Here is a 144,179-nt window from a genome sequence, read left to right on the forward strand (position 1 = left end):
TTCTGCGACGCTGACGCGTTCCCTGAATATTTTGTGCTAGGATAGTGGAGCCGGTTACTGTGGGGTGTGTGTTTCTTTTTTTTGTTTTTTTTGAATACGAAAGTTTAACGCGTTGAACGCCACGTCGCTCATATTTGGGTGACGGCTGTGTTCCCGCAGTCGAAGCGGAAATTCAAGCAAGATTTCGGGGGTAAATCATAGTACAGTAATGTCTCTCTAATTGACGCTCAGATTGCGCACGAAAATGGACAGTGTGGGAAGAGGAGATACGATTCATTTGAGTCTTGCGCCTCGTTTTATAACTACGAATTATGAACGACTCTGTAAAAACGAGCAGCACGACTCAAATTAATCGTAACTCCTGTTCCCAAATTGTCCATTTTCGTGCGCAATCTAAGCGTCAATAAGGGAGACATTACTGTAATCTGATTTGTAACACAAGTATAATACGAGTATAGGTAATATAGGGTAACGATAAAGTATAAAGTAAACGAAAAGAAACGTTGAAAATATACTTGTATTAATAATGAAATAAAATAATAGAATATAAAGTATACTTATGCTAAAAAAAATTATACTTATACTTAGGTTAGTTTGTAAGATATTATAACATTTTATAATATACGATATATAATAATATAGTAATAATAAAAATACTATAATATAATATAATAATAATAATAAAAATGCTATAATATAATATAATAATAAATATATTATATAATAATATAACAATAATAGTACAAATACTATAACATAATATAATAATAAATATATTATATAATAATATAATAATAATAAAAATACTATAATATAATATAATGACAAATATATTATATATAATAATATAATAATAATACAAATACTATAATATAATATAATAATAAATATATTATATAATAATATAACAATAATAAAAATACCATAATATAATATAAATTACAATGGAATTCGTTAAAATATTGTAACATAATTAGGGTGACTCTGGACACTCGGGACAATACGTCTTCTGAAAATTTTTGTTGCTTCTTATTCTTGCCTTAATATGTCTAAAGGCACAGTAACTGGTCACCTCACAACAACCGACTCCATTACCCTAATGTTTCAACAATAGAACAGGGACATCTGATACCGTTCCAAAATTAGTTCCTTTTTTCAAATACTAGCAGCGACAGAAAGTACGATCCAATATCGTGAATTGATTCACGAATTAGATTCAGTTTCGCAGAAAAAACTTTTTTTTTTATAGCAATTTAAAAACAGCGATGGCAACGTAGCGAAGAGAAAGAGTAGCAGCGACGGTGACAAAGCAACGCGAGAGATGCGGGACGTTGCAGGTCCGTCGCGCTCGGGACACGCGGTAACGAATTTAACAGAACCGCGCGGCCCCCTTTAAACAACAGAATTACACAGTTTTGAAGAAAATATGTTACGAGTGATATTCGCGGGCATCCTCTCTCTCTCTCCTCTCCTTCTCTCTCTCGCTCTCTCTGAAACCAATTTGCCCGTGTTTCGAAAGTGGACGGCACCCGCGCGGCCGGTGAGGGCGGAATCGTTTACATTGTAATTCATACGCGTGAAATCTTGTTACATACATCGCGGACGGTTCTCCTGGAGCAGCACGGTTCTATTTTTACGGTGTCTCTCGGATCTGTTTTTAATTGCACGGGAAGGGTTCGGGTAATCGTGCACGTCAGCCGGCGGAGGCCGCTTAATGAAAGCAAATAAAGTAGCCTCGGAATAAATTCAGTGGGGTGCTGGGCGAAAGAGAGGAGCCGGAGAGAGGAGCGAACGAGAAGAGAGAAAAAGAGAGAAAGAGAGAGAGAGGGAGAGAGAGCGGAGGAAAGCCGGTGAAAACGTTGATGTATATATTGACCCGTTGAACGGCAACGTTGTCATAGCCATGCGAGGGGACCTATATTGGACACTCTCGGGAATTAGGTTTCGCGGTTTCAATTAGGATCGCGGACGAGTTATCGTGATAACAGAGAGTGAAAGGGGGAGAGAGAGAGAAAGAGAGAGAGAGGGACGAAGAGGACGATTACCGGGCTCGTTCGGACCCGTCGAAATTGCACGAAGAGCTCTGCCGATGCGATTTCATTTTGATCGAATCCGAGCGGAATTCCGACAGCAGCCGGCCCTGTCGTGCCTGCATAGAATTGTCAGGCGATTTTTCACCGACTTCCCCGTGATCGATGTTTAGGTGCCCGTGGCATTGCGCGAAGACGGGCACACTTTTGTGCCAAATAATTTATTCGTGAGACGCAGCGTTCGGGAGTTTCGATTCGGCATTGCAAATGAAATTGACGCGATCCAACGACTGACAAACGACTTTGGCAAGTTAATTTAACGACAATTTCTTGAACGTTGCCATTCGAGATGAAAATTGTTGTTAATTTTCGTTCTAAAAGGTAGAAGAAAATTAGAAAGGATGAAGAAGATCTAAGAAAGAAGGTCCAGGAGTTTCGATTCAGTATTGCAAATGAAATTGACGCGATCCAACGACTGGCAAACGACTTTAGCAAGTTAATTTAACCGCAATTTCTTGAACGTTGCCATTCGAGATGAAAATTGTTGTCAATTTTCGTTCTAAAAGGTAGAAGAAAATTAAAAAGCATGAAGAAGATCTAAAAAAAGAAGATGCGACGTGGTCGTTGTTTTTGATTTTTAAGTATTGTTTCTACCGATTCTGGACACGATTATTATTATTATAATTGCAACTCGATCGAATATTTCCGAAAAAATTAGCTGCCACATTTGCTAAATAAACCACATGGTTTAAAACATTGCTAAACAAATTCTACTTCATCATTATCGATCTATTAAAATCTACAAAGATCGCTAAACAACGTTACAACCCTGTTTCCTTCGACTGGCCTATCAAAATTTGCATAATCGGTGCTTCAATAACGAGCATCGCGGTTCAAATTTCGTGCATCCCTCAGCCTTTGTAAGCGGCCATGTAAAAACGCGAATTTGCATGAAGATCCGCGGTCTACGCGTATAACGAGCTTACAAACTGCAAAATATTACAGAATTAAAAATTCCAACGAGCAAAGGGGGGGGGGGCGGATATGCTTGGCGGTCCGAACCGAAGCGGGTTCCGCCGTAGGCGGTAAACAGTTAAAAGTTACTTTGAAAAAAGTTGCACGAAGCAACGGTTACCGCAGATCCCTGGATCCTAATCGGCGAGTAAGCTGAAAGTTGTCCCCGAGAGCAGCGTCGCTGCTCGGTGAAGAACTTTCCTCCGAATACGTAATCGATCCTTGCGCAAACACGACCCCGACGGGGTTCGTTAGTAGCCTCGGAAGGGGTTGGGAGAGGGCAGAACGAAGTTTCCTCCTCGCCGAGCGGAAACGTCGCAAGGGGCCATCGATGCGGCCGCTAATTATCCAGGACAGTGGATTAAGAGCGAAGACATGAAAATGAAAAAGATGCTATATTCTGCGGAACGACGCGGATCGCGGCAGTAAATCCTTCTCTCCTCTTCGTCGCGTATAACGAGTTCCGCTTTTGCACAGCCGTGTCGCTGCGCAGACGGGATGATCCAGGTAGTGACGGGTAGACTGTGAACACTCGTTCTAGAACTTCGTAAAAAGAAAATTTGGGAAGAGGTGATACGATTATTCGAGCCTTGCGGTTCATTTTTATAGTTATAAATTGTCCACAATTATAAAAACGAGCCGCAAGGCTCGAATAATCGTGTTCTCCTTTTCCGAAATCGTCCATTTTTGTGCGCGATCCAAGCGTCAGTTAGGGAGACAATCTGGACGTCAATTAGAGAGACATTGCTGTACAACATTGTGTACGAGCTGAGGGACAATTTGAGAGAATTTACTGTACCGCTTTCGACGTGACCTATTTCGAAGACTACGAAATCAATTCTGATGCATAAACAGGTACAGTAATGTCTCTCTAATTGACGCTTAGATTGTGCAGAAAAATGGGAACAATTTGGGAACAGGAGATACGATTAATTTGAGCCTAGCGCCTTGTTTTTATAATTACCGATTCTCAACAACTATAAAAACGAGGCAAAAGACTAGAATAATCGTATCTCCTCTTCCCAAACAGTCCATTTTTGTGCGCGATCCAAGCGTCAGTTAGGGAGACAATCTGGACGTCAATAAGGGAGACATTACTGGGAGAGGACATTTAGGACATATTAGGACATATTAGGACATTTTTTAGTGTGCAAAGAAATGGCTTGGAATAACGTGTTTTTTTAGCATGACGAGAAAAATTAGTCGTCGATTTCAAAATCTATACGATTCTAATCGCAACTATATATTTTTTAATGCAATTTCATAGCATAATGTTGCATCTTCGCAGCCGTCTTCGTGAAATAAAAATCTTCAAAATTCTGACCTACTCTAAAACAAACATTTATAAAACGTGTGCACGTTAACAATGAATTAACGAGGGATTAATATTACTTATATTACTTGTATTAATATTATATTAATAATAATAATAATATCATATTATATATTAATATTATATTTCCAGCAAAGTCAAAATCTTAAATAATTGTATATTAAAGCATAATAATATATATTGTATATATACATTGTATATTAAAGCATATACAATGGCAAAATAAACTTAAACAAAACTCGTTATTAAAAGGAAACGATTTCGCTATGTTATCAACAACCGAAGCATTCGACAAACAATCGAACGAAGAACCGCGTTAAATTCGATGCGACTGTCGACAGGTTAAATATATCGACGTGGTTCTCGAGAGTTTTTCAGGCGAATTCGAACAAAGGACGCACCCATCGCTAACAACGACCAACACAACGTTACGCAACGCTCGACGAGAGCCCCGTTCTCCATCCGTCCGTTGTATCTTGCGACTTTTCGAGTTATCAACGGGGGTTTTATTAATGACAGCTAGACGGGGGCCACCCGAGGTTTATGGAGGGACATAAACTCTAAACTGATTAACAGTAGCCGGTAGCCCGCGCCCGGTATATGCAATATATATGCAATCGCGGACGGACCCGTAGAGCGCCGGGAAACCGAACTACCCTGCGCTGTGTCTCGTTAGCGATACACCCACCCGGTTTATAGTCCATCGTCGGCAGAGGTAACATTGGCCAATTAAATTGATGGATGTCTCCGACGGCATTAACCGGGCGCGATACCTAAGTAAAATCGAGCGTAAATCTGGCGAGGAACGTCTCCTCCGATTTTATTGCCACCGATCTCGTTTTTCGTCCATCGAACCGTTTACCGATTTTCATCGGCTCTTTGATCCGCCGTGCCAGGCGACGCGATTGCTTTAACTTCTACCATCTTGATTTTACGATTCGAGTGTGCTCTCTCTGTTTCCCCGAAATTTATCGAATTTCAACTGACCTCGTTGAAGATTTTACTGCTAATTCGCCCTCTTTAATGGACAATATTTATCGCAAGCTGTGTCTCGATGAGAATACATTCTTGCGGAAGGGTTACGATTTAACCTGTTTTCCTGTAAAATTGATTCACGAAACAATATTAACCCTTTGCACTCGACCGGTGACTTTGATTCACCGCTTAAAATTTTTACATAAAGTAATTAATTAATTAAAATTGTTTCAAAGTAATGTCAACGTTATCGAAATTGTTTATATTTGAAAAACCGTTGAAAGTGTAATTGTTGTCAGAAAATTCAATTTCATGTAAAAGTATTTCAAATGCACTTGAGTCGTGCATGATGCAAATACCGTAAGTCAGAAAAAAGTATTTTGAATTCGTAGTTGAATAGCTTCAAGTGCAAAGGGTTAACGCTAGATTTACGGAACCCGTCAAAACGACCAACTAATTTTTTCATGTGCGATTATTTATATCGTATAGATACGAAGGCAGAAAGATAAAGCACAAGGAACAGATATTATTTATATTATCGATATTATTATTATTTTATTATTATTTTATCATATTATTGGTTTATAAAAGTAACAATAAGGCGTTTATTCTGATTTTGAGCAAGTGTTATATATAATATTATATATAATATTGTAACATTTGCCGTAAGTAACGTATAAATTGAATAAATAACTCATAAATCTTTATCTCACATATCTTTACGATATGAATAATCATAAATTAAAAAATTAGTGACCCGTTATTTTGACACGTAAATCTATTAAACCTAATAACCTAACCTAATGAGATATATAACACAATTTTATATATAATAATAATAATAATAATATTATAACACTTGCATAACACATTTTTGACGAATCCAATGCAAGAGCTAAATCATTAAGTTATCTTCGTTAGGAAAACTCTAAGAAGTCAGTCTTTGATCAACTTCGACCAACGCGATGTTTCGTCAAATATTTTAAGTTAACTTAACATTTCAAGTTAACTCTTTCAAGTCAACTTAAGTCAATCTCTTCACTGATTCAATCTCCACTTCCATTACCAATGCAACCCGATTCGCGGTAAGTAACAAATGCGAGCAAATCGCACAAAAAATGGAAAACAGTATACATACAATAATGTCCCTCTAATTAACGCACAGATTGCCCACAGAAATGGACAAATTGGAAAGAGGAGATACGATTAATTTGAGTTTTGCGCCTCGTTTTTATAATTACCGATTCTCACCAACTATAAAAACGAGGCGCAAGGCTCGAATAAACGTGTCTCCTCTTCCCAAATTGTCCACTTTTGTGCGCGATCCAAGCGTCAGTTAGGGAGACAATCTGGACGTCAATTAGGGAGACATTATTGTACATTATTGTGTACGAGCTGAGGGACAATTTGAGAGAATTTCCTGTACCGCTTTCGACGTGACCTATTTCGAAGGCTACGAAATCAATTCCGATGCATAAACAGGTACAGTAATGTCTCTCTAATTGACGCTTAGATTGTGCAGAAAAATGGGAACAATTTGGGAACAGAAGATACGATTATTCGAGCCTTGCGGTTCGCTTACATAGTTAGTAAATTGTCCAGAACTATAAAAACGAGCTGCAAGGCTCCAATAATCGTGTCTCCTCTTCCCAGATTGTCCATTTTTCTGGACAATCTAAGCGTCAATTAGGGTGACATTACTGCAATCGCATCGCGCGGAAATGAAGTAAATTCGAGAAAAGTATCGAAACTATAACTAAACACCAAATGCAAATAGATTATCCGCACACTGTGAAGCTTCGACAGCGTGGCGCAGAGCAGCAAGAGAATCCGTTGAAAATAAAAAGCAACCCCGTGGCAACGGGCGCGAGCACTCGCGGCGAATTCCAGCCGACAGGGTGCATAACTCGTATCACGATAGATCCATTAACCCAGAATTTCATTGTCAAGTCACGAATATAATCCCCGTCAGCTTCAATCCGCACCTGTATCGTGTCCCCCCGACCGCCGCGCCCGTGTCCGTCTCTCGCTGCGCGCCCGAAAGGGATGAGCAAGGGCATATCCGGCTAATCCAAGAGCCGGCCGACCCTCGAAATGAAAGCGGAGCCCGATCGCGATAAGCGCGCGCCGCGGTCAGAGGCATTGATAAAGCGCAATTAAATACATCTCGCGCTGCGATCGACCCTCGTCTTCCTCTCTGCAACGGCCCGCCCCTGCGGGGCTGCTCGGTTGTCATCGTTTCACAGAGAAAAGGGGAAAACCTCTGTCAGTCACCGTGAAACGCAAAGCGAATTAATAGACCGCGTTACCGCTCGACCTTTGCCCTGTTCGGACGCGAGCCTGTGCTCTTTTATGACGCCACCCCCGTGCGTGCGCGCGCGCACGGGGGTGGCGTCCGTTCGCCTGCCACGGCGGCGATCCTCCAGCGCGAATAAATAATATCTATTAATTATGTTTGCCCGGCCGAATTCGCTGCGCATCGACGCAACCGCTCGGCCATCGGGGGTGGCCCAGCGCGGGGGGGTGGAGAGCATTGGCGGCGGCGCTGGCCGAGAGAGCAATAAACGGCGGCCGCGGTTTATCACGAAACGGAATTAAACGGTTTACGACTGGACCACAGATTAGTACGGACGCGATGGACGAATGCATGGGTGGCTCGAGTTACACCCATCCCTCCCCCTACCAACATCGTTCCAGCGTCCCCTCGATATACCATAGGCCGAACGCCATCCTTCTACCACCCTCCCCCCACCCCCCAATCCGTTAATATTGCCCGTGTGTTCGTACGGTTGGAGCCCCGACTCTTGATTTGAATTCGAAACGCGTTTGAGACGTCGGGGATTATCTTGAGGCGATTCGGCGGACGCGGAGTCCCGAATGCTCGGTAATGGAGTCTGCTTGTTTTTGCGCGCGAACCCTTCCGCGATGTTGTTTATTGTTCGAGTATGGTTCTCCTCTGGGGCGACTTTATGGGCTGCCGACAGAATTCTAGCGGCAGTCTCTCTTTGCCGCTGTAACGTTAAACCTTTTAGTGCTGCAGCAATTTTCCGGATAGTTGTGCGGAAAGGGTCGCCCTTTCGTTCACCGTTTCGTCGACGATCGCTTGACCGATACTGTAGCATCGATATTTATCGATCGAACAGCGTGCCCGTTTGACAAAAATATTGCAGAGTTTGCTTTGGAAACATTAGTTTTAATACAGAAACGATGAAACGTTTGCAAAGCTTAAATCAATCGGCAGAAACAAGCAATTAAATAACGATATTTATTCGTTGCATCGAAACGGACCCGCGGCCGATCGTTCAAGTGTACATTTTGCTGACAATGTACAGGGTGTCCTGAAATTATGGTGTCTCCAGGAAATGCAGGGTCACTGGACGATGACTCAAATGCTTTTTTTCTTTAATTTTGCTATTACTTGGAACGAGAAAGACAAACAGGAAACTCTCGTTTTCTTAACTTTTTCATCTGAGCCTACAAGGAAAGTTTAAAAAATGTCTTTTGCTGATCTCGTTATAGTTGTTACAGTTTTTTTTGTCGTTCCAAGTAATAGCAAAATTGGAAAGAAGCATTTTGGTCTGGTAGACTGGTCGTGCTATCATATGAACAAAATTCAAGTGCCTTAGTTCAGTTCTAAAACAAGTTATTGCGTTTTAAAAGGCGTTCTAATACTTTCGTGTCCCAAAATTATGGTATTTCCGGGCAATGTGGGGTTTCTGAGATCATTCGAAGCAACTTTTTCCTTTGCAAAAATGTTTTCCGAGGCATCGCTAACGAGTTATTAACGAAAAACGCTGACCAATGAGAAGCGAGCTCGACTAGCGGGAGGCGGCGAAGACAACGAGCGCGCGGAGCCCGTTCATTGGCTCGGCCGCGCCAGCGTCAGCTAATCTGGCCTCTTATTGGTCGCCGTTTTTCGTTAATAACTCGTAAACAGAGCCGCGGATTGCATTTTCGTAAAGGAAAAAGTTGCTACAAATGACCTGAGGAACCCGCCGCTTTCAGATTGCGAGATCTAATAAACTCGAATAACTATATATATACTATAAAGCTATCTGTTGCTAATGAAGCATTTAAATTGTAATACATAAACAAATAACTCGACTGTTCTTCGTTTCATCTCCGTACAAATCAACGGTGTCTGCGATACGTTCGTTCGCGAGAATTACAATCTCCGAGCAAAAAGACGTTTCATACGCAGAATCGTCGGCGTATCTTGCACACCGAAAATAATCTATCTAGCATTTCGCACTCGCTTGCGGTCGCATAAACTCGCGCCGCATCGACACGCCATCGGTGCGAACAGCGCGCCGAGTAACAACAGCATGATCGCGCCATCACCGGCGAAGAAACTGCATTCGAATGGTAAACGAGTATTTAACTTGGACAATCCGAAACACTTTGGGTTCTGCGAAACGGCGGGAAACCGCAGCTATCAACGCGGCAAATTGCTCAACTTCGTTCGATTCACGACTCGATTAGGGGGCGAACAAGTAGCGCGCGCGCGGTTTGCGCTCGTGGTTCAAAGAATGTCGTCGCGGATTCCAAGTACCGAAAACGTCGACTCACGTCGAATCTTCCGGGAATCTAACGAGTTCCGTGACGCGCGACGCCGGGCGAAGAGACAGAGACCGTGGGCAAAGAAAGCAAAGACGGAACCAACGGGGGCTAGGGCGCCGGGGTGAAAGAGGGAGGTTCGCGGGAACATCGGGAATTACGGCAGTAAAACTAGATACGCATTACATTCCCATAAAGTCGCCCGACGAGTTCGTCACAGACAATCAGACCGAAGTTTATGCCAATTCACCGTCCCCCCACCCCCGTCGGTAGCGTCGGCTCTACACGCAATCACGATGTTGGATCGAGAACTTCGGGGTCTGATTTATTCAAAGACCATTTTCCGAGTTTCTCGATTCGCGGAGAGCCGCGGAAGGAAGGAAGGAAGGAAGGAGCCCGATAAGAGAATTACGATAATTGGACGTGCCACTCTCGCGATCGATCTAACGAGATTCTCAACGCTTCCACCCCAGCCGCGCGCCGCTGTTTCTCCGCGCGCCCACTTCTCGGACAAGACAGCCGGCCGACACCTCGATCGTATTTGACGCCGAGCAGGCCGGGATTGCCCGCTTTAAAATCGAATTTACCGACTCCTTTTGACTTCTCGATTTTACCGCGCGCGGCTCGAATTTTCTTCGATTTCTTCGCGAACTTCGGAACGGATCTCGCATGTCCGATGCCTATGCGGCAATCTCTCGTGCGAACGGGAGCATTCGTTTGGCACCTGTCGACGTGTTGTCGATTCGCTGGTTCCGGATTGATGATTAACGTTGATGCTTCGCGGAAAGTCGACGCAAATTAATGAATAGCTGGCTATTTTATAGCCAGCTAAAAATATAGTATGTATATATTATATTGTAATAGTATAATATTGTATAATATAATAATATAATAATATAGTATTGTAATAATATATTACAAAATAATATTGTATATTATACTGTAATAGTATAATATTGTATAATATAATAATATAATAATATAGTATTGTAATAATATATTACAAAATAATATTGTATATTATACTGTAATAGTATAATATTGTATAATATAATAATATAATAATATAGTATTGAAATAACATATATTACAAAATAATATTATATATTATACTGTAACAGTATAATATTGTATTATGTATTATGTATGTATTATTATGTATTATGTATTTATGTATTGTATTATGTATGTAATATTATACAAAATAATATTACATATTATACTGTAACAGTATAATATTATATTATATAATAATATAATAATATAGTATTGTAATAATATATAACAAAATAATATTATTTGTAATAATATATTACAAAACATATTGCCAATAACCCCATAGGAGGTTCCACAGCTTAATAATTGAAAAGAAAACCGTAAACCCTCGAATCAAATTTCTCATCCCCCTTTAGTTTACATCGCGACATCTCGTCGTCAGATTATTTTGCTTAATAATCGCCCATTAGATCCGATAAGTAACGAAATCAAGAACGAAGAAACTAAAAACATGTGTCGTCGAGGCCGCTGAAATAGCACACCCAACCCGTTCGCCAGCCCCGGCACGATAAAAAAGAAGAAGCAACCCCTTCGGCCGCGCAAGAGTCTCGCGTTCGTTAAGATGTATCCTCGCTTAAACGTGACGTATTATTTCAACGATACTCGTGTGCTCCCATTACCGCGGCACACGCTGATGGAAGGATCGTGCGTGGTAACTCTTTCAACCCCCTCGTGCAGTCGAGGCAACGCGGAGAAAACGCGGGGGTAGCGACGGTATATTACGCGGGGGTGGGGCGAGGGGAGGGATGGTGTGTTTCAGCGATACGGTCGACCGAGGCCGGAGACGGAGAAAGTTAGGGTGGATACCTGCGGGCAATCTACCTGTATTAAATTAACCACCGCGGAGAACGCACCGAGGCTCTGCTCGTGCGCTCGCGCGCGCGTCCTCGTGCTCGCGTGTCCGGGAATGCTCGAAAGCGAAGCACGGACACTAAGAATTCATTAGTCCGGCCACCCTCGTTGCTAACTCGATGGCTCTGCACCGTGCGGGCCCACCTCTACACCCCTCCCTACTTCTTGTCTTCCTCGCTGCTCACGAGGATCGATGAATCCTTCCTCCGAGGCCGAGCCTCTAGCCCTGTTATTGTAATTATTACGACGATCTGACGTTCGAGCGTCGATCTGACGTTCGAGCGTCAATCCGTCGTTCGAGCGGCGATCTAACGTTCGAGCGGCGATCTAACGTTCAAGCGGCAATCCGACGTTCGAGCGGCTATATGACGCTTGAGCGGCGATCCGACGTTCGTGCGTCGATCATCGAAGATTTTCTAATCATCGAACACTGCGGTTTTTTTGTGCATTTCTGGTACAATATATTCTCCCTAATTGACGCTCGGTTTGTACACGAAAATGGACAATTCGAGAGTAGGAGATACGATTATTTGAGCCTCGCAGCTCATTTTTATAGTTGCTATAGATTGTCAACAATTACAAAAACAAGGCGCAAATAATCGTATCTCCTCTTTCCAAATTGTCCATTTGCCCATCCAATCTGAGCGTCAATTAGGAACAGAAATATTGTATCAAAGACTCACACTTCGCATTTGAAATGACAATTAACAGTCGCAACAATAGCAACGAAAACAATAATATTAATAATCGCCTCGGGAGCCATACATTTTAAGAGAAAATTCTCTAAATTAGCGCAGGCTCTTCGCGTTGCACTAATCACGGCATTAGTTACAGAAACCCACCGTGTACGCGTCGCAATTTTCTATATTTGCGGTTTATTAGCGAGTCGAATTACGATCCGTCGGATCGTGTTTCTTCGTGTCGCATGTCCAGGAAGCCTGGACAAGCCGAACAGCCTGCTAAGAATTCATTACAGTCGACCATCCCCCCCTTTTTATGCTGACAGTCATATTCGACATCGTGTATAAACGCCCCTTTCGAACATCGACAGATCGTTCGCGGTCGCGCTGCAAATTGTCGCAACACTGAATTACTCATGCAAACGAGAATCATAGGTATTCGCTTAGTTGTGGGCGTTTATGCCGAATGCCGCTACATCGAGCTAAATTAGCAGCCGGTATAAATGAAGCAAAGGGTTGATTCTAAGTGTGGCCGGCTCGAGGTTGACGAGAGGAAGAGGCAGACCGGAAAGATAGCGACAAGTACAATTGACTAGTAAAATTATTGCTTTTATATTCTTCCTTATTTTTTATTAGTAAGTTAGGTGTACAAATTTATGTTTAACGGGGTGTCGATATGGCATAAAAATGCGATAAGTGGAGCATTGTTCGATCAATTTTAATAAAATCTTTAGTCCCAATAACAAAGTGAATAATGCCACAAAAAATACAAAGCTATGCGTTACGCATTATTATTATTAATATTATTATTATTGTCATTTTATTCAAAGCAGGTTATGCTTTGAACATGTCAATTTTAATAAAATCTTTAGTCCCAATAACAAAGTGAATAATACTACAAAATATACAAACTCGAGTGGTGACTCTGGGGCGCCACTGAAAATTGCTCTACTATGTTTTGTAATTAATTGTAATAGAGTATATCAGACTCTCGTTTGTATTTGAAAGACGCTGAATTTCGTTTGCATAAATTGCAAATAAATCACATAAGATAGAAACTTCTGTGGATCGGAGAAGATATGTTTAAAATGTAATTAAAACAGCTTCGAGTGCAAAGGGTTGAACCACAGAAATTTGAAACAGCGAAGATATTCGAAGAATTTAAGAATATCGACGCATTGTATTCAACTTATCGAAATTATTACAGACAAACGGACAATCTTTATTCAGCAAAAATATTTAAATATGTTTATCGATAATCCTGCACAAAGTTGCAACGCGAGAAGCATAAAAAACAGACAAAGGCGAAAAATGACATTTCGATCGTTCGACGTTTTTCTATAGAACGAAAAATCCGTGGCGCGTACGGACGCGCAAAATTAAGTTGACTCTTTTCAATACTCCTTCGGAATGCATACTGTGTACAACAGTATTTTTTTTTTGTTCACCTGTGGAAGCGTCAACGATTTACCCCGTTTCACAACAAAACCCGTTTCACCCGAGCCACGGAAAATTGATATTTGCTGGTATTTGGACGCGGCGCGCGACGGATATCGAAGCGAGAAATATTACTCGGATTGCAGAGATTTTTTAACGTTGTTTGTCCCGGCAATTGCGTCGAAATTTTCGGGACGATTGAAATTTAATACGCGCGCACGATAAATAGTGGTTGAAACGATACCGCGAGGACGACACGCCGGTATGAAAATGAATTTCCGAGCGGGAACACGCTTTCACCGGGACGGGGAACGATTTTTTCGAGTAGCGAGATAATTTTCAAACTTTCAAACCGAGTCGGAACGCATTAAATACGCTCGATTGAAGCCATTGATCGAGCTCTCATTTTTGTGCACGTCGACGGGGGCGAAATAACGGACGGCGGGCCGACGGTAATTTAAAAATGCGTTTCAATTGCATTCGAATTACCGGGATCCGACTGAAAGAGTATATACAGGGTGTCCCGAAAATGTCTCGCAATCCGGAAATGAGAGGTTCCTGAGGTCATTTGAAGCAACTTTTTCCTATGCGAAAATGTTCTCCGAGGCTTCGTTTACGAGTTATTAACGAAAAACACTGACCAATAAGAGGCGAGCTCGGCTGGCGCGCGGCGGCCCAGCCAACGAGTGCGCGGAGCCCAGTTCCGCACATTGACTCGGCCGTCTCGCGCCATACGATCTCGCCTCTGATTGGTCACTGTTTTTCGTTGATAACTCGTAAATGAGGCCGCGGATTGCATTTTCGCTGAGGAGAAAGTTACTTCGAATCACCTTAGGAATCCCCTACTTTCGGATTGCGAGACATTTTTGGGACACCCTGTATATATACACGTATGTATACATTTTTAAAAATACTTTAATCGAATCGAGGCTCTTTACAGAGAGGAACCGGTCCAAGGTTCGTCGGCAAAGCGTATTGAAACAAAAAAAAAACCCGGAGAATTATCAATCATCGTCATTGACGGTGCACGACGTCGATGGGGAAAACGCGATGGGGGAAGATATACAGCGACACGATCGTGTGTTTATTCAAATTCGATTTGGCACGTGTAAAAGAAGCTTTATACGTATACATTATGCGAGAGGCATGCGAGTATCGCGTGCACGGTTCGCGTAGCCTCTCATCAGCTAAGTGCACTTTCATCGCAGTCTCGCGGATAATCGGCATACGATTTGTTTTAGCAAATGAAACGGAAATGGGCCTCGTCGAAGTCGCTTAATTTCAACGGTATTTACTCCCCCATTGTGCGACGATATTTCACCGGGCAACGCTTCTCGAAAAATTATCGTCCGATCTCGGCTCGTCGCGATTCCTCCAATTCTAAGGAGCGAATGGAGATCAACGAGCCAGCGATACTCTGATTTCGAAATTGAAATGCACGGGCGAAGAAGTGTTTCCAATTTTCTTTCCTTCACTATACTGAGAAAATGCATTTGCTATGCGATTATCGAAGAAAATAAATGACCGCAGTATTAAATATGAAAAATTATGCATTACCGACTAACGAAACTGCTCTTCGGATATAAACATATCGTTAACTTTGGTCACTGCATTTTTATAATAATTTTTATAATCGTCTTTGTACTCGTTTCGCGAAAAGAGTACAATGATATGCGATTATACTTTATTTAATCGTTAGGGTCGTTGGCACAATAATAAAATTATGTCAAGGTTAAATTCACTGCATTTTTATAATAATTTTTATAATAATCGCCTTTGCATTCGTTTCGCGAAAAGAGTACAATGATATGCGATTATAATTTATTTAATCGTTAGGATCGTTGGCACAATAATATTAATATTATAATAATATAATAATATAATATAATAATTTTTTTTTTAAATTATTATAATACTATAATTAATATAATATAATAATTTTAATATTATATATTATATAATTAAAAAATTAAATTATGTATAATTAAATATTAAATTAATAAATATTAAACACGATAATATTAATTCGCAGATTTCTCAATTTGCACAACGCAAAACCTGACGAACTGGTAATCCAACTGGGCAAAATTCTAAATTTTGCAAATTTTTATTCTGCTTTGCAATTTTGCAAATTGCATGTAAATAATGATTATAAATATCGATCATTTTTTGGCAACCACGCGACACAATTTAAGGTGTATGCCAATCGAATGCATGAAAAAGTGAGACTGTCTAGCAGGCAACAAGTTGCACTACTCGGTAAGAAAACGTTAATTAAACAAAAAAACAGTCGAACGCAAGATAAGCCGTGTCAGATATTCTGCATATCGATTCGCATAGTCACGACCGGCTGCAAATTTGAAATCGAAGATTGGTCATCGCTCGGGGCTAGCCTCTCGGATGATTGTCACTATTTATCTGAATCGAGTCGATGACTCGTGAATGAACTCGTTTATTCCCGGCTGACGTTTATGATGATAAATCACGCGCTTCTTTTTAGTCGAAACGAACCGGGATTGAAACTATAAAAGACAGCGGGCTATAATTTTGCTATAATTTAAGATCGATCGAGTCTAGCATTGTTGCTTGAAGAGAAAATCGTGAAAATTTGTGGGAAGAAAAAGAAAATTAACCCTTTGCACTCGAACGGTGACTCTAAGACGCCATTAAGAATTGTTATCGCCACGTTTCAAAGTGATATTAACATTTATCAAATTTGTTTGTGTCAAATAAAAGCTGTGAAACCGTTTGTGAAAACAGTGAAACCTTTGCATCCGTTACAAAATTCAATTTCGTATCAATAAATAGTATAAAATGCGCCGGGTCGCATAAAATGGAAACACTATAACTCGGAATAACTATTTCGAATTTCGAGTTCAAATGGGCTCCGACTGCAAAGGGTTAACATAATGGTTAATATCGGCGTTTAACTCTTTGCACACGAGCAATGACACTGGGGCACCGTTAAAATTTGTTATATGAGCCGTTTATTTTGAAAGTGGCATAAGTCACTTTACCGTAATGAAAAGTGGTGATTTTTTAATGTTTATACGAAATTATTTATACCGAGAATAATATCAGTATCCTGAGATAACAAATACAAGTAAATGTTCTCGAAAGTTAGCATCCATATTTTGAAACGTGTTAAAACGCAAACCCTTAAATATATCGACTTAAAAACAAAGTGACTTATGCCACTTTCAAAATAAACGGCTCATATCACGCTCCAAGATAATTTTTATATCGTCGTCGAGTCGCAGGACTATAAATTTCGTATGCAGAAAATGCACTTTATCATGTAAAATGGAAATACCATAAGTCAGAAAAATTCATTTAAACTTACAGTTAAAATGGCTTCGAGTGCAAAGAGTTAATGAGAAGGTTGAACCAGTATGATCGTCGCTATTATGCTTCCAGCACAATAACAAAACTGTATTAAACGATACAAATGCATTATAAACTTTCTATTTTGTAATAGGAACATGCAATCGTGATTCTGTAATTTTATGTAAAAAATGCTGATGAGTAAACGGAATAAATTGTTTGTGCTGGTAAAAAGTACTGTTCATCCAAAATATAGCTAAAGAAAATAAATTATTAGTAGATTGCAGCTCTTTGTAGAATTAAGTATGAAAATGTCAATTTTATAAATAATAACGAGAAATATATAATATATTTTTATATACATATAATAAGGAATCTTTTAGTCAATATTGCAGTTCATCAAAAGTACTGTTCATCCAAAATATAGCTAAATAAAATAAATTATTACTAGATTGCAGCTCTTTGTAGAATTACGTATGTAAATGTCAATTTTAATAAATAATAACGAGGAATATATAATATATTTTTATATAATAAGGAATCTTTTAGTCAAACAAAGAAACTTCTCTCTTATTCCGGTCTTTGTAAAATTAACTAAGCAAATATCAATTAGCACAAATACTGAAACAAGTGAAATATTTCTTCGATTAGAAGAAACGGAAGTATCTTATTTAATTAAAAGAAAAACCGAATCTTCGATTCTTCGATTTCTTCGATTTCTTCGATTTCGACCAAAAGATTCCTTACGATAAAAATTAAGTCGAAATATTATTAATTTGTAACTGACATAATTTCTCAATTTCTCGTACAATCCGCGCTTGCTATAAAAAGCGCACAAACATCATGTTCGATCGCACCATCTCAAAAATAAAAGCCCCGCAATTTATACTTCGCATTTTCAGCAGATTACCAAAAAAAAAGAAAGAAAAAACATTCCTCAGCGCTCCAAAAACAATCGACAAACAATTCTCCGTCCACGATTTCCTCGTAAGCCGCGCATATCGAAAGTCGAACCGCGACACGCGGGAAATTCAATCTCGAAAAGCAATTCCGCGTAGCCGGAGATAGCATCGACTAATTAATATCGAGATAACGGAACGCATTACATGGCCAATTATATTCGCGATTAGAGGACGAGTCATCGCGGCGATAGCAGAGCGTATACAGGCAAACGACGAAGCGGAGCGGAGCTGGGCGAACACGCGGCGCGGAATAAACCAGCGTGCGCGATTAAACGCGCGCCGCGTTATCCGGCAAACCGTGTAAACGTCGTCGCCGTCGCCGCCGTTGGAATCGGGTTAGAAAAATTCGCCGCTGCGCCGCATAATGGCGCACTTTATCCGCGTAATTGACTCAATAACCATTTGCCAACGTGGAAGACCGACGTCGACTATGTCCCGGCCCCGTCGTCGACTATGACAACGACGAGGAGACTGCGACACAAACCGTCGAGGTTTCTTTATCCGGCTGACCTACTCAGATTGCTGAAGCGCAGAAGACGTGCCACGAGATACGAACAGAAGACGAACGAGCGAGCGAGAGAGCGAGAGAGAGAGAGAGAGAGAGAGAGAGAGAGAGAGAGGAAGAGAGCGACATAGAGCGACTCGGCATAGAGCGACTAGAAACGAGACGGGCGAATCGAAGAGAAGCAAAAAGAGAGAGAAACTCGAGGCCCGTGGAGAACGCGTTATTATTGCTCGGCAAATGAGTCACTGTCTCGCGGGCCAATGGGCAACGAGGAAAACGCGGCTCGCATTGCAAAAACTCCTGATAACCGCTATCTATCGTTATGCGCGCGCGCGACGCGACGCGCCACTGTCCACGAGATTTATGCCCACGGTTGTTGACTAACCGTCGCCTAATGAAATCCGATGCCGAGGATCGATCCGATCGATCCCTCCTTCGTCTTCCAACTGCTGTTGACACGCCGATAGATATATCTATAGCTAGAGAGCCGGGAAACGCGATCGCCCGAATTCCGTGAATGTTGATCCTGATAACAAAGGGGGCCGAGCGTTTTGCGAGAAGATGCGGCGGACGTGAATGGATGCGATTGTTCGTGCGCGTGATCATTGTTAAAGAGGAACTGTGTTTACCGTTTGGCGGCTATTTTTCTGTAGATTGCGTGGTTTTAAGGAGAAATCGATATTGGGAGAGTTGCGTTATTTAACGCTAGAGTTACGGAGCACAGAAAACAGTTGTTTTATACTAGTTTGTGGAAGGAACGATAAGACATTTATTCTAATAATCTGATCTTTACGAATAATCGTGAATTAAGAAATTAGGGACCTGTCGTTTTGACGGATTTAATGTAAATCTAGCGTTGATCTTCGAAGTGTAGCTGCGGTTTACTTTTGCTAAACAAGAGACCTATATATACAGCAATGACTCTTTAATTGACGTCTAGATTGACCATAAAAATGGACAATTTGGGAAGAGGAGATGTGATTATTCGAGCCTTGCGGTCTATTTTTATAGTTATAAATTGTCCACAATTATAGTAGTATAATAATATGTTGTATAATATAGTAGTATAATATAGTAGTACAATAATAATAATCTGTATTATAATATAGTAGTATAATAATAATATGTAGAATAATATAGCAGTATAATAATAATATGTAGTATAATATAGCAGTATAATAATAATATGTAGTATCATATAGTAGCATAATAATATGTAGTATAATATAGTAGTATAATAATAATATGTAGTATAATATAGTAATTATACTCCACAGAATATTCTCATAAAGTACGAAATCGTGGCTCCGATATAACAATACAGTAACGACGACGACAACAACAATCGAATTAAAGACTCTCGCTTCATCCCTACACACAAAGACACCCCAGCAAATTACACGAATTTCTGGGACCAATAAAAAGAACGTCCAATATGATCCGGAACCGGAGCGAAGAATGCACCGGTCTTTTTTTCCTGCACCCGAACAATACGTAGGACGCTGGACGAAATATTTCCAATTAGTCCGAGGACTTTGATCGAGACCGAGCCATCGTCGACCGCAAGCGATTAATTCGAATCACGAGCATTCCACGCACTTTAATTCCCATCATAGCCGATCGCAACCCTTCCCGCGTCGAAACGCGGCCCGCTGCCCTTCATTCGATTTTTCTCTGCCAGGCGATGCCCGGCTCGAGGAAACTCGTGGCGGCGGTGGACCAAACTGCTGGCCAATGGGAAGTTCCGGAACTTTAAACCGGGGTTTATCGACTAATTTAGACGAAGCCAAGGACAGCCGAGGACTTCGGAGAGACAGACTTGGCGCGGGGCGCCGCATCCGATTGGACGGTCGACTAGTTTCGAACTCGATAAACCGAGGCGAGAGGAACCCACCGGCGAAGTTTCGATTCGGAAGCATGCCGCGTCGTCGTCGCACGCGTCCCGAGACGACCGAGATTTCGTTAAAATCAACGCAGAACTCCGCTCTCAAGTTTAATTCTATTAAAGTCGTCCTCTCTGACCATTACCGGGCTCCATAACGTTCGGCGAATTAGGTGCGCGCGCCCGAATCGTATCGCATTGTCGGATCGATGGATTAATTACCGAGAATCGATCGCACGGTATTCCGAATACCGTAAATTCCCGCTAATTGACGCTCTGATTGCGCATAAAAATGGAGGATTTGGGAAGAAGAGACACGATCATCCCAATATTGCCGCCGATTGTTAATAATTACAAAAACGAGGCTCGAATAATCGTGTCTCCTCTTCCAAAATTCTCCAATTTTGTGCACAATCTGAGCGTCAATTAGCGAAAATTTCGCATATGAGCGAAGTATAGTATATACTAGGCATATATGCTATCTATATATAGTATATACTAGGGAGTCCCAAAAATGTCTCGCAATTCGGAAATGGCAGGTTCCTCGGATCATTTGAAGCAACTTCTTCCTTTACAAAAATGTTCTCCGAGGCACCGTTAACGAGTTATTAACGAAAAACAGTGACCAATAAGAATCGAGTACGGCTGACGCGAGGCGACCCAGCCATCCAGCGAGCGAAGCCCGGTTCCGCTCATTGGCTCGGTCGCCTCGCGTCGGTTGAGCTCGCCTCTCACTGGTCACTGTTTTTCGTTAATAACTCGTTAACGGTGCCTCGGAGAAAATTTTTGCAAAGGAAAAAGTTGCTTCAAATGACCCGAGGAACCCGTCACTTTCGGATTGCGAGACATTTTTGGAACACCCTGTATTTATGGTTGCGAAAAAGAACGTCGCGTGTCTTTTTTATTTTCTGCAACCTACGAAACTTAGTTCCATGTGTGATTTTCGGTGGGAAAAATAACTTTTCATAAATATCCAAATACGTATTCCCGCGAATTTGAAACAATTTTAAACAATTTTTGATTGAAATTTGATCGACCGTGCAGTTTGCGAAACTCGTTTGCCTTCATTAAAATTTAACGTTCTTCAATATTGATTTGAAGCATCGTCTTCGCTTCGCGTATCTGATTGAATCTGGGTTTCATTGAATGTTTATTGAATGTTCATTGAATGTTCATTGAATGTTCATTGAATGTTGTTTCAACTTGTCGAAAGTGGTTCTTTTAGTTTCAGAAGACGTCATATTTCGTTTCAAAGAAATCTAAAGAATCTGCCTGAATTTGATTACTAATCTGCGACACAAGCACAAACTTGCTATGGCGTTAGAAGCCTAATCATCGCGTGACGAATGCGATCATTCGCTGCGCGCGATGGTTAAATGGTGAGCGCAATCACGCTTTCCGATATTCCGGTGAAAAATGCGAGAACCACGATAAAGCTCGTCGCATTTCTTCCGCTGGGAAGTGACTATTGGGTGGATAATTATATGCGATGATAATTATTATACTTTGTGTTCACTTTCTACAATATAAATACTCCAAATAACATTGGAACCAATTTCGAAATACGTCGTTCGAATATATATCTCAATATAAATAATATATAATAATATATAAATTATATATATATATATATATATATATATATATATATATATATATATATCTTTATCTTTATCTTAACATGTTAGAAACTAGTAAAATCGATTTGTAAAATTAGAAAGAGATTACCTTGATTATCGTGGAAAAAGCACCGAAACGATGAACGTTTTCTTACAGAGATGCAATGGCGTACCAAAGAACTGGATTTTGGATGAATCTGAATCATAAAAACAACATTTATCTATTAATCATGCTTCGATAGGTAATTAACAGTGCACTCAATTTTTCATTATCTGAACATTCAGATATTGCAGGACCATAATATTATTATAATATTATATATATAATAATTTAATATATAATAATATTATAATCAATATTATATAATAATAGTATAATCAATATTATATAATAATATTATAATCTATATTGTATAATAATATTATAATCAATATTATATAATAATATTGTAATCAATATTATATAATAATACTATAATCTATATTGTATAATAATACTATAATCTATATTGTATAATAATACTATAATCTATATTGTATAATAATACTATAATCAATATTGTATAATAATATCATAATCAATATTATATAATAATATTATAATCAATATTATGGAGGAACCTACGAAAATATTTTACGACTGACAGGAAATTTGTACAGTTAATGAGAGAACGGTAATAATTAATTATAGAAAAATTACAGTGCCTAAGAAAACTGTCTTACAAGCTACACATAAAACAAAATAAAAATGTACAATAAATGTGAAAATAAGTAAAGAGCTGAATAATATCGCGAATTTAACCCGTTCGCGAGATGCATCTGCTTTGATGAGACACGCCGTCGCATCGTACAAGTTAGCCGCGGAAAGACCGTTTCTATTTCGGAAGAGTTCTCTTCTTCCTGGTTACACGGCGCCGCTAGAGACGAGTGTAAACTGTGTTCTGAAACATGTTTAGGTTATAATGCATAAATATCGCGATTGATCCACCGCGTTTGCGCACCCTCTCTCTCTCTCTGAAACAGGGCGCTAGAGGACCGCCAAGCCAGCGTGGAAGCCAACGAATTATTCGTATCTTTCCTCGGGGCACATTTAATTTTCCTGCTCGTTTTATGGTTAACCGTGATCCCTCCTCTCTTAAATAGCAGCGTATGCTTCCCTATCCGAGAGCGAGCACTTTGATTTTGTGTACCGTGGAACTCTCTCTCAAGTAACTGACAACCGTGCCCGGCCATAATATTCATTGAAACAAGTTCCCTGAATAAACTAACCGCGATAGAAGGCAGCCCCCTATTAGGTTTACTATCCCGCTGTCCCCTCCCCGCGATAATTAAAACACCGGCAAAAATTAATTGAAACGTTTGCATCGTATCAAGGATAACGTTTACAAGCTCTTCCGAGCTGTTTACGTCGTGTAAATAGGCGATTAGCCAGGATTTAAGTGCCGCAAAACGTAACGATATACGAGTCGATCGTAATGGAAACGTTTCTCAGATATCGCGGACGAGATATGCAACATTCTTGAGCTAATGCACCAGGTAATGATCTTCTTTTGCGTGTATTTATGTAACAGCTTATTAAATCGATTACACGAATAGGGGAATTTTTAAACGCGATAGCGATCTCTGTGATAAAGTCATTAACGTTCGCTACGATGCAATCATTGAAAAGTCTATTTTGCGTGTAAACATGTGATTCCTCTGTTTGCAGCTAAATTAACGATGTAAACTGCCGTACAATATTACGTTGTGAATGTTTATGTCTTGATTGTTCATGAATCCTGCAACTCCGTAATTCATGCACAAATAGATGCGCATATATTGGCGAAAGTATTGTTAAAACTATTAAAAATACTATGCTGATGAACGATGTACTCAGTTGTTCTGAAACATCTCATGCAACAATTGAATATCGCATAAGATATCTTGGACTCGTTAAAAATCTCGATGCTTGGATCCCGCGCGAATTGAAAGAAATTTACTTAACAGTGAATACACAGAGTGCTCCAAAATTATGGTACTTTCGGGAAATGGATTCCTGAGGACATACGAAGCAACCTTTTCCTTTACAAAAATTTTCTACGATGCATCGTTCACGAGTTATTAACAAAAGAAACACTGACCAATGAGGGGCGAGCTCGACTGGCGCGAAGCGGGCGAGCCAACACGCGCGCTAAGCCCAGTTCCGCTGATCGGCTCGGCCGCCTAGCGCCAGGCGAGCTCGCCAGTCATTGGTCAATTGTTTTTTCTCAATAACTCGTAAACGATGGGTCGGAGAAAGTTTGTTTAAAGGAAAAAGTTGCTTGAAATCATCTTAGGAACCCGTCATTTCCCAGAAATACCATAATTTTGGAACACATAATCTTGGGACACCCTGTACATCGGCATTGAATGTTATATGGTATATGCTACGAAGTTATTAACGTCTGAAAAAAAAGAATTCTAATTACTTCGCGAACTTCCTGTTTGACCAACTGATTTCCTGCAAACAGCTGCGACGCTTCTTGTAATTTAGATACGAAGATAACGAGCGTGTGCGATGATCGAACGTTGAAAAAAAATCAATGGGACATTCAGCGAATCCATAAGGAACATCCTCGATATGTTAATAATCGCGTACAAGATTAATTAAGTTTCAGGGTCGGGAGATCGAAGATTGCGACTTTTCGATGGAATATTCATCATCGACTGTGAATTATTAATATCTATCGGTTCTATCTCAATCGAGAGACGCGCTTTCCAACAGGAAGTTACGCGCAGCCTCGTGTGTTCCTGCGTTATTTCTGTCCCCCTCCGCGTGCTTAATAGCGAACGCGATCCTTAATGACGGTTCCCAAAGCAATGTTCCCTCTGGCAAATGACCTTTCTCGTAAACGAGGCATAATTTTACCTGCTGGAAGTCGCGAACCTGTGGATAAATGAAGCGGTAATTTATTCGCGAGCCTCTCTTGCTCGCGCGACGAATTAATCGCATAGAAAATAATTAAAAAGTGTTCTTATAATATAGCTAGAGATATAACATTTTCACTGGAAACAAATACTGCGATCTATATTATACGTATCACAATATTCAATTAATATTTAGCATTTAGCATTTTTAGCATCTTGGATATAGCAATTTATTAACTAGGAAAGCAAACGAATCTAGGAAAGCTTCTTGAAACTGATGGCGATAGCTCTCTAATTCGAGAAGTCAGGTTATTGAACAATCATCTATTACCATTCACGAATAAAAACGAAGGAATTAATTGAACGTTCCAACAAGACAATGCCACCATTCATAGCAGTCGGGCAACTGTTATGGCACTGGCACGATTGCGAAATCGCAACATTAACTGGTTAAAATGGCCAACGTGCTCTCCGGACCCAAATTTCATGGCAAACCCTTATGGAACATCCTTATGTGGTAAACCAATTAATAATCGCGATCGTAACGGCCTGAAAATATCTACAAAACGTGATGCGTAGTTTTTGTGAATTGCGTGAATTGTTATCCTAATTCTATTTTATTGCATTCTAAGAACAATTCTGTTACAATGACATATATATACATACAATTTTTGTTCTCCATGTTATTAATTTCTCCACTTTATGTACATTTTATCTTTCTCTGGTAAGACATTCTTTTGCGACAGATCCTTAAAAATGGCATATTTCGTTTATAATTACTAGACTGCGAATCATTGATTTATGCAGCATCATTTGTGAATTAATTTCGTGCAAACGAGTTCCTTTTTTTAAAATTTATTCGTTACTGTGTTGCTTCTGGCCAAATACTTATTGCCACGGGGTATACTTTAAAAATGTGTAAACATTATAAATGCATAAAAATCCGCGGTCTAATTATTGCTTTAATTACAACATATAATATATATCATTATCTATATTTATAGTTTTAATAAGATATATATTTGCAGCTTTAATAATAATTCTGTGTGAGAAGATTGCAGTTTAAAAATCGCAAGCCAGTCTAATTATTACCTTAATTATACTATATAATATATATCATTACCTATATTTATAGTTTTAACAAAGATATATATTTACAGATTTAATAATATATTCTGTGAAAATGGATTGCAGTTTAAAGATCACAAGCCAAGAGTGCAAATGAAAAAGTTTCCAACTTCGAATTACTGAAATTTCATAAAATTCGAGCTTCAAGTTCACGATTAAATATCACATTTTCATTTGCAAAGCAAAATCTCTACACGATTTAAAAGTCCAATCTCTCTCTCTGCACGCGCCCCCCTCCTCGTACCGGCACGTATATCCTTATCACGATCGCATTATACTGCACAATGGAGTCCTTGAACGGCCTCGCGGCGAAAAAGCAACAAAAGGCAAGTTCTTCTTGGCGCGCTACGATGATACACGCGCGAGTCGCGTCGTTGTGGTCATCGTCGGGTCATCAATCGGACGCACGAGAGTACGCATCTACTACGACGTTAACAGCTTGTGCGTTGCGATAATTATGCATTTAATATCGAGCATTGTCGAGGGAACAATTCACGGTCCCGCGGGCCGGGCGCATCGGTTTGTTTTGACGCTCGGTGACAATTCGAGACAAATCCATTAAACTATTGCCGGCTTTTGTGTTCCAGATAGGCCCCATTACATTATCAGTGTAAAGTAGAGGCGGCGGTCGCTTCGAAGCGTCGTAGAACAGCAACTAGCCGGGCCAGCTGTTCGCGTCCAATTAGCCTCACTTGATAAGCTCAACAATACCGGCATTATTACAGAACAACTGAGCGTTTATACGTGCCTCGTAGCGGCGGCGTTACATTTTGACGTTTCCATTAGCTCTGTCTTCTAGCCTCCCTCCCCCTTCGCCCGTCGCTTCTCTCGCCTTTCCCGCTTCGTCACCCCTCGCGCCGGCCGTTGCATTTCTCGATCGAATCATCGGATTAACTTCTACGCCTCTTTTTCTATTAATATCTAATCAGCCGAACGCGGATATATTTTTGTGCATTTATCGGACGCGCGGATTAAACTCGCGCGCGCTACGATTTCTATCGCGATCGGCATTGCTTCTTCTGGGTTTGTTCATTTATTTTCAGGCTTTGGTCGTCGAAAAATCAAAGTTTCTTTCGTTCTAGAATAAATTAGTAATAGAATAAATGAGAATGGATGTTTGCTAGATTTACGGATGAGCTTCGAGTGCGAAGGGCTTTTCTTTAATTTCTTACGCTCTAGCAAATATCCATTTTCATTTATTCTAGAACGAAACAAACTTTGATTTTTAAGCAAGAAGTTAAAGAAAAGTATTAACCATTTGCACTCGTAGCCGTTTCTATCGCGATCGGCATTTCTTCTTCTGGGTTTCTTCATTTATTTTCAGACTTTGATCGCGGAAAAATCAAAGTTTCTTTCGTTCTAGAATAGAATTAGTACTAGAATCAAGGAAAATGGATGTTTGCTAGATTTACGGATGAAATAGCTTCGAGTGCGAAGGGTTGATACTTTTCTTTAACTTCTTGCGCTCTAGCAAATATCCTTTCTCATTTATTCTAGAACGAAACAAACTTTGATTTTTAAGCAAGAAGTTAAAGAAAAGTATTAACCATTCGCACTCGTAGCTGTTACTATCGCGATCGGCATTGCTTCTTCTAGGTTTCTTCATTTATTTTTTTAGACAAACAATCGCGTATCTCCTCTTCCAGAATTGTCCATTTTTGTGGACAATCTGAGCGTCAATTAGAGAGACATTACTGTACTTATTCATACCAGTTTATTTTAGAAAATATTGAAGATTAATGAAGATATAATTCAACGTGCGATTCTAGGAGAATTGTTCTCACTAATTAATTATTAATTCTTCTAAAATTAAAGGAGAATCAAACGTTGAACCGCCTGTTCAACTGTTTCCATTTCCAACAATTCCAAAAAGCACGTATTTCACGTGAAAATCTCGCGCAACCTTATCCCCTTTATTTTCGCGCGAGGAATCACAGCGTGTCGCGGTTGGATCGTCCTTTCGGCTGCGCAACGGATTCAATTCTTATTCTTCTTCGACCAAAGCCTTTCGTATTTCTTCTTCGACGCGTTCGTACTCCTTCTTTTCCACGCGTCCGCTGACAGCTCGAAGGAAACCGCTGCGTCGCCGCGTTCGGCCGCTTTAAAAAGTCTATTCGAAAGGACGACAATATCTTGTCAATGCGGACTATTCCGCGGCGATCAGATCGACGCGGCCGCATCTGAATTGCAGATGTGTATCGGGGAAATTGTACGAGCGAGTCGCGGGACGTCGACATATCCGGGAATACATTATGTCGAATGCGCGCCGTAAGTCCGCATTATTACCCCTCAAACTTCGCTTCTAAAATACTCTCACATCTTCTGCCCCCCTCTTCTGCCCCACTCGCCCACCCCACCGTGAAATATTCATACTTCTTATCGCGAACTTGCGACAGTAAAACGGATGTCTCCGAAATGTACCATTAAAACCTCGCTATTGCATTTCCGTTTTCGGATTAGAATATTCAGAACTTAACTGTCGAACTCGAATCCTTCCGCGAGCTTGACAGACACAGACTGTGGGTTCGGGGTGATTGTTCTCTCGGCATGATCTCTCACGAGACGGTGTTCGAACGCGTGCATTTGTAACGTCTGACACGCGCCAGATATCCGTCCTTCGAGAGCGAACAGACTTTGTTAACATTTTCAATTGTATTCGCATAGCAACGTCGAGGGGATAAGATTGAATTTAGTCAGTTAATTGCACGACGAGAAGAAAATCAAACTTTAACCCTTTGTACTTGAACGGCAACTCTCTGCGGCGCCACTAAAAATTGGTGGACAAATTTTTGATTGTCCACAAAAATGGACAATTTGGGAAGAGAAGACGCGATTTTTAGAGTTTTGCACCTCGTTTATTATAGTTACTGATTGTCGGCAACTATAAAAACGAGCCACAAGGCTCGAATAATTGTATCTGCTCTTCCCAAATTGTCCATTTTCGTGGACAATGTGAGCGTCAGTTAGGGAGACATTTTTCAAAATCATTCTAAGAGCATCGGATTCGTTTATAGTTAAAAATAAGCTATTAAAATTGCATTGTACTTTCCAAAACGAGCCACGAGGCTCGAATAAGGCTCTCCTTTTCCCAAATTGTCCATTTTTGTGGTCAATCTGAGCGTCAGTTAGACAGACATTTTTCAAAATCATTCTAAGAGCATCGAACTCGTTTATATTTTTAAAAAAGCTATTTTAATTGCATTGTACTTGCCAATAGCCTCAACTTCATATGCATAAATCGCAATAAATTATATAAAATAGAAATACCATAGATCAGAAATCATGTTCTGGATTTCGAATTCGAATAGCTTCGATTGCAAAGGGTTAATACTTTCGATATATACCGAAAATCTCGTTCGACTATGAAACATAATGGACGAATTAAACAAAGGTCAATTACAGGGCTGCTAATTTTATTAATATCGCTGATTATAGATATAAAATTGAAACACTGTGGATCAGAAATCATGTTTTGAATTTCGAATTCGAATAGCTTTGACTGCAAAGGGTTAATACTTTCGATATATACCGAAAATCTTGTTCGACTATGAAACATAATGGGCGAGTTAAACAAAGGTCAATTACAGGGCTGCTAATTTTATTAATATCGCTGATTAGAGATCATGGTATAAGCGTAGAAAGTTGACGAAATCGGTGGTCTATTATTATAAATCGACTTAGAAATTGCTACAACTTAGCCGCTTCTCTCGCTCGCGTTAATATCGCAAGCAACGCGAAATATAAATGCCATCGCAGAAGCGAAGATATAAATTATGCAGCGTGGCAATGCAAACTCCGCGATTCTCAAAGAGCAAGATTAATCAAAACCGTGCGAAGCTATTCCTCACTGTGGAAACGATAATTGGGAAATCCAAACACGTCTCAACGCGCCTTTACGTCTCCTCTTTTATTAAAGAACGAAATTTATATGTCCAACAACATGTGCTGAATTTGCAGAATAAAGCAGACAAATTTATGGCGCGTGCACAAGCAAGCGGTCGAAAGCAGAAATTTTATAATTCGAACATGTTAATTTGTGGATAATGAAGGATTAAGTAAAAGTTTTGTAAAATGTGATAACATGAAACATTGTTGCAACTCTCTAATATAAGGAAATTTCAAGCTTAAAAAAGATCAATTAAAATATTACATTACAAATAATAGTATAATATATTATAATATTATTATAATATAGTATAATATATTACACTATTATTATAATATAGTATAATATATTATACTATTATTATACTTTAAATTATTATTATTATTATTATATCATATAAATATAATATTAAATATGATATAATAGTATAATTAAAGAAAAATTATTGAAGAAATTGAATATATGATCAAAAATACGATTTAATAGCAAAAAATTGACTTAGATCACTTTTATGAGATAAAAGAAATGGAAGATACTGATTGCTACGATTTTATTCGACTAAGAAGCATCATTTTATGATCGAAAAGAGAAACTATCCGAACTGCGTCTATCACGATTCTCTTAAAAATGCCCCATAGCTTATTTATGCAAGATACAAAGATTGCCAAAATAAGATGAACGAAAGTAGCTCGAACAGTTTTATCCAGACAAAATTTACAAGCGCGGAAAACTCCAATTTTGCGTTATTTTCTGTAACGATAGTTTCGATACTAAGAACAAACGAAGCGATTGCTTGTGTACAATTTAGCACGATCTACGGTAATGTTTCTCTAACTGGCGCTCGGATTGTGCAGAAAAATGGACTTTAATTTGATTCTAATTTGAGTTGTGCGCCTCGTTTTTCTAATTATCGATTTTTAACAATTATAAAAACGAGACGCGAGACTCGTATAATCGTGGTCTTCTCCTCCCAAATTGTCCATTTTTGCGCGCAATCTAAGCGTCAGTTACGGAGACATTACTGTATTTGCAAAGTGTCTATTCCCTATTCGCGACGACTAAATCCGCAACAACGGCGATAAAGAAAACATGTCCATAGCCTCGTCTACGTTGTCCACCCACGCGTACGCGACATCCTTTCTCGATACGGAAGCTATCACTCATCCTGCAGAATTCGTTATCGTTCCTCCATGCGAATCTTTCTGGTCTCCCACCCGCCCCTTCCTCCTCCCTTTTTTCCAGACTCGTCCTACAATATTCACGGGCTCTTCCCCTTCTGCATTGCTCGTTAACAGACTGCACTCATGCAAACGCCGGACCCAGAATCGCAAGGATTAACTGTTGACTAAATTTCGTTCGTCGAACAAAAGACTTCTCTAAGACTGGGACAGCGGAACCGGTTACTGTGGGGTGACCAGTTGCTGTGCCTCTGGTTTTCGGGCATAATTAACGTTATATTTATCGCATAAGGCGTGTTAAGTATATACAGGATGTCCCAAAAATGTGTCGCCAGCTCGACTGGTGCGAGGCGACCGAGCCAATGAGCGGAACTGGGCTTCGCGCGCTGGTTGGCTGGGCCGCCTCGCGTCAGCCGTACTCGATTCTTATTGGTCACTGTTTTTCGTTAATAACTCGTTAACGGTGCCTCGGAGAACATTTTTGTAAAGGAAGAAGTTGCTTCAAATGATCTGAGGAACCCGCCATTTCCGGATTGCGAGACATTTTTGGAACGCCCTGTATACAGTAATGTCTGCCTAATTGATGATTAATGTCTCCCGCTCAGGTTGTCCCACGAAGATGGACAACTTGGAGGTGCGATTATTCAAGTCTTGCGGCTCGTTTTTATAGTTGTCGACAATTTTGTAACTATGAAAATAAACAGCAAGCCTCGAATAATTATTCGATAATTGTCGAAAAATTCTCCATTTTCGTGGACAATCTTAGCGTCAATTGGAGAGACATTACTGTATACATAATACAAGAATACAAAAATTTAATAATTACTACAAAACATTATATAAAAAATCTAATGGCGACACCACAGTAACCGGTTAAAAAATAATGTATCCGGTGACTTTTAAACAGAGGAGCTCATTCGATTCGCGTCCGTAAGAAACTTCAGCGCGGCGAACAAATTTTTGTTCGTTCCGTTATATATGTATAGATCTGTAAATTACACCATAAAAATCGATATCTACATAAACATCCGCAGTTCACTCATTAGTAGATTGCGAATTTCAACTTGAGCGACGTACACATCGCGAAGCCAGGCCACTTAAGCGAAGTTAGATAAGGACGCAAGTGCTCCGGGAGCAGAAAATTGACAATAAATTGCTCGGATCGTTAACTGCAACCTTAACATGTCAATTGAGAAACTTCGTTAACCTCAATACCCATATAAACGCAATTAAAGACGAACGGAACAGATTCGACGCGTCTTACGGTCGCAGAAACAGGCGACGAAGACTTCCAATTCGATTCGCGAATACGACTCGAAATAATTACGATGTTACGCTAAGTAAACCTCGACGCTAAGTAAACTTCGCAATTATCATTAAATTATTTTACCCTGCCAATAAATACTATTAGACCGCGGATTTTATGCGATTTCATATCGAACGCGAATCTGAAAAGTTTTACAAGAATTCGAGGATACTGTTGCATTATTTTCAAACGCGTTACAATTGTTACAAGGAGCAATACCTTTTCGAATAAACCGCGTTATTTTAACAGTTAACTTAGATAATTTTTATTTTCCATAAAGATCCGCGGTCTAGTAATCGTCAATAATCGAAGAAAGAGATCACAATTAACCGAATTCGCAGGGGAAACGAGCAGCCCTCGAGCATTTCTTTGCGTTGGCGATTCGGTGTCACTGCGCGGAGCGTTCCATTCATTCGGATAGCAAAAGATGCTGCGGAAGAACTTTCGTGCGGCAGCATGGCAACGAAACATCTCGTCGAACGTTCCTATCCACCGACCAAAACCGATCTCCAAACACGAGGCCCCCGACTGCGTGCGTAAGCTGCCTCCAATCGTGCGCTCTTATTGCGCCCTCTCCGCGACCTCTCTCATCATTACTCTCGTCTCTCTCTCTCTCTCTCTCTCTCTCTCTCTCTCTCTCCCTCTCTCTCATAAGCACACAGATAGACACACACTTGCTCTCGTATATGCACCGGACTGCGTATTCATCACGAGCGAATGCGCGTATCCTCGTTATCGTCTTACACACGCACGCTCGTGTAGTACGAGACGTAGTACTACGCGGCACCCCCTCGGCCGCGCGCCCCGCCGTGTGGATCGGTCAGTTCCCCTCTTGATTCGCCTCTCCAACCATCCCCTCGTCGATCCCTACCGAGATCGGCTGGTTTTATAGCGGTCACGTGGTGCCGCTGTGACGTCACGCGGTCACTAACCATATTATGTCCGCGGCACTGACCTTACCCCGTTTCGCTCTCTCGCTCTTACTCGCTCTCTCCCTCTCTCTCTTTGCCCTCTCTCTTTCCTACTTTTGCTCTCTTTCTTAGTCTTCCTCTTTCTCACTCTCTTTTACCTCCCTCCTCTCTCTTTAAATTTCTTGTTTACACAGTGTGTGTTTCTCAGTCGTTCTTTTAAGCTCTCTCTCTCTCTCTCTCATATATATATATATATATATATATATAGTAATATGAGAGAGGGAGACAGAGAGAGACAGAGAGGATGAGAAATAATATGAGAGAGAGAGAGAAAGAGAGGATAAGAAATAATATGAGAGAGAGACAGAAAGGATGAGAAATAATATGAGAGAGAGAAAGAGAGACAGAGAGGATGAGAAATAATATGAGAGAGAGACAGAGAAGATGAGAAATAATATGAGAGAGAGAGAGAGAGAAAGAGAGACAGAAAGGATGAGAAATAATATGAGAGAGAGACAGAGAAGATGAGAAATAATATGAGAGAGAGAGAGAGAGAGAAAGAGAGACAGAAAAGATGAGAAATAATATGAGAGAGAGAAAGAGAGACAGACAGAGAGAATGAGAAATAATATGAGAGAGAGAGAGAAAGACAGAGAGGATGAGAAATAATATGAGAGAGAGAAAGAGAGACAGAGAGGATGAGAAATAATATGAGAGAGAAACAGATAGAGAGAATGAGAAATAATATGAGAGAGAGAGAGAGAAAGACAGAGAGGATGAGAAATAATATGAGAGAGAGAAAGAGAGACAGAGAGGATGAGAAATAATATGAGAGAGATACAGACAGAGAGAATGAGAAATAATATGAGAGAAAGAGAGGGAATGAGGAATAATATGAGAGAGACAGAGACAGAGAGAATGAGAAATAATATGAGAGGGAGAGAGAGACAGAGAGGATGGGAAATAATATGAGATAAAGAGAGTGAGAGAGAGAGCGCGTATGAGAGAGAGCTTAAAAGAATGAGCGAGAAAGAGAGGAAGTATGAGAGATAGTAAGAAAGAGAGAGAAGTATCTGATCCTCCCAATCTCTCTCTCTCTCTCTCTCTCTCTCGCTCTCTGTCTCTTTCTGTCCCTTTCTCTTGGTCTCCCTTTCACTCTTCTCTGACTGGCATCAACTTTTCTCTCAGTCCCCTAGTCCTCGCTTTTTAATCCTCCTCTCGCCCTCCCTCTCTCCCCGCCCGCCTCTTTCCCCTAGTTCCTCTTTCTCCCGTTTATCTCGACTTCTTTGTTTTTGCTTTTTACTACTCCTCACTCGCTCCTTCTTTATTCCGGTCTTTCTCGATCTCCGTGTTCTCATTTTTTACGTTTTCTCCCGTGCTTCTTCTTCTTCTTCTTCTTTACCGTTCCTCTAAATCTTTTTCATCTTTGTTTGGTTATTTTCTCTCGACCTTTCGGTTGTTCCTCTTTTCTACCTCTTCCTCTGCGAATTTCGCGATGCTTCGTGCACAAAAAACTTGTAACTTGTTGAATTCTGATAATTGTACATATGTGATTCGCTTTTTATTTATTATTTTCATGATTTTTATGTGATTTTATTATTTTTATGATTCGCTTTAAATTTTACGGAAAATTTTCTTTCTTCTTCGTCGCAAAAGAATTGCTGTTATAATCGATAGAAGCGACAGTTAACGCGTTCAGCGCCGACAATCGACCATTAAAGTTCTTATAAAATCGAAGCAATTTAATCAATTAAAACTAGAAAGACGAAACTAGAAAGTTAATGTTTATCACGGTGGATGACATTAGAACACTTTCGCATAAGAAACGTCCTACTTAAATGCAGTTTGTTCGAATGTATTACAGCGAAAATGAATGTTTAAAATTGATGAAAAATTAGTGTCACCCAAGTGTCACCCGGCGATCAACGTGTTAATAACGACATAAATTGCTTAAATGTGTAGAAAACATTTTTCTGTAATAAGGAACACAGTGAAAGAAGTTCGTGACCCAATATAAAGGGTGACCCTATTAATATAGTATTCTCATTCTTTGTTCGATTAATTTAACACACGTTCACACGTATTTTATTCACGTTTATTTTTATCACATTTATTTTTATTCAAAATAAATCCGCTACGGAAATTTCTGCTACGATATATAGACGACTCGTATTAGAAACTAATTATCCACCGGTTTAATCGTTACGACATAATTAATTTACGGCGCGAGATTGCTCGGCGGAATAGAAACCGCAATCTCACAATTAACTCCGCAGATTAATCGCGGTAAAACACGTGTTACCTGTAATTATACATTGTGTGTATAATGTTCGGACGAATTAAATGAATTTAATTAGAAATCACTGTTCTAGAAACGATCACGTGATATTCGGCCACGTGTCGAATCGTTTAAAATGACGAACGATTTCTATTGCAATATAGTATGTATTATACATAAATACCGTATATGATTAAGTAATTGTTATTTAGTAATTTCAATATTTAAAAACGATGTTTCAAATTTCGAAACGTGTCTTTCAATTTTACAAATTCACCCTAAATCAACCATTTTTCTTTTCTTTTTTCAAGAACGACTAAAAACGTGTTTATTCATATATATAAATATTATATAATATTAATTATATATATTAAATATACAATTATATATCATTAAATAAATATTATAAATATTTATATTATAATATTACAAATATTATATATATTGATATTATAATATAACAAGTATTATATATATGTAACATAAACGTGTTTTTCAATTTTACAAATATACATATATACATATAATATTTGTAATATTATAATATAAATATTTATAATATTTATTTAATAATATATATATGTCTACGTTTCGAAATGATAGCTTATTTTAATGCGCGCGTATTATTTCCACTCCGTCCACTTACAAAATCGATACATGGAAACGCGAGTTTACACGCATAAACACGCATTCGTTTTATCGTTTATTATACGGTTATCGACGTAATCCCAACGTCTCGCCGCAAATCAAATTAATACCAGCCTAAAAATCGAAATTCCTTAACGTTTAATTAAATCGCCCCATCAGCGTTAAAACGTTCGATGGCTCGCCTAATGAAATAAACATTCCCGCGATCGGAAAAATCTCTCGCGCATCGTACTATTAATTCCATAATATATGCTTCCCATAAAAGTTCCTAATACCTGGCTTCCGTTCGCCGAGCATCGCGCAAGTCAAGCGTTACGCAATATTAATTGGATAATAATGGCGGTGCCGCTAATAAGATAAAACGGTAGCGAGCCGGTCGGGGCTCAGCCTTCGGGACACCATTAACAAAAATCACGCTCCATAACTAAACATTGAAATTTATCCGTGCACGCGAAAACTCAAGACCGCCGTAATTAACTCCGCCCGGAGATTTCGAGAGACCGTTTTCTGTGGACAAACTGTGAGATATACGAACGTAATTCCCTGCTTAATCCTCTTACCATTCCTCCGTGTTGCTAACGCGAGGCGACAAGACCGCGCGTAGAAATCTCTACGGTTTTTTGCTTGACACCTTTTTCTATAATTTTCGCTCGAAGCGTTTAACTAACTTTTGTTCAAAGTTCTCTAAAGTTTGTTCTCTTCTTCGCGCATTCATTGGACATTGGGTTCATTTCCCGGACAATTTTATGCCAGACATTTCAAGCTACAGAAATGTCTCCCTTACTGACGCTCAGATTGTGCACAAAAATGGGCAATTTGGGAAGAGGAGATACGATTATTCGAGCCTTACGGTTTATTTTTATAGTTATAAATTGTCCACAATTATAAAAACCAGCCGCAAGGCTCGAATAATCGTGTTCTCCTCTTCCCAAATTGTCCATTTTTCTGCGCGATTCGAGCGTCAGTTAGGGAGACATTACTGTACATATTGTGTTCGAGCTGAGGGACAATTTGAGAGAATTTACTGTACCGCTTTCGACGTGACCTATTTCGAAGGCTACGAAATCAATTCTGATGCATAAACAGGTACAGTAATGTCTCTCTAATTGACGCCTTAGATTGTGCAGGAAAATGGGAACAATTTGGAAACAGGAGATACGATTACTCGAGCATTGCGGTTTATTTTTATAGTTACAAATTGTCCACAATTACAAAAACGAGCCGCGAGGCTCGAATAATCGTGTTCTCCTCTTCCCAAATTGTCCATTTTTGTGCGCGATTCGAGCGTCAGTTATGGAGACATTAATCGTTCATTCTAGGGCCTACTTATTTATGTATTTGCACGCTTATTCTAGAAACAGTATATGAAAGATAGACCGTATAAAATGTGCCATTGCCTTTCGAATATACAAAATAGACAATATAGACAATATATTTTTATAGACTGACTATATATTATAGACAATATATTTAGGTTAAATTATTAAGTTGGTGCACATGAAACGTTGCACTTTACAAGCGTATCGAATCACATGGAGGATATTTTGATTAAATAAACAGCTTTCGAAAGAAGATACGCAGTTCTATATATTCAATTAAAAATCCGGCATTTCATACTCACCGATCTAATAAAAAAAAAAGTACCTTATACTTCTTCCCGGCATTCTTAATCTGCCATCATACTTATTATTCGACGAATGGTATGATTCCGCATGATTTCACAGTTATGGAACTTCAAACGGATATTCGCCACTAAAATGACACTTTTGACCGGGCTTCCTGACAATTAGGGAGACATTACTTTATTTCGCTGAGTACAGTAATGTCTCCCATACTGGCGCTCGGATTGTCCACTAAAATGGATAATTTGGGAATCTGAGCGTCAGTAAGGGAGACATTACTGACGCTCAGATTGTCCACTAAAATGGACAATTTGGGAAGAGGAGATATAGATACTTGGATGTTAACCTTCTGAACCGCGGTCCCCTGTGCCGGGGTCATTTCTGACCCACGCAGCGTTCTTGATCGCGTGTTCCAAAATCGGCAGAGAAAACGTTAAAAAAGAAGAACAATGCGGCAAAAATTTCGATCGCTGGGTGACATTTTATCGCAGCTCGATTATGATAAATCGCTGGATCGCGGGCCGATCGAGGCCCGATAAATCGCTCGATCTCGGCGAGCGCGGCGGTCTGAGATTTTTTTGCCCGCGGACGCAGCGGTCTGCGGACAACTCGGTAATCCGATATAACGATTTAAGTTGTCGCCGAAGCTCGACGTAGTTTAACTGACTGCGGTGTAGCTGGCGGACACTGCCGTCTATTGGTTAACCGCCGGTGCGGCGACGGTTAGACGGAGGAAGAAGCGTTTTCAGCTCGCCGCGCGGCTGGGCTCCGAGCGTGAACGAAGACGGAGGAGGCCGGTTCCATGGCTTACGGAGTTTTCTTCGGGGCTCGCGAGAGCACACTTCAAAGGCGTCCTTACGGGCGAAGGATTAAAGTGCCATTAGGCTCATTAAACTGTATTTAATGCCGGGTTCCGCGGAAAAGGCCGAGTAATCCTAATTGAAGCGGCCCCGGGGTAACGTTTATTCAATCGACGGACCAAAATAATTACCGGGGACCTTTAATCGTTTTTCTCGCCCCACGAGGACCGAGGAATTATTATTGCCGATCTCGACGGAGGCCGGCCGAGATGAGATAATAACACTGCGAAGACGGATAGGGAGGGGACCAATCGTATAGGTGGATCTCACGAAAATGTACAGGCTGCCCTACGATGAATCCCACGTTTTGTCATATACAGGGTGCTTCGGCGAAACTGCAAATCTAAGTACAGTACAGGGTGTCCCAAAAATGTCTCGCAATCCGGAAATGGCAGGTTCGTCGGATCATTTGAAGCAGCTTCTTCCTTTACAAAAATGTTCTCCGAGGCACCGTTAACGAGTTATTAACGAAAAACAGTGACCAATAAGAATCGAGTACGGTTGGCGCGAGGCGACCGAGCCAACCAGCGTGCGAAGTTCAGTTCCGCTCATTGGCTCGGTCGCCTCGCGCCAGCCGAGCTCGCCTCTCATTGGTCACTGTTTTTCGTTAATAACTCGTTAACGGTGCCTCGGAGAACATTTTTGTAAAGGAAAATGTTGCTTCGAATGACCCGAGGAACCCGCCACTTTCGGATTGCGAGACATTTTTGGGACACCCTGTATATTCTACCGAATTGTTTGTACACGATTCTCCCTGTTCTCCCTTTTTTGGTACGCAAAAATGGACGATTTGAGAAGTAGAGGTACGATTATGTCAAGGTTATGTCAAGGTTCAAGATGCGCATAATCGTGTCTCCGCTTCCCAAATTGTTCACTTTTGCGCACAATCTGAGCGTCAATTAGGCAGCGGATCTTTATTCAAAATGCAAAATTTCTGTATCTGTTGCAAAGAATTAGGAGTAACTTAAATGTTTGCAGTCCTTTCTTAATCATTTTAGTTGGTTCAAAGTAATATATTCACGTTATGAAATGCTTTTAATCTTTTTACTGCTTGATATTACAATCGTAAACGCATAAAATCTAGTTACGATTAGATTAGGTTTTTATGCAAATTCTCATTCTCAAGAATTCTTTTATTCGAAGAATAAAGAAGAATTCTCAAGAATTTTGTCACACCAGCTAGAAAATTGTTTCTGGTGAACGTAGAATAATTAATACAATTAATTTTTATAATACACCATAAAAAATAAATGCATAGAAATCTGCAGTTTTGTTACGATTCTGTTGTGCCGTTTGCAGAGGAAATCGATTAATTCCACTTTTTAAATTCTAAAAGATTTTATTATCGAAGAACTTGATTTCTACATTCGAAATAAAGTTCTGTAATAGTAGACTTGACAACGCGAAATAACAAAAATTTGTTTAGTTGTGAAATAATAGTCATTTCTTTATTAGACATATATATATATTATAATTAGATCGTGGATTTTATGCATTTATGAGAGAAATTAATAGCTTAAATACGTTAATCATATATTTCTAATATCAAAAAAGAATCTTAACTATATCTTCAACTGTATTATTCGCACAAAGTAAAATTAATGAACGTAGATTACGCAGATTATCGTAGAGATTCTTTTGAATCCTCGTAGGAGTTGCATCTATTAGTTCAGTGTTTAACCCTCTTAGAAAAGAAAAAACTAGTTCTGCTTTCTTTCTCTCCCTGATCGAACATCATAAACGATTTGACGAAGCACGACAACGTTTTATTTCATCTACCGTTACGCATCCGTACTAAAACCTTCATCTTAATGAGAATTTAGAGACAGAAAATAATTACGGGTACCGTTGATTGTTTCTCTCATCTCGCACAGATCAAGGGATTATTACCGATCTTGATCGCTACAACGATTCAGGCCGGGGAATACGAGATAATAATACTATAAAGAGGGAGAGAGGGAGAACAGAGCAAGAATTAGGGTGCTCTGATACATATACGCGGTGTCCAGATGCGCGTGGAAATAAGAGAGCGAATAATCGACGTCGTAAAAATAGCGAATTGTATAGACCTCTCTCTAAAATATATTAGAATTAATTATACGAGATCCCCTCTCTCTAAATACCCAAATAGCGAATTATATAGACCTAAAATATACTAGAATTAATTATATTAGACCTAAATGCCTAAATAACGAATTATATAGACCTAAAATATATTAGAATTAATTATATTAGACCTAAATACCTAAATAGCGAATTATATAGGCCTAAAATATATTAGAATTAATTATATTAGACCTAAATGTCTAAATAGCGAATTATATAGACCTAAAATATATTAGAATTAATTACATTAGACATAAATGCCTAAATAGCGAATTATATAGACCTAAAATATATTAGAATTAATTACATTAGATCCTAAATACCTAAATAGTATTCTTTCCAATTCATTAAAATTGTTAAACGAGGCAATAAATATCTACAAGACTCCTGCGTCCTGCAACGAATGCGATCAATTTTTATTTTGCATAAATTTCTACCGCGTTCTTTCAGCAAATTAGTCTGTTTTTGCTTCTGTAATTTTTACCGTTAAATACACAAGCATTCGATTCATACACACGATTAAGAAATCACGTCGGCTGTTTCGTACATTTGTAACAAGCTTCTTGGTCGCGCTCATGCACAGGGTGCTGCGCAAGACACCCTGTACAGAATCGTACACAGAAAATCAGCGAAAGAACCGAAAGGTCGGAGGGGGTTCCTTCCATTGTCATAAATCGAGCGATTGGCATCGCGCGCTATCGACAACTTCTGGATGAAATGAATTTATACGACGCACACGGGCCCGTAAATAGCGACGGGCCGACGTCTTATTGCGTCGATCGCGACCGTTTATCGAATTATGGATCAATTGTCGCGATCACGTGACGATAGCCGGTCCGGCGAAGGGACCTGCTGTCCGATATCGGACTTCCGATTGCAAGTATTGCATATATGTATACGTATAAATCTAGAACAGGTTTTTGCGCGCTCCCGAACGGAATACTGAACTGTCATTGCATATAATTCGCTAGCATAACTTAGATCGGACGATAGTCATTATGAAGGGGGGGCGTAGGGGGGCGGCTTGCGTGCGGAATTGCTGGCTGCACACGCGACAGAGCGATTCCGGGAAGCGAATAAAACTTACTCTAATATGAATGGGCAAACAATATTCTGGCTGTACGGTGAAGAAAATTACAGTGCTCGCGCGCGCGCGGAACGCAAGACTTATATGCTAACTGTTACTATCTTTACTTAAATCGTGAAAAAAAAGAAAGAGAAATACACGGCTGGAGTTTATGGTTTTCCCGGGAGAAAATGTACGATGAATGTCCTAAAATTGTCGAGGTGTGCTTTCATGCTACGAATGCACATACATCGACGTATAATTGTACAAAATATGCAAGCAACAATCACTTCGCAGTCTTTCAACGAAAAGCAACGTATTTAACCCTTTGCGCTCGAGCGGTGACTCCGAGGCACCGCTAAAATTATTACAGTAATTTCTTCCTAGATACTGACGCTTAGATTCTGCAAAAAAATGGACAATTTGGGAAGAGGAGATACGATTATTGGAGCCTTGTAGCTCGTTTTTATAGTTCTTGACAATTTACCAACTATGTAAGCGAGCCGTAAGGCTCGAATAATCGTATCTCTTGTTCCCAAATTGTTCCCATTTTTGTGTACAATCTGTTGCGTCCAGAGACAAGGGCCATAAAAAGGTCCCACCATTGGGGAAACCCTCTCAGGCCCCAACAAGGGTCAAGGCAGACACCCCCCTCCAAGAGGTGATTCGTGTCTTGACCAATAATAAACAATCTACCTCCATCCACGGGTGCTCTTCCACGACTTTCCAGCGTTGGAAGAGCATTCTTCCACCAGCGCTCGCAGAGAGTACAACACAAAAAATAAAGTTCTCTAAGACTACTAGAGACCCTTCCACGTCATTAATTTGCCGTAGGAAGCGCGAATCGAGCGTACAATAGTTCGGTCGCGCATGTACGTTAGGCGACTAACCGAACGTACGGACAAAACACAATCTAAGCGTCAATTAGAGAGACATTACTGTATTAGGAAAGCCGTTTGTCCATCGCGATCGCAATCGAGGAGAAAAAGAAACGGAGCACAGTTTGGAGATTCGTATCGCGTCCTGTCGTCCCGCGAGAACCTCTTTCTCTCTTTTATTTTCTGGATCCCGTGGACTTTAGTGTCGCGACGCAGCCGGACTGCTTAAAACGCGCGGCTCCTTGCGCGCGACCGTATCGTTTGATTATCGTTATCGCGCGACCCGCTCCAACTTCGGTCGCAATTTTCATCCGCGGCGGTGGGTAGGGGTGGCCGGGGGTGGGTGAAATAGGAACTTCGAATCTGCGGCAATATCGTAGAACCTTTTATTGCGCAGATTCCTGGTGCCGACGATACCGTACAACGCCGATTACCCGGAACAAACTTTCAGATAAGGGGATGAAAAGTATTCGCCGTGACTCCGGCGAATACAGAATTACTTTTGTCGCGGTGTAACTAACAATTTTCTGTCTCGCTGAAAAAATTAACGGAACATTGGCTGCAGACAGTTACTGGGAGGATGATTAAATCAAGGATAATTAGGTAGATTGTGTAATAATTACCTGCGAAAATACTCGAACTGGATGTTAAACAAATAATATTTAAAGAAATATTTTTCTAAATATGCAATTAATTGGTGTGACCAATAAATAGAGAGCTCGCGTTTTTTTTAAGATTTTCGTCTGGGCCTAAAAAGATGCGAAAATCTTGAGATTTCTTACAGTTATCGCTGGCAACAATAAAAAAATCGTGAAATTCTGCAGCCGTTTTACCGAGTTTATTTACGCGTTTCGTTCTTCGTTATTAATAATTTATAAATTCAAGCTTATTAATGAGAATCTATAATTTCACATAGTTTGTTTCTGCTATGGAACTCTTGATCTGATACTAATTTTTGAGAACAATATAAATTATCTTTTGCAGTGGCAAAATTATTTGGACTCTGTGAGATGTTGCTTTGTTATCATTAAATATGAAAGCAGATAAAGTTGTAAATTACATTGTATTTATACATTCCACATTTATAATTGTTATATGGACCATCGATTGCTTGGATATGAATTTCTATCTTTTCTGGAACAAGTTTTAGTCATTCTTGACAAAATGTTAGCGAAAATCGTTCTGGAACTTCAATCTTTAACATCGATTAACATTTAATGAAATATTTATATAAAATATTTCAAATAATTAAGCTTCGAATATTGTGAAAATTTTGCTATCAAGCTTGACACAATGGTAAAAAGACCCCAAATCGATAGATAATTAACTTAAGATCAGACAAAGCAAAATTTTAACAGAAATGATTCACGTTGTTCAGGTTAATTGTTGCTCGGGAATAATAAAACGATCTGCAGAACAGTTTGTCTCCTTAGCATCCGCGAGATCAATTTAACCGCTTTCGTAATCGGCAGCGGAAAATTGCGCGCGGAAAAAATGTTTCATCATTGTACAGTAATGTCTCCGTAACTGTCGCTCAGATTGTCTCCCTAACTGACGCTCGAACCGCGCACAAAAATGGACAATTTCGGAAGAGGAGACACGATTATTCGACCCTTGCAGCTGGTTTTTATAATCGTTGACAATTCGTGACTATAAAAATAAACCGCGCAGCTCGAATAATCGCATCTCCTCTTCCGAAATTGTCCATTTTTGTGTACAATCTAAGCGTCGATTAGGGAGACATTACTGTAAGTGCAATGTAAATACGCGCGGAACTGCAGCAGCGCATCGCTTGTTGGAAAAAGGACGAGCACAGGGGGCCAGGTAAAAAAAAGGAGGAGGGCCGAATGACTCAGGAGGGTCGAATGAAAAAGGAAGGGCACAAGAAAGCAGAGAGTAACGGCTGGGGGACCGGGACGCACGTGGTCGAACACGTGTGTCCACGCGGAATAGCCACTTCGCGGTAAGAACTGTGCTCGCGTCTACCTTCCGTCGGTTTACACGCTCGATTAGTCGTGGTGCATCTTCGTCCGAGGTGTCGGTGCCCTCCTCTGCGAGGGATCCGAGACGTTCCCCTGGTCTTCCTGCGTGACTGAACACACAATAACACCGAGAGGATTCTGCTTTTCTTAACATCGTCGTTTCAGAACTGCGATCCTTTGATAGCTCGCGCTACAATCTCCGTGGATTCATGGAACTGAAACAATTTTGTAACAAGTCTTGCGTCTTCTGATAGCACAAAAGGAGGAAATGCGCTCGTCTTCGTGGAGGTTACTATGATGTTAATCAAATGAATTGTTCGTGATTCGAATGGGAACAGAGGAAATCCAGAATCCTTGTTGATAAGATATTATTAGTATTTAAGTATTATTAGGTATTTTTAAGATATTATTAGTTAGTATTTTTTAGGGCTACGAAAATTGTTGTCTAATGTACTCTTCAGTTAAGTCATTTATTATACTTTATTATACTATATATACTATTATACTATTATACTATATTATATATTAAATATTATAAATATTATATATTATATATTATATATTATATATTATATATTACTTACTATATATTATATATTATATATTACTTTCAATCTATTAAGATTACTAAAACAAAAAGTACACCTTTACAAATGTACAGTTTTTTACAATCGACATAGACAATTTTTATTATATATATAAATACATATTCAGCATTTTACTTATGCTACATTACTATACTAGTGTAATTATTATATATATATAATAATTACTATACTATATATATATATATATATATATATATATATATATATATATATATATATATATATATATACGTCCAGTAATAAATATCAACGAAGCAGCACCATACTTTCGACACCAAAAAAAGGAGGACAGCTCGCAAAAAATCGTGTAACCAATTACGTGCAAATCCAGCAAATACTCTCCTCCGAGCCCTCCGCGAAGCGATCCCTCCACCCCCCTAAATATAACGCAGGAAAGCTATTATCGCATAATACCCGCTCGGCTGAATAAGATCGGCAGGCACGAATTCAATATTTGGCGCGCGATAAATTCAACGAATTTAATCCCCGGGACGCGTCGATGAAATACGAGCGACGTTAAACACCCGAGCACCGATTAAGGGATTGTATCGAGTAACCTACGCGATTCTCGAATCCCATAACGATACCTCAGCCGGACGTAAGCCGATGCCAGCCGGGCTTTGGCTCGCGGTGGCTCGCGAAAAAAGGCGTAGCCGAGCTGCCGAGCACGGGCGGCAGAAAAAATTCAGCGAATCCAAACGATTGCTCTTAAAACCATTAGCAAACGATCGTAAACAATTGGAACGATCGGCCACGACGACGACGACGACGACGACGACGACGACGACTACGATGTTGGAACGCGAGCCGCGAATGCTGGGAGGACGGTACACGCATTTTGAATGACGGTAGCGGGTCTGGTTCCCATTAACGGGCACAGATATCACCGATTACATCCCCGGCAGCGTGCAACCCGCTGCGAACCGCGCCGTAATACGTTGCCCACGATGAATGGAGCAATCGTATGTCAGCGGGAAAACGAGAGCTCGAAGAATATACACTCGTACGCGAAAGTATTTCGAACGCTTACGTTTCTAACATTCGATTGATAAAATATATGTGTTAAACCGAAGCATTCGATATAATATGACACATACAGGGTGTCCCAAAAATGTCTCTAAATCCGAAAGTGGCGGGTTCCTCGGGTCGTTTGAAGCAACTTTTTCCTTTACAAAAATTTTCTCCGAGGCACCGTTAACGAGTTATTAACGAAAAACAGTGACCAATGAGAGGCGAGCTCGGCTGGCGCGAGGCGACCGAGCCAATGAGCGGAACTGAGCTACGCGTCATCCGTACTCGATTCTTATTGGTCGCTGTTTTTCATTAATAACTCGTTAACGGTGCCTCGGAGAACATTTTTGTAAAGAAAGAAGCTGCTTCAAATGATCCGAGGAACCCGCCATTTCCGGATTACGAGACATTTTTGGGACACCCTGTATGTGTTATATTATATCCAATTATGAAGGACATTGAACTTTTTTCGTACACTTTCAGAATTTAAATGTAGCATTTTGCAACTATTACGATTCTATGATTTTGCATAAGGTATAATTCTTAATATTTTTGTTATATCGAAGAACCTAGAATCCGTATATATTTAAATAAATTTTAAATTTCAATACTCTTCGCTGTGTCTTAAAATCTTGTCCATTAGAACAGATTTTCTGCTGAACTTTTTTCGTACATTTTCAGAATTTAAATGTAGCGCTTTACAACTATTACGATTCTATGATTTTGCATAACGTATAATTCTTAATATTTTTCATATATCGAAGAACCTAGAATCCATATATTTAAATAAATTCAAAATTTCAATACTCTCCGAAGTGTCTTAAAATCTTGACCCCTAGAACAGATCTTCAGTTGAAGCCACCCCCTCCCCCGAAGCGATTCTCCATCCGATCGATAAGTTTTCAATTTTCCGACAATCTCCCGAGTACTTTTTAACGCTCGACTCGAGGATCGAACGAGAGAGCTGCGCTTCGAAGTCGGTTCGAGAATAACAAACATCGGGACGAGTACCCGGTTCCGATCGTCGAGACGGGATTTTAATGCCGCAGGAACTCGGGGGAGGGGAGGAGAGGAAGAAGACGGTGAATTTTAATTCGGAGGAACGACCCCCCGTCCAGATCCCGGCGTGGCCTGGACAAACCAGAAACAATCGGATCCCGTCGCGCGACGGAAATCCGAACGTCTCGAATTGGTAATTCAGCCGTGTGCGACGAGCGTGCACGCTGCGGCGAGAGTCCAGAGAAACCACAGTAACCCGGGAGACACCGTCACGAGAGAAAACTCGACCGCCGGTGTTCTGGACCCGGCTGGACAGTAGTCTGGCTCGGATCAAGTGGCAGAGACCAATCAACGGATTTCTACTGATCCGGTGCGCACGACTGACGACCCATCGTGATTATAACGCATCGCGGCCACGTTCAGCGCCCACCGGACACGCATGTGTATACGTGTACCTGTGTGCGCGCACATGCGAGTTTGTACTGGCTGCTTCACGGAACAATAGATTTTCGCCTCTATTGATACGGGCGTCCTGCAGAAATGACGAGTCCGTCGTGGACTGCGATGCAAGCTAGATGGCAATTCTTATTTTCAAAGGCTTATATTCAAAGGTTTCATTTCTACTTTAAAGATTTTGTTTCCTTGGAAACAAAACAATTCTAAAGACTCTTTTAAATACAACGGTACATTTGTTTGCGTCTTTGCGAACGTTTAAGCACGATGGGGTGATTCCTCAGGTCATTCGAAGCAACTTTTTCCTCAGCGAAAATGTTCTACGAGCCTTCGTTAACGAGTTATTAACGAAAAACGTGGACCAATCGGAGAGCGAGCGCGGCCGGCGCTCCGCCTATTTCACTGATACCGCGTCGCGCCGATCGTCCGGCGCAGCGACGATGCTCGCGAGGGCGTGGCGTCAGCCGTGCGCGATCGCTCGTTGGTCAGCGTTTTTCCTAAATAACTCGTGAACGAAGCCTCGTAGAACATTTTCGCTAAGGAAAAAGTTGCTTCGAATGACCCGAGGAATCGCCTCTTTCTGTCTGTTAACATAATTATGGATCACCCTGTATACAACTCAACAGGATTACGAGGACTCCGGTTAAAGCGAGCGGACGAATCGAAGTATCCACTTGTCCCAAACGGTCTGAAAGATGCAAGGAGAACGATCATCCAAGCGGGAGCTCGAAATCCGAAGTTCAAACACGAGCATCAACATCAGTGCAAAGATCCTGGCTCGATTAAGCTAGCCGGAGCGTTGAAAAGCTCGCCGAGAGCAAAAAGTCTCCGGTTGCACCCCGTATCTCGACCACCTCCCGTAGGTAAACAATGTCCACGCAGACCATTTTATGGAACGGTCTGTGCAATGCTCGCGCACACCGTTCTCCTCTGTACACACGTGCATACATAGAAACGGTGTACAGTTATAGGTAACCGGGTTTGGTAATTGCCGGTACGGGCAGAGGTCCAGATGCTCCCCAATCAGCGGCAGTCCTCTACTTCTGGCTTCGCCTCCTCCTCCCCCTCCTCCTTCTCCTCCTCCACCTCCTCTGGCTATCTGCGTTCTCCTCTTACGCTCTCTCACACGGATATGCGTGAGCGGAGGTCCGTGATCGTGTTGAGAACGGCCGGTTAGTTCCTGACCATACGCATGGCAGCACCGTTTAATTGGCACTGGACACAATGGATTATGGAACGGTGCCGCCCCTCACCGATGTCTACCACCGCCGGTGGCCGCCACTTCATGTCAAAACCATTTCGCTTGTTTTACGTACGAAAGTGCCACCGTGCCTCCCTATCTACGCCTATTGGTTATTGGATCGCCGAGAGCTGCTCTCTCGTGTTTTGTATCTCTCCTCTACTTCATGCTCCCTGCTCCCTGCCCCCCCCCTCCCTCTCCGTCGGCATAGTTCGTGTCCGCGCGCTTTCCTCCTGTCGCGGTCCAGCTGAAACGTGGAGCTTTCTTCTCGCGGTCGACGCGCCTTCCGCTTGCGAAAACGTGATCCTTTAATGCGGAACAGCGGCGGAGCGGCGAATCGGAATATGAGGCTAATAACGAGGTTAATTATTGTTATTGCTCGACTTATTAACCGCCGTACGCGTGCCCGCAAACAACCGTGAATTACGACTGCGATCCACGTGATTGCTGCATCGCGTAGACGCAGAGATAACCGGCTGAACAATCTTGTTCGAAATTGATTACCTCGCGGATTAATTGGCCTGCTGGAAGAATCGACCGCGCTAAAATCTGAACGGTTGAAGGATCATTGTACTTGAAAACTATGCTATGGGTTGGCAACTAAGTAATTGTCGATTTCAGTTATAGATGTCTCTCGCTCCCATTTTTATGATATCCGTAAATGTTATATTATAAAATTATTATTATTATTATTATTATTATGTTATTTTTTATTATACGTGAATGTTAGCAACTGGACAAATTGAATGCAGCGGTCAAGGAAAAGCGACCAGAATTGGTTAATCGTAAAGGTGTCATTTTCCAGCAGGACAATGCTAGGCCGCACACGTCTTTGTCCACTCGGCAAAAATTGATGGATATTGGTTGAGAATTGATGTTACACCCACCATATCTCGCGCCATCGAATTACCACTTATTTCGATCCCTGGACAACTCCCTTCGTGGTAAAACTTTTAATGATGATGACGCTGTAAAATCTGACTTAACTCAGTTTTTGGCCGAAAAGAATCAGACTTTCAACGAGCGTGGAATTTTCAAGTTGTCAGAAAGATGGCGAAAGGTCATCGAACAAAACGGAAAATACATTACAGATTAAACTTCATTCCAAGTAAAAAAAACTTTTTATTTCATTGAACAAATCGGCAATTACTTAGTTGCCAACCCAATATTAGCGAATGGTGCGTTTTATCCGAACGGAAAGTTTGTTTAACGATTGGAATACGATTTTTCCGAGTGTGGTGAAATTCCTAATTTTACGCTACGGGTAAACAATTTACGGCAAATGATAAGTTATAATAAGTTGCGATAAGTCTATTGGTAAATATTTTAACAAAAAATACCTCGTTTTACGCTACTCGTGGGGTAAAACAGGGAATACCGCCATTTTTGCAAAATCGTATTGCCATTGTTAAACAAATGTTTTGTTTGGGTAAAACGCATTATTTCCTAACAGTTTGAGTTTGACTGAATATTTTTAACGCCTTTAAACATTTAGTTTGCCATCCGATTTTCTGTTAACAACTAAAATAACTTTGCACCCTCCCAATACATTACGTTACTATACTAAATACTAAAGCAACTTTTTCTTACGAATTAGTCATCGAAACAAAATAGAGGAATCTTCTGGCACGAAATAAACAATTATTTTTGTTTTAATATCTCGCCTGCCTACAGTGCTTACTCTTATTAATATTCGGACATCGCGCTATTAAAAAAATTGTTGCTGCTTTCGATTAGCTGTTCGTTGCTAATGATTAGCTGTTATTAATTGTTGTTCCTAATAGTAAATTTGGAGTCATTGTTTTGGAGTCATTTGTCGAAAGATTTTTCTCAAACTCGGCTTCACAAATTTTCAGCATCGCCGCCTCGTATCGCGAGTCCAATTCTTGGGAAAGCTACGTTCCCGGGAAAGAAAACACCGCCGAATTCTCGTCGAAGCGAAGTAAACGAGAGTGAGAAAATTCAGTCGGGCGACAGTGTGTATCCTTCGAGCGCCGGGACAAAAGAAGACGATGCCGATGATCCTGAGACGGGTTACCTTCTTCAGCTCCGGGCGTCGCGTCGCGACTGTGCAATTTCCTCGGGCGAAGACAATAAGAGGATCGGGCCTGGGAGAGAGTTAGAACAACGACGGTCGTTACAGTTAGAAATTTGGTCTAATAAAACGCGGTTAAATTAATAAAATAGAACGCGGTTAACACGTTCGTCGCCCAGCGCAATTCGGTTGAGTTTCTCGCGGGGCCCAAACCCGACTGACTGAGCACCGAAACATAAACAGAACGATAAATTTTTTAAATAAATAATTTTAAATCAATTTAACCTTGACATAACCTGAACGTCAAGAAGCGAAAAGAAAATGTAGAAAAAACTACGACCTATTGTTCGAATTGTCGAAAATCACCTGAAATGTGTTTAGAACGTTTCAACGCGCACCATACGACATAGTATAACGTAATGTGTTATGCTAAATATAAATTAGCAAAAAGTATAGTATAATATGTATATAGTATAATATCTTTAGTATTTTCAAGTTGTATATCCTGTATTTATATTTCAGTGCTTGTTCCATTTTATTCCTTTTAAAATCCAACTGAAAGTCCTATAAATTGAATAAGAAGAGCGTCACCCATATTTGGGTGACGTGGCCCCCACGGAAGCATACCTGTCACCCAGATCTGGGTGACGCGGCGACGAACGTGTTAAATTAATAAAATAGAACAGGGTTACATTAATAAAATAGAACAGGGTTGCCGGGCATCGATGTCCTGTCTCGTGGCGCGACAATAACAAACAGATGTCACGAAAGGGGTGAAAAAAAATTATCCACGAATTGACGCCAACGAGTTTGTTCCACGAACAACATTTTCAATATCAATCACGCGCGGACACGCTAGCTGGCACGGCCAGAGGAATTTTATTCGGAACCGATCCCCGCCGAGGCTACGAGGCTACAAACACGCGGCTATTTTTTCCAAAAGCGTCCGACGCTTTTTTTTCCGCGCTTTGTTCCCGTTCAGTTTTCCCGGCTCCGCCTGAATACAATCCGATTCGCCGGCGACACACTGGACAGAAAAACTGTTAAAAATGTACCGGCCGGTGTTTCGCGTTGAAATTTGTGTACTCGCGGCAGCGCGCATCGACGAAGGAGCCGAGAGGGTTCTTGCGAATAGTACAGTAATGTCTCCCTAACTGACGCTCAGATTGTACAGAAAAATGGACAATTTGGGAACAGGAGATACGATTATTCCGGCTTTGCACCATGTTTTTATAATCGTTGCCAATCGGTAATTATAAAAACCAGGCGCAAGATTCAAATTAATCGCATCTCCTCTCCCCAAATTGCCCATTTTTGTGGACAATCTGAGCGTCACTTAGAGAGACATTATTGTATTTGAAACTGTGGCAGAAGTAGTTTCTTAGAGTTCCGCAGGCTGAGCGTATGTTCTCGGGAGTTTAGTAATTAGTAAGTCGGTCCGCGAGTTCGTGCGGTTTTAACTTCAATTTCAATATTTCGCGTAATACAGTAATTTCTCCCTAAATTCGCGCTCGGATTGCGCGCAAAAATGGATAATTTGAGAGAAGGAGGTTGAAAAGAATTATATTGTAGGTTGAAAAGAATATCTTCATTTTGGAGTTAAAGTAGCCTCGAGTGCAAAGGGTTAACATTCGTTTACCAACACGTGGCTTAAGAACCGAGGAAAACGTTAACTATATTTTCGGTCGACTTTCGCTCTGCGATCGAAACTGGAGAATTCTCGAAACGAGTACACGCAGCTAACTGCAACGTTCCCGAGGATGCACACTACGGCGCGAATTGGTGCGAACTAGTCCCGAGGGTCCGTCGACGCGTTTTCCCCGATGGCCTTTTCGCCGCCATCGAAAAGCAGTAAGCGTCTCGAATTTATCGGCGGCGCTATTCCGACGCCGCGACGCGACGCGCCGAGGTGGCCGAGAATAAAGGAACGGAGAGCAGTCCGATCGACCCCCCGGTGCCTCCTTCCGCAAGAACGGGGAAGAAGCGAGTCTGCAGAGAGAGGGAAAATAATAAAAATAGACAGTTACGGGTTCGGGCACGGTAGACTGACCCTCGACAATCGTCGTTAGCTATATTTTGAGAGTCTCATTACGCGATTCCTGGAGTCGCGGTGCTGCTATTCCCTTATTTCTCGCAACCTAAGCCGCCCCCCTGCCTCCGTACCGTCGCATCGCTGCCTTTTCGCTTTTAACGCGACTCGACGACTCCATAAAACTTGGACCTCTTCCTGCCGTTGCCTCGTTACCGGACACAGACACGGATTCCGGCGCGAGTAAATGGATCAGGCCACGGTCTCCACGCGGAAAAATCGTCGAGGAAGCGACCGGACGGTCGAATCGTTTCCCTTATCCGAACGGAAATCGTCTAGTAACTCGCGTTCCCCGACACCAATGGAAAAAAAACCACTTAGAGAGAGAGTCTCGGTGACGTAGTCTTCGCAGATACAGAAATACAGTAATGTCTCTCTAAGTGACCACTCAGATTGCCCACAAAAATGGACAATTCGGGGAAAGGAGATGCGATTAATTTGAATCTTGCGCCTCGTTTTTATAATTACCGATTCTCAATGACTGTAAAAACGAGGCGCATGACTCGAATAATCGTGTCTCCTTCTCTCAAATTATCCATTTTTGCACGCAATGCGAGCGCGAATTTAGGGAGAAATTACTGTATTACGCGAAAGATTGAAATTGAAATTAAAACCGCACGAACTCGCGGACCGACCTATTAATTACTAAACTCCCAAGAACATACGCTCAGCCTGCGGAACTCTAAGAAACTACTTCTGCTACAGTTTCAAATACAATAATGTCTCTCTAAGTGACGCTCAGATTGTCCACAAAAGTGGACAATTTGGGGAGAGGAGATGCGATTAATTTGAATCCTGCGCCTCGTTCAAAGAACTCGCGCCCAATCTTTTATCATGATAAACCAACACGAAATTATTAGATAATGTTTCTCAAAATGACTTGTTGCTATATAATTAAAATAGTTAGCGTCGTTAAACAATACATTAAGCACTTCTCACCTGCAAATTATAAACTTTCGAACGCTCTAAAATAATCGCCGGACATCGCGTTTATTGCACTATATTTCTCATAAACGCACAAAATCCGCACAGCTTTTTCAAACGCGAAATAGTCGATTCTGATCGTTCCAAAACATTTATCCGAGAATCCCGATAACTATGATAGCCGTTTTAAGATTTACCTTGACTCGTTAAACAATGCATTAAGTACTTTTCACCCGCAAATTATAGACTTTCGAACGCTCTAAAATAATCGCCGGACAACGCGTTTATTGCACTATATTTCTCATAAACGCACAAAATCCGCACAGCTCTCTCAAACGCGAAATAGTCGATTCTGATCGTTCCAAAACATTGATCCGAGAATCCCGCTAACTATGATAGCCGTTTTAAGATTTATCAACGAACAACTTGTCCGGATTAATCGGTCGGCCGGTAATCGCTGCGAAAGGCTAAAAAAGAAAGGCGGATGCTACGGTAGAACGAGTGACCGAGTATTCCGAGTCTGGGTGCATCGTCTAAGTCGAGACAAGGCATAATTTAACGCGCCCATTGGCCAAGGGTAGACGGTACATAACTCGGCTCCCGTTCCACTCGTTTCGTTCGGGAGACTTGGCGCCCACCTCGCTTATTCCTCTTCACCCTATTCAACCCTCCCTCCGCTCGCTGTCTTCCTCCGGGTCTGTTCGCCCTCCCCCGGTCCTCCCGCAATATCGTACGGTCAGACTGCGCCGGACAATGCGTCGCATTCAATTCTATACCCGAACCGTATAGAATCCTAGGTGACCGGGGTCGTGTGACCGACCCCGAAGGGGGCGAGCGGGGGGGACGACGAAAAAGAGCACGCGAACGCGGAAAAGAGCGAGACTCTACTGGACGAAAGCGGGACGAGAGCGCAGGGGTGCGCCGGGAGGAGGAAACGAGTGGCGATGAGGCAGAGAGAAAGTCGGAACAGTATTTTCTATAGTCGCAGGACTGCGCCGATATAACCGGCGGAAGAACGCCGGTCGCGATTTAATTTCTCAGCTAGAGCAAATCGCTTCCGTTTCGTTTGCTTTGGACGGCACGTTCTGAGACAGCGACAGTGTTCATGGAAATTTATTTATGCCTTCAGTGAAATCGTCTGATTATGGTCGCGGCAGTTTTATTCCGAGGTGGGCGTGCTTTTAATTACACTATCCGACAAAATCAAACTTTTTTTCTGATTTCCTATAGCCACTATGAAATTCTTGTGGAGCTTCACTATCCGATCAGAGGATTCGAAAACCGAATTGCTCCATCGAAAAAAACGAGCTTTTGTAAAAATCCAAAATTTTCGACAAAAATGAGGTATTGCATGAAAAGTACAAACGTAAGAAAGTTCTGATCGGTGTTAAAAGATAGAGGAGAATTTCCCGAATATAGTGGCATGCAATTTATTCATTGTTTTTGGTCCTAGATAACTATAAATCAATGTCAAAGTTTAAAAAAGTGTCGATGCGCGCAGTTTCTGCGCAATAATTTTGTACTTTTTTGTTATCGGGGCAGAATTATTCGGCAGACAAGCGTAGTCGAAGAACGGTGTAAATAAAAGCAGGTTGAACTTGGAGTCTAAATATTTTATTATTGTAATTTTAGATTTAGAAGCGCGCCTCCTTTCTTCGAGAAATAAAATCACGAATAATCTCTGCAATAAATAGTAAATATTTTGCAAAAGAATCGACGTCCAAGATTTGGATCGAATCGAAGTCCAACGGTATAACGAAATACAGTAATGTCTCCCTAATCGACGCTTAGATTGTACACAAAAATGGACAATTTTGGAAGAGGAGATGCGATTATTCGAGCTTCGCGGTTTATTTTTATAGTCACGAATTGTCAACGATTATAAAAACCAGCTGCAAGGGTCGAATAATCGTGTCTCCTCTTCCGAAGTTGTCCATTTTTGTGCGCGGTTCGAGCGTCAGTTAGGGAGACAATCTGAGCGTCAGTTACGGAGACATTACTGTACAATGATGAAACATTTTTTCCGCGCGCAATTTTCCGCTGCCGATTACGAAGGCGGTTAAATTGATCTCGCGGATGCTAAGGAGACAATCTGTTCTGCAGATCGTTTTATTGTTCCCGAGCAACAACTAACCTGAACAACGTGAATCATTTCTGTTAAAATTTTGCTTCGCCTGATCTTAAGTTAATTATCTTTGGGGTTTTTTTTACCATTGTGTCAAGCTTGATAACAAAATTTTCACAATGTTCGAAGCTTAATTATTTGAAATATTTTAAACAAATATTTCATTAAATGTTAATCGATGTTAGAGATAGAATTTCCAGAACGATTTTCGCTAACATTTTGTCAAGAGTGATTAAAACTTATTATAAAGGAAAGATAGAGATTCATATTCAAGCAATCAATGGTTCATACAACAATTATAAATGTGGAATGTATAAATACAATGCAATTTACAACTTTATCTGCTTTCATATTTAATGATAACAAAGCAACATCTCACAGAGTCCAAATAATTTTGCCACTGCAAAAGATAATTCATATTGTTCTTGAAATCCCAGTCAAAGAACGAAAGACCAAGCCGGAGAGTACGCGAGAAAGAATAATAGAGAGATCTTGAATGCGAATATCAGAAAAAACATACTATCATTGTGCGAGAGAGTCCGCAGCGATGTGAAGAAGGACGTCGTGCGACAAAGAGGAACGCGATAAATTGGTATAAGAACCGAAGAACAGATATGGGCGGAAGGTTGGCGATCGAAGCAGGAAGCGAGGAAGAGGGTGAGCCGGGCTAAGAACCGGCGAGAGAGGGATGCCGGACGGGTGGGCCTTCGGCAGGCAGGGTACTCATGTGTCATTTAACTGAAATACCTCCGTTGCGTCGAATTGATTTACAGTCGGACGCTCGCGCACGTTCCAGCAGACTCGTGCGGGCTGGCGTGGGTGTGCGCGTGGGTGCAGAGGGGTGCTCGCAGACAGTGGGGTGGCCCGGTCGGTGCCGATCCGCGAAATAGCTGGAGTGAGTCGTCCTGCTAGCTCGAAGAATTGTGGGCCTCGCGTGACGAAATTTATTTATTGCCGTAGAAACCGGCGCGGCGGCTCGCGGATTCCGGAAGGGTCGGGATTAAATATGGAACAGAATTCGGCCGGGATCATTAATCGACCGAGTTAGGTCGATGCCGCAATGATGGATCGTTCCTCCGGCCAGGGGGAGAGGGGGGATGGTTAAAAATCACTCGACCAGGCTGAGAGTAATAAGAAGCATTAAAGCGGCAATCAAAGGAGCAGTCGCTCAAAGGATTGTTCAGCCTTTAGCGAAAGTGACTTAGCCGGCTCCTCTGGGGTCGGGGGGATGACTTTATGATTTTCTGACGGCGGCTAATCGTTTCTGCGACGGTGCGACGAGTCGTTGCGACGCCCCATTCTGTCTGCGTCGAGATTTTCCTGCGAATGTTCGGAATATTTTGCATTGTTTGAGAATCGAAGATCTTTGCGCTTCGCTGCAGTTTTTACTCGATTCGTTCGTGCGGGAAGTTTAAATTTAACCACACGTAGCCATTTGTAGAATCCTAATTAATTTCTAATTATATAATATACTATATCTAGGTCTTGGTATCTCGAGTTCCGATTGCAGTTGCTAGAATTATTTCCACTAAGGTGCACTTTTGCCGCTGAATTAACAATTTCCTACATTTATCCCTAGATTGCGATTATGTTATAAAAAGAAAAATATATTGATATTTTTTTTATTTTTTTACAGTGCTCGTGTCACTGTTCGTCGGCTCACTCACGAGTAAATGACAACCATAAGGGTCGAGAGATGAAACTGACAGCGGCTCGTCTGCGACTAACAAACTCTCTCTCTCTCTCTCTCTCTCTCTCTCTCTCTCTTTCGTACTATCTCTCTTTCTCCATTCTTTTAAGCTCTCTTTTATATTATTTCTCATCCTCTCTCTCTCTCTCTCTTTCGTACTTTCTCTTATACTTCCTCTCTTTCTCCATTCTTTTAAGCTCTCTTTCGTACTATCTCTCATACTTCCTCTCTTTCTCCATTCTTTTAAGCTCTCTCTTTCATATTATCTCTCATCCTCTCTCTCTCTCTCTCTCTTTTGTGTACCATCTCTCTTTCTCCATTCTTTTAAGCTCTCTCTTTCATATTATTTTTCATCCTTTCTCTCTCTCTCTCTCTCTCTCTCTCTGTCTTTCTCTCACACAGACACACGCAACAATGAAACAAATTCTCGGTCACGCACGACTGCCGTAGTCCTCGGCTCCTAACGCATGAATTATGTTTAACTATCAGGTTGACTCGCGATTGATTACAAGCATCGATGTATATAAAAGGGAAAGAATAATGAAATATCGAAAAATTCAAGGTAAGTACAGAGCGAATAACTGTTCAGGGATCTTAAACAATCGGCTGACTTTGTAACCGGCTATAGGCTCATGCGCAACGACGTCAACATGAACGATAATAACAGTGCTCGGAAACGGGCGCGTTCAATCGTGCTTGAAAATTGCGAAATTGTAGCTATTTTCCTGTTGCACCTGCAGGAAACGCGCACGCGAATGTAATGCGAGCTACTTTATAGTCCGGCCACGAGCTTTTCAATGATTCAAACACGCAACAACATGACAAAAGTGGAGCCTTCGTAAACGCATGTAACCGGCAATTTCTGCGACAGGTTCCATTTCTATCTCGACCACCGCAAGGCCATATTTCCATGAAACTGTTGCGATTTTTTGTCAACTTTATGCTGCCAAGTCGCTTCTTGGCGGAGTCGTATAATTTGTACAGGGTAATTTGATAGTTAAGCGATGAAAATCGAACCTCGTGACAGCGGAACCTTTGCGCTGAAACGTGTACCTGAGCATGATGCTTGGCTGATTTTTTGTTTGCTGTTCAATTTGCTCCTTTCGAGGTTTCGATAGACACTGACGCCATGTTAGTTACAACAACTGTATATATAACAGTGTACTTAAAATGTAATTCTCAGAAATAATTTTATTTCTTAAAACATTTGAAAACTGTAATACTGACGCATATGTATATATACGTATGCGTCAGTATTACAGTTTTCAAATGTTTTAAGAAATAAAATTATATATATATGTTAGAGTCACAATTTTTTTAGAGACATATATGTGACAAGGATTTGTGTGTTCTATGAAAAAACAGAAAAGTTTCAAGAGCAGACTATGAAATGTGCTTAAATATGTATATCAATACATAATAATAATTTTATAGGAGGGGAAATATATTTGGAACCTTTAAGGTTAAATAATAGGTATATTAATTCATAAGTGACGCTATCACAGTAAAATGATCAATAAATAACTATAAATGAAATAATGCTGTAACGATTAAGATACCGAATTTCAGATAAATTTTTCCAAATGAATTTAAAAGAAACAAAATGGAGTCTTTGAGTGTCCTGTGAATCAAAAAGAAGCAACTTTTCTATCTGATTCGAACTTTTATTTAATGAAATCTTGCGCTTCACTTACGGTAATTATTTATAAAGCAAATCTTGGAGGATATGTCAATGCTAAAATCGAGCGAAGATCCGTTAGAAAAACACTAATCTTGCAACATACAGTAATTTCTCCCTAACTCGCGCTTAGAATGCGCCCAAAAGTGGACAATTTGGGAAAAGGAAAGCCGATTATTCGAGCCTTGTGTCTCGTTTTTATAATTGTTGATAATAGGTAACTATAAAAATTAACTGCAAGGCTCGAATAATCGAATCTCCTCTTTCCAAATTGTCCATTTTTGTGCAAAATCTGAACGTCAATTAGGGAGACTTTACTGTACTTTCTTGCCAATCCAATTGACGCTTCGCTTGGAAAAAATGGATAATTTGAGAAGAGGAGGAACGATTAATTGAGTTTTTATAGTTTTTATAGTTGTCGACAGTCGATGACTACAAAAACAAGCGACAAGGCTTGAATAATCGAATCTCCTCTTCCCAAATTGCTATAAACTATAAAAAAAAGCCGCGAGGCTCGAATAATCGAATCTCCTCTTCCCAAAATGCTATAAACCATAAAAAAAGCCGGGAGGCTCGAATAATCGAATCTCCTCTTCCCAAATTGCTCTATAAACTATAAAAAAAGCCGCGAGGCTCGAATAATCCAGTCTCCTCTTCCCAAATCGCCATAAACTACAAAAAAAGCCTCAAGGCTCGAATAATCGTATCTGCTCGGCCGAAATTGTCCACTTCGGCGCGCAACATTAGCGCGAAATAGAGAAAAATTCCTGTATCTCGAAAACCTCGAACTCGTCAAGATCGTCGGCATTGTAAATAATTAGCCTGCTCGCATGGACAATAATTCAATGCGCCGTCTAGAGACAAACAAACTGTGTATGTCAATTGTAGCTCGAACAGTGGTGGCGCCCAACAATGAACAATCTCGCATGACGCAACAAATATCCTCGGTACAAAAACCGAGTTCAGAGACACTAGGCGATCTTTGGCGCACGCTCGAGTGTCCTCTCATCTTCGCTGGGAAGATGACACGCGACGTGCACGTGACATTGTAAAAAAGGTACTCGTGCGACAGTCGCGAGAGATCGGTGGATCGGTTCCGTCGAGGATCGGATCCTTTCATTGTCGATTCGCCCCCTCGGATCGTCACTAATTTCGGCCGGCGAAATCGTCGCAATTAACACGTTCGTCGCCCAGCGCAATTCGGTTGAGTTTCTCGCGGGGCCCCAACCCGACTGACGGAGCACCGAAACATAAACAGAGCGATACATTTTTTAAATAAATAATTTTAAATAAATTTAACCTTGGCATAACCTGAACGTCAAGAAGCGAGAAGAAAGTGTAGAAAAAACTACGACCTATTGTTCGAATTGTCGAAAATCACCTGAAATGTGTTTAGAACGTTTCAACGCGCACCATACGACATAGTATAATGTAATGTGTTATGCTAAATATAAATTAGTAAAAAGTATAGCATAATATTTTTAGTATTTTCAAGTTGTATATCCTGTATTTATATTTCAGTGCTTGTTCCATTTTATTCCTTTTAAAATCCAACTGAAAGTCCTATAAATTGAATAAGAAGAGCGTCACCCATGTTTGGGTGACGGGGCCCCCACGGAAGCATACCCGTCGCCCAGATCTGGGTGACGCAGCGACGAACGTGTTGATAGAAGAAGTGACGCGGAAAGACGATCGCCGGGATCGAAAGAGAGCCGATCAGTTTGCGAGGACTCGGCCGGTTTTTGCACGCGATCCTCGCGGCACGGCCACGCACGATCGATCGCGGTCATTTCGGCCGATTATTCGCCGCGGTGCCGGGGCGAATCGCTGCTTTGTGGTCTCCGCGTCCTCTTACACTGTGCACACACGTGTTTCTGCGAGTGTACACACTGTAAACCAGGCGCAGTCAACTACGGGGATTACACGCGCGCCCGAACCTGACATTGTTGCTCCGAATCCAGTCTCCGGTCACACGTGACTCGGCTATCGCTGAGCTTGCGGCGATCGCCACGCTTTCAGCGGATACGTCGCTCTCTCTCTCACTCGCTCTCTCTCCCTCTCTCTTTCTCGCACACTCTGTCCCTCTCCCTCTCTCTCTCGCTCTCCTCTGCTCTCTCTCTCCCTCTCTCTCTCTCTCTTGCTCACTCTGTCCCTCTCCCACTCTCTCGCTCACTCTCTCCCTCTCTCTCCGTCTCTCTCTCTCTTTCGCTCACTCTGTCCCTCTCTCTCTCGCTCACTCTGTCCCTCTCTCTCTCGCTCACTCTGTCCCTCTCTCTCTCTCTCTCTCTCTCTCTCTCTCTCTGTCTCTCTGTCTCTCTCTCGATGACAGACAATTTGCGGATGCTCGACTTCCAAGCAGATTAATTGTCAGGAGCGCCGTAATTATGTGTCAAATAGATCTCTAATGTGGACGGTTCAATGCTAAGTTTGCTTTGGGCGCAAGCTGCATTGCTTAGATGCGACTGGAAATGTGCAGGCAAACCTGTCTATTATTTTCACAGCCCTATTTCTCATCTTTGTACAGGTGTATCCGAAGGTAATCATCTTCAGTTGCTCGCAAAAGTGTTCGAACACCTTTTTTAAGACGCGATAACTTTCTTCAAAATGTCTGGACTAATGACTAAATGAGTAGACAATGACTAGAATGCTCTTTTTTAATTTTGCCATTACTTGGAATGACGATAAGAGATAAGAAACTCTCGTTTTTTTAACTTTTTTATGTGAGACTGTAACGAAAATTTAATAAATGTGTAGATCTCGGTAATGTATCATTATTAATATATTATTATTATATATTATATTATAATTATTATATATTAATATTAATATATGCATGTTGACAATTTTATTGAAATTGGTTGACGCTGTTATGAGTCACAAAAACTTATATTCATTCCAAGAAATGTAATTCCGTCATACGATTTCTCTGGAGATATCAGCTTGTATACATAAAAAAAGTAGACAAAGATAAATCCTCCCTTTCTAATACGAGAAAAGATAATTTATGAATTATCTAATATATCTATATAATCCTCCCTTTCTAATACGAGAAAAGATAATTTATGAATTATCTAATACATCTAATATATCTATATCTAATATCTACATATTATGAATTATCTAATTATTTATTATTATTTCGGTTATGATCTCCTCTTCCTAAATTGCTATAAACTATAAAAAAAGCCGCGAGGCCCGATTCAATGAAAAATCTGTGATCCGCACGATATATATTTTTATATCGACTTCGCAATATACCTATCAGTTTAAATAAGAGCGTATCGCGACGAAAATAAAATTACGGAGCAGCTTGTAAAAATTATTAATCCGTTCTTCTTTTTTTTTTGTATCGGTGAATCGGTATTACCTAGAATAGTGAGATATGTAACCGGTCGGTTTCCTCGCTCGAGATTCATAATTAAGTTCTTGTTACAAATTAGCCTGTAATTGAAACTCTTGGTACGCCTTAGTACGGAATGTAACCGGTTGTACGATGATCGCGTCGAGCACCGTATCCGTGTTGCTGCTTTACTAGCTTATCGCTTAGCGTTTGCACATAATTGGTTCGATATTCAAGTAAGCCGGAATAAGCGTGCACAAAGTTGCGCATCATGAATCCGATATCATGCCAGCAACCGGTCGTGTTTTTTGCGACGCGTAATATCGAAGCTACCGCAGCGATACCTTGATTTGTTCGTTTAGCGGGACAATGTCCGGTTTTAGCAGAATTTCCGCGATCATGTCCGCGTCAAATTATATATAATAATGCTGCGGCAATATTATTATCGCATGTTTATATGTATGCTCCAATGCTTTCTATTTCTTTTTTGTGTATAATGGAGAGAATTCAACTTCGAACAAATTTGCTGCGATCAAATTGGAATTCTGCTTGTCCTGTAAATTATACTTGGAGAAATTAAAAAAGAAATTTGATAGAATTGCGAGTTACGTAATTTTCGATGTTAGGCGATATTGTATCTAAATATAATAGAATAGAACAGAATAGAATAATTAGGTGATATTGTATCTAAATAATAGAATAATAGAGTAATAATAGAATAGAATAGAATAAGTAGGCGATATTCTATCTAAATAATAGAATAATAATAGAATAGAATAGAATAAAATAGAATAATATAGTAATAATAGAATAAAATAGAATAATATAGTAATAATAGAATAAAATAGAATAATAGAGTAATAATAGAATAGAATAGAATAATAGAGTAATAATAGAATAGAATAGAATAATAGAGTAATAATAGAATAGAATAGAATAATAGAGTAATAATAGAATAGAATAGAATAATAGAAAAGAATAGAATAGAATAATACAATAGAATACAATAGAATAATAAAATAGAATAGAATAATAGAAAAGAATAGAATAGAATAATACAATATATATAGAATACAATAGAATAATAATAGAATAATAATAGAATAAGATAAAGGAACGTTTGGATTCCAGAACATTATAAAGATAAATGTTCAGATAAAGAAGTCTCTACTGTAATTTAATTTTAAATAAGACGAGCCCATTTTCAACATTAAGAATCTTTTTTATTTCAACTGTAACGATATATTTGGAACGTTGTAAACATCCAAACTCATTTAAACAATATTTATAGAGACAAAGACGCCTTTAACAGTCAAATTTGTTCAAATACTTTTTTATTAAACCATGTTCGAGCATCATGCACAACCAACAGCTTATCAACCGTGAAAGAAATTGAAATTTGTTGGACAGCATTGTTTACTACCCTCGTTACTTCGCTGCTAATATCGAAAAATCATTACAATAAATAAACAAACGTGTGCGCGAGTAATTCGCTTCTATTCGAGCCTCTCTAAAAAGCGATTGAGTTCGAAGCTTCGCCTGAAAAATTGTGTTTTCGCTGGAAAATCGTGCTTTCCCTCGATCCTCGCGCGATCCGATCGTGGATCGAGGGTCGCGGAGAATGTTATGCCCGCCGGTAGCTCGGCTATTGCTATTAATGAACTACAAAAAGACCGGATAATTGCCGCGAACTCGTGACAAATTGCGAACGAACAGAGTCGAACGACTTTGTCACGAAGCCGGGAGAACGGGGGCGCGGGCAACGCGCGCGTCGTCGACGACAGGGCTCTTTGATCGAGGATCGGGCGCGCAGCGCGTGGTGGAGATTCGGCCGCGGGATCGAGAAATCTAAGCCCGGCGAGAGCCGCCGATCGACGGATCTCGCCTCGCGGCTCACGTGTACGGATGAATGTGCTTGCACGTCGTTCGCCATATGTCGCGTGGGTCGCGTGCCTTCACAAGTGGGCATTCGTGGCTCCGTAATTACGTGCTCGAGGAATAATGAACGGCTAATATTGTCGTCCTAGCTCCCATTTCGTCTCCTTTCTTCGCCGGTCACGACTTATCGACCTTTCGTTTTGTTGCCCTTTCAACCACCCTCCTCCCTCCCTCCCCTTGCCCCTCTCGTGGCCCGCACGGATCCTTTGATCGCGAGCGCGCATATATTTCCTCCTGCGTTCTTCTTCTCCCCGTTCGCGGCCTTTCTTGCTCGTTTCTTTCCGTCCCCTCTCTCTCTCCGCCCTTTATTATTACCTCCGCCCTTTGTCTCTAGAGGACATTTTGTCGTGAACAGTCGGCACAAATGATTAATTCCTCTCCCGTATCGCGTTCGCCGTGCACCGTCGCGGGAAAATAGAGATAAGGATCTCTGTCGGACAGGTGAGGCGTGGGAAGCGCGAGCGCAGGCGGCCGCGGGGGGCAGCGGGGGGAGGCGCGTTCACGAATCTCGACGTCCCTCAAACCTTCTGACAGCCATCCTACAAATAATTGAACTCTTTGTCGTGACGGGCCCGGGAACGACGACCGCCGCTTCACCCTTTTATGCTTGCCGCTCGCAGGCCCTCTCGATTCTGTATGGATTCCCTTTGGCTCGAACGTGCAACAGTGATGTTGAACCGACGCGGACCATGGATCTCTCTCTCTCTCTCTCTCTTTCTCTCCTTCCGAGAGAGCTTTGTTCCACTCCGCGCCACGCGGTGACGCGATTTTTCTGACTGGAATCGCCCTGATCAAGGAATTCAATGCGATTCCATGATGGTTTATAGTCGATCGTTTGTCCACGATGAGTTTCGCTGCGAGCTTCGAGTGCCTTGTTCGGATCCGTTGCTTACCTTATTGTTGGCCACCAACTGGTCGTACAGTGGTAGTACACAATTATCTTTAATAATAATAATAGTAATAACAATAGCGTTTGTTGACGTCGATGGTAGAAACGCTTTGTCGCATAGCGTACAGTAGAAAAATGAGATGTGAAAAGAAATAGGTGAAAAATGAAATAAGAAAAGATGAAAGAAGTAATATAATATGTATATATAGTAATATATAGTAATATAACAATAACAATAGCGTTTGTTGACGTCAATGGTAGAAACTCCTTGTCGCATAGCGTACAGTAAAAGAACGAAATATAAAAAGAAATAGGTGAAAAATGAAACAAAAAAAGATAAAAGAAGTAATATAATATACAGTAATATATAGTAATATATAGTAATACTATATAACAATAACAATAGCGTTTGTTGACGTCGATGGTGGAAACTCTTTGTCGCATAGCGTACAATAAAAAAAAAGGGAGATAAAAAGAAATAGGTGAGAAAATGAAATAAAAAAAGATAAAAGAAGTAACATAATATATGTATAGCACGCTACAATAATTTTCAAGATGTAACAAGAGCGGATAAACTAGATCGTTCTAGGCAGAACAAGATAAGCGATTGCTAAACGCAATAGCGTAGGTACCGATGCTCCTGATAGATACCTGCAAGTATCTGATAAGTTCCACGTATCCAAAGTAATGTACAGGGTGTCCTAACATTATGTTATTTCCGGGAAATAAGGAGTTCCTGGGGTCATTTGTAGCAACTTTTTCCTTTACAAAAATGTTCTACGAGGCTTCGTTCACGAGTTATTAACGAAAGACGCCTGACCAATGAGAGGCGAGCTCGGCTGGCGCTAGGTAGCCGAGCCAATCAGCAGATCTGGGCGTCGACGACTCGCCGACTCGGCTGCCTCGCGCCAATCGAGCTCGCCTCTCATTGGTCACTGTTTTTCGTTAATAACTCGCAAACGAAGCCTCGTAGAATATTTTCGCCAAGGAAAAAGTTGCTTCAAATGATCTCAGGAACTCCTTATTCCCCGGAAATACCATAATTTTGGGACATAATAATATTGTACAATATATCGTATATGTAACAGCAATTTTGCAATAACATATTACAAAAAATATCGCTAAGAATCCCGAAGGGGGTTTCATAGCTCGATAAATAAATAAAAAGAAATTGACTTACCACTCGCTCTTCGAAAAAGTACAAACACACTACCCCGAATACGAGCGACTCCTTACGAAACGCTCACACATGCTTCTCCTGTTTTCTATTCTGCTAAGTAACCCGGTTAGCGATTTAAGCATCGCGGTTCCAGGGGTAGAGGGTGGTGCGTCCAACTCCTTAATTCAGAAACTGTGCACGCGTAAGGTTACGTGCAAGGCCCGAAGTAACCGAACAGCTCGGCAAAAACTCCAATGTCGAAGCTTTTACCGGAATCGTCGGGAACGCGGTTTAGTCCGATAGATTTCGGCACGACGAATTCGCGAAGTTTCGCGAGTGTATACACAGAGTTCCTCTTTTTCCCTCCGCCGTTCCGAGGGAAAGCCCGTTCCCCGTCCTCTCTTTCTTTCGCTCGTGAAGAGCCAGAGGACAAGGGAGGGAGAGCAGGGGAGGGTTCTAATTAATGGGCGGCACTGTGCTTGACATGTTTACTCTGGGTGCAACCCCTTGAGCCGTTCTCTCTCTCTCTCTCTCTCTCTCCCCATTCTTTTCCAGCTAGGGCGATACAATCCTTGCCCCTCGGTCTTACTTGCATCCGCGTTCTTCCTACGCCTTCGCCGCCTTTTGTCCCACTCTTTTTCTCTCCCGCTCTCTCTCTCTCTCTTTTCATCTTCCGTCGCCGGTACTTCTTTCCTTTCTTTTTTCCTTTATTTCCGCGAGTTTAGTTGAAAGCGCGCAAGCAAATACTCGCGCTCCACGGTACGACCAATTATGCTGACCGGAGAGCGGCGGCGGCGTCGGCGGCGAGAAACTTTAGAGTTCTGATTAAACACGCTGCCTCTAATGGATGGTGCTCCCGGGCAACGCGGTCGGGAACACGTCTTCCGAGTAGATCGATCAACGCCGATGCCTGGAAGGAGGAGTTAAGTACGAAATGTAGCACTTTGCCGACGCGCTTTTATATTTATGGGCTCGGTGACTCGGTGGAACGCGTTCACGCCGTGCTAAATCCTCGAATAGGAGCTGCCCGGTTGCCGCGCACACCCTACACCCCGTCGATGGAATTCTCTCTGTTCCCGCTCTGGCAGAAAACCCACAGGAGAGTCTAATCCCACGCGAATTCCAGCCGCGTCGCTTTCACGTTTCGTGTTGCAGTTTCTCGTGTATTCGGGGAGCGTTTCGGTGCATCGGTGCATCGGTGCACTGTGACCCGTCAACCTGCGGGAACAATGTTTCGGCGCACGGTGAACAGGAATTAGGCCGACGAAATCCTTCGACTGAATGGAACACGAAAATTAGCCTTGGGAGATGCATTCGAGGGCTTTTATGAAGGTTTTTGTGGAACGTGAGAGTTTATCTTGAGTCGCGCTGAAACAACGTACAGTGAGCTGGATGCCTGTTTTTTCGTGGCTGAAATTCTATCTTCGTGGCTTCGCATTATGAGCAAATTTTTGTATGCGTCGATTAATAACGATATTTTTATCGAATTCTTCTAGTTTTATCGAATTTTATTTTTTTATTTGTTTACACTTTATCTTCTCTTTTAGCGAATTGTCGATAGATAAAAAAAATTCGTAAAGAAGAGGAATTAAGATTGTTGTTGCCATAAGCGATCAGTAGACTGCAGAATCGATGCATACAAATTTTTGTATGCATCGATTAATAACAATGTTTGTATCGAATTCTCCTATTTTTGTCGAATCTTATTTTTTTATTTGTTTACACTTTATCTTTTCTTTTAGCGAATTGTCGATAGATAATTCGTAAAGAAGAGGAATTAAGATTGTTGTTGCCATAAGTGACCAGCAGACTGGGGATTTTATAATAAAAATAGTTAAGCGAATTTTAAAGCAATGAAATTATTGAAAGAATTTTAAGAGATTTTTCTATCATTTCTGACTCGTGAAATTATTGAAAAAAGGAATAAAATTGACAGATTTTTGTTACAATTGTCAAAGATAATTTGTAATTTCCTATTGACACTCTAGCGACCGCGCGAGAAACCTAAAAAATTTCATAAAATGGAAGTATTTAACCCTTTGCACTCGAAGTCATTTTAACTGTAAATGAAAAATAATTTCTCTGACTTATAGTATTTCCATTTTATATTAAATCGAGCCTCGTGGTACAACAAACCTATATGCCATACGTAACATGAATTACTTCTTCAACATTCGTACCTCTTAATAAAATCTTAATAAAATTGAGTAATCATTTTTAATTTTTAGAACTTAGAAGCGGGTGATTTCCCCGTTCGGTCATCAATCGACTAATAATTTGTCCGATATATCGAGCGATAACGACTGCAATTCTATTACCGATTCTGATGGTGACTACAATAATGTCTCCCTTACTGACGCCCAGATTGCGCACGATTATTGCTCCGATTATTCGAGCCTTGCAGCTCGTTTTTATAATCGTTGACAATTCGTGACTATAAAAACAAACCGTAAAGCTCGAATAATCGCATCTCCTCTTCCCAAATTGTCCATTTTCGTGCGCAATCTAAGCGTCAACAACGGAGACATTACTGTACTTCGAAAATTTTGAACGCTGTTCCCGAAATAGTGACAGCGACGACGAGATTATTAAGCGCGAACGTGAATCCATGTAACTAAATATAAAAAAATCAAGCGAGCCCGAACAATCGAAAAATGAAGATGTTTGGATAAAGAGAGACAGAGCCACAAATCAGTAAGCTTCCGAAGGCAATTCTGTACTAAAAAATGTAACCAGAAGTTGTTCAAAGCACGCCGCGGTCTTACAATAAGCCTGGCTTACGAAATAATACGCGGTGTTAATAAGCGTATCCCGCGTCAAGACATCCGCCGAACAACCCGTCGATAAACACGACGTTTTACATCGCCACTCCGCAGGATTGCTGTCAAATGTTCCGCGACGGCGTCTCCTGGTTCCCGTCGGAAGGAATTAGCAGGGTCGAGAGAGCCCCGCGTCCCGCGTTTTTATGGAAGCGCGGAAAGAAGCGGAGGCCGGGCACCGGAGTCGCGGATAACGCGAAATTAGAATTAGAGGGTAATCGGGGAACTGGAAGAGCCGCGAGCGAGGCAGTTTAAGAATAATGCCCCGGTCGTCCGCGCGGCTTAATGTCCGGGATGCAAAGCAGGCGAAACGATAAAGTCCTCGGCACCGTGACGAGGAGGCTGTGCCTCGGCTACGACCTAGACGATACGACCACGACGAACGGCCGAGGATAAGGCGAAGACGCGAGTCACGGAAAATGAGAAAGGGGCGGCCGGGGCTCGGTCCGGGGGAGAGGTTTGTTTTCAGTTTAACAACCCCCCGACGCGGAATAAATTCCTTGGAAGGAAACCCTTTGGACCCCGAAGCGTCACGCGACGGCGAGAGAATCGTCCTCTCGGTGTCTTCATTACTTTAATGGAGTGCGAGTGTCGACTTGGTGTCCCGGAAGGAGAGGGTAGGGGGGAGCCGAAGGAGCCGTCGTCGGCTCGAAGGATGTTATGAAATCGGCAGGATAATAACCCCAGCGAGACGGGCTAGCTAGCCGGAGTGCTAATAGTCGAACAGCGACATTCGGAGAGCGCCTTCGAGCTGTTGCTTTTCTTCAAGGAACTCCTGCGCGACTTAATCCGCGCGTCCTTGCCCGAGGCGGAACGATAATGTAACCCGATGAAACGAAACACCCTGCAGACTAGTTTCCGCCGGATTTCAAGAGTATCGAGGGTCCTTTGTACCTTTGATGGAGACGTCGATAGGCATTGAATGTCCTCCACCCTGGCTCCGGGGAAGCCGAGTCCTTTTGAACCCTGGCTTATGAAATAAACATATTTCTTGATGATATTATGACTGTTTCTCTCTCCCTCTCTCTCTCTCTCTCTCTCTCTCTCTCTCCCTCTCTGGGTGCTTCTGTGTTATTCCGCTTCGAACAATTTATTCCTGACGCTGTGAAGCGAAGTTCAATTAACACACGGACGCATCTTAAGTCCTTCTAGAAGACTGCAGTAATGTCTCTCTAATTGACGCTCAGATTGTCCACAAAAATGGACAATTTAGGGAGAAGAGAGACGATTATTCGATCCTTGCGGTTCATTTTTATAGTTATAAATTATCCACAATTATAAGAACGAGCCGCAAGGCTCGAATAATCGTATCTCCTCTTCCTAAATTGTCCAATTTAGTGGACAATCTGAGCGTCAGTATGGGAGACATTACTGTACTAATTTCATGTACAGTAATGACTCTCTAATTGACGCTCAGTTTGTCCTAAAAAAAATAGACAATTTAGGAAGTGGAGAGACGATTATTCGATCCTTGCGGTTCATTTTTATAGTCACGAATTGTCAACAACTATAAAAGCAAGCTGCAAGGCTTGAATAATCGTATCTCCTTCTCCCAAATTGTCCATTTTTCTGCACAATTTGAGTGTCAATTAGGGAGACATTACTATATCAGTAAATTGTATTTTCATTATGGTACTCGTCAAGTTGATGAGTCACTGTGTGATTTTTTCATTTACGATTGTTCGTATCGTGAAGATACATTTATCAGTTATTTATTCACTATTTTATTCACTATTCAATATTATTTATTCACTGTCCGGCAAATGTTACAAAAATATTCGTTGAAAATCTGAATAAACGTCTTATTGTTACTTTAATGAAGTAGTATGAAACAGCTGTTTTTTATGCTCCGTAAATCTAATGTTAACACGATACAATACTGATTTATTTATTAAGTTTCGCAGCTTCATGAAAAATAAATGTTTTCCATCTCGATTGCAACAAACTAAAACAAATGTTCGTTTATTTTCGTTAAGCCCAATAGATTGAAAAGAAAATACATAATGATACTATTAAAGGTTGCTTATATTGAAGCTTATTAAAGGTATTTTGTATAAATCTTATCAAATCTTTTTAAAAGCTGCTCCCTTCTGAAAAATGCACCAGACCTGAAACACAGACAATGCTTATAGTTTGAATGTAACAGATAAATGTCTACAACTTAACGTCTACATTTCTTTTACCGAAGGTTTCTGCCCTGTGTTAGGAAGATATTTATTATATTAAATAATTAAGTATGCTGTGTGACCATATTAAATATACAAGTTAGACTGTAATGTATCAACTGTACTACTCAGTATAGTGCTTATTATGATGCAATAATTAACTAACACAATTACAAAGATTACAAACCCCTTGCATTGAGAATTATTAAAAAATAGTACTAATACTAAAAATACTAAATACTAAACCTACCGAGTTCTAAAACTAACTACAGTAATGTCTCCCTAACTGACGCCCAGATTGTGCACAAAAATGAATAATTTGGGAAAAGGAGATATGATTATTCGAGCCTTGCAGCTAGATTTTTTATAGTTGTTGACAATTCGTAACTATAAAGACGAACGCGAGGCTCGAATAATCGTATCTCCACTTCCAAAATTGTCCATTTTTGTGCAAAATCTGAACGTCAATTAGAGAGACATTACTGTAACATGCGCTGCTCTATAACTAGAGCTTTGAGCTCTATAAATTTATCCATGCGGACTTATCGTCATTTTCATTATAATGTTTCCTTGGATTAAGAGATCGATTCAATAATTCTTTACAAAAGAGTCTTCACAATTTCAGCAACTTTAAATCAAAAATTGTGAAATCATTTCGACCGATTTGGTAGATCTAGTGTTAAACTTGTAATAAAAATCTCAAGAAATTTCAAGACAGCACAAATGACAGCACCTATAGTACTCGGTAGATTCAGTGCCAAGGTTACGCCAATAATTCTTCTTATTTCAATAATTCTTTACAAAAGGGTCTTCACAATTTCAGCAACTTCAAAACAAAAATTGTGAAATCATCTCGACCGACTTGGTATATCTAGTGTTAAACTTGTAATAAAAATCTCAAGAAATTTCAAGACAGCACAAATGACAGCACCTATAGTGCTCGGTGGATTCAGTGTCAAGGTTACGTCAAGGTAAAAGTTCCATTACCGGTGCAAGTGTAGTGAAATGAAGAGGCGTCGATGTCCCGTCAGGATTTTTCATGGCGAACGAAATCCGGAACCTTAACTGTCCTCTCTCTCTCTCTCTCTCTCTCTTTCTTTCTCTCTCTCTCTTTCTTTCTCTCTCTCTCTTTCTTTCTCTCTCTCTCTCTCTCTCTCTCTCTCTCTGGACCGTTTGGAAGCGTCGCTTATAAATGACGGAATCAGCGTTTCCGTGGATGGGCGAGGCGAAAGAAGAGGGGTCGGAAAGGGCCGGTCGTCTGAAAGGGAATTCAAGTGAGCCCGATGCAATATAGAAACGGAAATACATGAGCTTCCGGTCGATAGTTCGCACTCTCTGGAATACTGGCTGGAATATCTGTCGTTGACATATTGCTGGCATCGTCGTTACGCCAGAAAGTGGTGCGAACCGTTTCTCCTCTCTCTCTTTCTCTCTCTCTCTCTTCGTTCTCTGTCCATCTCGTTCTTCTCGTTCGCCGCCTCATGCTACGGCTTCGGCCTGCCATTTCACTGACAACCTCTTCTGCGAAAATCGTCTCCATTCGGATTCAAATGAGGCCTCGTTCACACCATGCCACGCGTCATATACCCCTTAGGCACTTGGAGTGGTTCGACGCGTCGAAATCGTCGCCGGAAAGGGAGCGGAATAGTGATTCCTTCGCTGCGCTCTACTCGACGCTTTATAGTTATCTGTCCTCCCGACGGTTTCGCCGCTGAGATTATGCCACGGCTTTTTATTAAACGCTTAATCCCTATTCTTCCGGCGACGGCGTTAGAACGCGCGGCAACCGCGGTCCCGCGTCAAATATTTCCGCAGTCGCTCGACCGTTCGTTGTACAACGATAAACACGCGGGGACACACGTTGCTCTCTTTTTTTAATGCGTCACAAAACAATGGAAATTGTGTGTGCAATACTTTTTATTCGAATTATTGTGATAATTTGACGATTCTGTAATTTAAAGGCGGTTAATTAGAAACTGAAATTAAAATTTTATCAAAAACCATCGTAAATGGGAATTAGTAAGTGGATGAACACTTAAGCTATATGTTTGTTGAATTAATCGTTATTTTATCCTCCATCGTAAGTGGCCCGTTTCACTACAAATGAACGAACACTCTAAGTGTGTAATGCGAAATGTTCATTCACTGGGCTGTGTTCGTTTATTTAACACTGTGATGCGAAATATGAATTTAGGTCTTATCTGCTTTTCCCAATATATAGCATATAAATATCCACGGATCTCTTTTTATATTGATTAAAATTAAAAGTGAAGTTGACATTAAAATTGTTAAAAATTTAAAAATACAATTACAAGCTCTCGGACTATTCTCTGTATTGAATCATTGCGCACAAAATAATCTGCCAATATAAGCAACATTTACTTTACATTTACAACATTAGCAAAGCGTTATTGCTAATAGATGCCTTTTTATGCAAACCATACATTCAATTACTGTTTAAAATTGTTTAATTCCTTAAAAAGCACGACATGCATCCTTAAACGTTAGCTACAATATCTGATAAGTTCCACGTATCCAAAGTAATGTACAGGGTGTCCTAACATTATGTTATTTCCGGGAAATAAGGAGTTCCTGGGGTCATTTGTAGCAACTTTTTCCTTTACAAAAATGTTCTACGAGGCATCGTTCACGAGTTATTAACGAAAGACGTCTGACCAATGAGAGGCGAGCTCGGCTGGCGCTAGGTAGCCGAGCCAATCAGCGGATCTGGGCGTCGATGACTCGCCGACTCGGCTGCCTCGCGCCAATCGAGCTCGCCTCTCATTGGTCACTGTTTTTCGTTAATAACTCGCGCGAACGAAGCCTCGTAGAATATTTTCGCCAAGGAAAAAGTTGCTTCGAATGATCTCAGGAACCTCTTATTCCCCGGAAATACCATAATTTTGGGACATAATAATATTGTACAATATATCGTATATGTAACAGCAATTTTGCAATAACATATTACAAAATATATTGCTAAGAACCCCGAAGGGGGTTTCATAGCTCGATAAATAAATAAAAAGAAATTGACTTACCACTCGCTCTTCGAAAAAGTACAAAAACACTACCCCGAATACGAGCGACTCCTTACGAAACGCTCACACATGCTTCTCCTGTTTTCTATTCCGCTAAGTAACCCGGTTAGCGATTTAAGCATCGCGGTCCCGAGGGTGGAGGGTGGTGCGTCCAACTCCTTAATTCAGTCGCAGCGTTTAAAACACGATCCGCAAACAGGCGATGCCTCGTCTCTCCCGGAACGGTGCTGGTAGTCGTTGGAATTAGATTCGTGGCTCGGGAAGAGCACCACCGGGAGAAAACCCGGTCTCCTGAAGCAGAGAAGGGGTGGGTTGTCTCTGCGCGATGCTTCCGTGTCGTTTCATCCGGGCGACCGAGTAATTTTCGATTGCCAAGGCGAAACGACGGATGAATAAGTAAGAAGATATCGAGCCCGGAGCAGTTTGCGTTCACTTTGTAGTTCGACCGACTGTGTGTGTTTCTCTCTCTCTCTCTCTCTCTCTCTCTCTCTCTCTCCTGCTCTCTCCGGTGGATGCAGGCCTGGCACGGGCTCGAAAGGGGGCTCGGGTTTCGGTTTCCGTGGGCGTCGTCGTCGGGGGTGGGGGTAGACCGGCTGGCTGGATACACTGCCACGGGATTTCGCGAGCAATTACGTGATTAAGACGCCTCCGGCTGTGCTTCGGGTCTACTAAGTACGTACTTAGGTCTGATCCGCTACCGTGCTAACTGGCTGTGCCTCTTCTCTCGCTCTGCCGGTCTCGCTCGCCCTGTCCTCTCTATTCTCCTCCCTTTCCACCCCGCGTCATCCCCCCCGCCGCTTCTGTTTCCCCGCGCTTGCTTGTCTATACGTTCCGCGGGGCTGAACGTCTCTTCTTCTCGACACCACCCAAGGCTCTCGCAGAAAGCTAGCGGGCGTTCAGCCGCGGCTTTACCGACAACGGGAGTTTCAGTTTACCGGAAATTAACTAAATAATTCAGACGCCGCGCCGGCTGGCTCGCGACTCACGACGAGATCGCTGGTCCTCCTCGAGACCGGGTTGCAATCTTCGTATGTACCTCGAGAAACTTGTAGAGGACGCGAGAGCATCGTGGTGGGTCCAGGATTGAAGTGAGGAGGACGATGATGTAGAAATTTTTATGCGATGACTTTTTCCTCTGTGAAGTACTGCGAAGTACTCCCCAATTGACGCTCAGATTCCTCGCAAAAATGGTCAATTTGGGAGGAGGAGTCAAGTACATAGACTAGTCCCTCTGTGTCATCTAAAAGAAATTCAAATGACTTAGTTCAGTTTTGAAAAACAAGTTAATGCGGTGTAAGAATTTAAAGGGTGTAAAAATACTTTTGTGTGAAAATACCTTTTACCTTTAAAAGGTGTAAGAATACTTTTGTGGGCCACTGTGTGTGCTCGCATATGCTTCCGTCAAGAAATATTTGTTACTAAAGTTGTAGTAATGTAATGTGCTAGTAATGTAGGCTTGAAAATTGTATTTATTACCAGAGATGACTGTAATTATTACGTATGTTGTTCAAAATAACTACCTCTAGCTTGGAGATAAGCATTGTTGTTTATTAAGCATATTGTATCAATAATATGCTAAGCATTATTGCTTATTAAGCATATTATATCAATAATATTATATCAGTAATATGTTAAGCATTATGGCTTATTAAGCATATTATATCAATAATATGCTAAGCAATATTGCTTACTAAGCATAGTATATCAATAATATGCTAAGCATTATTGCTTATTAAGCATATTATATCAATAATATACTAAGCATTATTGCTTATTAAGCATATTATATCAATAATATTATATCAATAATATGCTAAGCATTATTGCTTATTAAGCATATTATATCAATAATATTATATCAGTAATATGTTAAGCATTATTACTTATTAAGCATATTGTATCAATAATATGCCAAGCATTATTGCTTATTAAGCATATTGTATCAATAATATGCCAAGCATTATTGCTTATTAAGCATATTGTATCAATAATATGCCAAGCATTATTGCTTATTAAGCATATTATATCAATAATATGCCAAGCATTATTGCTTATATATACATAAGCATTATTATATTAATGACAAAAGAAGTGCTCAATTGACATTATACGTCTGTCATTTAATTACCAGAGCTTAATTACCAAGCTAATTAATACGATGCTTGTCTCCAAGCTGAAACTAGTCATTTCGACCAACACATGTATACTAATCACAGTAATCTTTAGCAATAAATAGAACAATTTTCTTCGGCAACATACGCGATACGCCCAAAATTTTTAAACAATTTTTCATCATCCAATTCTCGCATCGATCAGATCAAGTTCCCTTCCAGCGAAGAATACTTGTTACAGAGTGCGTTTCCACACGGCAACTTGCGGCATGAAAATTGAAAAAGGCTGTCCAACAAGCAAGCTTTTAACTCTGGTTACAGCAGCATGTCCACGCGCGGTTTACGGTCTCGTGAAAGGAGTCGCCGCGTTAGATTATTCATTAGGAGCGTGGACGGTCAAAGCGGATCCCCGGGCTCGCTCGCGAAAAGACGGGAAACGGGCGAGATAAAAAAAAAAGGAGACAATAATTACCTGCGGGACACGGGCGACAAGGCGGGTTTAAAAACATTTTACGATGCTCTTACTTAACCCGGAAATCAGAACTCGCGTATCCCGCTCGGGATACAGTCGCGGGCCATATTACCGCGTCGCGAATTTACGCGACCAGCCACACGCGTTCCGTTTAATAAAACATCTTCGTTAATTATTACCGCGGCTCGTTCCGGCTATTCCGGCTTCGGTTTTATGCTCGCGGCTCCGCTTCGTGACGCGGCTGTTATCTTCCTCCCTATAGAGCTTCGAGAGGCTTTCACGCTGATTCGGTCATTTTCTGCGCCGCGTAATGTCGTAAACCGTGGATCAGGATAACGTAAGACCAACGCGAAGCGCGAACGACGACTAGCAGCAAATTGAATCTCAATGGCGGAATCCGAAAATCAAATTATTTACTTCATCTCGTCTTTCTTGATTTTAACGTTCGAACGGCGCACCTTTTCGAGAAAAATATATTTTTTAGGGGTGTAAGCAACCCTATTGTTACATGGTAATTTTTTCTATAGATCTTAATGGAACATGTACGAATTTTAATTAATCCTCAGAGACTAGGAAATCAAATAATATTTATATTCAGGGTTCCAGTGGCAGAATTCAAAAATCAAATTATTTACTCCGCCTTATCTTTCTTAATTTCAACGTTCGAACGGCGCACCTTTTCGAGAGAAACATATTTTTTGGGGTGTAAGCAATCCCATTGATACGTGGTAATTTTTTCTTTAGACCTTAATGAAACGTGTTCGAATTTTAATTAATCCTCAGAGACTAGGAAATCAAATAATATTTATATTCAGGGTTCAATTGGACCCTGGCATCGTCTTTCGAGCGTTGATTGCACTTTTAAGGCGAACAGTTTTCTCTCGTTTTCTGATTTTTCACGCGACATATGCAACAATGTGAATTAACGGGACAGAAACCAGTTGAAAGGACGAACGTCCTCCGACACCATCAATTTGACTTCCCACCCCAAACTTCACCCAATCACCGTGCGTCTTCGTACCAGCATCGCGGCATATTCCTCTCATAAAAATTTGTCTCGCAGCGGGTGGAAATGGCGCGTTCCACGGTATTCCGACCGAGATGAGATACGGGGAGGTATATAGATTCCGGAAATTACATTCACGATGCTGGTCGACGCATTGTTTTCCGCTCCCCGACAGCGATCCTGAAGAAGTGGCCCTGCTCAATATTCAATAATTCGTCGGCCGTCCGAAGCAGAAATAAAGCCCCTCCGGGGTCGTTTGCTGACCCACGGGTTCACGATCACATAAAATAGAGCCGAAACAAATCGGAAGTCGGCCGGACGCCGCGTTCCGGCGGCCGGTACGGAATCGAGGTTAACTTCTTCCGGTTATTCGGAGGCTCGCGCCGATATCTCACGTTCACGATGCTATTAACAGCGGCGGCCAGAGGCTGCCAGCTTTCTTAAGCGATCGTTCTTAAGCGACGGGAACAAAGGAGCGGTAATTGTCGCGAGCTCTATATTTTCTTTTCTAGAAAACGGAAAACAGACTTTGATCAGAAATGAGTAACCGAGCGCCGGTGGCTTCTCATTTGGCGTACCCATGAGTAATGCACCGTGCCTCGATTCGATACTCGGATTCGATATTCGTTCCACTTTAATAAGAGTCACCGTTTTATTGTCGCTTACGTTACCTTTTATTTTATTAACTTAATTCGATACCGAAGTTGAAACTTGCGTGAATGTTTTAACATGTTTGATACCAGAGCTAACATTTCAACAACGCTTTTCATAGTTATGCAATATATGTTCCGGTGAAATTTAAACGATAATATTGTTAGAGATAAATTAGAAATTTATCGGATTTAAACGACATGTAATCAAGATTTTTTTTATGTGAAACAGATAATTATTGTCGCCACGAAGGCAGGTAAAAAGCGTGACATAAGTACAGTAATGTCTCTCTATAGCAAATGTGTAGGAAACAGACTTAAGAATAATAATAAACTGTAATAAACAGTTAATTTTAGCGATATTTTTAGCCAAAGTAATCAGAACGTTTACAAAAAATTGATCTACACTCGCAACCACATCTGTCAGAAAATCCATCCTACTAGTCTCAGTAACTGGACCAAAATTTTGCAGGAGGACCAGTTACTGAGACTAGTAGGATTGATTTTCAGACATATCCGAAAAATCTGGAAAATGATCTCAAAATTTTGGACCAGTCACTGAGAATAGTGGAATTCGTTTTCCGGATTTTTGGGAGTGGGAAGTCATATCATAACTTTATGTCTAGATAACACTAAAATGAAGTTTCTTTTTTAAATCAATCTTTTCCTCTCGGAGACGCTGCTTTCCTTCCATCGCACAAAAATGACAATTCGGGTACAGTAGATACGATTATTGGAGCCTTGTGGCTCGCTTTTTATAGTTATAAATTGTTCACAATTATAAAAACGAGCCGCAAGGCACGAATAATCGTATCTTGCCTTCCAAATTATCCATTTTAGTGGACAGTCTGAGCGTCAGTAAGGGAGACATTATTGTAACAGTTTGTGGAGGAAAAGATTTTCCAGCGCGAATAGAATAGCTTCTCAATTGCCAATGAGATGCTCCAATATTCGCATTTAAATATAACAACATACGCGTGCGCTTCATTACAATAATTTGCAACAATCTCAACAGTTGAGCGACATAGATTTATCAATTACAGTAAAATTCTCCCTAATTGATCCTCAACTTGGAAACAAAAATGGAGAATTTCGGAAGAGCAGGTACGATTATTCGAGCTTCGCGGCCCGTTTTTACAGTCGTTGACGATCGACGACTATAAAAAGCGAACCCCAAGGCACGAATAATCATATTTCCTCTTCCAAAATTGTCAATCTTGTGCACAATCTGAGCGACGATTAGAGAGAACCTACTGTGCATAAGCTTGCCACAGGAACGCTGTAATCAAAAAATGAATTTGTAACCCGCCGGACGCAAAATATTGCAGGTAAATTGGCAGGAAAAATACACGAAAGCATTCTTTATGTGTTCAATAATCCTGTAGTACGTGCAACCGATGTCTCCATCGCGTTCAGCCATGTTCAAAGTGCGCTCCTTTTCATTGCGGTTCCCTCGAAACAAATAAAAACGGGAAGCGTGGCAACTTCATAAGGCGGCAAACGAACTTGGAACTTCGTCGAACAAAGAACCTCCCCGGAAACCGTGGCCACGTAGTAGTGCTCGCTATATAGCGAGAACCGCGTTCACGAGAATGTGCCCTGGCAGAGACCAATTCTCGAGATGATCAAGACGCACGACGACGCAGCGTAATCCCCCGCGTCGCGTCGCGGCGAGGAAAAAGAGAGAGAGAGAGAGAGAGAGAGAGAGAGAAAACGTAGCCCGAAATAAAGCCGGTGGCAACGGGAAATAAAGCTCGGCCGAAAATTCTGCTCGCGGCGCAAAAATCCTAGAACGCGGCGCCGCGTCGGAAAATAATATCCCGGGAAACGTCGATATCCGTCGTCTCGAAAACGGCGCGGAACGGCGCGGAGCGGCGGCCTTACGTCCCAATGGCTCTAACGTTATTTCCGACCAAGATTTCCTTGAAATTTGCTTCCGTGCCCGTACCAGAAGCCCATAAATATGTAATACCTCCTTCTTCTGCCATATCGTACGGTCCCCCCCCCCTCCCGAACCACCCCCCTTTTCTCTTTCGACGACTACACACGCCGGTGACTCCCGGCAACCCCTTACGTGTTTTTGCCGGGGCTGTAGTAGCTCGCGGCAATATAAGGGGATACACGGTAAATCATTTGTCCCGAAAGAAAACACAATGCAATATCCCGCTCGTGTCCCGGTCGAGACGGCACCATGCGCGACCCCCGCGCCACCCTCGCGGCACCACCGCCTCGGCCGAGCAGTCTGTTTTTTTCTTTTTTGCGCGCGCCTCCGGTCGAATCACCGCGTCTCTGTCGTTTTCCGGGAGTGTTTCGGAGGGGGAGGGGAGGAGGGAGGACGGGGTGGACGCGGAGAATCGCGACCGGGCCATAAGTCAACCCCTTATATCGCCGAAAATACTTTAAAGAGCCCAGCCACGCTCTTCTAAGCCGGGCGGTAACGGGCAGCCTTCGCCGGTAGGAGAAAGAGGGACGGAGAGGAGGAGACGCGAGCGTGTTTTATCACCGTTGTTAAACGGCCGACAAGAATGACACGCGGCCGACCTTAGCGACGATTCCGAACACGACGAGGTGTCGTTAAAATCGCGCGGGACGCGGCCCCGCGTTCGCCGAACGAGATAAATGCGCGGCATCCTCTCGCGTTGATTTATAACGCCGCAAGCCGGCTACGCGCCGATGCGCGGTGAAAGTGGCGCAATTTGTACACGGAATAACACAATTGAAATACCTGGCCTATATGGAGGACGAGGATTTAGGGTCGTCGACGGATACGGACGGAACTGAACGACCACAAGATTATTCGACGAGATATAATGTTTCGGGTAATAAAATCGATCGTGTGACGATGTAATCGTGATCTGAAGTTGGAATAGAGGTTTATGGAGAAATTTGAGTGTAAGACAAATTCAAGTCGAAGTCCATTGAGGACAATGGAAGGACCGCTGCGATGGGGTTAGATTATCGAAACGATTTTACACGCGTTGCGTTTGAGTACTGAAGAATGCAGATATTGAATTTATTGCTCCGTGTATCGAATAAATCGTCGTTACGCGGAATTATGATTAATAGCGTTATACTCGAAGAATTTCTACCATTCGGGTATCAGTAATTTTGCTTATACAATAATATCTCCCTTACTGACGCCCAGATTGTGCACAAAAATGGACAATTTGGGAAGAGGAGATACGATTATTCCAGCCTTGCGGCACGTTTTTGTAATTGTTGACAATTCGAAACTGTAAAGACGAACCGCAGGGCTCGAATAATCGTATCTCTTCTTCCCAAATTGTTCCCATTTTTCTGCACAATCTAAGCGTCAATTAGAGAGACATTACTGTACCTGTTTATGCATCGGTATTGATTTCGTAGCCTTCGAAATAGGTCACGTCGGAAGCGGTACAGTAAATACTCTCAAATTGTCCCTCAGCTCGTACACAATGATGTACAGTAATGTCTCCCTAATTGACGTCCAGATTGTCTCTCTAACTGATGCTTAAATCGCCCACAAAAATGGACAAAAAAACATGCCTTGAAGCTTGTTTTTATAATCGTTGACAATTCGTGACTATAAAAACGTAAAGCACGACTAATCGCATCTCCTCTTCCCAAATTGTCCATTTCTGTGGACAATCTGAGCGTCAGTAAGGGAGACATTATTGTATTTCGTAAGAGGATGCGTTGAAGTTCTACAGAAATGTTATATCTGTGAAGACTATTGCTAACCCATTATCCGTCAATGTCCTACGACACTTTTTAAAAATTTTTTTCTTTCAAAACCTGCAACTTTTAAATAAAATACAGGCATCCGAGAAAGTACGTGCTTCCCAAGATCCAATTAGTAATACAGTAATGTCTCCCTAACTGACGCTCAGCTTGTCCACAAAAATGGACAATTTGAGAAGAGTAGATACTATAGTTACTAGAGTAACTATAACAACGAACAGCAAGGCTCGAATAATAGTGTTTACTCTTCCCAAATTATCCAGTTTTGTGGACAATCTGAGCGTCAGTAAGGGAGACATTACCGTATACTTAAGTCTCTCTAATTGACGCTCAGCTTGAAGACAAAAATGGACAATTTGGGAAGGGTAGATACGATTATTCCAAGCTTTGCGATTCGTTTTTATAATTACCGATTGTCAACAATTATAAAAAACGAGCAGCAAGGCTCGAATAATGACCCAGTTTTGTGGACAATCTGAGCGTCAGTAAGGGAGACATTACTGTATACTTGAGTCTCTCTAATTGACGCTCAGCTAGTGCACGAAACTGGACAATTTTGGAACAGAAGAAACTATTATTCCGAGCCTTGAGACTCGTTTTTATAATTACCGATTGTCAACAACTATAAAAAACGAGCAGCAAGGCTCGAATAATGGCCCAGTTTTGTGGACAATCTGAGCGTCAGTAAGGGAGACATTACTGTATACTTAAGTCTCTCTAATTGACACTCAGACTGTCCACAAAACTGAACAATTTGGGAACAGGAGAAACGATTATTCCAGATCCACGCCTCATTTTTATAATTGCCAATTATCGACGATTATAAAAACGTGATGCAATGCTCAAATAATCGCATCTCCTCTTCCCAAATCGTCCATTTTTGTGCGCAATGCACAGCGTCAATTAGGAAAACGTTACTCGAGAAACTAAAATACGATATTTTAACACAAACCTACGTCCAATTACAAGCAATTACATTTCGTTAATTCGCTGGATGTCTACATGTTAATAGAATAGCAAAAGAATGCTGAATCCACCAGAACAATGGCTGGCTTAAACAAAACTTCATCAGGCCTCCATCACCCCCTCCCCTAAAAGAAATTCCCAGCCCCAGGGAATTCTCGTTATAACAAACTCTTCTTATTAACTTCATTACACGGTCTTCCCGTGTCCCGTGTCCAAATTCTCGAAAAAAAATCCAGCTCGGAACAGAAGAAGCGGCCGCTTCGGTCGAGACGAATCGTTAAACCGTCCCATCCTTCTGCCGCGGAGAGGGATTTGTCATGTTTCGCCGCGTAGCCGTTCGGTTCTCCTTAAACTCCACGGAAAAGAGAACTCTCGAGCGATTCGCAGGGTCGGGCGAGCGAAAAAAGCCACGGAAAGAAGAGGTTGCGACGACTGGCGCATCCGTTAAATTACAATGGGAACGTCGTCGCGAGCGCGCTGCGGCGTTTTCCTCCGCATGTGTGGAAAGAGCGAGGAGCGAAAGGGATGAGAGAGAGCGAGAGCGAGAGAGAGAGAGAGAGAGGAAACGTATCATAAGTTACCAAGCAGGCGAAGGGACCCGTGACGTCTCCGCGCAGTCCATATTTCATGCTTTTGTTCGATTCTGTCGGGCATTATTTTAGGTTACGTCGAGAAATGCTTTCTGGATCGCGGTTTACCGATTTCTTCCCGCTCTGCTCCTCTCTTTTCTCCTTTCCTCTCTCTCTCTCTCTCTCTCTCTCTCTCTCTCTCTCTTCCTCTCTCTCCCCCCGCCCTCCACCGTGGCCGATAACCAGGGGAGAAATATGTCGAGTTTCCTGCCGGCTGGCCAGCCTTACGAGGGCTCTAATGCAACCCCCGTGTACGAGCCATAATTTCGTCCTCCTCGCCTATCGATACTCGATGTTGTTTGCCCTTTCCCGTCCTCGAGACGGACAAATAATATCCAACGATCTGCTCGACGACCGGCGAGAAACGGTTAATTCCAAAGTATACAGAGAAGTGTACGGGTCGGATCGTCGCCGCGATGGGAAACGCACACCCAACCAGCTTTCTAATCCGATTTCTCGGGAGATCAGCCGCAAACATTGCGATCTTTTCTTTTTCTTTTTTTGCTTTGGGATCTTCGTGGATTTTATTGAGGAGACGACGAGATGGAATTTTATTCGATGGAACCGATTTTTCAATCGTATTTGTACATCGGTGTCCATTAAAATGCTTGAATCGGAACAAATTGTTCGATGTAATGTAAGAGCAGAGGGAACGAGATTGATCAAAGCAATTGCTTTTGCAATCCTCTTGAACATCATGGATGTTAACATTATTTAACTTAACCCTTTGCGCTACGATCTTTTTCATAGATACTGTGATCAGGAGTTCTATTTTCTTTTTGCTTCCAAAATGCACCATTTTTACCTTTGTAATACTATTTATTTAATTATACTATTAAATAATATAATTACGCGATTATAAATAGTTATACTGTTTAAATAGTATAATTACACGATATTATAAATAATTATACTATTTAAATAATATCATTGCACGATTATAAATAATTATACTATTTAAATAGTATAATTACACTATATTATAAATAATTATACTATTTAAATAATATAATTGCATGATTATAAATAATTATACTATTTAAACAATATAATTACACGGTTATAAATAATTATACTATTTAAATAGTATAATTACACTATATTATAAATAATTATACTATTGAAATAATATAATTGTATGATTATAAATAATTATACTATTTGAACAGTATAATTACACGATTACAAATAACTATACTGCTTAAAATTTATCTCTGCAAGGACAATAATTACCAGCAGTCTCGTCGCGACCTTCCTCGAGAAACAAACAAGGTTTAATTCGCAAGTCTCCTAAAAACATCGTGTCGCACATAACAAACGTGCCACTCACAGTCTTAAGACAACAATACACTGAAGCACATGCTAATGATAATAATTCGATGTCCCCATCTAAACAACGATCGCGATTACTAATTCGTATATCATAATCCCGCCATTAGGATTCAAGGTCGACGACTCCGCGCTCGCGACAAGGTTAATGCAACCGCGGGGGTTCGTATGCCTCGAGTAATTAATCTAAAAGTTTCGAACACTCGGGAATAAGCCGAAACGCGGTGCAAATATCGCCGCGAAAAAAAAGACGAAAGAAGGGTTGACGGGTGGTGCCGAGGAGGGTGGGGGAGGGGGGGGGGAGTGTGAGGGCAGCGTTTCCCAAACGATGCAGAGGGTTGCGGGGCCGAAATTGAATTAATATGCATAGCCGCGCGAGCGAGTGCCGTCCGGGCGGACGGTGATGAAGCGACGAAATCTATCTCCGACGAGCGTCCCGGTGGCTGGAGAACAAACCTGTAATTTGTCAGAGTGTAGGTCTCTAAGCCCCGGCATTATAATTTACGCCTATGCAGAGAGCAAACTAGAAAGGAAGAGGAGAGAGAGGGTCAACAGCCCCGGACAACGCACGCTCTCTTGCCTTTCTACCGGGAATCGATCGGGTCTGGAATATCAGAGCGCGGCCCCCTGGCAAAGTATTCATGGCCGGCGACTAGTTTCGTCCTGGAACTAACCGATGAATTCCTTATAAGGCGCCATGAATTTAATGGCGAATCAATTGCGGATCACTAACGAAACTTGCGCCGACCTCTGCCACCGATTTGCGACAAGGTTCGCTTCCTGCTGCAAGGATTCTCTTGGTTCATGGCTTTCATTCGACGCCTTTCTCTTTGTACAGTAGTGTAATGTCTCCCTAATTGACGCTCACATTGTCTACGAAGATGGACAATTTGAGAAGAGGAGATACGATTATTCGAGCCTTGCGGTTTATTTTTATAGTTATAAATTGTTTACAATTATAAAGATCAGCCACGAGGCTCGAATAATCGTATCTCCTCTTCCCAAATTATCCATTTTAGTGGACAATCCGAGCGTCAGTAAGAGAGACATACTGTATATTCCTCGGAGAACCGCGGTCGATATCGGAACCGAAACGAGCGATCGATCAGGGTTTTTGCTTGCGCATAATCGAACATTGGTTTCGCGATAACGTTAACGATAACATTCGTTTCGCTATTAGCATTGATATCGAGGATGGTCGCAACCGTGACAAGAAGAATTAGCATTTTATGCAAACAGATCGTTGAGATTGCGAGAAATTGTTTCGGTTTCGAATTCTTGGGCCGCCCTTCGTTTTCCTTTCCCTCTCGGAGACACTGCTTTCCTTCCATCCCGGTGATAATTATTTTCGAACGATCTTGGCGTGACGACGATCGATGATTTCTCTGGATTTTAGTGGGGATAGGGATAGGACACCACAAAGAAACCAGAAACTTTAAACTTTAAGTTGCATAGCAAATGTGTAGGAGACAGGCTTAGAAATAATAATAAACTGTAATAAACAGTTAATTTTAGCGATATTTTTAGCCAAAGTAATCAGAACGTTTACAAAAAATTGATCTACACTCGCAACCACATCTGTCAGAAAATCCATCCTACTAGTCTCAGTAACTGGTCCAAAATTTTGCTACCCACCTAAGTGGACCAGTTACTGAGACTAGTGGGATGGATTTCCAGACATATCCCAAAAATCTGGAAAATGAATTCCACTAGTCTCAGTAGCTGGTCCAAAATTTTGCTGTAGACCTAGGAGGACCAGTTACTGAGACTAGTAGGATTGATTTTCAGACATATCCGAAAAATCTGGAAAATGATCTCAAAATTTTGGACCAGTTACTGAGACTAGTAGAATTCATTTTCCGGATTTTTGAGATCTCTTCAGAAATCAAACCCGCTAGTCTCGGTAACTGGTCCCCCTAGGTGTACAGCAAAATTTTGGACCAGTCACTGAGACTAGTGGAATTCGTTTTCCGGATTTTTGGGAGTGGGAAGTCATGTCATAACTATATGTCTAGATAACACTAAAATGAAGTGTTTTTTTTTAAAGACATCCTCCCTCACTATATAAGTATCAGGACACTACTGGTTTTGCATAAGCAATTCATCATTTAGTCGATCTTGTTCGACTTAGCCTAAATGTTAACCCTTTGCACTCGAAGCCATTTCGACTATAAATCTAAATTCATTTTCCTGGGTATTTTCATTTTATATGACAAAGTGCATTTTATGCATATAAAATTTAGTCTTGTGACTCATACAATAATTAGAGTTTTAATAAGTTTTTGTATCTATGCTTTTATAACACCATAAAAATTACCTTGGAACGTGATACAACAATTTTAGTGGTGTCACGGGGTCACCACTCGAGTGCAAATGATTAATTGACCGCTTTGCGAATAAAACTCGTAGAAGATCAATCGTTGGCGATTTAAATTCACTTTGGGGTAGTTTTCAGTGGCAATCGAAAGATACCTTAGAACAAGTTAGAAGCATCTCGGGACGTTTTTTGAAAAGCGAATAAAAGGGAAATAATTCAAAAAAACACATTGTAACAAGCTAGAACCATCTCAGGAAGTATTTTGAAAAGTCAGTAAGAGGAACAGGGGAAATAATTAACTCTTTGCACTCGAGTAACGACTTTGAGGCGCCACTAAAAATTGATATACTATTTTTATTGTAATTATAATTGTAACAACATCAAATTCGTTCACATGTAAAAAAGAAACTGTTAAAATTGCAAGTACTCTACGTGCCAATAGGCTCAGTTTCATACGAATAAATCGTACTGAATCATATAAAATGGAAATACTGTGGATCAGAAAGCATGTTTTTGATTTCGAATTAAAACAGCTTCGACTGCAAAGGGTTAAAAAACACTACGGTCGAGGTTTGCCGTAAGTGGAAGTAGTGAATCATAGCCAGACGTGGTGCAACGTGTGCTCGATGACACACGTGTTCCGATGAAGCCTCGAAGGCCTCATTTATCTTTAAATGAAACCTTGCGTCACTGTATGATACTTTATGCCGTTACTTTTCACAAAAAATGTATCCGAGCCCCTAATAACAGTGCGGAGTCATAGTCAGGAATAGTGCAAATAGTAACAAATCGTGGGATAGAGATATGCAAAGCAGGACTATTGGTTCTCCTTGATTGTTAATGATTTAAAAACGCAGTCGAAATCGTAACTATTTTATTCTTTATATTGTTACGAAAAAACAACTCTTAAATTTTCTCCAACCTGTTGCCAAACTGCTTGTTGTGTTCGGGATCGCATTTTTCTAATTTATGGAAAGTTCGAGGATTCTTATTTTTTAGTACTCGAAGCTTAAATACTTTCGCGAATATTATACATTTTCAAACTTTGCTAAGCAAATCTGTTGATTATTTGTAGAAGAATAGAGCACGAAGATGTAACGAAATCGAAAGATATTATTGTATTAAATACAAGTATACGTATATTCAATATCATTAGGGGGAGTAAGATGCAATGATGGTTTCTTTCAATTAAGAGTAATTACGGTGTCCCTCGAGCAGCAACCCGCATGCCATTGTTGCAGATTACTTCAATCAACGCGCGAGTCTACACCTAATCCAGAGTAACTTAGCTGTTCTCTTTTTTTACAGTCGCTCATTGAAGGTCGTTTAGGACCTTAATAATATTAATCAAACTTCTTGAAAATGTTATGACAATCTCATCGTCAAAAAATGTACAGTCATGTATAAAGAATGCACAGTAAAGGGCCTAGTCGATTAAGATGGTCAAAATTACCGTTAGAGGTTTTTTTAATGAGTATAATACCGTTCGATAGCTGACCAAGGAAACACTCGTCTTGAGGGAAATTGCAGGGTTAAATAGATAAAGGGTTAAATAGCGCTCTTCTCCGTCCATTTCCCCCATTCGGAGCTTTCTAATATTTTGAAAAAAATGAGACTCATGTCGAACATCAAGCCGCATATTATAGAATTTTTTCAGATTTTTCGGCTGCAAGCTGTAGTTATAAAAAATGGGAAACCAAAAGAAAAATCGGAAAATTGAAGATTCCTCGAAAATTAAAGTATAGGCTATTTTTATACTAATTCCCTGATAAGCTGCTATCGCAAGCAGTGCGCTGAATTTTTCTCAGATTTTTCGTCCGGCTGCGTCATTGTAAAAAAAAAACAATTTATGCACGATCCGAACGTCGCCTAGGAAGAATTTACCGTATTTCCGAAGCTGATAATTACGTTGAAAGGTATGAAATTGAATTTATTATTGAATCGTATATTTCTAGAATAAATCAGTTGTCTTGGGCGCGATTCTGGACACGTCTGCCGATCCTTCTGTATCACGAACGATTCAGTGGGCCGACAAAACTCGCAACAAAACTCGCTCGTCAGCGGCGCACCCGAACCGCTTGTATTACCGTCGGAATAGGGGCGGACATTGTCGAGCGGAATGGGACGAGGCTCTCGGAGTGCTCTCTCTTAATCAGGATCGTTAGTCGTCGCGGCTCTCGGGAGAGCCGGTTTATTCGCGCGCATATCGCTAAAGGATATTCATCCAGTAGTCGAAGGAGGTCGGACAGGGAGACTGGGCCGCGTCGCGTTCGTAAGACGACGCCGTTTCCGGTTCTCGTTTCCAGGACCGGCCGCGGAATTAATTGCAACGACCGTGTCTTAATTGGTAACGAAGAGCATTAAGATCTCGCGTAATGTCTTTCCCAAAGGCGAGAGAGATCCTTGTGGAACGCCGACGCGGATGGAACGAGAAATCCCACCGTGTCTCCAGACAGTCCAGACAAACGTCGGGGCGGGGGAGGGACGCGGGAGGACGGGCTGAAATAATGTCGGCCGTGTTTGCATTAGCTATTCGCTTGACCCTAAAAACTGTCTGAACTGCGCCGATAGCTGCTCGTAAAGCCCGGGAATATCGTCGCGGAATCACGCTCGAAATCTGAAACTCGGCGACGCCGGCTAATCGCAGTCCCCGGGCGATCGGCCGCCGAGATATACCTCTGGAAATCAACGAACCTTGAGACAGTTTTTAAAGTTTCCTCCTAGCACCTATAACTCGACGACCGTTCCTCTTTTTACCTTGGACGCGTTTACGAGGACGCGTCTCTGCTCGGATTTCTCCGTCGCGAAAATCGTTCGAAACGCATTGGTAGCAAGATCATGCAAGAACGCTGGGTGCTCTGTGCGATAACTTGTGCACTTATAGTCTCGTTTTTATAGTTATTGGCAATCGGTTGTGTTATTAAATTGTTATTCAATTAAATTGTTCCCAAGTTGTCCATCTTCGAGCGCGAATTAGGGAGAAATTACTGTAAGTCAGAACTGATAGTAATGTCTCTCGAATTGACGCTCAAATTGTGCACAAAAATGGACGATTTAGGAAGAGGAGGTAATAAAAGCAAACGCAGGGCTCCAATAATCGTATCTCCTCTCCCAAAATCGTCCATTTTTTTGGACAATCTAAGCGCGAATTATGGAGAAATTATTCTAAGCTAGAACCGATAGTAATGTCTCTCTAACTGACGCTCAGATTATGCACAAAAATGGACGATTTGAGAAGTAGAGGAAATAAAAGCAAACGTAGGGCTCCAATAATCGTATCTCCTCTCCCAAAATCGTCCATTTTTTGGACAATCTGAGCGCGAATTAGGGAAAAATTATTGTAAGCCAGAACCGATAGTAATGTCTCTCTAACTGACGCTCAGATTATGCACAAAAATGGACGATTTAGGAAGAGGAGGTAATAAAAGCAAACCGCAGGGCTCCGATAATCGTATCTCCTCTCCCAAGAGACATTGCTGTACTTCGTAACTGTCACGAAACTTTTTCGGTTCTCCGTAACTGTCTCAGTCAGAACCGACGTAATAACATTTTGAAACAGTTATTTTCGAAACCTTTTCAATCCCTGCTAATAACTATCTTCGATGAAATCTGCGCCTAATTCCTGGATACTAAGTTAACTCGGAATATAACAACTCAAAATGATTTCTGCTAATCCTGCGTTTAACCAGAAATGCGTTATCAATTATATGGTAACGTCTCCAGCAAAGTCGACGAGTGCTTATGGAAATTTCAATTCTCAAGATATTCTACTCCGAACTTTTGAAAAATAAATCTTCCTCTGCCTTCGGAGGAAATGAAAAAACCCGCGGTAAAAGCGCTTGCTTTTCATCGGAAAAGCGTTTTCAATTGTATAGTGACGTCGCTAGGACTCCAACGACTCTGTGCAAACGTAGAATCCAGCCTGTACGTTGAAGAAAAAAAGAAAACAAATGAATAGTCCCTGTATCTTCAGAATTTCCCAGTTGAAATCTCCGAAGTGAAGCCGAAAAGCAGCCGCGTAAGAAATAAAAAGAGCACAATGTTCGCGGACGCATTCGGCCGGCAGAGCAATCAACAAAGTCGCCGCGGTGTACGAAACGCGAGCATCCGATCAAAAAATATCTGGGAGACGTCGGCAGTAAACCGGCGAATCTCCCGCTGGCCGCATAAAAAAGTTCCGTTGGAAAGTTCTCGCGCGAATACTTACCCGCCAGCGAATCGATGCTTCGTGGAACCGTTCCTCGGTACGGGGAGGGTGGGTGGATGGGGGGTCGTGGACGTTCCGCGGGGTCAATCCTTTAGCGGATCGCGTGTCTTCGGTCGTAGACATGACGAATACGCCACGGCCGGCCGCACAATGTATCCGGCTTTACGAGCGGCCACCTAGAAAAAGAGGAACGAGAGAAAGAAACAGGCTCTGGGGCGAAGGGCGGGCGAAAGAGGGGCGGCCGAGGCGGTGCCAGGCAGATTTTATTACGTTATTTTGTTAATGCACTGTGGCCCGCGGTGATCCGCGCGTCTCCACGAGAAAATATGATGTCCCTACGGTCAGAGAACGGGCCATGAAAGCCTTTTTATGCGTTCATCCTTCGACTCGCCGCGGAGCTTCACCTACGAGAGCATCCCTGCGAGTTCGTGCGCCGGCACGGCGCGACGGAACTCTTTTAAACACCGGGGGATGCCGGGGCTGCAGTCGGCCGGGATAAGGGCCGAGGAGGTTAATAAACCGAGTCGCGACGGAGACAATAAGACACTGATAAGAAGGAAACATTGTTTCGGCCGGCATAAATAGAAAAGCAGCAGTGGCCCAACGATGTCGTAAGCAGTTGCCTCACGTACGCAATTTTTGCAGCCGTCGCTGTTTGCGCGACGCTTCCTCCCCCCTCGAATATTATGGCCGCGATTTACCAACCACTGCGCTGCTGACTTGTCTTGCATCCGAGGAGTGACTGAACGAAAATTGACTGTGTTTGTCGTAGGAGCGAACGCGGACTTGTTAATAATTATACATCGTAACACACGATTAAATTCTCCCCAATTGTTCCGCAGCTTCTAAACAAAACTGGACAATTTGAGGAGAGGAGATACGATTGTTGGAGTCTCGCGGCTTGTTTTTTCTAGAAACGAGCTGAGAGGCCCGAAACACACGATTAATTAATTACGGTAAATTCTCCCCAATTGTTCCGCAGCTTCTAAACAAAAATGAACAATTTGGGGAGAGGTGATACGATTGTTCGAGCCTCGCGACTCGTTTTTTATAATTGTTGGCAATCGGCGATCGTAGAAACGAGCTGAGAGGCTCGAAAAATCGTGTCTCCTCTTCCTCATTTTTGTTCACAATTGAGCAACAATCGAAGAGAATTTACTTCGCGACGAGAACAGTAATGTCTCCCTAATTGACGCTCAGATTCTGCAGAAAAATGGACAATTTGGGAAGAGGAGATAGCATTATTCGAGCTTTGCAACTCGTTTTTATAGTTACCAATTTCTCAACAATTATAAGAACGAGCTGCAAGACTCGAATAATCGTATCTACTCTTCCCAAATTCTCCATTTTTGTGGAGAGCGTCAATTAGGGAGACATTATACTGTGTATTCGTCGAATACAGCTAACTGGTTAAAAAGGATACACAGGATGTCCCAAAAATGTCTCGCAATCCGGAAATGGCTGGTTCCTCGGATCGTTTGAAGCAACTTTTTCCTTTACAAAAATGTTCTTCGAGGCACCGTTAACGAGTTATTAACAAAAAACAGTGACCAATTGGAATCGAGTACGGCTGACGCGAGGCGGCCCAGCCAACCAACGCGCGAAGCTCAGTTCCGCTCATTGGCTCGGTCGCTTCGCGCCAGCCGAGCTCGCCTCTCATTGGTCACTGTTTTTCGTTAATAACTCGTGAACGGTGTTACGGAGAAAATTTTTGTAAAGGAGAAAGTTGCTTCAAATGACCTGAGGAATGCGGACTGCGAGACATTTTTGGGACACCCTATATACTTTCGCTGTTCAATATAAAAAAAACGGTGCTATTCCCGGTCAAAGAGCGGTAGAATTAAATTATGTATTATGTAAAACTAATTGGTTAATGATGATTCAATGCAACATAACATTTACCAAATCCTACGGAAGCTCTTATTCTTGAACTCGTTCATTCTTAATCGCGTGCTTCCTTACCTCTATTTACGTGCTATATCGCAACGACTTCGTTGTTTTATTTAATTCGCTTTGCCTTCCAAATGATCACAGCCCTATTATACAGAATGACGAGCACAAAATACGGACTTAGGGAAGAGACAGCCCTGGCATAAGAGAATCCCATAAAAGACACCCCAAATTGCCCGAAGGAAAAATCTAAAAATCTAAGGAAACTCTAAAAATAGTAACGTCGCTAATTACCTATCAATAGATGCGACGGTAAACCGGGAAACAAGTTAAGTAAATATATAAATAAATAAATAAACCGGATATCAGTTAGATAAATGTAAATTCTTCGGATATTTCCCGAGAAATATGAAAGAAGTTCTTCGAACGTACGGTAAAATTCAAAGCGTTAGAGAGGAGCGTTAAATTGAAATTTGTTTAATCAAAGGATACGTCCGCTTCCAAGCTTTCGCAGATCCACGTGGGAGTCCTTTTAAGTGCGCGAAGCGTAAGCGGACGTTGTAATCGCGGAGGCGAAGTGAATAAAACGGGGGAGGGTGGAGTCTTCGAAGCATGAAGCCTTGAATCGCGCGAGTAAGAGTAATTTCTCTGTGGCACGGTTGAAAAACAACCGAAAGCATTGGTCTCTCTCTCCCAATGCCAGAAGCCGGAATGGCCGGCCATTAAAGTGGCATATTTGGACGAAACGCGGCGCGTTCCGGCCGAAAACGATCCCTCGTCGATTCGTTTACGCCGGAGGCTTTACAGCCGGCGTTTAGAGTCGGCTTAAGTACAGTCTTGTCGTCCGTAAGGACCGGCTCATTTCACGGACGGTCTCGCGGAGGCAAACGCGTGTCTGTCAATAAATACGCCTCGAGGTATTTTAACGGCGGCAATAATTTTCGTCGTGCCATAAATCAGCCGTCGCAGCCGGGACGTGTGAAGGGCGCACCCTCCCCGCGACTCCTTTTTCTTCTTACGCGCACCCTTTAACCCGCCCACGAGTGCCCTACGGAACGAGAGTGGTTGGCAAACCAGTTCCCTTGTCCTTACGACAAATGCGTCCGGGCATAGTTCACGCCTCGGGCTGGCGAACAGATTGAAGCCCGTCGAGCTAATTTATGGCGGAGAAATGTCACGGAAGCGTTCGCCTGCTTGTCGCGATCGAAGAAAATATATCACGCCGGCGAGATTTTTCGTAACGATAACGAAAAGTGATAACGAAAGCTGAGGAACGTTGCGATAAAAAAGAAGTACGCGCGGCCGATCGAAATTATTCGTTCTGAGGACTTGACGCTTTAACCCTTTCGGTGTTCACTGAAGCGAGCGTAATAGAAGAGACGTCTACTTTTTTTATATTATTCTTATATTACTCTATATTATTATCGTATCGTGTTAATGCCACTAGATCGTGGTAAATTAAATTTGTCAGAAATATCTGAAATTCAACAGTGAAAGATTTAAAGTTTTTTAAATTCTTTAAAAAGCACGACGTACATCCTTAAGTGTTAGACACAGTACTTGATAAGTTCCACGTATCCAAAGTAATACGAAATAATATTCTATAATTCAGGGTGCCCCAAAATTATGATATTTCTGGGAAATATGGGGTTCCTAAGATCATTCGAAGGAACTTTTTCCTTTACAAAAATTTTCTCCGAGGCATCATTTACGAGTTATTAACGAAAAACACTGGCCAATGAGAGGCGAGCTCTACTGGTGGGGGGACGGGCCAGCCAACGTGCGCGCGAAGTTCATTGGCTCGGCCGTCACACGCCAGCTGATTTCGCCTCGCATTGGTCACAGTTTTTCGCTGATAACTCGTAAACGAAGCCTCGGAGAAAATTTTTGTAAAGGAAAAAGTTGCTTCGAATGATCTCAAGAATCCCTCATTTCCCGGAAATGCGATAATTTTGAGACAACAAAATTATATCGTATATGTGCCAGTAATTTTACAATAATATATTACAAAATATATCGCTAATAAGCCCGTAGGTGATTTCACAGCTTAATAATGATAAAAAAGAAAGTATGCTCCCCAGTTTCCGTGCCTTTTATCGCCCAAAACAGCAATCAATCGCAATGTAATTCCGCGTATCGCGTTGACTAGAACGCGTCTCCGGCATTTTAAGCGAAACATTAAAGCGAGAAACTGCCGGGAGTCACATTTCCTGTACAACGACGACGGCGAAATCGTTCGGTTCAATTTGCGAGACGATAATTTCACGTTAACGAGCAATTCAAAGGAATATTTGGGCGGGCGTATCGCTGTTAATGAAATACACGTTCCTCTATGTTTGCTAAGCCGCAGTCGTTTAACATTCCTAGAGGCGTGCGTGTCGTATTGATTCAGCGAATGTGCACGCGGTTACCCGTGACAGCAGTCTCGGTAAATTCCTTACCTGACTCACGGGGAGTACCTGTACGTCTTCTAACCTATTTGCCGTGAGATAGCATCGCTCACCGGGAATCGGAGTGGTGGGGAAAGTAAATTGTTGTATACCGCTCGATCATATTTCAAAGCAGACCTGTGCGCATTTTCCAATGCACGAACGCCGCGAACGTTAACTACGCTGTGATAAAACCAGGACCCTCTCGGCACTGATAACGGCTCCTCTACCGATCCGTATCAGGTACAAAACGGCTCCTATTCAATTGATTCACCGCTTAATCCACGACGATGCGATCGGTTTTACAGTCTCCGCGCTGCGAAAGATATTTATTGCGACGAACAAGCCTTCGACGAGAGCAATTCTAATAAATAACTAACGCGATATAATACAAAAGTAAATGTAAAAATATATAAAAATTGAGAAAGAAAGATGGATGAACCGTGTTGCTTAAGATTATTCGATCAAGAGCTTTAAGAATTGAATATTTTTATAATATTATATTAATATAATTTATTGCAACGAACAAGACTTCGACGAGAGCAATTCTAATAAATAACTAACGCGATAAGATATAAAAATTAATATAAAAATATATAAAAATTGAGAAAGGAAGATGGATGAACCGTGTAACTTAAAATCATTCGATCAACAGCTTTAACAATTGAATATTTTTATAATATTATATTGACATAATTTATTGCAACGAACAAGACTTCGACGAGAGCAATTCTAATAAATAACTAACACGATATAATATAAAAATAAATATAAAAATGAATATAAAAATTGAGAAAGAAAGATGGATGAACCGCGTTGCTTAAAATTATTCGATCAACAGTTTTAACAATCGAATATTTTTATAATATTATATTGATATAATTTAGTGCAACGAACAAGACTTCGACGAGAGCAGTTCTAATAAATAACTAACGCGATATAATACAAAAGTAAATATAAAAATATATAAAAATTGAGAAAGAAAGACGGATGAACCGTGTTGCTTAAAATTATTCGATCAACAGCTTTAACAATCGAATGGCTGAGAGAATTATTGAAGACCTCTTGGAACTCCTTTCAAGCTGCAGTAATGTCTCCCTAATTGACGCTCAGATTGTATACAAAAATGGACAATTCGAGAAGAAGAGATACGATTATTCGAGTCTTGCAGCTTGCTTTTATAGTCGTTGATAATACGTGACTAGAAAAATGAACCGCAAGGATCGAGAATAATCGCATCTCCTCTCCCTAAATTGGCCATTTTTGTGGACAATCCAAGCGTCAGTAAGGGAGACATTACTGTATTGTGCATTTACGACGAAAATGGGTATATGAAACACGAAATAGTGAAACTATCGAGACTATTTGACAATTTAATTCGACATTTGACATTTTAATTATTCATAGCTCATTAAAATTATTCAAACCGGGAATACATGTCTAATCAGTTTTTCTTTCTGGCGATCGATGCACGTACAGCAATGTCTCCCTAATTGACGCTCAGATTGTCCACAAAAATGGACAATTTGGGAAAGGTAGCCTTGCGAATTCGAGCCTCGCAACTCGTTTTTATAGTTACCGATTGTCAACGATTATAAAAACATGGTGCAAAGCCGGAATAATCGTATCTCCTGTTCCCACATTGTCCATTTTTCTGCCCAATCTAAGCGTCAGTTAGGGAGACATTACTGTAATTCTGATTTTTCGTAAAAATCCGCGGTCTAACTATCACACGTGGCTACCCAATCAACGTGACTAATCTAACAGGCACTAACATCGAATTCTGACCCGCAGTTACCAGCTGAAAGCACTCGATTCTTCGAAACTAATCTGAAAAATCTTCGAATATCGATCACGAATACATAATCCCCGAACGAAATTTCCATCGAGTCTCTCGAGGCCCTCAGTACGACAGCGAACTATTAAATATATAAATCGTCGGTCGACGCGATTGAATGCGCTGGCAACAGGAGGACAAATAAGTCACGTATCGTCGGAAGCGAGGCCCGGTCGATGGAGGCCCCATCGACAAACTATCGAATTGAAAGGATCAAGGGCGAGCATTCGCGCGCAAAGACGGGAGATCGTGTCCCGCTAATGGTTTCTCGGTAGGCAGGAGGAGCATAATTCGACAGCCGTGAACGCACGTGGCCTGATCGTTAAGAAACATGTTCCCGGCGTATTGCGTGTGCGTACCTGCGCCGGGAGCCAAGCACTTGCACAAGCCTGTTCCAATTTACATACGTACGGGGCCGGGGCCCGATGATCGGCCGCGGCATGTGTAACGAAATCGTTTCCACGGGGAAAGACGATATATCATAATTCTCCGGTGAAAATCGAATCAATTCACGGCCGCCTACTCGCGCGTCAGGTACTGATGCGCGCCGATAAAAGCGACGGGGGATTTCGCGTGAGCGGTAGCGTCATTTCGCTCAGCGAAATGACGCCAACACCACGACGATGCTCCTCTCGATGTTGTCCCTCGTACCTCGTGCACACCGATTCTCCTGCATCGAATCTATTTACGGTTTTATAGCGAATCATATTATTCCGAATGCTACGACTTTGACCTTTCGTCCTGCAAGCGATAACTCGCTCCGAGGATTTGCTAAACTGATTCAACCCTTGCGTAATGGACGCTTTTAACGAGCACGTGGTAATCATAGCTAGATACATTCTAATGCATGAGTTTTCTCTTAACTTATTCTTTTCTTTTCTTTTTTTTTTAGCCACTTCTTTGAGATCGATCGTTTGAATGGACTACTGAAAAGGGTTAAAATAAACCAAACAGCTAGCAATACAATAACTCAGATCCGCATAATCACAAAAAAGGTTTAATTTGAACGCAGTTAAATTATATGAGCCGATTTTTATGATTATTTTAGTAAGAAACAATTCTTAGAAGAATATTCGACACCTGATTAATTTAGTATTATAGCTAGATTAACCCTTTTAGTGCCGGAGGCCGATATATCGGCTCTTGCTGCACTGGCGAGAAGTGTCAGAGCTGAGTTATAGCGCTTTATAATGACAAAATTTTACACATTTACAATATATAAATATAAATATAAATATTTATGTTATTATAATGAAGTATTATGCAAAATTATATCACAAATATATTTATGACAACATAATTTTGTTTCAGCAATGTTATATTACCTATAACAATTACATATTTCGGAAGAGATAATTCTTCCGGCGCTTACCATGTACCTTCGAGTTATTTTTTATGTTTGTTATGTAATATTATTTATCTTGTTACAAAATATATCAGAAATGCAAAGTATATACTTTGTAATAAATGATCTATATAAAATTATGATGAAAAGATGACTTTTTGTATGTGCAAATACGTTTTGTAAGAGAGAACTGGACTTTTACTTTCTTTATGATCTTTTATACCTTTGTTATTTATATAATTTTCAGTGAATATAGAAAATCTAGTGTCATTGTTTTATTCTCTATTTCGTCCTTAATTTACTGCTTTTTGAATCATATAAATATTGTTTCTTGTTTGGTTTTTATGAGCATTTTCTCAAACCCTAGTAAAACCGTGAAATTGGGCCGGTTATACTCGCATAGGCACCTCTTTTTCGCATGGCACTAAACGGATTAAAACATCTATTCTTGTTAGAAACAAGTTTTGAATTTTATTATTTAGAATTTCCTTGCCAATATAATCCCAGATATAATACGAGAACCAGTATATTGAACAAATAAATATAAAGAACAATTATATTGGAATAATATATTCCAAATAAGTTTTTTGGTTCAAGTTTGAAGTAAAAACTATTAACAAGTTACTTTTTAACTTGAAACTTTTCCGATCCCTGTTCTCGAGCGCCGCGCAGTCTAAAGAAATGACTACAAATTAGTAAAAAGTGTTGATCGATGAATTTAAAAATCCGGTATACCAATCCCTCGCACGTACTTCATTAACTTTTTTACGAGCTCGCGACGGTTTTACCACGGGCTTCGGAGAGACATAGAAGCAATCAGCGAGAGACAGCGCGGCGAAACACAGCGGGGCGCAATTAGCGTGATTCGCGGTGAATAAAGTCAATTAAGTTGCAACGGTGACGAGGACGATTTCATCGGTTACGTTATCAGCCGTGCACGACGTATGTAAAAGTGGCTTTTTAAATAATAGCCGGCACGGAAGCGAGGAACCCGGCGCGTCGTCCTGGGTAATATCGGCGAGCCGATAAAGCATAACGAGCCGTGCTTCCAACTCGCTCCCCCTTTTCCAATTTTTCAATTTCCATTTCACGTTTTCCGCGCGAGAGGACACGAAAAAAAAGAAAGAATCCGCAAAGCGGGTTCCCAAATTGCCTCGACGGAAGACGGGAAAAGTGAGTCATATTTCCACATACAGGAGAACGCACCCCTTCCACAGGCCTCCGAACAAAAATACCTTACGACGTGCGCGAGCTTGTAATAGGCCACGTTTTACCATAGCTGTGTCCGTGTACACCGAACACTCACATTCACACAGTAAAGAGAGAGCGGAATAAGCACGTGTAAAAACATAAACGAGAAAATGCAGTACACTGCGGGAGGAAATGCTGGATATGTGCGGAGAGCTTCCAAACCACACGAACGATCGGACTGTTTTTTCGGTGTTGGAGCTCGACAAACACGAACATAAACAAAATGCAATCTATCGATACGATATGGAATCGTTTGGCGACCGGGAAAGTCTAAAGAAATAATCTTTCCCAGAGTAAATACACATAACTTAGGGTAGGGGTGTCAAACTCGCGGCCCGAGATGAACATTTTTGATGTCAAGTATCAGGACGTAAACAATAATTTAATTTTATATATGTTTATTACAATGTACTAGTCAAAATAAAAATATTTGTTTCTATGAACACTGATTTTTTTTTTGCGGCCCACCTAAAGTTAAGCATTGTTTATTTATTATTATGGCCCAAGTTAGCTTTTGAGTTTGACACCCCTGACTTAGGGTATATGAATATTTATATGATACGTTTATAGATAGATTTAGCCTAATTTAAATATGTTTGAATACTATTCGAAAAGAGAATTAGAAAACATTAAAGAAACTTCGATGCTTCCCTGCAAATATTTATACTTTCAGCTGCAAAATGCAAAAAGAATAGAATGCTGTGGACCACTCTTTCATAAACTATAAATATTAAGACTAAGAACAAGAAAAATTTATTTTCCATGTTCAGTGATTCGTTGTACTAAAATTAAAATAAAAACATCCATTAATTTTCGTGTTTTCTTAGACGTACATTTATTAAGATTTCGTAGCAAAAAACATGGAGTAATGCGTGGTAAAATTAATGGCTGTGTCGATAATAGTGCGCTGTTGAAGCAATGAGACATACCAACGCGTAGGAATTGTCGTTACTGACCCAATCTCAAAATTTTTCCGCACAACCTATCTCGATTGAAAATGAACAAGTTGTTGTGCGGCGCGCCTTTTTGCGAGACCGTTTTAATTATTTCTTGGCCCATTATGCCACCAACGATGGCGCACACCGGGCTAATTTGAGCGTACACGTCACCCCTAAATTCGTGAGTAAGTATTAAATATTATCGAAGATTCGTGTACTCTAGTGAATTAATATTTTACATTATACGTACTCTATTAAATCATTTATCGTATCATTGAGCTCATATTTCTTAGTGATCTCTTCTGCTTCGGTTTTGAAATTCTCTGAACCTCTTTCACTGGGCAACGGATCTTTGCCATACTTTTCACGATAATTAAGCATTACTAGAAGCACATGTGTTACGTATAAGTATTTGTTTGCCTTCGTTAAATTTAATTCAGAACCTGAAACTAAACTTACTTGACATCATATAATAAATTTCAGATTCTTTAGGAACAGAAGACTTTTCTACGTTCAAAATTGCTTCGAAAGGCACAAAGGTATCTTTACGCTTCTCTGTTACGGTTATGTCTTCGAACTTCTCTTTCTCTATAGGCTCGCCACTTTCTCCGAGCATTATCTTTTTTGTTTGTACTACATCTCTGTAAAAATTATTCTCTTATTGGATAATTTATTATATGTTTAAATTATCAATACCATGCTAACGTTGATACAACACTTACTCTGCGTATTCGTGTTCTATTAAATCTGCGAAAGTATAGCCAACAGTTCCCCAAACATCTCCGCAAAAGAATTTTACATTATGTTTTCTACATATCTTATTGATTCTCTTTAATTGCGTAATGGTACATTCTGTTGCACAAACAACGTCAAAATTGCTAAAGAATATATCTGGTTTGTCGTCGACGTTGGATGTGTCTGCTTTGATATCGACCATAGAATTTAAATTCTGAGCCCTTTGCAAGGATGCCTCTGCTCTCTAAAGATATAATATATATGAAAACACTATAATATACTACATCTTATACGCTATACCGTATCTTAATAATCTACCTACGTTTTTTCCTATTAAATCTGTAGGTGTTAAAAATTGCGAGCATCGATCCTCGGCTGTTACATTTCTGTGATCTAAAAACGTAACTGCTTTCACACCAGCCAATATAATATTCTTTGCTACTTCTGCTCCAAAACCATTTATACCTATTAATAAAACTTTGGCACCTCGTAAGCTGCAATTAATCGATATTATAGAATTGCGTTAAGATCTTACATTAAATTAAGTAAATAACAATAAAATATTTCTTCCATTGTGAATTACAAATTTTATAGGTTATAAACTAATGTACTTGCCGCTTTTGTGATTCTAAACCCCAAAGACGAATTTGTCTATCGTACAACTCAGCCTCGTGATCTGTTAAATCAACACTTTGATTTTTATCCTCAGCCATTTCGTAAATACTGATTTTTTCCTTAAAATTCTGTAACCGCCAAAACGGGGCTCTCAAGCTGTTGTATCGTGCCGACACCAACACTTGCCCTCTCCTGTTCAAACACCGCTTCGAATATAGGGTAGGTAACATAACAAAATCTATCTACTATATATACTATCTACTATAAAAGAAGTGAACATCGTTAAATAAGATTTGAATTGAAACAAGTAAGTCTGTATATAGCATTTAAATAGAATTCAGATTATAAATGCTAAAATATTTAATAAATCCATGTAGATGATATTGAAATGTAATAACAGTATGTTGGAGGAACTGTTTATTAAATGGCTGGGGGCGTTGAAAGGTTTTGACAATTATGTGCGAGCATTGTATTGTGTGCATTGTGTAGCAAGTTTGTCCAGTAAACGGTGTAAAACAACTTTCTTAAATGTTCACATACAATTTGACATTGCAGCATACGTGAGCATAATAAGAAAAATAACTTACAGGTATATAATTCGAAACATTTAGGTTAATCTTAGAAATGAACTATACGATGATTACAGAAATTCAAAACTACTTACCAAGCGGCACTTGTTATTGAAAAATACTAATATTTTACTAAATTATAAACTGTCACGTTTGCATTACATTTTGTGTAATTTCCACTAATAAAACGATTATAGACAACGAAACGATTTTTACGGTGGCGCCCTCGTCGGACGTCATTGTAAACATTTTTCAAATTTCATTCTTTTTATATACATAATTACAATTATAAATTGTAAAATAGTTTTATGAACTCATATTATGCTTATTGATATTAACAAATTGTAGCAAATAAATAGATACATCCAAACTCATTGCAACTACTATATGAAAATAATTGTTTTTAAAATGATATAGATAAAAAATGCAATCAGAAGTGCTTTTACACATTATCAATGACCTTTTAATCTGAATGTTGTGAAAGCTGACCCCTAAAAAATATTATTCACAAATAACAGTAACCATCCTTGGTATTATAACAATGAACTATATGCAAAGATTAATATTTCCTTAAGATGACTTATACAATAAAAGACAATTGTCTGAAATGCTAATAAATTTGACTTATTTTTCTTTACAGAAACAAACACATGAATCATCAAATATAATGAAAAACTGTTGCAAGAGACATGAACATGTCAGAGGAAGAACATGTGGAAAAAACTTTTGTATATAAGTTTCCAACATGTACAACAAATCAGGAATACGTGTTGGAGATACCATTAAAAATACCATACTATGGCTCGATAAAAGAACTCATGCACCGTATTGTTTCATCATTTAAGTTACCATGTTATGTGGAACCGAACTTACTGCAATCTTTGGAGAACGCTATTAAAGAGCTAACATTACAATTTTATGATGAAAAAGCAGAGAATACCTTAGAGAATGCGATATCAGGAACCACGGACATTGAAGAGATTATAAAAAATTGGGAGAAAACGTATAAACAAAAGACAGTTGATTATGCAGATCCAATTGGAACAACCGATGAGGAGTTATTTGCAGCTGCGTACCATAGATTGGTACATTCTCCATCATTGGAACCCATTTTGCAAGCAGAGCACAAATTTGGAAGGGATGTAACAGAAGTCATTCAAATGAGAGACACACATTATGAGCAACTCACTCAAAAGTTAGTTCCTGCACATTACATAGCGACAACACTGTTCAATACACATTTATATTTGTAAATAGCATTAAATATATACCCAATTCGGTATTTTTATTTCGCTAAATTGCACAAGAAACGGCTATTGCGTTATAACGTTAAGAGACTATTTTATTTGTATTGCCTAACAAAAAAATAATTCGATGCTACTTTTTTTCTGTTATTATATCATGCTAGAAAAGAAGATTTAAAATTCACGTAATAATATCTGTTTTACGCTACCGTGTATATCTTAAATTATCACTTCCATTGACCTTTTTAAGCAGACTATCAATATCAAAGATCACATTCAAGGTCAATGTCTTTTCTCATAATTTAATTGGAAAGAATTCTTTTGTAAGAATCTCGTTAATCATACATTTAGTTCGAAATCATGCGAGAAAAAAATAAATGATCGACAAATTAAATCCTAGTCAAACAGAAGAAATGCGCAAAGCTGTAGAAGCCCTGGAGGCTGGTTCTACCGAAAAATCGATAAACGAGATGGCTGGACGACACTTTGAAGAACAAAGCTTATTGCAAGGGCACTGGGGATCTAGGGTCGACGCGTTAAAATTAGAACAGAGACGTCAATATCGGAATTGGATTATGCGGCTGTTAGAAGAGCAGCAGACTAATATGTTACCAACTCCAATGTACGTTCAAGCATGACAAATGGACAGCTACATCGATATTTTACTAATCTTTAAATGTTATATCAACGCTAGGGGTTCTCCAATGGTGTCGACGCCGCCTATTCGACCCGCCTTAGACAATTTTGTTCACATCGAGGATAAGACGAGCGCGGACTATCCCGTTTTGGAAGAGAGTTTCACCATACACTTGGGCTCGCAAATGAAACAAATGCACAATATACGTATACTAACGGGAGATGTATTAGATTTTTGTAGGATAAAGAAAAGCGAGACCGGGTAAGTTACCGGAGGTAACAATGCAAGCTTGAAAATGAAATAGAAGCGTCGTTATATTCAAAAGAGCTGTTCGTTATCATATAGAATGGATCCAACGCCGCAAAGGCTGCAGACAGCTTTAGGATTATACTCCAGTGATTTGTGCGGATTAGTACTGTTGAGCGACAATCACTTGGGAAGTTATTCTGGAATCACAAAGGGTAACGATTACAAAAAGTATACATATATATTGTTACCTTATCCTCGCAATTGTTTTTCAATATTTTCTTTTGCAGAATTGTGCGCTATATGCCAATTGACAACGGAGTTTCACTTTCCACCGATCGACGAGCAATTGGAGAAAATAAGGGACGACGTTAAGGACGCTGTTGCCTGGAGACAAGCGCATCACAAAGAAGGGATCGAAACGCAGGTGAGAAATTAAAGTAAAAAATGTGCCGTTTATTTTGAAAGTGGCATAAGTCATTTTTTTTAAATGATTATAATTAGTGTAATTGTAATTATTATATTATTATTTTTTAAATTATTTTTTTATTATTTTTTATTATTATTTTTATTATATTATATTTATTAAAATGATTGTAATTGTAATGAGTGTTACCATTAACTTGATTTTTTTGAAAAAGTGACTTATGCCACTTTCAAAATAAACGGTTCAAATGTCTGCCCAATGTTTGACTATGCGTTGATTTACGTGTGTTATATTTAGACGAAGAAATCGACGACGAGTAAAAGCTTGCAGACAGGAGACGTTTACATTACAAGGCACTCGAACTTGGCGCAAGTGCATGTGATTTTTCATATGGTAGTGAACGATACTTTGAGATCCGGTGAGTATAAACGCGCGTGTTTCTTTTGTTGCCAACAATCACTTGCTCGAATGAGATGCTTTCTGTAAATCACAGGCGATATCAATTCGAGACACCCGGCGATTCTGGGATTGCGAAACATTTTGAAAACTGCGTGCTGCAATGACGTCACCACGCTCACTATTCCTGTGCTTCTTGTTCATGAAATGACAGAGGTATTGATAATGTCTCGTTAATCAATCATTCTTTTTTGATATGTTTTACGTTCAACTGCGGATATTTATGCACAATATATTTGTTTTTTTTTTGGTCTTAATATATCTAATGAATTACAAATAATATAACAGTAATTTCAAAGTTTTTTTATCTTCTCACAGGTTCACTTACACATTTTTATCATAAATACGTAGAATTCGTAGTCTATTTATGATAAAGAAAATTATTTGAAATTTTTAGGAAATGACTGTGGCATGGTGCACGAAACGAGCAGAATTGGTTTTCAAATGCGTGAAAGGGTTCATGATAGAAATGGCGTCGTGGGGTGGTGCCGAATTGAAAAATCTGCAATTCCTTGTCCCAAAGGTAATCCAATGATTTAATGCGGCTTCTATCGTAGTTTATCACCACTGAATGCTGATAAATTGAATTACTTGAAATTTAATGTATAATATAGTTACGAAATCGCCATTTGTCTAGGGGATGTCCGAAGAAGTATTTGGCACGCTAGCCACGATGCTACCCAGCATATTTCGTGTATCGAATCCGCTGGTGTTCAAAGCGACCAGCACACCGCAAACTCCAAAAAAGTGAACGGCTGTCTTGCCACTGTTATCGTATAACGATAAAAATAATAAAATATTTGTTACTGTTTATCGGTCATTGTGGCCACGATCATTACGGCTGTAAATTAAGACAAGATGCCGCGAATAAACGCCCGATGCTCTGAATGAATTTCTTGTTTATATTACTTTTACAAGAGCATCATTCCTTGAACGATAATTGCGTCACCCGCTACAATTGTTCACGCTATTAGAAACTATAGAAAAATTCATACATGTTATGCCGAATGAAAAACTGATTGAGCAATGATTTTGTCATTTTCTTTTCTTTTCAATAAACCGTACGAAAAACCTGAACGATTGACAAATTCGATGAATGTAAGTTCATGAAATTTAATTTGGAAATGTAATTAAATATGATAATGGATGAAAATAGATAGAGTTGCTAGTATCCTGGCGATAAACAACGATTAACTTTGTTCTAATTACAGTGAATTAGGGCGATTTATAGGGAATTATTTATTATTTATTTATTATCAGGGAATTATTTATAGGGCGGGACAAAAGTATACGTCGCGATCGCCGCGGTATGATTCTACCACCTAGATTTTGTGGACTGTACATACTACTACCTAGTTATATTACGGACTGTACTCATCTCCGTCGCGGTATGCAATAAATTATCACAAATTTTGTTTGCAATGAGGAGGCACACTTGCATGGACATGTAACGGAAACATCTAGAACTATGCACTTGAAACTTCACTAGTTTCAATTACAGACTATTAAACTGCTTATGTACTTTCGCATCTCCTATTTGCAATAAACGTAGAAAGAACAAAAAATCTAGGGCGAGTATTAAGTACAATTTTCCAAATTATACAACAAAATTTAAATAATGATTTTTAATTCAAGAGTCGTAATATTTTCAAAATATTTGTGTTACCATTTAACATGCCTTGCATGTTAACTTAAATGATTTTATTTAAATATTTATCGTCAATTCGTTGTCACGTTTACGCAAGCCCTTTTCATCTATTCGAATAAAACTGTACAATACGCGAGCGCGCCACACAAATACAACTACAAAATAGTTACAATACAACTATATACGCTGTCACCTCTCATTGGCCAGTGTTTTTCGTTAATAACTCGTAAACAAAGCAGCAGATCGCATTTTCGCAAAGGAACAAATTACTTAGAATGACCTCAGCTACCCCACATTTCCGTATTGCGAGACATTTTTGGGACACCCCGTGTATCCAGCGTAAGATATAGTAAATATTTTATTTGTCCGCCGCCCGTTTAAAAATCAAATTATATTCAATGATTTTTGTGGCCGACTGTACATTTCGCCATTTCCGTCGGGGCGTGCAATAATTTATCGCGAATCTCGTCTGCAACGAGAAGGCACCGTAGAGCATCCAAGTTATCCGCGCTGGTTTACCACTTCGTCCACGCGATTAACGATATCGTCGCGCGAAAATAAATTGATTGAAAAAATACACGGCGACTCGGCCGAACGCGCTGGCCGAACATAAAAAGGAGGGGAACGGAGAAACAGAAGAAGAAAAAAAAGAGAAAAAAAGGAATAAACCGAACGAATGTAAATCGGATCGGAGAACGAATTGGAACATAATCGCGGTTTATTGGGAAGGACGTGCGTCGGTCTCCCGGATTTCGGACCCGCCAGAAACGAGAATTAATTCCGCGGAGAGGATATCGATAGAACATCTTTTTCGGTTTCTCGTTAACCGAGCCGGACGATCCGTTTTCAGTGTGCGATTCATGTTCCTTGTGCGAACAACTCGATGAAAAGCATCTTTCTATCTGCTTCGGGATCGGTTGTGCACAGTGAGAAAAGAACAAAAAACCAGACTGTAAAATTCGAGACTGAAACTTCCAAAGGAACGCAAGTAACAAATAAATAAAACATAAAAGACGACGCGGCGAATTATTAAGGAGACTAATTATTAAGGAAAAAACGTCTAATGGAGGCATCGCAAGAATTTCCAAAGAATTTATATCGCAACTTTTAATCATTCGGATGCTGAGAAGTGGAGTCGAAAAGTCTATCAAGGATTTAACCAGAAAACAGAAATCATCCCTTATAAGCTCGCCCCTAAATACTTTCCACAGTTGCGTGTGGAAGGCCGGAATATATTCGCAATTAAGGAATCAAGTTGTATTCGATTCTGCGGATCTGTTTATCGCGGACGGAGATTACTTCGTGTGAAGTGACCGGTGATCTGTTCGCGATAAGAAAGCGCCGGGTCGTTCAAGAATTGAATAAGCTGCTGGCGCGCACACGGCGGGAGAACCGAGGAAGACGACGGAGGAAAAGAGAAGAGAAAAAGAAACGATGAACGGGTGCATCGGTGGATCAAGCGTTTTCCCGCTGCCTTCTTAATTCGGCATCGCGATCGTGCGCAGAGTATGCTGAGGACGAATTCGCTGCCGTTCCATCTCAGTGTTGTGTGAGGAACACGGTTGTATAAACTAGGCCGACTTATTTCGGAAAAAAAAGAAAGATCGGAGCCGCGTCGCGCTCTTCCACTGAGCAACCGGATTATTCACCCATCGTCTGAACAATGTGGCTCCAGGCGATCACTGTTTTCGCGTTAATTGTCTCTTCGGTCCCGCAGAACACGGTAGGTGGTTGTTGTGCGATGATTTCTCATATTTTTCGCTCGCACATTTGCGTTATGTATATATCCGTCAATGTTAATAGTTAAAGCTATTATTTAAAGCTATTATTGCTATTTAAATTACTAAATAGCAATAATAGCTTTAATATATTACTGCTATTTAAATTATTAAATAGCAATAATAGCTTTAATATATTATTGCTATTTAAATTATTAAGTATCAATAATAGCTTTAATATATTATTGCTATTTAAATTATTAAATAGCAATAATAGCTTTAATATATTATTGCTATTTAAATTATTAAATAGCAATAATATTGCTATTAATATAATATTTAAATTGCTAATAATATAATATTTAAATTATTAAATAGCGATAATATTGTTATTAATATAATATTTAAATTGCTAATAATATAATATTTGAATTATTAAATAGCAATAATATTGCTATTAATATAATATTTAAATTATTAAATAGCAATAATATTGCTATTAATATAATATTTAAATTATTAAATAGCAATAATATATTTAATTATAGATATTAAATTGCATTAAAAATCGGGTTTCTCTGTGTGCGATTTGAATCCAGATTGCCCGCGTTTTCAGATTTGTTGTGGGTGCTTCTAAGAGGATATAATTGCTATATCGATATTTTTTTACGATTAAGAGATTACATGAAAAAGCAGATAATAAATAGGTAATAAATAATAAAGTTTTATGCTACGAAAGCGCCAACACTATATCCTATTTTGACGTCGCCGATATCAGCGGAAACTTATTGATAACTGTTTCGATGACTCAGCCGTATGTAAAAGATGTTCGATCATTTTCGTAGTATCGATTTCAGTGGAAGTCGTTGCGTAACGTCAATCTTTAGAATTTATTGATCTGTGGTGGGAACTGTTTGTCGCTTTTGAACAATTTTTTTTTTGAGATTGCTTGATCTTCGATTGTAAAATGAGTATTAGATTAACGAAGTCCGTAATTTCCTGGCGCGTCCTAAATTCGAATTACTTAATATTTTATCTACCGGAAAGCTGTTTTATCCGAGAGGAAATGAGAACGCTCGTGGCTGAGCTTTTATTTTCGGTATAGCGTCGCACAAAGCGGACGATTCTGTCGAAAAGTCTGGATTTGCTCTGTTCGGTCCTATTACTCAATATATTTTATGAAATATGAAATTACAAAATTTACAATTCGACATTATATTACATTTATTATACATTTATTTTTATTTATTATTTTTATTTATTAATTATTATTTTATACATTTATTATACATTTATATTTGAGTGTAAATATCAACCACACGCGTATTATTTATTTTCTAACTTTTGAACTGCGCCTAAACTTTATTTCTAAATAGTGCGATGTCGATTGTCATTTGATGGTTTTTTTTTGTTTTTCATTTGATGATTAAATGTGTTAGCATCGTTACACAAACTAGGACAGGCTGAGGGTGGTTGCTACAATGATTTGCACCCTGTGGGGGATATTGGTTCCAAAGAAAAAATTATTAAGAGTGTAACTGTTGCGCGAGTCCTAAGAATCAATTTCATATGCATAAAATGCATTTTGTCATAAAAAATAGAAATACTATAAGTTAGAAGAATGATTTTATATTTACAGTTAAAATAGCTTCGAGTGCAAAGGGTTAAGTGTAAAATGGAATATGGACACGAATGGATACGAAGGTTATTTTAGGTTAAGTAAATATATTCACGAAACCCCAACATGAAACAGTTTACGCTTTGTTTTCAAGCAAAATTAAAAAGAACGCCTAGAAACACTCGTCCAAACCGGAATACATATCTCCTTAAATCAGGGTAGTGACTCGATTTATGATCGAGATTTTACCATAATAATATATAAATTAAATATAATAATATATAGTAATATATAAATAATAATATATAATAATATATATATTATTATTATTATTATATTATATTATATATATATATTATTATTATTAATTATTATTGTTATATATATATATATATATATATATATATATGTATAACAATACCGTACGCTTCTTCATGCATTTTAAAAGCAATTAAACCGTCGCCGACAGGTAACATGCTAAAATTGATTTAGTCAAGGAGAATCTTTCCACCGATTCAAATAACGATTACAGAATAATATTACAGTTATCCGATCTTTATGTTGCAGCTCGATCTAGCAGGCCTCGGCATAAAACGGGAAGACTTCTTCTTACGACTCCAGAAGACAATTAATCTGGCGAAAGTGACGAATCTGATCCTTCGTGACAACAAGTTCGACAACTTCGTCGATTGTTCCACTAATCTGACCAGTTTGAAATACCTGGATCTGTCGCAGAATCATCTTCAGCAATTCTTCTTCTTGTGCCAGGACGAGTACAATTTGAACACGTTGAACGTCAGTCGCAATAAATTACAGTACATCACCCACGACGCCCTCAACCACAGAATCCCGAACCTGAAGGTTCTTGATCTGTCGTCGAACGAGTTATCGTTCGTCAATGAAACCATGTTGGAGCACTTCGAGGTAATTTGCTTTCATTAATTAATTCGATATACCTGATTATTCATTATTCATTATTATATTCATTATTCATTATTATTCATTAATCCAATATACCTGAAACACGGCCTTTTTATTCTGCTTCCAGGTTTTGACGTACCTTTCTTTAGCGAACAACCCCATGAACGACGGCATCCACATGAACGCGTTCTCGAACTTGAAGCAGCTGCAGTATTTGAGTCTCAGCAACGTGTCATTGTCCTACGTCTCTGTAGAAATGTTCAAACCGTTAGTTAATTTAAGTACGCTGGATTTGTCGAGGAACCCTATAAGAACCATACCAACGTTACCGAGCACGATAGTAGAACTCGACCTTTCCAACACTATGATAACGCAGTTGAATAACATCAGTTTACCGGACCTGCAAGAGCTGAAATTAAACGATATGCGAAATCTAGAGGTGCTGTGTTTCGACGATCTCGAAAATTTGCCCAGATTAAAAATATTGTCCCTGACTGGTTCGAAGAAGTTAGCGCATCTGACAAGTAACAGGTACGACGAAAGGCGTTTCCCACCACTGATGCAACTGTCGGTAAATAATTGCAGTCTGAGAACGCTCGATCATAGCTTTCTGTGGATAATAAAGAGAATGCCGATTTTAAACTTCGATGGGAATCCTTGGAATTGCGACTGCAGGATGAAATGGATAAAGGAGGACGGGAATAAGACGCTCAGCCGAAATATCAAGTAAGCAAATTGAGTAAAAAATCGTCGAGATAGCGAGTCATCTTAGCGAGATTCTGTGGGGTTGTTTGGAATCGGAGCTAGTCGGTAACTGAGCAAGCGATTCAGCCACCCTTATGGAGATGTCGCTACTGGCACCATAAACCAGTTTATCTTACTTCCGTGTCTTTCACATTTAAAAAATGCAGCAGTATTGTTAAATAATTTATTTATAAAAGAACTCTTATATTTTAAATCTTATTTACTCGTAATTCGATTCTTATTTATTTAGTCAAATTTTATATATTACAAAAACTCTATACTTGGAACAAAGGGACTAATTGGCAGTTCGAAGAAAATTGAAGTGACGTAAATACAATCTTGTTAGATTAAGTATAATGATCTGGTTACTGAAAAAAATTACCACGAATTTAACAATTTCTAATAAATAGACAAGTTTAAACTTTCAACTCTGTTTTCGAATTTTTAAAATGCGCATAGAACGTGTTTGCAGCTTTTCGATAAACTTTAAATTAGATTAGAAAATAATATGCACAAAAAAATTATTTTAAAATAGTGTATATATATACAGTGTGTACACACATCGAAACGATATGCACGATTTTAAAAAATGTTTCGATAATGCAACGGAAGATCTTAGCAACAAAAGCTGATCAGTTTCGCGCATTTAAGGATTAAACAATTAAATAGTAAATATTAAACATAATAACTGTGCTGTTACGCTGCATATTTAAGGATCAAGCAACGAATAAAATGCGAGCAGAAAGATTTATCAGAAATAATTGCAGAGCACAAAGCGAGAGCGGCTGTTATTTTCGCACCAATCTACAGTAATGTCTCTCTAATTGACGCTCAGATTGTCCAGAAAAATGGACAATTTTGGAAGAGGAAATACGATTATTCGAGCTCTGCGGTTTGCTTTGATTGCCTTCACTTCCCAAATTGTCCATTTTTGCGCATAATCTGAGCATCAATTAGGGAGACATTACTAGTAATTCTCCGAGTAATTTCTTCCTAATTCGCGCTCGAAAATGGACAACTTGGGAACAATCAAATTTAATAACAATCCAGTAACACAATCGATTACCAATAACTATAGTTACGAATTGTCAACAACTATAAAAACAAGCTTGAAGTCTCGAATAATCGTGTCTCCTCTTCCCAAATTGTTCATTTTCGTGTACAAACTGAGAGACAATTATAGAGAATTCACTATAAATGGTGAAATGTATACTTCTCAAGCTGAATGGGTTGAAGCACGCGGTTGCATCAGCGAGTACAATAAGTTGTCCCTAATTGACACTCAGCTTGGGAACGAAATTGGACATTTTGGGAAGAGCAGATACGATTATTCGAGTCTTACGGTTCGTTTTTATAGTTGTTGATAATCGGTAACTATAAAAACGAGCCTCGAGGCTCGGATAATCGCATCTCCTCTTCCCAAATTGTCCATTTTCGTGTACAAACTGAGGGACAATTGTAGAGAATTTACTGTATTCCGAATCGATGATGACTAGATCGCGGATATTTCTGCGAAATAAAAGTTCCAAATAATGTTGATGTATTGAAAATAATGTAAAACGTTTTAAATTGCACCTTGCTATCTGTCTCATATTTCATGAAATCAGCTGTCCAGTGATTTTAGTATTCTGCAGTAGTCAAATTTGATGAAAGAAATCAATCCTTCTAGGTTGAATAAATGTCTCCTCTTCCCAAATTATCCAATTTCGTGCACAATCCGAGCGCCAATTAGAGAGACATTACTATCGATTCTGGCTTACCGTAATTTCTCCCTAATTCGCGCTCAAAAATGGACAACTTGGGAACAATCAAATTTAATAACAATCTAGTAAGACAACCGATTGCCAATAGCTATAGCTACGAATTGTCAACAACTATAAAAACAAGCTTGAAGTCTCGTATAATCGTGTCTCCTCTTCCCAAATTGTCCATTTTCGTGCACAAACTGAGCATCAATTAGGGAGACATTACTATCGGTTGTGTAGAGTAATTTCTCCCTAATTCGCGCTCAGATTCTCCCTAATTCGCGCTCGAAAATGGACAATTTGGGAACAATTTAATTTAATAACAATCCAGTAACACAATCGATTACCAATAACTATAGTTACGAATTGTCAACAACTATAAAAACAAGCTTGAAGTCTCGAATAATCGTGTCTCCTCGTCCCAAATTGTCCATTTTCGTGCACAATCCGAGCGTCAATTAGGGAGACATCACTGCAATTAGAAATATGCACGCGGTAACCTGTTTTTAATCTTTCATTTGCATGATTTAGGTGTTACACACCCGAACGGCACCGCGGCAAGCGACTGAGCGAGGTACCTGAAGATGATCTCGAGTGCGAAGGCGACTCGACGGTGTTCTATCCCGTTTTATGGGCTTGCATCATGTTGCTGATCGTGGCGTTCGTATTGGCGATGGGCTTCTTCTTCCTCAGACGACCAATCGGTGCGTGGAGCATCGACCGAAACCGTGACACGGTCAGGTACACGAACGTCGACGCGTCGTCGACCGACATGGTGAGAATTCTACCTGGTGGCGAGACATGCGATCGTAACGGGGAATAATAGGCGCTGGCGCAGGGTGAACGTTGTTGTACGGGGTGCTGCCGAATTTATTGTACCGTCAGAAATTGAACGATTTTGTATGAAAACATAAATGATACAGGACACGGTTTGTTATACGAAAGTCAATCTTTGATTAAACCAACACCATGAACCGAGACTTGGCTTGTTTTTTTGAAAGACGACAGCCGAAGGTTAAATAATCGTACTTGTGTCAGCTGTACGCTGCTGTGTCGCAAATTGTAAAGTATACGTCGGAACAGGCTGTAGTAACTCTAAAAAGATATATTCTTAAGAAATATTTTTGATCTGAGAACGTTTGTCGCGGGTTTCTGAAAAGCATTTCTAAAACGCACAGCCGATGAATACGCAACGATCTCCGAGCGTGTAAATAATAAAACAAGAACTTTTGGGATTTGTATTTCCCGGAAACAGAGTCTCGGATGAAAGATATTTGCCGTGTACTTATATCGCGTATTTTTGCACAACGAGTCGGTCATAAAACGATTCACTGTTAATATAGAAATGTATTAATTTAAGGTAAGCAACTTAATTTAATTTAAGGAGACCGCCGATGTACAGCTTAAGAAGTCGATATAACTTGTACAGAGAGAGAGAGAGAGAGAGAGAGAGAGAGAGAGAGAGAGAGAGAGAGAAAGAGATTCATACACGGTGAATAATTGTTAATAAATAGACTGCGAATTCTGTATTTTCCTTTGACAACGATCTCAGTAAAATTTTTCCGCGCAAACATCCGGCGGAATAATGGTTACATTAATTACATTATATTTGGTTTACGAGATACACGTTGCTCCGGGCAATTAATCTAATCCGCTTCGAGATATTCGGAGGTGTCGATGGGTGAACTGTAAATCAATGACGTTTTGAACTCTTCAGATATTAAAGTCTGGCGAAAGGTCAACAGTGCAATAATCTAGGGGTGACGGAGGTTCACGTTCACGTACTGATTACCGGTTTCGGGCGTCGCAGCCTTCGTGCATTGTGAGTACACGTTTTTTTCACGAATTGTTTTACACTTTATATATATATATATATTCATATATTGTGAACATTTTGGTTATATATATTATTATTATATTATTGTATGTATTTACAATATTTTATATACAATATTATATTATTTTATATATATATATATATATATATATATATATATATATATATATATATTGTATATCATATTATAATATATAATATATATTGGATAATATAGATACTGTATAATATAATATTGAATAATATATATATTGTATAATATAATATTGAATAATATATATTGTATAATATAATATTGGATAATATATATATACTGTATAATATATATAATATCATATATAAAATATTGCCATATAAGCAATAATTAATACACATCTTAAATAACAGAAGTTCAAATATTGTGGACATTTTGGTTACATATAAGCAACAATTGAGAGTTCCAAAGTGAAACGACCGTTACATGAAAATTTACAACAAGCATACATCCGCATTCAAAAACATCCTACACAGTGAAATTGTCATCAAACGAGAATTACACCGAGTATAGAAATAAATTCGAACGAAGCATGCAGGCCGTGTCGCGATCAATAGGCATTGTTAACTGGCCGCCACGTGTCGAAATCTGGGCAAATGCGGTGTAAATGTAGAGGAGGCGGCGTGTCTAGTCATTTCCATCATCCCGATACATCGAGTGGCGTGGCCAAGTACATGCATCGTCCGAGCAACACAATGCGGTAGCCATAAAGACGTCCAATTTTTTTTGTCGGCGTGCATCGGGGCCCGGTTTTTCAAAAACCCTTTACCAATCTGGTCCCGTTGCAAAAACGGAGGAATACGCTCGAGGAACAATAGAGAAACGGTTACAAAGCGACCGACGGCTCATTTCCTTCGAAAGATTCTTTCGGCGAAACGCGTCGTGAGATACGATTTGGCCACGCATCGGCGGGCCGAACGTGTACCTTTTTCAAAGCTCGGCTAATTGAAGCTCGACGAGAGCACCCCTTTACGCCGCGATTCGCGTTGAAGAACATCACATACGTTTCACTTTTATTCAAGGGATGCGCTCTGTGATGTTTTCTGGCCCCGGGAATCACGAGCCGGAGAGAAATTGACTGTGCCTCCGCCGGTTTGTGCCTCTCTTTCCAAAGAGACAATGGAACGAATGGATGCGCTCTGTTCCGGATGAATAACAGCTTCTGTCGTGGAACTGCAATTATTCCCACGTCGAAGTCACACCGAGCAATTGTATTATTTACGAAAAGAGCTGCGATCTAATGTACGAGCGGGGTGTACGCTGATTCGTTGTACAGGGTGTCCTAACAATGTCACGCAACATGGAAATGGCGGGTTCCTGAGGTGATTCGAAGCAACTTTCTCCTTGGCAAAAATGCAATCCGCCGCTTCGTTTGCGAGTTATTCGCGAAAAACAGTGGCCAATCAGAGGGAAGCTCTGCCGGCGCGAGGCGGCCAACGAGTGCGCGAAGCCCCGCCTCGCATCAGCTGATCTCACTGCTCATTGGTCGCTGTTTTTCGTTAATAACTCGTAAACGAAGCGGCGGATTGCATTTTCGCTAAGGAAAAAGTTAATTAGAATGATCCCAGGAATCTCCCAGTTCTTGATTGCGAGACATTTTTGGGACTGTCTGTAGAAAAAAAGGAAGAGACAATAGAGTCTGTTTAATAAGAGGTAAATAAAGAGCGTAGAACAATAAGAGAATAAATCTTGAAGTATTTGGAATCACGGTTAGATACTTTTGTGAAGAACTGGACGTAGATTAGTGGGTTTGCAATTTATTGCTGAGTGATAAACTGGGGATATTTATGGCAAATGAGCACGGATAATTGAATTAGTACAGTGAAACCTCGGGATATATATGTATATATATATAAGTGACGTGAAAACAATGACGGGTAATAAAACAGTTACTTAAAGCGTCAGTTTTAATTTTTATTGATTCGCACAGTAACTTGTTTTGCATAAGGGTTGCCTTGTATTCAGCTAACTTATTCGAACAATAGAAAATTCTGATATCGGAGGACCGGATAATCGAGACTGTGCTACATTCACAAAATTATGCTACATTAAAAGACTGTAAATTCACGAAATCTCCATTGATACATTGTTATCTAAGACATTTTGTGTACCTTAAAAAAATGTTCCAACCTCGTAGGAGGTAATTTCCGTTTTTAATTAATTTACATTTCGTCTCGTTTACAATTCTGTCTTCGTCCCACGATAATAAAAGAGTCGAATACTTCGTTGAAATAAAAAAGCGTGGCGCGATACCGGTGGTAGAGGGGGATGGTCGAAGAATGGTGCTATGAAGATCGTCAGTTTCCATGACGTGCACCGTGATCGCGTGCGATGTAGCGATCAGCCTTTGTACCGAAGCATGATCTTCCTACGGGAAACCTATTGGGTTACGCCCGAAGAGCCTTCCATATGGGAGAACACATTACGCGAGGAAAGTATGGCCAACGAGGAAATCACGTCGTGTGTCGCTGAGTTTAACACTTTCAAATTTGATTGTCGAATAACGCGCAACGATCGGAAATCACGACATTTTCTCCCCCCCCCCCCTTCCGCCCATCCGTAGAACTGTTACGAATATCGATAAACCTTTCACCCTCGCTTCGCATCTAGTTTTTAATATATTTCTATCTGTTTCTAATGATATAATAAAATGATTCTCTGTTCAAATCTGTTTCGTATATTTCTTCAATTATTTTGTTCTTCGAACGTTATTCTTCGGTTGTTTAGGTCTGCGTTGGAAAAAAGGGTTACTCGATCGCCCCGATTCTAATATTTAGGAACATCAATACGTGATATTGTCACTGTTGGAAATAACATCACGGTATAATCACGGTATAATCATCACCACGCACGGTATAATCTTTTTTGGGGGGTAAATCAAGATGAGCAGAATTATTTCTTCCGTAACAAGTCCATCTGAACTTATTATTATTATTATTAATAATATTATTATTATTATAATTATTACTGCTACTACTAATTATTAAATTTACTTATTATTATTATTATTATTATTATTATTATTATTATTATTATTATTATTAATTAACACTGGAACAACAAAACTCGTTAAAACAACAGATTCTAGGTTCTTTATTTTGCAGTTATTGAGATTGTAAAGATGCTTTCGTGGGCAATTACTCGGTATATTTATTTATACTTGGACGTATTTTAAGATAAAACTCCTGCAGCGTCTCGATAAACACGGGCTTGTTATTCTTAAAAAGCGGGGTTATATTGGTCACTTTTAGGGTTGAACTACCGTCGATATTACCGATGCGAACGGGTGGCACAGTGACCCAGTAATCTTGCGAGCAAATCAGGTACCAAATTTGATTCTCCCAATCGTTGCATTCACAACTTCTTAATAACGCGACTGCTTCGGTCACTTCGATAACGCAATCCTAAAATTATAGATTATAAAGTGTACAGCATCTGAAATAGAAAAAGGGCGCCCAAGTAGTCTACGAAGACCAAAGAAATCTCATTCTGCACAGAATCAGTTTTATCAAATTCATTCTTCTCGATTCCGCATCTGTTCTTAACAAGACCGTCGATGATAGAATCGAAAAAGCTGCGTAGATTAGTGCACGATCTCTGTTTCCCTTCGACCCCTTTCGCAAGTTCCCGAAGGCGATTCCATCTACAGCAATGTCTCCATAATTGACGCTCAAATTGTCCACAAAAAATGGACAATTTTCAGAGAGGAGATACGATTATTCGAGCCCTGTGGTTTGCTTTTATTGCCTCCACTTTCCAAATTGTTCATTTTTGTGCGCAATCTCAGCGTCAATTAACGCGTGAAACTTAACAATAATTACCCTCGAATATTACCGTCTGATACACCGATAATTTCTCCTAATTAATTACACGGTGAAACACACTCTTCAGCGAAGTGCAAAATGAGGATAATGACGAAAACAGCTGCCAGTCCAGGGTTTAACTATTAATCCAATAATAAATTCGTTCTTTCTACAGTTGGAAGGAAGCTGCGGGTGCGCGTTAAAATCGTCGAACCTGGTTGCGGGTGGTTCGGTGTGTAAAGAGAGAGAGAGAGAGAGAGAGAGAGTGGGAGAGGCAGGACGATAGATCGGAAGGCCGTGCTCGATTATACCGATCCGCGCTCAATGGAACATTGTGGAACTCCTTTTTGGATATTCCAGAAAGAGAGGTTCGGACGCGGCGCGGCGCGGCGCGACGGAGCGGGACGTTCGAGCGTTTTACGCGGCGATATCGAGTGTCCGTAATTCGAGATCCCGTGCGAGCCAATTTGGCGAGCAAGCGGAAAAATAATACACCGTCTACCAGCGGCGAGGCGCATCGGGACGTCGCGAGCGAGCGCGGAGAAGCGAATTTTTTTAACGGACGAACGTGAAACACGTGGGCAGCCCCGGTCTGGCCCTTGGCCCGATCAGGAATATCGTGTTTCCAGTCAAGCAAATACGAGATTCTCCCTTAAGTCGCCCCGATAGCCCTGTCGATATTTTCGCTGAAAAAGATCGTCGCTAGATGCCTCGGGATAAGACGCAGAAGCAGATCCTAATCGGTGTATGTACGGTAATGTCTCCCTAATTGACGCTCAGATTGTCCAGATTGTCTCGTTTTTCATAGTTGTTGACAATTCGTAACTATAGTTATTGGCAATCGGTTGTGTTACTAGATTGTTATTAAATTAAATTGCTCCCAAATTGTCCATTTTCGAGCGCGAATTAGGGAGAAATTAATGTAAGCCAGAACCGATAGTAATGTCTCCCTAATCGACGCTCAGATTGTGCGCAAAAATAGACAATTTGGGACGTGAGGCAATGAAAGCAATGCTCGAATAATCGTGTCTCCTTTTCCAAAATTGTCCATTTTTGTGGACAATCTGAGCGTGAATTAGGGAGACATTACTATAGATGGAATCGCCTTCGAGAACTTGCGAAGGGGGTCGAAGGGAAACAGAGATCGTGCACTAATCTACGCAACTTTTTCGATTCTATCATCGATGGTCTTGTTAAGAACAGATGCGGAATCGAGAAGAATGAATTTGATAAAACTGATTCTGTGCAGAATGAGATTTCTTTGGTCTTCGTAGACTACTTGGGCGCCCTTTTTCTATTTCAGATGCTGTATACTTTACAATCTATAATTTTATAATGCACCGCGGCTAAAAGATAGTCGGTCACCGCGAATATTAATTTCTGAGTCTGAATTAGGATTGCATTATCGAAGTGGCCGAAGCAGTCGCGTTATTAAGAAGTTGTGAATGCAACGATTGGGAGAATCAAATTTGGTGCCTGATTTACTCGCAGGATTACTGGGTCACTGTGCCATCCGTTCGCATCGGTAATATCGACGGTAGTTCAACCCTAAAAGTTCAGCCCTAAAAGTGGCCAATATAATCCCGCTTTTTAAGAATAACAAGCCCGTGTTTATCGAGACGCTGCACGAGTTTTGTCTTAAAATACATCCAAGTATAAATAAATATACCGAGTAATTGCCCACGAAAGCATCTTTACAATCTCAATAACTGCAAAATAAAGAATCTAGAATCTGTTGTTTCAACGAGCTTTGTTGTTCCAGTGTTAGTCTTTTCTTTAGGTCCGATTTAAAATTTTAGTTCGTTTTATCTACGAGGATTTGATTTTCGATGCAATGACCACTGACAATGTGCAACCGAGCTTGTGGAAGCAGATGAAATGTAAAAGTGATGGGTACTTTAGTGGAGTGCCACATTTAACCCTTTGCACTCGAGACTATTTTAACGCGAGGATGATGACGTTTGTTTGTTTTCTACAGTATTTCCATTTGGTATGATTGTTTTTATTTGGCACATAGGAAATAGAATTTAAATAAAAATGGTATAAGTTATTTAATTATACTCTATAAGTTATTATATATAGAATTATATAAGTATAAGTAATAATGAGTAAATAATATATATATATATATATATATATATATATATATAATATTATTTATTTATTTACTTATACTATAAGTTGTTACTTCTATTATTTGTCAATGTATACAAATTTTAATAACGTGGAAATCCTTTTGGAAATAGCATAGCAATTTTTAGCGTCGCCTCGGAGTCGCCGCTCGAGTGCAAAGGGTTAAGTGTTTAATCCCGGCTTCCGACATTTAATTTGAAATACGTTTTATTCTAAAGCAAATAAATAAGCTCGTTGTACAAAAGGAAGCGATTGTATGATTATCTTCTTAACGTTCTTAGCATAATCTCGTTTAGAAAAGTCCGACTTTCTTGGATTCGTTGTTTCCCAATTATCATCGACACCTACTTCGATAACGCACATGAAAACGCATTTTTGATAACAATCGGAACGCGGTGTCAAAGAAATATCACTTCGCAACGAACCTATTCCTTTTGTGTCATCGTTAAAGTGACTTCGACGATGCCTAAATCACGAATGCTTGAGAATACGAAAAACGAAAATCGACGTTCCATTCGATCGGATTTATTGCTGCGTCCGCTCTAAAAATTATTATCCGTATACACGGTGTCCCAAAAATGTCTCGCAATCTAAGAATAGGAGGTTCCTCAGGTAATTTGAAGTAAGTTTGTCCTTGGCGAAAATGTTATCCACGGCTTTGTTTACGAGTTATTAACGAAAAAAAGTAACCAATGAGAGGCGAGATATGCTGGCGCAAGGCGGCCGAGCTCGCCTCTCATTGGTCAGTGTTTTTCGTTAATAATTCGTAAACGAAGCCACGGGTCGCATTTTCGCTAAGGAAAAAGTTACTTCGAATGATCCCAGGAACTTCTCATTTCCGGTTTGCAAGACATCTTTGGGACATCCTGTATACGTAGACGATACGGCGGCGAGCAACACGCTGAAAAATTCTGTTCTACCGTTTTCATTCGACGAAATCAGTGGCGCCCGTTCACGGTTCGCCAATCGCTGCATTCGGCTTGCTTAACACTTGGCGAGATGTATTTTCGAAGCGTCGCCGCTTTTTTTTACCGATCACGATTCGTTAAACCATGGCTCTCGCATTAACTCAGATGCCCTGCTAATTACAGCGTGCCTCTGATATTTCGCCCGTTTCCTTTCTTCTCGACTTTTTCGTCGACCGACGGCTTCTTTCTCCGGCGCGAAAACTTGCGCGTAATCAGGAACGTAGGTGCTGAAGATGTACTGTGAATTATGGCAGATGATTATTTTTGGAATTTCAACGGATAGGTGACATTCCGCAAGCAAAATTGTTCGAGAAAATGCATCGGTTAAGATGCTTCATTCTTTGTTTGCAAATGCATAAATATGCCAGCATAAATATGCTGGCTTTGGAAAATCTAATTCTTTTATTTCATATGGCTAGATTGGGGATTTATGCGTTTTTACAAATTTAAAATCCATGAACACATAACTACAAAATACACAAGTATTTAATATAGTATAAAACTGTGAGGATATTGGTAGAATCTAAGGATATTATTACGTTATTTTCAATTTATTATTGTTATTCAGGAAAGACATTTTCATCAAACTTGTATTTCTTACAATTAACTCAGATAACTTTTATTTTGCATAAATATTTGCAATCTATATATAATATTTACTGCCACTATTTTTGCTGCAGCCATTGTTCTCGGGGTTTCACCCCTTGCACTATAACGAAGTTTATTACAAAACTGTACTATTAGTATTTCATTATTATAATTTACTAGTTACTATTACTATTTTACTGTTACAAAAATTTATTATTACTATTTTATTATTATAATTCACAATTACATTATTGTATATTTTATGTAGCCATTGTCCTCAGGGTTCCATCCCTTGCACTATAACAAAGTTTATTGCAAAACTGTACTATTAGTATTTTATTACTATAATTGACTATTATATTATTATAATAGACTAGTTACTATTACTATTTTATTATTATAATTGACTAGTTACTATTACTATTTTACTACTACAAAAATTCCGTACACAATCTGGTAAATTCTTACGCTATTCGCTTCGTTGAAATCGAAATAAAAAGGACACTCGAAGGACACACAAAACGCACCCTATTCTTCATCTAACGATTAAAAAACTTCTAAATCGACCCCTGTGAAATAAATCGTACGATACAAGAGTACTAAGAAAGAGTAATAAGAGCAATACACTAAGAAACAAAACAAGAGCACCGTACGCGTAAAAGTAACAATTCCTCTGCAAACAACATCAGCGGGGAATTGCTCAAATATCGCTCTAACCGACGAACACCTTGCAAAGAGTTCAAGGGTTGTCGATCACGTAGCCACCTGGTGGTGAACTTCTTCGACCGATCAAACTGTCTGCAGATAGCCCGTGTCTGCAGAGGGAAGGTTGCCGATGCTCCACGGGGTTGAAAGCTCCGGTTCGCAAGTAGCACACCGAAGCCGGTCGGTGTTCGGCGATTTTTGGCGTTCCGGGGTTTTATCTGATTAAACCATCATAAAAACACGGGTTTATGCGTGTAAGCTCGGCCGGGAATCCGTGGGGAACGGTCGAACAAATGAATAATGAAAATAAAACCCACGATGCTATCGGCAAGCATCACGGGATTACACACGCATCAGCGCGGTTCAGATGAACTTACATTATGGAGTTCCCCGCGAGGGTGGCCCGTACCGTACGTATGTGTGTGTATGAGGGAGAGTATGCGCGCATATGCGAAGCGTTCGCACGCGCGCTCGCACCGTACGTTACGCGTTTACGCGCCGAGCCGAGCCGAGCTGCGCCGCGCCGGCAAAGAAAACAGACTTTTTTCGCCCCCCCCCCCCCGACTCGGGTCACACCAACCCCCTGCGCCTGCATCGACCCAGAACGGATTTAAACGGCAAATCAGGGGTTCCGCGTTACGTATTGCTGTTACAAATGGCAGTTTTCCCTCGCGAGGCCGGTCGACGCGACTACGAAAACTGAATGTTTTTCTTCAACGTGTCTCGATAAATAATCCGTATTGCGGATACGCTTTTTTACTTTGCACGTTCGCCGACGGCGGCCATGCTTTTCCTCTCGTCGCGAAGAAAACGGGATTCGACGTTTGTCGTTCGTTTCGTGTCGCAACGCGTGTCGGTATTGTTCTCGGTCACACGATTCGACGTTGCCGTTGCTTCAATAATTATGAATATTTTGATGAAATTGTACTTGGAATATTTATAAAAATACTTGTGAACGTTTTAATAAAATTATACTTAACTTTTATATTTAATTATAATATAAGCATAATTTTTTATTAAAATAGGGTATTAAAAGTAGTGATTTTATTTTTAAAAGTGTATTAGATGTACTTATATATATATTTTTTGCTTATATTATTAAAATTATATCAGTATAAAATATTATACTTATATTAAATATACTTATATTATAATTAAATATAGAAATTAAGTATAATTTTAATATAAGTATAATATTATTAAAATAGTGTATCAAAAGTAGTGATTTTATTTTAAAAAGTGTATTAAATATACTTACATTTCTTTTTTACTTATATTATTAAAATTATATCAGTATAAAATATTATACTTACATTAAATATACTTTTTTTTTTGCTTATATTATTAAAATTATATCAGTATAAAATATTATACTTATATTAAATACACTTATATTATAATTAAATATAAAAATTAAGTATAATTATAATATAAGTATATTTAATATAAGTATAATATTTTATACTGATATAATTTTAATAATATATTTAAAATTAAAATATTAAATTTGGAACTTAGGACAACCCCTATTAATTTAATAATATATTTAATAATATATATAAAATTAAATATAAAAATTAAGTATAATTTTAATATAAGTATAATATTATTAAAATAGTGTATTAAAAGTAGTGATTTTGTTTTGAAAAGTGTATTAAATATATTTATACTACTTACATTTTTAAATTTATCTTATATACTACTTTATATATATATTTTATATAATTATAATTGTTTTGTAACTGTGTTATGCATATCTAATCACACATAATTTGAAACCACTACCACTTAATACGTAATTATGGCGTACAATTAATTTTTTGTTTGCTTAAAAATAATATTTTTCCTTTTCTTCACGTAACGTTGCACGAAGAACTGTTACTTTCGACCGAGTTTTCATTAAATGCATTAAATCTGGCATTTCTTCAAGAATGTTTTGAATTGAATGAATAAATAATGAATGAATAAATTGAATTAAAAACTCCTTAGTCGAAAAGTTAGTTTAGTCGACGACAGTTTAGTCGATTTAGTTCAGTCGAAAAGGAGTAAACTTGTTCAACGAGAGAAAGAAGGCAAACACCTAGCAAAAGATTACGGAGATCTTTTCGAATTATGGACAATTAGATCATTGTCCATGCATTCTTATCGCGCCATAATCACCGCCTAGCGCACGGTCGCTTTTTTTGCCGGTTTGGACGCACAGCTCCAACGCGTTACGGTGTAAATGTCGTCGCTGTAATGGTCGAGCGCGTCCAGCTTTCCGGGATACTCCGATTATGCCAAGGTGTGAACTTACGGGTCCGTCGAACAGAACCGACTGCGAGCACAAAGGTAAAGTCCCCGCAGACCAAGCCGCTTACGATCAATACCTCGATCCTTCGATCTCTCGCCTAGCCTCTCCGCCTGCGGAGAGTGTCCATTCGACGGCGCACAATGCCAAATGGACGGAATATGCTTCTTAAATACCCAGCGGCCACTTCTCCGGGATGAGAGGCATCTACTCGAGCCCCTGCAATCCGGGGCGAGGCACGTTCCGGCTCGCGGAATAATATCGCAACGCGAATCGAATTCGAATCGGATGCCGGCGACTTTCTGTCGTCGCGCTGCCGTCACTCTTCCTTCGATCTTTTTTTTACACGGTCTCTTGAATTTTCGCTTTGACGCGTCGTCGACAAACCCTAAGCTTCGTAGCTGTAAAAACATCCCTAAAAAATTCGGTTTTTAAGCATTGGAGTTGATACGATAACGAATGAATTTTAATTTGACGCAAAATATTGTATTTAATTGATAATATAATATTATCGTATATTGATATAATATTATAATAATATAATAATAATAATAAATAATTAAAATAATATTATATGACAATACATATTATATATATTTTTCTTATTTTCTTAGTTTCTTAGTTTTTCTATTAATTTCTTCTCTGTTTTCTTTTCAACCTTCGTAACTATGAAAACACCCCCAAAAAATTCTGTTTTTAAGCATTGGAGTTAATACGATAATGAATGAATTTTAATTTGACGCAAAATATTGTATTTAATTAATAATATAATATTATCGTATATTGATATAATATTATAATAATATTATAATAATAAATAATAATAATATTATAATAATATTATAATAATAAATAATAATAATATTATAATAATAATAATAAATAATTAAAATAATATTATGTAATAATACATATTACTACTTTTCTTATTTTCTTATTTTCTTAGTTTCTCTATTAATTTCTTCTCTGTTTTCTTTTCAACCTTCGTAGCTGTAAAAACACCAAAAATTCAGTTTTTAAGCATTGTAGTTGATACAGTAATGAATGAAGCGTGCCATATTTGAGATTTCACCGGATATTTCTCTAAAAAAGGCTAAATTGTGTTCGATAGAAAAGAAAAGGGAGAAACAGAAGGGAAGTAATTGAATAAAATTGTAGAACCAACGGAAGAGAACACTTTGTGACATAAACAATTAAAAATATATAGGATACAATAAAATGAAACTATAACAATAATTTAATGATCCATAGGTCCATACACTAACGAATCACTGATTTCCTGCTTTTTTCGTTTCAATGTAGGAGAAAGTAGGGTGAAAGGGGGATGCAAAGTTATTTTAGCTGTTAACAAAAAATCGGATGGCAAAGTAAATGTTTAAAGGCGTTAAAGATATTCAGTCAACCTCAAACTGTTAGGAAATAATGCGTTTTACCCAAACAAAACGTTTGTTTAACAATAGGAATACGATTTTGCAAAAGTGGCGATATTTCCTGTTTTACCCCACGGGTAGCGTAAAACGAGGTATATTTTTTGTTAAAATATTAACCAATAGACTTATCGCAACTTATTATAACTTATTATTTGCCGTAAATTGTTTACCCGTAGCGTAAAATTAGGAATTTCGCCACTCTCGAAAAAATCGTATTCCAATTGTTAAACAAACTTTCCGTTCGGATAAAACGCACCATTCGCTAATATTGGGTTGGCAACTAAGTAATTGCCGATTTGTTCAATGAAATAAAAAATTTTTTTTACTTGGAACGACGTTTAATCTGTAATGTATTTTCCATTTTGTTCGATGACCTTTTGTCATCTCTCTGACAACTTGAAAATTCCACGCTCGTAGATAGTCTGATCCTCTTCGGCCAAAAACTGAGTTAAGTGAGATTTTACAGCGCGTCATCATCATTTAAAGTTTTACCACGAAGGGAGTTGTCCAGGGATCGAAATAAGTGGTAATCCAATGGCGCGAGATCAGGGCTATATGGTGGGTGTAACATCAATTCCCAACCAATATCCATCAATTTTTGCCGAGTGGACAAAGACGTGTGCGGCCTAGCATTGTCCTGCTGGAAAATGACACCTTTACGATTGACCAATTCTGCTCGCTTTTCCTTGACCGCTGCATTCAATTTGTCCAGTTGCTAACATTCGCGGATAATAAAAAATAACATAATAATAATAATAATAATAATAATAATAATTCTATAATATAACATTTACGGATATCATAAAAAGCGGGAGTGAGAGACATCTATAACTGGAATCGGCGATTACTTAGTTGCCAACCCAATAGTTCAAGCTTCACTGAATATTCTTGGCGGCATTAAACATTTATTTTGCCATCCGATTTTCCGTTAGCAGCAAAGGTAACGTTGCGTCCCGGTTTTACCTCGCTTTGCCCAATGCTGTTTGCGAGCTAGAGCGACACCAGAGATTCTATCGCGACTTTCGCAGCTCTCCCGTAAGCAAGAGTAAAACCGAAAAGCATCGGTCGCCTAATCCCGGTACCCTTAAAACCGTCACGTTCGTTCCGCGAGCTATTTAAACTCTCTCCAGTCTCGTTGTCCGTCACTGTTGCCGTCTGGAAAAAGGATCTTACACCTGAAACGTGGAGGCCCCTATCCTTCTTAATTACTTCCAGATGTGGACGCCGGGCTGCCAAGCATTGCACCCGACAAATATACGGTGTTCGACTTTATTGTCGTGCCGAGGGCCGGACAATGCACCGGTACCCGAAGAAAAGACCTGCGCAAGTTCTGCAATATTACCGGGAACCTGCTGGAACCCGACGTTGAGCCTCGTCGCGTATAGTTTACACGGGGATTTCCCAGCGTCCACTTCGTATCGATAACTTTATTGGTCGGCCAGCGGTTGTAAACTTCAAAATCTGTCTGTCCAAATGTTCACCTTATGGTTGAGTCTTCGTTGCTATCCCCTAACCTCGCCCCTCGTTACCAGCTCGACAACCAACTTTTACGGTGTCTCCGACGATTTCAACATCTGGTGTATTGTTTTCTTTCTTTTTTTATCTAAGCCTTGTTAACGAAGATCTTTCCTTTCGTTCCGACAACGAAGGCCTTCCTTGTTGAGGTGCAATTGAATGGGTACGGTGTTTGAGTACGTGCTTCGTTACCGATTGATGTAGTTTGAATGAATGCTTTAATACAGTAATTGACACAGTGTATTACTTTCTATTAAGTTGGCTTGGATTTGAAGTTTTTTATTTATATTTTTTATCTTGAATCTGATAATATAATATAATATAATATAATATAATATAATATAATATAATATAATATAATATAATATAATATAATATAATATAATATAATATAATATAATATAATATAATATAATATAATATAATATAATATAATATAATATAATATAATATAATATAATATAATATAATATAATAATTTTTATGGAACAAAACTTGAAATATTTATAAAATAATAGTACGTAATAATAGTGTTTTTTTCAATGATCCCTGGGCCTCAAACAATTAATCCATGAAGTTCTTTCAATATATTAGGTTGGCCAATAAGTTCGCGTGCGGATTTCATAAAATACCCCTTTCATAAAATTCCCCACCCTTCCCCGGAAAAAATCGCCCCGAGTGCTCTTTAACAGCCTCTTCAAAACTGAGTTTCTTTACATTTAGAGAATTTTGCCTTTTTTCCCTTTTTCAATATTAAAAAGCATGATAATATTATGCTATATAATATAATATAGCTATATTAATCTATACAGCTATAATAATATAATATGAAAAATTTTAAAAGCGAGAGTTTTTTAATCAATATAATAATTATTATATATTATATTATTATTATATTAATTATCATAATACAATAATTATTAAAGACATTTTGCTAATTGTCTACTACACTAAACCCTCAATCATCTGAACAACAAAAATTCGACTCACTTACTTCAGTTTTAAAATAGTAATCGCGTTTTAAAAAGGTGTACGAACACTTTTGCGGGCCACTGTACACACACGTGTGTCCGATTTACGAAGTACGTCCCGTGCAACAACCATTTGTTGCATATTTAACGCCGCGGCGTTTATTGCCATATTATACGAACTCGGTTCGCGAAGAAACCCCCCTGCCCCCTCGACACCATTAAACGACGACAATGCACTGGTAAAACGATTAATCTCGGTGCGGTATTCTTCGCGGGGAGCTGCGCCCGAGGCCGCAGGCTAGGAAACGCTAAAAAGACGGAGTCGCGTAAAAGCTGACGGATTTCGCGTAGATTAGACAGTCTTTTCGCGTTTCCCCGGGACGCGAACGGACGGCATCCCCGGCAACGTCGTCGTTGTTGTTGCGGCAACGTTTACCGAGTGACAACGAGGCGTTTTAAAAGGCCACCCGTTCGCCAAGCAAAGATGTAACATAACAAACAGCCACCGAAGCGGCCGGGGGAGGGGGAGAAAACGTATTTGCCCGGGACGATATCGAGTTCCCGGCCACTTCCTGCGCTTCTTCTTCTTCGTCTTCTTCTCTTCTTCTTCTTCCTTCTCCTCGTCTACTTGGTCCGTCGGTGGCGCCGTTGCAGTCGGCGACCTGACGTCTCACTGAGTGACGAGTGCCACCCTTGAACGCATCAGGAATAGACCTTCTCACGGAGTGCATTTAGTCGCGAACACCGCGCGCGCGCGTGCTGTCTTTCTCTCCGACTCTTTTTTTCTCTCTCTCTCCCTCTCTGTTTTTCTTCTCCTTTCTTTTTCCGCCCCGCGACCTCGCGCCGCCGATAAAAAGCGCGGCCACGAAAATATACTTTGGAAAACGGTAGACGGCCGTTCGGCTACGCGCGGACAAATTTTGTATTGAAATAACAAACAGACGGCGTCGGGACGTCCATGATTTTTCGTGTTCGTTGCTTCACGTTTTCGTGTGTCGTTCGGAGGCAACGTGTTGCACGAAAAGCACACGAATCGCGCAGGGTTTTGTTAATCGTTGGTCGATGTCCATCGCGTTTATGCCCAGAACGTAACATGCTGTTCGATGCAATTATTCAGTTTTACCATGATATTGGTTTTTTCTTCTTCGCTGCGCTATTTTATGTTCAGCTTTTCTTGCTATCCAGTGGACTACTTACAGTAAATTCTCGCTAATTGACGCTGAGGTTGTACACAAAAATGGACAATGGGAATACAATTTTGGACAATTTTTATAATTGTTGACAATCGTCGAGTATAAAGATGAGCTGCGAGGCTCGAATAATCGTATCTCCTCCTCCAAAATTGTCCACTTTCGTGTACAATCTGAGCGTAAATTAGGGAGACTGTATTAATATATAAATTTGTAACTGTAATTTGTATTAATTAACTGTATTAATATATTACGATATAAAATAACTGTATTAATTGCAAGGTAGTAACGCTTCAAGTAAAATAAGAAATGATATAACATTAATTGCTCTATTTAATGGTATAACATTAATTGCTCTATTGCTCTATTTAAATAGAAATTCGGTACAAAATTAATTGCTCTATTGCTCTATTTAAATAGAAATTCGGTATAAAATTGTATTGGCTCGCATCTTATGAAATAAAATTATCTATTTTAGAGCAATTGTGCCCGGAAGAAGACGCTTGAGTGCAAAGAGTTAATTAACTGCCTACGTATCAGGGTTTATAAAATATTATTCTATCTAATCTAATACAGGATTATGCAGGTTTTAAAAGATCTAAGTTATGTTTCGTATTGCCATTATACAATAGTTTTAGTTCGTGTATATATAACATTAATAATAATTGCTCTATTTAAATAGAAATTCGGTATAAAATTGTACTGGCTCGCATCTTATGAAACAAAATTTTCTATTTTAGAACAATTGTGTCTGAAAGAAGACAATCGAGTGCAAAGGGTTAATTAACTGCCTACGTATCACAAAGTTTATAAGATTATTCTATCTAATAATATTCTATCTATATATTCTTTCTTATCTAATACAGGATTATGCAGTTTTTAAAAGATTTGAGTTATGTTTCGTATTGCCATTGTACAATAGTTATAGTTCGTATATATATAACATTAATAATAATTGCTCTATTTAAATAGAAATTCGGTATAAAATTGTATTGGTTCGGATCTTATGAAGCAAAATTTTCTATTTTAGAACAATTGTGCCCGAAAGAAGACGCTCGAGAGCAAAGGGTTAATTAACTGCCTACTTATCAAGGTTTATAAGATGATTGAGATCTAATACAGAATTATACAGTTTTTAAAAGATTTGAGTTATATTTCGTGTTGCCATTGTACGATAATTATACTTCACATAGGTGAAAATTCAACGATCGAAGCATTGGAAAAGAAATCTTCGAAAAATTGACTGCTCGCCTTTTTGCTTTAATTAATAATAACACACACACAAAGATTACATCTAATTAGAATTTCTGATGTCAAATACGGATGTCAAAGTAGGAGTAATTTCGTGGAGCATTTCGCGAGCAGCACAAGCATTATCTTCAAGTGAATACAATCTGAGAAAAATCAGCTAACACGATAAAACGAGAGATGCAATAAAACCATATATAATAATAATATAATTATAGTTTAATTAATTTCTATTTGTCTGTTCGTGAGAAGTGTTCGAAGGAGAACGTTTCACGTCGCGCGGAACGTCTAAAAACTCTCAAACCACAGAGCAAATTACAAAGATCCGTCATCGAGGGTTGCTTAAAAAGAGCTGGGCGTTATTTTATAGTTCCATTCGGGGTGCGCGATGTTACAATTAAAAGACAGGCGAGAGCCGGCGAGAGATTTTCCACCGCGGACCAATTTCCGCTCCCAAAAATGACGGTCGTCAACCGATCCGTCAATTGCATTAATTACAACGCGGCGAACAGAACGAGCACGGTAATCACCGGAAGCGGAATCTCTGCGGTGCGTGTACGTCGATTTCATTAATATTCTCGCGTAAGCGCCAAGGATTTTCGTCGGGGCGCGAGGAATATTAAAAAAAAAAAAAAACAACAACAACAAGAATAAAATGACAAAAGCGCGGCGGGGGGGGGGGGCAAAAAATCGAAAAGGACGGGAGATTGGCCAGCCGATAATCATCGACGTCGCCAATTTTGCTGGCGAATGTAAAATCAGCGTCACGTCGGCGAATTATGGACGCGCCCGCGCGCGCGCGCGCGACCGTGTACTCCGGGGCCGCGTCACGCCGCGCGTTCTTTGTACGTATTTTGGGGCGAAATTCGAGTGTCAGTGCATGGAATAAAACGTAATGAGCCGCGCGTTCCGGTCGACCAGCTTTGCGTACAGCGGCGAAATTATGGCGGAGGCGTCGATGTTAAAAGCACGATGTAAATTCGGGGCAATGTGCACGCGCGTACACGCGCGGGATAGGCACTCGAGCGCACGGAAATACGGGGTGTCCGGAACGTCGCTGCCTGTTTTCCCTGACGCTATCGACGCGAACGAGTCGCGATCTTTTTTTCACGCGATCAGATTTTACGCGTTCACGGCAGAAATTAGAAATTATAAATTCTCGCTTGCCAAGACAACTAAAGGACGGAATTTTCTACTTATTTTGCGTACAGAGTGCATTCTGCGTGCAGTCTAGTTATTTTCGTTTTTACTAAAAATCGTTTCATCGAATTATTCTTTCCATCGCTGGGCAAGACGAATTAAAATGTAACGTGGCGAATAATTGAGGAATTTCGGTAAAATATCATTTTTCACTATGAGAGCACAATGTGCTGAATTTTGGCCCTCCTTTGACAGATTCTATTAACAACTGCGTTTGAAGCGCATACGATATTTCAATGAATTAACAATATAATTTTGGTTCATTCGGTACATCGCTTTATTTACTAATTGGGACCTTGTCCCAATTATTATTAATTTCCGACACTGTGCTGTAAATATAATGTCGCGTTAAATAACATAATAATCAAGAAGTCTGTAACTTCCCTTTGTCGAACTACTTTAATATTTTGCTGCATTCAATCAAGCGTTTGAACAATGGAAACAAACATCCGCAAAATGGTGGAACCTGTTAATTTAATCTGCGCGAACAGACTTGGATCTTGTTTCAATTAGGAGGTGCGACAATTCGAAACGTTCCACGCGATCGAGATTTTCGAGATCGGTGACTTTCTGGCCACCCTGTGCACCATCCATTGAGGGTAGATGGATACGGTGTTACTCGCGTGACGCGAGCCGCACGGGTTGAAGGGCGGCAACGAAGGCACTCGCGTTCATGATTGCGATAATGCCAAACGCAATATCGCGGGAAAATGTATCGGCCGTTCGAGCAACAGAACGCGCAGCAAACCGTGCGAAAAATAGTAATGAGCTGCCGGCGAGGGCAGGAAAAAGCGCAATAACGAGTGGACGTTGAGAGACGCGGGGCGGGGGATGGGGGGAGCAGGAGGACAGAAAGGGAAACGTTCACTCGGAGGTTGAAAAAAATAATGAAACCGCGCGAATGTAAAACTCGCGAGAGACCGAGAAAAAGGGGGAACGCGGCGGGGCGAGAAAAGAATTAAGAGGATAGTAAGCGGGGTAAAAATTGAGAATAATATGGGGGGAGAAGGAGCAGAAGAAACGGAACTACATTCAGGGTGGCAAGAAAGTAATTTCCGTCTGAACCAATAGATAGCGTTATGTTTATATTATATTATTTGTATTATTATTTTTATTGTTACTATTATATTATTATTTTTATTTTTATTATTACTATTCTATTATTACTATTTTTAGTATTACTATTATACTATTATTATTATTTTTATTATTACTATTATTTGAATTTTTATTTATATTATTATTCTTTTGTTAAGATTATAATTTCTTTTTGTCTTCAGCTTTCGTAGTCGACACGTTTACTATAGAAATAAATTCCACGCAGTTTTATTCACAACCGATAGTTTGCTGTAAATTTTACCACGGAGTGCAAAAATGGACATTTCCGACGCCAATGTAAGGGTTAAACGTGGACAAACATGTGAACCGTAGCAAAGAAAGAGCGAGTTAAATCGAATAACAAGACAAGAAGGGAAATCGAGTACAGCGAATATATAAAATGGCGGGTAGTTGGTAGAAAAGTACAAAGAGCGAGAGGTAGATCGAGCAGAGGGGGAGGGGGTGTAGATAAAAAAGCGTGGAACGTTTAATCGAAGCATGGCTGCTGCCTCTTGGCAGGACTATCTGGAAAAAGATGCGTTGAAAAAGCCTGTCCGACCGAGTCTTCGGTATTTTGGATATAAAACGAACGATCAGATTTTCACCCCGGCGTTGGAAACACGCGCGCGCGCGTCGGACGGACACGCAAACGGGAAAGCAATTTTTTAATAAATCCACTTTCAGCACCGAGATATATTTTCTTCGTCGCGCCGGTGTTAAAAGTTTTACGATCGCGCGTAGTAGGCGGCGACCTTTTCAAAAGCGAAAACGCTTCTTTAATCCGACTAACGAAATCTGTTTCACGGAATAATCGATTTCGGAAAGATGGCCGCGAAAATAGCTATTTCGAAACGCGAACGTTTTGCGAAAGAATCGATTTTAGGTGGCAGTCGAATTTATTCGAATTTGTTTCGTTATTTATTCTCCATTCGTACGAGAATTTTGTGGCGTGAAATGACGGCGTACATAATTAGACATTCGTGGTAACTTTTACTGACATTTGCACGAAGACCAAAAAAGACTATGTCTGTATATTTCTATTTTCTGTTTTTTCTGATATAGAAATTTACAAATATGATGTTTCGTTTTGCTTCTGTTTAAAAATCAATAAAAATGAAAAAGTCACCCTGAGCTTATAATTATTCGCACCACTGTATACAATTTTCAGTTCTGGTTTTATTAAATGTAGTAGAGACTCTCTTATCCTTATTATATATTATATATTAATATTATTGATTTTTACAATATTTTGTTTCTGTTTAAAAATCAATAAAAATGTAAAAGTCACTCTGAGCTTATAATTATTCACAACACTGTATACAATTTTCGGTTTTGGTTTTATTAAATGTAGCAGAGGCTCTTTTATCCTTATTATATATTATATATTAATATTATTGATTTTTACAATATTTTGCTGCTGTTTAAAAATCAATAAAAATGTAAAAGTCACCCTGAGCTTATAATTATTCACAACACTGTATACAATTTTTAGTTCTGGTTTTATTAAATGCAGCAGAGACTCCCTTATCCTTATTACATATATTATATATTAATATTATTGATTTTTACAATATTTTGGCATCCAAATAGAATATTTCGGTATCAGGATATCACAAAAATAAATCTTCGAATAATTCAAGTATTTCCTGTACCTGAAATACTTCAATTTTATGGAATTTTGAAAGTTGTCGTCGTGTCAAATAAATTAGAAAATGTAAGCACAAAATTCTGAATACAATAATCAACGCGTATTCGTCCGTCATTTTGCAGCGACAAGCCTGCAAGACCAGAAGACAGTACACCGGCCTGCCATAAGCAGTCAGAGGTTACGAATACAGTAAAAATTCTCTATAATTGTCGCCCGGTTTGTATAAAAAAAAATGGACAATTTGGGAAAAGGAGATACGACTATTCGAATCGAGCGGCTCGTTTTCGTAGCCGCCAATTGTCAACGACGATAAAAAGGAGCCCTCGAGGCTCGAATAATCGCATCTAATCTTCTCAAACTGTCCATTTGCTATAATTGGAAAACGAAGGCGAACGATCGTAGTGAAATTGTTCACGAGGGATACGAAAGAAACACGACTTCTGGACCGCAACAAAGTGCCCGACAATATCTCGGGACAGAAGGGTGCGGCACGTCCTCGCGGCCAGGGTAGCGGAATTAGTGGGAGCCTTGTTAACGACCTCATTAACTGGCGGTTAGAGGCGGAAGAGGGCCCGCGTTAGAAGGCAGAGCCCGTCCAGGATAAGTAAAACAAACAAATGGCCGTGGCGCCATCGCGCAGATGATTCCCGTCAGACAGCGAGAGTCCACCGATCCTCCGGCTGCTTTTCCTTCGCCAGGGTGGACCCCTCGTGTCGCTGCCGTTTCCGAACCTCAAATTTCATCCCCCGGTTTCGCCGAGGCTCCTCTGTAAACATACCGCGAGGAGGGACACACCCGGGGCGCCACTTGCGACCCTACCCAAAATCGACTTCTCGACGCCACGAGCTTTTTCCTTCGCCGATCCTGCGGGCCACCTCCTTTTTCCCATTCGGACGACGCTTCTGTTGAAGCTGATCGGTAACGATAACGAAAAGTTCTGCCCCAGAAGGCGAGCGAGACGCTGCTCCAACGAAGCCGATGGAACCATGTGTATAATAATAGCCGAATCTTACTGTTAATCTTGTGAAAGGGTGTCCGCGCCCCCTCGGCTCAGAGGGCCTTCGAACCTGCGAACATGACTTCGGTAGAATCGTAAATATTCCACGCGGCGAGAAAGGATTATCGCTGGAAACTTAATCGCATTACTTCGAACTTTTGTCCTGGGATTTCTGGATGAACAGGTTTACTTAATGATTGGGGTTCTATTATCGAAGGATAATAATTAGAATAATAGTATTTCGAAATCTCCGATGAGGATAATGGCGGTCGGCGAAGCCGACATAGAGACGAAAGATGAATTTTTCGAATTTCAAGTTTCGGAGATTTCTGATCAATCAAAGTATTTATTGCCGAAATAGTGCTAAAGGAAAAATAACGTACGAATTACTTTCTTTATTTATGATACTTTTTGGAAGCTACGGTCCAGTATTTTTGTTTTTTGTTTGAAAATGGTGGTACAGTATATTTTAATTTGACGCAAAATATTATATAATATAATATTAATATTATATAATATAATAATATTATAATATAATTACATAATATATAATATTATATAATAATATAATACTATCATAATATTATAATAATATTATCATATATTAATATAATATTATATTAATATTATCATATATTATGCTCTCATTTTCTTAGTTTCTCTATTAATTTCTTCTCTGTTTTCTTAACATTTCCTTTTTAGTATCCACGAAACTTTTTACATTAACCTCAACATTTACTAACTCATTCGCAATTAACCCTTTGCACTCGGACGACGACTCTGAGGCGACGCTAAAAATTGCTACACTATTTCCAAAAGAATTTCCACGTTATTAAAATGTTGATACATTGTCAAATAATAGAAGTAATAACTTACAGTATAAGTTATACTGTATTTATTTATACTGTAAGTTATTACTTCTATTATTTGACAATGTATCAACATTTTAATAACGTGGAAATTCTTTTGGAAATAGTGTAGCAATTTTTATTAACTTATAGTATAACTTATACTACTTTTATTCAAATTCTATTTCATACAAAGCAATCATACCAAATGGAAATACTGTAGAAAACTAACAAACGTCTTCATTCTCTCGTTAAAATAGTCTCAAGTGCAAAGGGTTAAATGCAGCGACGGCATTCAGTAGCTGAATAATAAAAAAATTCCACATTACATATTACCATTCCCCTAATTTATTGAAACTATTACACTAATGTATGATCACTATTACCGATTCCCTCGGACCCAAAATCCGCGCCGAAAAAATGGTGGACAACGAAGCCTCCGCCAGGCAGCGTTGCGTGCGAAGTTAACATTCGATAATCCATAAAGAAGGTTTAAATAGAGTCGAATGCGATTCGACCCTAACTCCGGCAGACACGCTCGCGCGCAACAATGCACGGAACGCCCCATTAGGATGCCCCGTTAAATAATACAGCCTCCATATTAGAAGCGGCCACCCCATAGCCGGCGCAACCAGAAGAGGATTATCCCACAACGATATGTCTCGCGCGCTCCCCCTTTACCATGCGAGCCGCAAGCAACCAGCAACACGGTTAACTTACCGTCACCTATGTACGAAATGTTCGATCGGGGAAGCTTAAAGTTCGACAGAATCGTTGACAGTGATTTGTACAGTCTAATCCGACTGACAAACACGAACGTTTTCATACGATAACGCGGCGGCTACGTACGTAATCTCCTCGTTCTCTCCCCGTGTGTGCAGCGTTCTTCTTTTTTTATTCTTTCTCTCGCCGCGGTATCCTTGTCGGTGACTATTGTAACAATGAACTGCAGTCTGTGTAATTCCGAACGGATACACCGCCTGAATGCAGACTGCGAACTTTAAACTTATGCGATCGACGTCGTTGCGGTAATATCTCCCTAATTGACGCTCGGATTGCGCATGAAAATTGACTATTTGGGAAGAGGAGATACGATTTTTATTCGAGCCTTGTCATGTCTTTGTATCTAGTTAGGGATATGAAGCAGCAATTAATTATTAAATCATTTCGAAATCAGTGAATTATGTAATTATATAGTATTATTATTGGATTGTATTATTATATATCTTATTAATAGTATATTAATATTATAATTATATATAATAGTATATATAATATTATAATTATATATTATATATTATATATTATTAATCTAATTATATATTATATATCTTATTAATATAATAATTATATTATATAATCAAATATATAATGTAATATGATTACATAATAATATTAAATCAACTTTTAACGCTATACAATCGTTTTTATAGTTACCGATTTTCAACAATTACAAAAAACAAGCTGCAAGTATTTCCTCTTATCAAATTGTCCATTTCTGTGGACAATCTTAGCGTCAATTAGGGAGACATTATTTGAGACTGTAGCAGAAGTAATTTCTTAGAGTTCCGCAGGATTAGCGTATGTTCTTGGGAGTTTAGTAATTAATAGCTCCGTCCGCGAGTTCGTGCGGTTTTAATTTCGATTTCAATTTTCCGCGTAATACAGTAATTTCTCCCTAAATTCGCGCTCCACAAAAAAGGATATTTCGAGAGAAGGAGATACGATTATTCGAGCCTTGCGTCTCGTTTTTTATAGCTGTTAACAATCGGTAACTATTAAAAATAGCCACAAGGCTCGAATAATCATATCTCCTCGTCTTAAATCGTCCATTTTCGTGCGCGATCCGAGCGCGAATTCGGGAGAAATTATTCTAATTATCGTAATTAACAACTATGTCTCGTTACACGTATACCGCAAGATCCGATTGAATTTCGCATTTAAGAGTAATCTCTCTGTCAAGCTGCTAACCCTCGAATCTTCGGAATCGAGAACTGACGTAAAGGAAAATTTCGCGTACACGAAATTTGATAGCAAATGGCACCTCCGGGCGACGTATACGTAATTCATTATGCATCTAATAATATCTACGATACGCGTGCGAAACGCTTGCCGCGGCCAGCGTTTTCCTTCCTTTCCGAGCCGTGATTAATCTACCCTCGGTAACGAGTCCGGCCTGACAGTTCTCATCGCGGAAAGTAATAGCGGTGCCCGATGGTATTCAATGAAGGCCCCTTTGTTGGCCACGTACGCGCTGACCCGTGCTTGCTACAAATACAACGCGTGTGATAAGAGGAACATACATTTCTCGCCTCGGGAACGAAGATAAAAGATTTTCTTCACGGGGTTGCACGAACGACTGTAGGCGGGGCGGGGAGGGAGAGCAACGGAAGATTTGAAAAAGAGATAACGGGGAACAAAAATGGCCAGCGTCGAAACCCCGAATGCAATCGCACGTGGATCTGTAGATACAGAAAATGTTAGTAATACCATCGGAAGATTGTTTCTACTGCGCGGTAATTATGTAATTGTCAACTAAGATAATAATATACTTAATTCTTTAGAAATTGAAATTCTCATCCCTGTTGAACAACTTGTAAAATTTGTTTAATATATGCTTTTCTCTGAGGTATATATGTATATATATTTCAAAATATATATAATTTACTAATATATAACTAATAATATATAATTTATTTATTATCATTATTATAATAATGTATAAACTTCATATTGCAAAAGCAATTAAATGTATAACGTCTTTGTTGTGCAATCAGTAAAGAAAAACTATTTAAACGAAAATGGTAACTGTTGAAATCCAAAAATTCGGCTTCATTTAGAAACTCCCGGAATTTATTTATATATTTACATATTTATTTATATAAATTAAGACAAGACTGTAGGTTTCGTAACTACATTTTGTAGTTTATGTTTGTACATAAACTACAAAACCTACTGTCTTGTCTGTAAAGCGAACGATAAAATACGATCGAATTTCTAACGATTAATTAATTCTTCTACGATGAAAATTGCAAGTCACGCGTGCCACCATCGGTTAATGACGAAAATCGTCGATAGACTAACAACATTCGACCAGAATAACTGTAACGAAAATATGTTATTTGTGCTGTGACGTTGCAGTTTCTCGTCGTCACTTTTTCGTACGAAATGGCGGAATAAACCGGCGTTCGAGTGGACCGGACCGCCTTCTCCGGGCCCTCAAGACACGTCACAGACACGAGAGCACTCTCCGAGGGAAATTCGGTGTAATTGCGCCTTGCTAATTCGCATTCCACAGGCCAAGCCCAGCGGAGATTTCAGGGGCGAACCAAGTGTTCGCTGAAACCCTCGGAAAGGCACCCCGCGGCTGCCGCCGGAATGGGACCGTGCTCCGTTGCTGGCCACCCTAAACACCTCACATACGCGTCAAGAAATCCGAGAACGGTCATAAAACACCGGAGTTCCGAACGTTCACATTCGAGGTCCTGCCATTGTCTCGCCCTGCAAGGAAGGGCTGCATGCCGCGTGGGTGGTGCGGTGGTGCCCTGAGAAGATGTCGAGCCTCCCTCGATCACCAAGAGCGCCCGCAATTGGGAAAAGTCGTAAATTCCATGTCGCGTAATTAGGTGAACCGATCGGGCCAAGATCTGCTAATGAATAGGGCGCGGAGTGCGAAGAGTCGGTTGCAGTCGCTGCCATAAAATCGCGGAGGATCGCCGAGCGAGCTTCCGTTGCGTTAGCTTTTGTTTAGCGAGTGTGGTAATGCGTGCGTCGCAAATCAATATCGCGAATACTCTTCCAAAATTGTCTATCTTTGTGAATAAGCTGAGGATCAATCAGGGAGAATTCACTGTAAATGGTGAAATGTATACTTCTCAAGCTGAAAGGGTTGAAACATGCGGTTAAATCAGCGAGTATAGTAAGTTCTCTCTAATCGACTCTCAGCTTGGGAACAAAATTGGACATTTTGGGAAAAGCAGATACGATTGTTCGAGTCTTACGGCTCGTTTTTATAATTGTTGATAATCGGTAACTATAAAAACGAGCCAAATAATGTTAATATATTGAAAATAATGTAACGTTTTAAATTGCACC

The 144,179-nt window shown here is 40.0% G+C and overlaps 3 protein-coding genes across 10 annotated transcripts; 2 read left to right on the plus strand and 1 right to left on the minus strand.

Annotated features, from left to right (window-relative positions):
- Window positions 1-71,893: 71,893 nt before the first annotated feature.
- On the minus strand, window positions 71,894-104,425 carry Aos1 (SUMO1 activating enzyme subunit 1). Of its 8 annotated transcripts, none has more exons than XR_013035181.1 (11): window positions 104,273-104,425; window positions 103,609-103,800; window positions 103,316-103,487; window positions 102,981-103,237; window positions 102,718-102,899; window positions 102,509-102,641; window positions 102,250-102,431; window positions 92,569-92,744; window positions 75,162-75,452; window positions 73,111-74,071; window positions 71,894-72,066 (listed from the first exon to the last, which is right to left on the minus strand). XR_013035181.1 is itself a non-coding variant. In XM_033465636.2 (7 exons), the coding sequence occupies exons 2-7, from the start codon at window positions 103,704-103,706 to the stop codon at window positions 102,269-102,271; spliced, it is 1,005 nt and encodes a 334-aa protein (XP_033321527.1). In that variant the 5' UTR covers window positions 103,707-103,800; window positions 104,273-104,424; the 3' UTR covers window positions 102,131-102,268. The 8 variants fall into 8 exon arrangements, 1 of the variants encoding a protein (XP_033321527.1); XR_013035185.1 differs by having other exon boundaries at window positions 73,111-73,381; window positions 73,468-75,452; XR_013035182.1 differs by adding an exon at window positions 76,198-76,401 and having other exon boundaries at window positions 73,111-75,452.
- On the plus strand, window positions 104,015-108,217 carry LOC117217796 (FERRY endosomal RAB5 effector complex subunit 3). The gene is made up of 10 exons (XM_033465634.2): window positions 104,015-104,197; window positions 104,818-105,372; window positions 105,822-106,043; window positions 106,116-106,319; window positions 106,404-106,519; window positions 106,595-106,731; window positions 107,029-107,149; window positions 107,225-107,343; window positions 107,585-107,710; window positions 107,825-108,217. The coding sequence occupies exons 2-10, from the start codon at window positions 104,867-104,869 to the stop codon at window positions 107,936-107,938; spliced, it is 1,665 nt and encodes a 554-aa protein (XP_033321525.1). The 5' UTR covers window positions 104,015-104,197; window positions 104,818-104,866; the 3' UTR covers window positions 107,939-108,217.
- Window positions 108,218-109,329: 1,112 nt separating this feature from the next.
- On the plus strand, window positions 109,330-117,179 carry LOC117217805 (uncharacterized). Its single transcript, XM_033465646.2, has 4 exons — window positions 109,330-110,558; window positions 112,739-113,095; window positions 113,220-113,818; window positions 116,113-117,179. Exons 1-4 carry the CDS (start codon window positions 110,499-110,501, stop codon window positions 116,402-116,404), a joined length of 1,308 nt encoding a protein of 435 aa, XP_033321537.2. The 5' UTR covers window positions 109,330-110,498; the 3' UTR covers window positions 116,405-117,179.
- The last annotated feature ends 27,000 nt before the right edge of the window (window positions 117,180-144,179 follow it).

Source organism: Megalopta genalis, unplaced genomic scaffold (assembly GCF_051020955.1).
Source record: "Megalopta genalis isolate 19385.01 unplaced genomic scaffold, iyMegGena1_principal scaffold0023, whole genome shotgun sequence".
In the NCBI taxonomy this organism is placed as follows: Eukaryota; Metazoa; Arthropoda; class Insecta; order Hymenoptera; family Halictidae; genus Megalopta; species Megalopta genalis.

Coding starts and splice junctions, on each gene's coding strand:
- LOC117217796 (XM_033465634.2), top strand. CDS start 104,867: ATGAACATGTCAGAGGAAGAACATGTGGAAAAAACTTTTGTATATAAG. Junction 105,373..105,821: donor TATGAGCAACTCACTCAAAA/GTTAGTTCCTGC, acceptor ATTAAATCCTAG/TCAAACAGAAGAAATGCGCA. Junction 106,320..106,403: donor ATAAAGAAAAGCGAGACCGG/GTAAGTTACCGG, acceptor GTTATCATATAG/AATGGATCCAACGCCGCAAA.
- LOC117217805 (XM_033465646.2), top strand. CDS start 110,499: ATGTGGCTCCAGGCGATCACTGTTTTCGCGTTAATTGTCTCTTCGGTC. Junction 110,559..112,738: donor CTTCGGTCCCGCAGAACACG/GTAGGTGGTTGT, acceptor TTTATGTTGCAG/CTCGATCTAGCAGGCCTCGG. Junction 113,819..116,112: donor ACGCTCAGCCGAAATATCAA/GTAAGCAAATTG, acceptor TGCATGATTTAG/GTGTTACACACCCGAACGGC.
- Aos1 (XM_033465636.2), bottom strand. CDS start 103,706: ATGGCTGAGGATAAAAATCAAAGTGTTGATTTAACAGATCACGAGGCT. Junction 102,642..102,717: donor AATTTATTATATGATGTCAA/GTAAGTTTAGTT, acceptor ATGTGCTTCTAG/TAATGCTTAATTATCGTGAA. Junction 102,432..102,508: donor ACGATAAATGATTTAATAGA/GTACGTATAATG, acceptor TCACGAATTTAG/GGGTGACGTGTACGCTCAAA.